General features: G+C 44.6%; 1 protein-coding gene across 1 annotated transcript; it reads right to left on the reverse strand.

The window, feature by feature from the left end:
• Nucleotides 1-40,630: 40,630 nt before the first annotated feature.
• Nucleotides 40,631-121,458, reverse strand: LOC144668511 (suppressor of tumorigenicity 14 protein homolog). Its single transcript, XM_078530607.1, has 19 exons — nt 121,350-121,458; nt 103,924-104,083; nt 95,123-95,253; nt 94,771-94,841; nt 94,023-94,180; nt 89,479-89,514; nt 88,923-89,157; nt 87,845-87,984; nt 87,050-87,144; nt 82,418-82,518; nt 76,761-76,891; nt 75,550-75,654; nt 73,049-73,156; nt 72,515-72,628; nt 70,536-70,661; nt 55,243-55,426; nt 49,404-49,675; nt 48,752-48,888; nt 40,631-41,211 (listed from the first exon to the last, which is right to left on the reverse strand). Exons 2-19 carry the CDS (start codon nt 103,997-103,999, stop codon nt 41,050-41,052), a joined length of 2,382 nt encoding a protein of 793 aa, XP_078386733.1. The 5' UTR covers nt 104,000-104,083; nt 121,350-121,458; the 3' UTR covers nt 40,631-41,049.
• Between the last annotated feature and the right edge of the window lie 15,227 nt (nt 121,459-136,685).

Raw genomic sequence — 136,685 nt, forward strand, 5'->3', positions numbered from 1 at the left:
TATATTTTTTTCACACTCTTTCCCTCGCCAATTTTACACCCTGGTCCAAAAGTTACATGCGCCCCAGGATTGGCCAGAAAACGTTTTTGCTGGTGTCCTGATTGGCAAAGAAATTTTACAGGGGCGGGGTCGGCCGAGTAGGACCAAGAAAATGAACCACACCCCACTTTTCAGCATTTCAAATTCAGGAAGTTCCAGTGCAATTTTAATCTGAAACATTTTTTTAATTTAAAAAATAATTTACTGGACTGTTTAATGACAGAAAGAATAATAACAGATCAATGGAACTGTTTCACTTTCCCTCCTAACACCACCATCAAAGCAATGAATAATTAACAGCAAAAGCTTGTTCAGGTAAAGCTTTACAGCAAGAACATGGATTTACCACTTTGTTTCTTGGGATCTTAGTCCTGTATTAAGGCGGGTAAACTGCACTCACTGTGTATGAGGGAGTGGGGATCATTACTATGGCTCTCTTTGCATTTAAAGTCCCCTCCTACCCTTCTTGATCACACAATCAGGGTAACCTTCAGCTTCTTTCTTCCTCAGGTGTTTATTAAGTTCCTTGAATGCATCTATACTAGAATCATAGAATGGTTATAGCACAGGAGGCGGCCATTCAGCACATTGTCTTTGTGCCAGTTCCCTGCAACAGCAACTCAGCTATCACAGAATCACATAATCAGTACAGTGCAGAAGGAGGCCAGTCAGCCCTAGGTGTCTGCACTGGATCTCCAAATCAGCATTATGACTCAATATATTCTCCTGCCTTTTCCTCATAATCCTGCACTTGTTTCTATTTAAATTATCATCTAATAACCTCTTGAATGCCTCGATTGATCCTGCCTCCACCACACTTCCAGACAGTGCATTCTAGACCTGAACAACTCACTGTGTGAAAAAGTTTTTCTCCCATCGCAATTGCTTCTTTTGCAAATCACTTTAAATCTGCACCTTCTCATTCTCGATCCTTTTACGAGCGAGAACTGTTTCCCCCTATCTACTCTATCCAGCCCCCTTGTGATTTTGAACACTGTATCAAATCTTCTCTTAGCCTTCTCCTCTCCAAGGAGAACAGTCCCAACTTCTCCAAACTATCTTCATAGCTGAAGTTTCTCATCCCTAGAACCATTTTTGTAAGCCTCTTATTTTTAATTCATTCACGGGATGTAGGCTTCGTTGGCTGGGCCAGCAATTATTGCCCATCCCTAGTTGCCCTTGAGAAGGTGGTGGTGAGCCGCCTTCTTGAACCACTGCAGTCCATGTGGTGTAGGTACACCCACAGTGCTGTTAGGAAGGGAGTCACAAGATTTTGACCCAGCGACAGTGAAGGAACGGCGATATATTTCCAAGTCAGGATGGTGAATGACTTGGAGGGGACCCTCCAGGTGGTGGTGTTCTCCATCTATCTGCTGCCCTCGTCCATCTAGATGGTAGTGGTCGTGGGTTTGGAAGGTGCTGTTTAAGGAGCGTTGGTGAATTCCTGCAGTGTATCTTGCAGATGGTACACACTGCTGCTAATGAACATCGATGATGGAGGGAGTGAATGTTTGTGGAGGTGGTGCCAATCAAGTGGGCTGCTTTGTCCAGGATGGTGTCCAGCTTCTTCAGTGTTGTGGGGAGTATTCCCACAGATGGTGGACAGGCTTTGGGGAGTCAGGAGGTGAGTTACTCATCGCATGATTCCTAGCCTCTGACCTGCTCTTGTAGCCATAGTATTTATATAGCTAGTCCAGTTTAGTTTCTGGTCAATGGTAACCCCCAGGTTGTTGATAGTGGGGGATTCAGTGATGGTAATGCCATTGAACATCAAGGGGCGATGATTGGATTCTCTCTTGTTGGAGGTAGTCATTGCCTGACACATGTGACACTTGAATGTTACTTGCCACTTGTCAGCGCAATCCTGGATATTGTCCAGGTCTTGCTGCATTTGGACATGAACTGCTTCAGTATCTGAGGAGTCGCAAATGGTGCTGAACATTGTGCAATCATCAGCGAACATCCCCACTTCTGACTTTATGATGGAAGGATGGTCATTGATGAAGCAGCTGAAGATGGACCTAGGACACTACTCTGAGGAACTCCTGCGGTGATGTCCTGGAGCTGAGATGACTGACCTCCAACAACCACAGCCATCTTCCTTTGTGCTAGGTGTGCCTCCAACCAGCTGAGATTTTTCCACCGATTCCCATTGGCTCCAGTTTTGCTAGGGCTCCTTGGTGCTACACTCGGTCAAATGCTGCCTTGATGTTGAGGTCAGTCACTCTCACCTTACCTCCGGAGTTCAACTCTTTTGTCCATGTTTGAACCAAGGCTGTAATGAGATCAATGTGTGGCCCTGGCGGAACCCAAACTGGGCATCAGTGAGCAGGTTATTCCTAAGCAAGTGCCGTTTGATAGGACTGTTTATGACCCCTTCCATTACTTTACTGATGATGGATAGTAGACTGATGGGGTGGCAATTGGCCGGGTTGGATTTGTCCTGCTTTTTGTGTACAGGACACACCTGGGTAATTTTCCACATAGCCGGGTAGATGCCAGTGTTGTAGCTGTACTGGAACAGCTTGGCTAGGGGCGTGGCAAGTTCTGGAGCACAAGTCTTCAGCACTATTGCTGGAATATTGTCAGGACCCATAGCCTTTGCAGTATCCAGTGCCTTCAGCCGTTTCTTGATATCACGTGGAGTGACTCGAATTGGCCTGAAGACTGGCATCTGTGATGCTGGGGATCTCCGGAGGAGGCCGAGATGAATCATCCACTCGACACTTCTGGCTGAAGATTGTTGCAAATGCTTCAGCCTTATCTTTTGCACTACTGTGCTGGGCTCCTTCATCATTGAGGATGGGGATATTTGTGGAGCCTCCTCCTCCTCCTCCTCCAGTGAGTTGTTTAATTGTCCACCACCATTCACGACTGGATGTGGCAGGACTGCAGAGCTTAGATCTGGTCCATTGTTTGTGGGATTACTTAGCTTCGCCTATCACTTGCTGCTTATGCTATTTGGTGCACAAGTAGTCCTGTGCTATAGCTTCACCAGGTTGACACCTCATTTTTAGGTATGCCTGGTGCTGCTCCTGGTATGCCCTCCTGCACTCTTTGGTGAACCAGGGTTGATCCCCTGGCTTGATGGTAATGGTAGATTGGGGGATATGCCGGGCCATGAGGTTACAGATTGTGTTCGAGTACAATTCTGCTGCTGCTGATGGCCCACAGCGCCTCATGGATGCCCAGCCTTGAGTTGCTAGATCCGTTCGCAATTTATCCCATTTAGCACGGTGGTAGTGCCACACAACACGATGGAGCGTATCCTCAATGTGAAGGCGGGACTTTGTCTCAACAATGACTGTGTGGTGGTCACTCCTACCGATACTGTCATGGACAGATGCATCTGGGACAGGCAGGTTGGTGAGGATGAGGCCAAGTATGTTTTTCCCTCTTGTTCGTTCCCTCACCACCTGCCACAGACCCAGCCTAGCAGCTATGTGATTTAGGACTCAGCCAGCTCGGTTAGTAGTGGTGCTACCGAGCCACTCTTGGTGATGGACATTGAAGTCCTCCACCCAGAGAGAATTCTGTGCCCTTACCACCCTCAGTGCTTCCTCCAAGTGTTGTTCAACATGGAGGAGCACTGATTCATCAGCTGAGGGAGGGTGGTACGTGGTAATCAGCAGGAGGTTTCCTTGCCCATGTTTGGCCTGATACCTTGAGACTTAATGGGGTCCAGAGTCGATGTTGAGGACTCCCAGGGCAACTCCCCCCCGACTGTATACAACTTCTACACTGTCTCCAATGTGTTCACATCTTTCCTAAAGTGTGGAGCCCAGAACTGTACACAATAATCCAGCTGAGGAGTGTCTTTTTATAAGTTTTTACTAGTGTCCTTTTATAAGTTCAGCATAACCCATCACAGTTTCACAGTATCTTTACAATGCCATTTGGCCCATCAAGTCTGCACTGGCTCTCTGAAAGAATATTCCACCTAGTCCCACTCCCCTGCCTTATCCTCGTAACCTTGAACATTCTCTCTTTTCAGGAAGCAATCCAAGTCCTTTCTGAATACCTTGATTGAACCTGCCTCTGCCACCCTTTCAGGAAGTTTGTTCCGGACTCCAATCACCCTCTGGGTGAAAAAGTTTTTCCTCACATCACATTTACTCCTTTTGCCAATTATTTTGAATCTGTGCCCTCTTGATGTTCTCTGGAGTGGGAACAGTTTCTCACTATTTACCCTGGCCATACCCCTCAGGATCTTGAATACCTCTATCAAGTTTCCTCTCAGCTTTCTTTTCTCCAAGGAAAACCGTCCCAACCTCTCCTCATAGCTACAGTTCTTCATCCCAGGAATGATTCTTGTGAATCTCCTCTGTATTCTCTCCAATGGCTTCACATCTTTCCTCAAGTATGGCGCCTATAACTGGACACAGATGAGGCCTAACTAGTGTCTTATACTAGTTAAGTATAACCTCCTTACTCTTGTACTCAATGCCCCTATTAATAAAGCCTAAGATACTATATGCTTTATTAACTGCTCTTTTAACAGGCCCTGTCATCTTCAATGACCCATGTACATATGCACCGAGGTCCCTCTGTTCCTGCATCTCCTTTAGAGGCTATCCCTTTATTTTATACTGTCCCACCATATCTTTCCTGCCAAAACGAATTACGTCACATTTCTCTGCATTGAATTCCATCTGCCACTTGTCTGCCCAATCCACCAACATGTCTATGTCGTTTTGAAGTTCAAGACTATCGCCATCACAGTTGACAACATTTAAAATCTTCGTATCATCTGCAAATTTTGAAATCATGCCCTGCACACCACAGTCTAGGACATTAATGTATATCAAGAGGAGCAAGGGTCCCAATACTGACTCCTGAGGAACTCCACTACAAACCTTCCTCCAATCTGAAAAACAACCATTTAACACTGCTTTCTGTTTCCTGTCACTCAGCCAATTTCTTATCCAAGTGCCTACTTTCCCTTTTATTCCAAGGCCTAGAATTTTGCTCACAAATCTGCTGTGTGGCACTGTATCAAGTGCCTTTTGAAATGCCTCTCTGTTACTTCCTCAAAAAACTCCAGCAAGTTAGTTAAACATGATTTTCCCTTGATGAATCCATGCTGGCTTTCCTTAATTATCCCACACTTGTCTAAGTGATTATTCATTTTATCCCGTACTATAGGTTCCAGAAGTTTCCCTACCACTGAGGTGAAACTGACTGGTCTGTAGTTGCCAGCTTTATTCTTGCACCCCTTTTTGAACAAGGGTGCATCTGCAGTTCTCCAGTCCTCTGGCACCTCCCATGTGTCTAAGGAAGACTGGAAGATTATCACTAGTGCCTCTGCAACTTCAACTCTCACTTCCCTCAGTAACTTTGGATGCATCTCATCCAGTCCTGGTACCTTATCTATTTTAAGTAACAACAGCTTTTCCAACACCACCTTCCTCTCGATTATAAGTTCTTCTAGTGTGCCAGTTACCTCCTCTCTCACCTCGGCCTGGGTAGCAACTTCTTCCTTTGTAAAGACAGATGCAAAGTATTTGTTCAACACCTCCACTATTTCTCCAGCCTCCACGTGCAAGTCCCCTTTTTTGTCCCTAATCGGCCCTACTCTTTCTTTTCCCACCCTCTTATTATTTACATGCTTATAGAAGACCTTGAGATTCCCTCGTATGTTGGCTGCCAGCCCCTTTTAATGCCCTCCCCTTGCTTTTCTTATTAGTCTCTTCACTTCCCTCTGGTCCTTCTATATTCAGCCTGATTCTCCATTGTATTTTCTACCTGACATCTGTCGTATGCGCACTTCTTCCTTTTCATCTTCACCTCTATCTCCCTCATCATCCAGGGATTTATTTGTCCTACTTTTCCCATTCAAGGGAATATACGTTGATATTGCCTGTAATACTTTTTTCTTTGAAGGTAGCCCATTGTTCAGCCACTGTCTTTACTGCCAACATTTGATTCCAACTCACTCGACTCAGATACATTTTCATCTCATCAAAGTTGGCTTTCCCCCAATTAATTATCCCTACTCTGGGTTGTTCCCTGTCATTTTCCATGATTAGCCTAAGCCTTATGATAGAATGGTCACTGTGCCCTAGGGGCTCTCCCATTGATATTTGATCCCCTTGGGCCAGCTCCTATTTAAGAAAGGATATACTAGCATTGGAAGCAGTTAAAAAGAAATTCACTAGGCTGATTCCTGGGATGAAGGGGTTGACTTATCTAAATTGGCTAAACAGGTCAGGCATTTATTCATTAGAGTTTAGAAGAATGAGGGGTGATATTATTGAAACGTACAAGATTCTGAGGGGGCTTGACAGGGTAGATGTTGAGAAGATGTTTCCACTAGTGGAGGAATCTCGAACTAGGGGACAAAGTTACAGAATAAGGGGACACTCATTTAAAACTGAGATGCGAAGGAATTTCTTCTCTCAGAGGGTAGTGAATGTCAGGAATTCCCTACCCCAGACAGTTGTGAAGGCTAGATCACTGAAAGTATTTAAAGAAGAGGTAGGTAGATTTTTGAAATATTGGGGAGTTGAGGGCAATGAGGAGCTGGCACGAAAGAGGAATTGAGGCCTGGGGCAGATCAGCCATGACCCTATTGAATGGCAGGGCAGGCTTGAGGTGCCGAATGGCCTACTCCTGCTCCTACTTCTTATGTTCTTATTAACTCATTCCCTACAACCAGCTCCAAAAGTGCAAGTCCTCTCATTGGACTGGAAACATACTCCTGTAGAAAATTATCTTGAACACATTCCAGGAACTCTCGCCCCCTTGTCCTTTTGTACTATTGCTGTCCCAGTCTATGGGTGGAATTTTCCGAGCCCGCTGGCAGCGGTCACGATAGGTGTCCTGCGCAGAAAATATGGCGGGACCTGCTTCATGATGGCGTGACATTTCCTGTCATCAGTCAGCGGGGAGCTAATTGTAATACATCAGCACATAATTAAAATACCATCCCGCCAGGCTCTTGGAACCCCACCGTATCATCCGTCCACTTGCAATGTGCACTTGGTGACCTTCACTACAGGCATCAGGGGTGCCGGGGGCGGGGTGGGGGCAACCGATGCCTGGCCCCGGTGGTAACTGCTGTGGGTGGGGTAGGGGGGTGGGGGGGGTGGGGGGGTGTCCAGGGGCAAGTGCTGGCCAGCCTCGGAGACGACTGCTGAGAGAGGGGTGGTGTCCAGGGGCAAGTGCTGGCCAGCCTCGGAGACGACTGCTGAGAGGGGGCTGGTGTCCAGGGGCAAGTGCTGGCCAGCCTCGAAGACGACTGCTGAGAGGGGGCTGGTGTCCAGAGGCAAGTGCTGGCCAGCTTCGAAGACGACTGCTGAGAGGATGATGACAACATGCAGTGAGGACACTCCATAGATCTTCACACAGCCTCTGAGAATGTCTGACTGTCTGGCCGAGAGCAGCTCACTTGCACTCCATGATCAGGGTCATATCATAGAGACGCAGACATGAAACTTTAGACACATCTGATGCTGTGTCCGCCTTCAGCACCTCAGCCCTTCAGGAGCTGGTGCACAGCATCACTGGTCGCAGATGCTGGTGTGACGGGGGCCAACCCCGCCTTAAAGGTGCAGAGAGCACACAGAGAGAATGATGGAACTCTGTGGCACCTGCCCACTACATTCTGGCAGCAATGACCAGCACCGCCGAGGTGCAAGCATCAGTAATGTCTCCAGGGAGTGTGAGGCTGGACCATCACTTTGGTCTGAAGGTTGCACAGAGCACAGGGAAGAGGCCCTGGACTGAGACACCTGCCTTTATCTTGTGCAGAAAGGTTTCACATCTGAGTGACAAGAACACTGCTGATCAGAAACATAGAAAATAGGAGCCATTCGGCCCTTCGAGCCTGCTCCGCCATTCATTATGATCATGGCTGATCATCCAACTCAATATCCTGTTCCCGCTTTCTCCCCATATCCTTTGATCCCTTTCACACCAAGAGCTATATCTAACTCCTTCTTGAAAACATAAAATGTTTTGGCCTCAACTACTTTCTGTGGTAGCGAATTCCACAGGCTCACCACTCTCTGGGTGAAGAAATTTCTCTTCCTCTCAGTCCTAAATGGGGGTCTACCCCATATCCTCAGACTGTGACCCCTGGTTCTGGACTCCCCCACCATCGGGAACATCCTTCCTGCATCTACCCTGTCTAGTCCTGTTAGAATTTTATAGGTTTCTATGAGATCCCCCCTCATTCTTCTGAACTCCAGCAAATATAATCCTAAGCAACTCAATCTCTCCTCATATGTCAGTCCCGCCATCCCAGGAATCAGTCGGGTAAACCTTTGCTGCACTCCCTGTATAGCAAGAACATCCTTCCTTAGATAAGGAGACCAAAACTGCACACAATATTCCAGGTGTGGTCTCATCAAGGCCCTGTACAATTGCAGCAAGACATCCCTGTTCCTGTACTCGAATCCTCTGGCTATGAAGGCCAGCATACCATTTGCCTTCTTTACTGCCTGCTGCACCTGCATGCTTACCTTCAGTGACTGGTGTACGAGGACACCCAGGTCTCGTTGCACATTCCTCTCTCTCAATTTTTAGCCATTCAGATAATAATCTGCCTTCCTGTTTTTGCCACCAAACTGGATAATCTCACATTTATCCACATTATACTGCATCTGCCATGCATTTGCCCACTCACTCAGCTTGTCCAAGTCACACTGAAGTATCTCTGCATCCTCCTCACAGCTCACCCTCCCACCCAGCTTTGTGTCATCTGCAAATTTGGAGAAATTACATTTAGTTCCCTCATCTGAATCATTAACATATATTGTAAATAGCTGGGGTCCCAGCACCGATCCCTGCGGTACCCCACTAGTCACTGCCTGCCATTTGGAAAAGGACCCGTTTATTCATACTCTTTGTTTCCTGCCTGCCAACCAGTTTTCTATCCATCAAGGAACATAGAGGCACAGGCAGGGTGACATTCTTAGGAGTTTATTGACAATAGTGAACAGTACGTACAAGTGATCAGCGCCCATGCCCAGACTGTGCAACTACTTTTATCTAACTTTCCTAACCCTGCTGCTGGTGCTCCCTGCTGACTGTGGTGCCCTATCTGTCATGATTTTCATGGACGTCTTCTGGAGGGCCGAGACCTGGAGGGCCCCGGCCTGCTTTCAGGGTCCTGCTGTGTGGCCTGTGGAGCTGGAGCTGCAGAGGTCACAGGAGGATGGGATTCGGATGTGCTGGTTACACCCAGAGTCATCTGGGTGGATGGCCCTGGAATGTGCACCTGCTGATCCTCCTCCCTATGGGTGCCCATGGGCCCCTGGCTGACTCTGTGAGCAGAAAGGATAGCTGGAGTGAAATTGCACTGCCCAGCACCCCCTCGCGTACACACTGTTGGAGGCCAACTATGGCATCAGTGATGGAGTTAATCCCACGCAGCAGTGCAGGAGTGACGTCATATAGTCATAGATATATATATATAGTCATAGAGGTCTACAGCACAGAAAAAGGCCCTTCGGCCCATCGAGTCTGCGCCGGTCAAACAAGTACCTAACTATTCTAATCCCATTTTCCAGCTCTAGGCCCATAGCCTTGTATGCCATGGCATTGCAAGTGCACATCCAAATACTTAAATGTTTCTGCCTCTACTACCTTTTCAGGCAGTGAGTTCCAGATTCCCACTACCTTCTGGGTGAAAAAAATCTTCCTCACATCCCTTCTAAACCTCCTGCCCCTTACCTTAAATCTATGCCCCCTAGTTATTGATCCCTCCACCAAGGGGAAAAGTTCCTTCCTGTCTACCCTATCTATGCCCCTCATAATTTTATATACCTCAATCATGTCTCCCCTCAATCTCCTCTGCTCCACGGAAAATAACCCCAGTCTATCCAATCTCTCCTCATAACTAAAACTCTCCAGCCAAGGCAGCATCCTCGTAAATCTCTTCTGCACTCTCTCTAGTGCAATCACATCCTTCCTATAATGCGATTCCAGAACTGCATGCAATGCTCATGCGCCCTGGAGTCCAGCCTGCCACTCCTGGACGCAGATCAGAGGATCGGAGGCAGCCCCAAGTGCCAAGACGGGCTGGTTAAAAGGCCTCAGTTCTCTGAGACTTCATCCCAGTTTTATTGTTGAATATTAAGCCCTCTAGCCCTCACCCACCCATTCCCCATCAATGACAATGCCCCTCCATCCACCCCAATGGCCTCTCATTCCCTCCATGCCAACCTAAGGGCCCTCATATCTTCCATGCCAAACTATGCCCATCCACCCACCCTCATGTCCCCTTATAGCCCATCAACCTAGTGCTAACTCATGCCAACCATGACCCCTCCACCCACCACCCTTCGCCCTTACACCCTACATGCCAACTCACTCAGTATCCACCAAGGGCAGACCTCAGGATCCATGCTGAGCTGAAATGTAATAAAGTTCTATGTGAAAAATGTTCTCCCCATTAGGGGGGGGGATGTGCGGGAGCGGACGCAATTCCAATCGGCGCCCCCGATCGGGGACGTGCCACCATTTTACATGGGTGGACCAATGAAGGCCTCTACGCTCCCTGTGCGGGTGGGGGGGGGTGGGGAGATTCCCTCAGCCAGGAGTGCGCTCTTTCGCGAATGCGCACAAAAGCGCTGACAAGTCTCCCTGAGGCTAAGTGCTGCTGCAAGGAGATGGGCTCTGATTTAAAATTTGTAATAGAAATGATAAAAAAAATTTTGCCTGACATGTCCATAACTTTTATTGAAACCTTTAATAAAAATTTAAATACCCTCATGAAACCTCAACCCACCCATGGATGAGGCTTCATGCTTTTTCCAAAGCCCGCCAGGGGTCCCGGCCTGCCCGCCAGCCTTAAGGTTGAACGGGCAGGTCCATTAACAGTCTTAATTAGTTTTTCAATGGCCTCAATAGGCCGTTGACAGGTCGGCGGGCGTGCAGCTGACTCGGCTGCGCCCCCGCCGACCTGAAAACGGAAATGACGCAGGATAATGTCCGGAGTTCCACTCGACGTCATCCCGCGTCATTTTACGCATCGGCGAGCGGGCCACATCCTGGACCAAGGTCTCCATGTTGCCCGCCATCGTGCCAGTGTTGACCTCAGTGCATTGCAATGCCGGCGCTATCTGCTCAGCTTGAAGTCAGACAGACTCCTCCACCATGCCTTGCAATCAGAGGAGTGCAGCGGACATCCCTTCCTGATGTTCCCGAGCTTGCCTTTGCAGCTCCAGCAACTGTGACATCACCAAGTCCAGAGGTTCATCATCTGACTCAGACTCAGCAATATTTCGGCCTCCAGCAATCCTCGGGGACCCGAGAAGTCCCTGCCTCCGCCTGCTGTGAATCAGAAAGTGCGGTGTGCTCACCAGATTGCGATCCTGGGGCTACCCTAAAGCTAGGTCCCACTGAGGTGTGTGTCTCTGCGCTGGTGGAGGGTGTGGGTGAGCGCTGTGATGGAACTTCAGGGAGGGTGCCTCCAGATTCCTCTTCAAAGGTTTCTACGGAGCTTGATTGGAGGCCCTGGGTCATGGACTCTGTCGGCTGTTTGGCAGATATGCCCTCGAAAGCAAGAGAAGATAATTAGTGCACGGCAGTGGCCTGTGAAAGAGGACACATCACTCATGGCATGTTTGTCTGATGAATGTTGCACTGCTGGATCTTCATTTGGTAGAGCAGCGCTGACCTCACCATCAGCGCAGGACCAGTCCCGGTCATTGTCGGCCAGCTGGATGGCTCTGTTTTCAAATTCTGTCAGAATTTTGATCTCCGGCATCCCTCCACCTGTCTGCAACCTTTCCCTCCTGTTGTTCAAGTTTGTCCTGCATGGATAGAGATGGGGAGAGTGTATCAGGACGCCTGCCGGGCCAGATGATAAGTATGCCTGGCCTGTGTGGGTGGTGAGTGGTCCCATGGACTGGATGAGGACAATGACAGTGTGTGTGAGAGAGTGAATGGTGTTGTCCCTCGCACTGGCAGTGAGCGAGGGCCATCTGGATGTGTGATGGGTTTATTAGTGTGTGAGTTGGGAGTGATGAAAAGAGTGACTTACCCTGGTGGAACAGAGGAGATCATTCATCCTTTTGTGGCACTGGGTGGCTATCCTCCACTGCAGGGCGTTTGCGCTGACCACCTCTGCCACTGCTTCCCAAACCGGGTTGGTTTGCCCATCCTGCAGCCAGAGCAGGGTAGAGCACATCCCAGCGGAACTCCACGGCACCCAGCAGTCGCTCGAGGGACCCGTCGTTGAAGTGGGGGAAGGGTGGGGGGGCTGCAGCCTTTTTTCCTTTGCTGGCCGTGTCTCCTGGCAAGCGGTGGTGAGCTGGTGGCGATGAGCGCTTTGCTGGCGGCTGCCTTTTAAAGATGGCGGCCGGCGTGATGCAACAATGGGGTGATGGTGGGTGGGCGAATGTGAGCCCACTTGCCATGGAAATGGCGTGTTTCGTGGGAATGAATAAATGAGGCAGGCTCGGGAAAATACGGCGTGAAAACCCGCTATTTTCGTCTGCGGGTAGGATTCCATTTTACCTACCCGCTACTGCTCTTGGTGCAATTCTGGGAAAATTTCGCCCTAATTTGGATAATTGAAGTCCCCCATTATGATCGCTCTACAACCTCTCCGTAATTTCTTTGCAAATTTGTTTCTCCGCATCCCTTCCATATACAATATACTACATCAATCAATGTTATTGCACCTTTCCCAATCCTTACTTCTAGCCAGAGATATGCTGTCCTTGACCCCCCCTGGAACATCCTCTCTCTCCAGTACTGTAATGTCATCTTTAACCAATAATGCCACTCCCCCCCTCTTTTCTTTCTTTCCTGTCTGTACTAAACACCTTGTACCCAGGAATATTTAACGCCCAGTCCTGCCCTTCTTTGAGCCAGGTCTCTGTTACAGCAATAATATCATAATTCCATTTGTCAGCCTATGCCTGCAGTTTACCAATCTTATTAACCACAATCCGTGCATTCACACACATGCACATTAGTCCTGATTTAGGCTGTTTTACTTTCCCGCTAATTCTGACCCCATCTAATAACTTGCTGTTGCCTACTCTAATTCTATTAAACTCTCCAAATATTCTATCTATCTTGATGTGACTCTCTGATATATCCTCCTTATCAGCTGATTCTTCACTACTTCCCACTGCCAGTTTTTCTCCTCTGCGCTCTGAATTTCCCCTCCAGTTTCCCATTCACCTGCCAATCTAGTTTAAACTCTCCCCAACAGCACGAGCAAACCTCCGCATGAGGACACTAGTCCCAGTCCTGTTAAGGTGTAAACCTGTCCTTGTACAGGCCCCACTTGCCCCAGAACTGGTCCCAATGCCTCAGAAATCTAAAGCCCTCCCTCCTACTCCATTTCTCCAGCCACGTGTTAAACTGCTCAATCTTCCTATTCTTATGCTCACTAGCACGTGGCACTGGGAATAATCCTGAGATTACTGCTCTTGACGCCCTGCTTTTTAATTTCCTTCCTAATTCCCTAAAATCTGCTTTCAGGACCTCATCCCTTTTCCTGCCTGTGTCATTGATCCCAATGTGGACAACAACCTCTGGCTGTTCACCCTCCCTCAAAAGAATGTCCAGCAGCAGCTCTGTGACATCTTTGACCCTGGCATCTGGGAGGCAACATACCACCCTGGAGTCATGTCTATGCCTGTCTGCTCCCCGAACTATGAAATCCCCTAATACTATAGCACTTCCGCTCTTCCTCCTCCCCTCCTGTGCAGCTGAGCCATCTGTGGCGCCACAGACTTGGGTCTTGCTACAGTCCTCTGAGGAACCATCTCTCTCACTGTTATCCAAAATGGAAAAGCGGTTAGAGAGGCGAGATAGCCTCAGGGGATTCTTGCACTACCTGCCTGTTTCCCTCAAATACTCTGGCAGTCACCCATTCCTTCTCTGCCTGTGTACTTCTAACTGCTGTGTGACCACCTCTCTGAACGTGCTATCCACATAATCCTCAGCCTTGTGGATGCACCACAGAGACTCCAGCTGCTCAAGCTCCGCAACTCGGAGCTCAGGTTTCTGCAGCAGGCAACACTTCCTGCAGATATAGTCATCCAGGGCACCTTGTGCCTGCGCGACTTTCCACATCCCGCAGGATAAACATACCATATGACCGAGTTGCACTGACATATCTTATACTTTATATAGAGACTTTACAACAGTATTTACTAATTTATTTTAATTATTATCTTAATTTAGAATAATTCCAATGGAGACTACAATTTACTGTGTTGATCTCAGTCTCGCCCCTTCCTGCACTCTTTTAACTCTCTGAGTTATCGGGTTTAGATGGGAATGTGGAAATTGAAACACAAGAAGATCAGCCATGATCTTATTGAATGGCGGAGCAGGCTCGAGAGGCCGAATGGTATACTCCTGTTCCTATTTCATATGTTCGCCAACTCAATTCCCAGTCTCGTTCCTTCTCACGCTGTTTTAACTCTCCAAATCCAGTCTCAGTCTCGCCCCTTCTCGCACTCTTTAACTCTCCAAATCCAGTCTCAGTCTCGCCCCTTCTCACGCTGTTTTAACTCTCCAAATCCAGTCTCAGTCTTGTCCCTTCTCGCACTCTTTAACTCTCCAAATCCAGTCTTAGTCTTGTCCCTTCTCGCACTCTTTAACTCTCCAAATCCAGTCTCAGTCTTGTCCCTTCTTGCACTCTTTAACTCTCCAAATCCAGTCTCAGTCTTGTCCCTTCTCGCACTCTTTAACTCTCCAAATCCAGTCTCAGTCTCGCCCCTTCTCACGCTGTTTTAACTCTCCAAATCCAGTCTCAGTCTCGCCCCTTCTCACGCTGTTTTAACTCTCCAAATCCAGTCTCAGTCTTGTCCCTTCTCGCACTCTTTAACTCTCCAAATCCAGTCTCAGTCTCGCCCCTTCTCGCACTCTTTAACTCTCCAAATCCAGTCTCAGTCTTGTCCCTTCTCGCACTCTTTAACTCTCCAAATCCACTCTGAGTCTCGTCCCTTCTTGCACTCTTTAACTCTCCGGCTCCGCTCTCAGTCTCGTTCCTTCTCACGCTCTTTTAACTCTCCGGTTCCGCTCTCAGTCTCGCTCCTTCTCTCGCTCTTTCACACTCCAGCTCCGCTCTCAGTCCACAAGGGCATACCTCTAGGTTTCGAACTTGCCTTCCAATGTTCCTCCCCTGGATCACCATGTGCATTTAAGCTTTCTTCCAAGCATTCTCTCTCAAATGCTCAGCCAGACCAACTGAACACCGCTGCTTTATATACCCTTAGTAAAGAGTTATGGGCCTTCAGCTGTCTCCTTGGATCTTCTGGCTTCTTGCAAGTCTATTTTGCTTGAAGTCTGCTTCCTACAGCTTTCTCCCTTTAAGCTTGGAGCCTTTCTCTCTCTGTTCCTTGCTTTTATCTTCACTTAACAGGATCTTGTTCCAAATTCCTGCCCTTGTCTTTTGACTTAACTTAAAGGGCTTCTTGGGCCTTTCTCTTTTTGTTTTAGGACCTCTTCCTTACAGTTCCCTCTCCCAGTAGACTGCTGACAACTTGGTATTTCCCTTGAGATTCAGAACTCACTTGACATTCACTGTTACTTTAACTTTAGAGCAACTCATCTAAGAATCTTAGACTTATTGTCCTCAGCCGTCTGCTAGTATATCAGCTAGAGAGAGACTTAAAATGGTCCCTTCACCTGAGAGCAGAATGATCAACTGACCTCAAGCTGCTTTTGGCTTCTTTGTGTTTGTGTGGGTGCTCTCTCTTTGGACCCCTGTTGCTCGGCAACAGCACAGTTTTTTTCTACCTTGTTTGTTTTAAATCCCCTTAAAGAGTCATAAAACCTCATTCGAATGCAGGCATCTTTTAAAGTGAAATCAAAACTCAAGTTTCCCCTTTTCTTAACACCAATACAGAAATATAAATTAAACTTCATTCCTAACACCCAAAAAATACAAATATAACTTACTTAAACTCTCTACTTCCTAACACCTTTCCACTTGAAAGGAAGAAAGCATCACAACAGTGAAGGTTTCTTTACAAGAGGAATGAGGTCTTGCATCAAGAATTCAGGGAGTTAGGCAGTAGACTAAAAAGCAAGACCTTTTGGGTTGTAATCTCTGGATCACTCCCAGTGCCATGTGCTAGCGAGCTCAGAAATAGGAGAATAGCGCAGATTAATATGTGGCTTAAGAGTTGGTGCAGGACGGAGGGAGGGTTTTAGATCCCTGGATCACTGGGACCATTTCTGCGGAAGGTGGGACCTGTACAAGTGGGGACGGTCAACATCTGAACCAGAGCGGGACTAACATCCTTACGGGCGGGTTTGCTAGTGCTGTTGGGATGAGTTTAAACTAATTCGGCAGGGGGAGGGTTCATAGAATGTTAGCAGAATAGGGATATATCATAATACAGTAAAACAATCAAGTCAGAGGGAATACAGCTGCATTAAGTTTCAAGGGAGCAAGGCAAGGCTGGATGGCCTATACTTTAATGCCAGGAGTATTACAGGTAAAACGGATGAGTTAAGGGTGAGGAATTGTGGAATTGTGATATAGTAGCCATCACTGAGACGTGATTGAGGGAGAGGCAGGATTGGCAGCTGTTGAGATTCTGGGATATAGAATCTTCAGGCGAGACGGGGAGGGGGTAAAAGAGGAGGAAGCATTGCATTATTAGTTAAGAAGTCGGTTACTGCAGTAAGGAGAGATGATATCTTGGAGGGGGCATCGAATGAAGCTTTGTGGGTAGAGCTTAAGAATAAAAAAGGGACAGCCACATTGCTAAGTGTTTATTATAGACCCCCAGATAGTCAGCGGGAAATTCAGGAGCAAATATGTGCACAATTTGCAGAGGTGTGTAAAAACAATAACAATAAGGTAATTATATTAGGTGATTTCAACTTTCCCAACATTAATTAGGATAGACAAGGGCTTAGATGGAGTGGATTTCTTGAAATGTGTACAGAAGAACTTTTTAGGTCAATATGTAGAGGGTCCAACAAGGGACGGCGCAGCGCTGGACCTAATTCTGGGGAATGAAGCCGGACAAGTGGCTGAGGTGGTGGCGGGGGAGCATTTTAGTGATAGCGACCACAACATGGTACAATGTAAGCTTGTTATGGACAAAGAAATAGACAAATTGCAAAAAAATGTTTTGGATTGGGGGAGAGTGGATTTTAGTAAAATAAGGCAGGATCTGGCCAAGGTAGACTGGGAACAGCTACATGTGGGGAAATCTACAGAGGAGCAGTGGGGGGCATTCAAAAAAGAAATGAGGAGGGTATAGGCTCAACATGTTCCCTCTAAGGTGATAGGAAAGAGTAACAAGCCCAGAGAACCATGGATGACCAGAGATATTCAGGATACGATGAGAAGGAAAAGAGAGGCTTTTAGCAGGTACAAGGGGAGCAAATCAGCGGAGGCATTAGTGGAGTACAGAAAGTGCAGGGTGGAGCTTAAGAAAGCAATTAAGAGAGCAAAGAGGGAATATGAGAAAGTTCTGGCTGGTAACAGTAGGGAAAATCCCAAGATATTCTATAAGAATATCAATGGGAAGAGGATAACCAGGGAAAGAGTAGGGCCCATTAGGGACCAAGGGGGCAATCTATAGGTGGAGCCAGAGGACATCGGTAGAGTGTTGAATGAATACTTCACATCCGTCTTTACCCAAGAGAATGAGGATGAAGGTATGGAACTCGGGGAGAGAGACTGTGAGGTTCTTGAGCAAATTGATATAGGGAGTGACAAGGTATTGGAGGTGTTGGCAGGCTTAAAAGTGGACAAATCTCCAGGTCCGGATGATTTGTGTTCTAGACTGTTGAGGGAGGCAAGGGAGGAGATCGCAGGGGCTCTGACCCAAATTTTTAATTCCTCTCTGGCCACAGGGGAGGTGCCAGAGGACTGGAGAACAGCTAATGTGGCTTCGCTATTTAAGAAGGGTTGTGGAGAGTAGCCAGGGAACTACAGGCCAGTGAGTCTCACGTCAGTGGTAGGGACACTATTGGAGAAATTTCTGAAGGAGAGAATCTATTTCCACTTGGAGAGCCAAGGTTTGATCAGGGATAGTCAGCATGGCTTTGTCAGAGGGAGGTCATGCCTAACAAATTTGATTGAATTTTTTGAGGAGGTGACCAGGTGTGTAGATGAGGGTGGTGTAGTTGATGTAGTTTATATGGATTTCAGCAAAGCCTTTGACAAGGTGCCACATGGGAGCCTTATAAAGAAGGCAAATGCACATGGGATACAGGGTAATTTGATAAGGTGGATTCAAAATTGGCTTAGTTGTAGGAGACAGAGGGTGATGACATGAGGATGCTTTAGTGACTGGAAGCCAGTGTCCAGTGGCGTACCACAGGGATCTGTGCTGGGTCCCCTATTATTTGTCATTTATCTAAATGACATAGATGACTATGTAGGGGGTAGGATTAGTAAGTTTGCGGATGATACAAAGATTGGCCGGGTGGTTAACAGTGAGGTTGAGTGTCTTGGGCTACAGGAAGATATAGACGGGACAAATGGGTAAATAAGTGGCAGATGGAATTTAACCCTGAAAAGTGTGAGGTGATAGACTTTGGAAGGAGTCATTTGATAAGGAAGTATTTAATGAACAGCATGACACTAGGAAGTTCTGAGGAACAAAGAGACCTTGGCGTGTGTGTCCATGGATCCCTGAAGGCGGAGGGGCATGTTAGTGGGGTGGTGAAAAAGGCATATGGGACACTTGCCTTTATCAATCGAGGCATAGATTACAAAAGTAGGGAGGTCATGTTGGAGTTGTATAGAACCTCGGTGAGGCCACTGCTGGAGTACTGTGTGCAGTTCTGGTCACCACATTATAGGAAGGATGTGATTGCACTGGTGGGAGTGAAGAGGAAATTCATCAGGATGTTGCCTGGAATGAAACATTTAAGTTATGAAGAGAGGTTGGATAGACTTGGGTTGTTTTCGAGCAGAAAAAGACTGAGGAGCGACCTGATTGAGGTGTACAAGATTATGAGGGGTATGGACAGGGTGGATAGGGAGCAGCTGTTCCCCTTAGTTGAAGGGTCAGTCACAAGGGGACATAAGTTCAAGGTGAGGGGCAGGAAATTTAGGGGGGATGTGAGGAAAAACGTTTTTACCCAGAGGGTGGTGACGGTCTGGAATGCACTGCCTGGGAGGGTGGTGGAGGCGGGTTGCCTCACATCCTTTAAAAAGTACCTGGATGAGCACTTGGCACGTCATAACATTCAAGTCTATGGACCAATTGCTGGTAAATGGGATTAGGTAGGTAGGTCAGGTGTTTCTCACGTGTTGATGCAGACTCGATGGGCCGAAGGGCCTCTTCTGCACTATGTGATTCTGTGATTCTGTGGCAATGGCCTCACATCTGCCTTACATAAGCTTAACATCATAAACGTATAACAAAATAGCTTATTGCATATCATACAAATAAATTTTTCATCTCGTTTCACAACCTCATGTTAATTGTACAATTACAAAGATTTAAGCAAAACCAAATCCATAAATGTAACAAGATTAGCAGATTTTGTACATCATAGCATTATCATAACTCAACCCTTTTGTTTCTTTTTCCTCTTATTCCCGGTGTTTAACTCAGCAAAGAATGTTTCATTTAAGTCCACAGCCCAATCATCCTTTTTGTTCAGTGTAGGTGTAATTCCATCCTCAAGCTCATTTTCTGAACCCAAATGCGGTAAATTCTCATTTCAATTTAGCAAAGTCAAAATGGCGTTTTTGTGCATCAACACCTCAGTTCTTCTCTGATCAAAATTTCTTTTTACCGTTTCTCAGATGTTATTGAGACACTTTTTATATTCACACAAAAGGGTTTCGTACTCCTGCTTGGTTTGATCTTTGAACTTTTTGTGATATTGTTGTTTCTCCCAAACCCATTTCGAACAGGTCTTTTTCACTTCTCTTTGAGCAATGTCAATTATTTTCTCCCTTTGGAGTTTCATTCGTTCTAACCCTTCAACTCTTGCATAATCCACGAACTAGATCATGGCTGTCCTCTACAGGTTTTGAATGGTCTTTTGCAAAATGTCCACTTGTCTGGATTCCAACTGCTGTATCTTGTGGCAAGCGCTTTCTTTGTGTGAAGTCAACTTACAAAGTCACTTTGTAAGCAGAATTGTTATAGTGGGAATTATTCCTAGATCACCTATTGAAGGGGTAGATTTTACCCTGGGTAATGATTTGGCTAGTGGAGACAGTAATGTGGTGATGACTGCATTGCAGCAGGCAGTTGATCATGCTGATCTTACCAAACTTCAGAAAACTACTGTGGCCAGAAATGAGACACTCACTGCAGATAACAAGTATTTGAGGGAAAACCTGATTAAAGTAGAAAACCAACTTTTGTGTACGAAAGAGGAGTTTGCTATTGAAAAACGACAATTGGTGAGAACAACTGAGAATCAGTCTCTCTGGTCATTGGCCTGGAAGGGTCATTTTGTGATTTCAGTCCTTTTTGCTGACACTTCTCAATTTCCAATTCTGCAGGCACTTGAGTTGTTTCTGTCCTGCCCATTACTGAAGCTGAAACATCAATAATGTTACTTGGATCCATTCTTTGCTCAACTGGACCTCGATTCAGCAAAGACTTTTTATTCACAAGAACATTATTGGAACTGTGACACTACAAACCACACATCTCCTCTTTCCTTTTCTCCAGCTTGCTTCGCAGTTCAAGAATCTCATTACTCTTTTCACGACGAAATCCTAATAGTTTGTTATGTTTGGTTTTTAATTCTGCATTCAACTAATTATTCTGGTTTACCAACAATCCCTATTCTTGTTCAAGGCATTTTCCAAGATATTTCATAGATACTACTGATGCTTGAAGTTCATCAAGTTTTAACTGAAGATCGACCTTTGTTAAGTTTGCTTCTACGAGCTTAGACATTTAGACATTTCAAGTCTTTAGTCAAGTGACTTACTTTCTGTGGCTGAAGTCTGTTAAGATCAGCATGATCAACTGCCTGCTGCAATGCAGACATCGACACATTACTGTCTCCACTAGCTAAATCATTACCTGGGGTAAAATCTACCCCTTCAATAGGTGATCTAGGAATAATTCCCACCATAACAATTCCATTTACAAAGTGACTTTGTAAGTTGACTTCACACAAAGAAACAGGTTCATAAATCCCATTAATGCCCCTTATTAATACTTTTACCTTCATAAAGCTGTCCGGAACATAAATTGTATCATCAGCCACCATCAATGATTGATCTGTCCCAGTAACTCTCAAAATTTTAATCTGTTTACTTATTTTATGGGAGGAGTAAGGGAACACTTCGCCCTTCGAGACAAAATATCCAGCACCTCTCATAATCTGACTCCCTTCACCAGTAATCAAAGTAGAATTCTCTAGAGTATCCTGAACCATATCCCCCTTTCTTTGTAGGTTCTGAAGGAACACGTTTCACCTGCATCACTGCTACAGTTTTAACAACTATTTTCTTTTCTGATGCAACCTTTCCTGAGGATTCCTTAGGCGTCCCTACAACTGCAATAGGTCCACTGTTTAGTTTCCAGAAATCTGCCCAAACAAGGCCCACCTTGTTACAATGGAAACACTTAGACCTTTGTATGTCACTGCCACCCTCAGCACCTTCCTTCCTGGTCTGAGGAGGAACTTCCTGGGAATTTCCAACTGTTCCTTTTCTTTCCTAGCTACTTGCCTTCCTTTCATCCTCCCATCTTCTATCCTTCTTGGATTTGTGGGTATGACGGATCTATGGACCACCTCATAATCGTCAGCTAACTCTGCTGCCTGTCTAGCTATTTTAACCCTTTAGTCTTCAACGTGGGTTCTAACTACAGGAATAAGCGAATCTTTAAATTCTTCCAAGGGAATTATTTCCCTAAAGGTTGTATCTACCTTTAATGCCCATATCCAATGGTCAGAATTACTTTGCTTTACCTTCTCAAACTCAATATAGGTTTGCCTAGGCTGTTTCCTTATATTCTGAAATTTCTGCCTGTATGCCTCAGGGACCACCTCATATGCACCCAGAATAGCCTTTTTTACTGCATCATAATCCACAGATATCTCTTCTGACGGTGATGCATAAACCTCATGGGCTCTACCCACTAACCTTCTCTATAAGAGCAATGTCCAGATTTCCTTTGGCCATTTCATTTACTTAGCCATCTTTTCAGACAAAATGAAGAATGCCTCTACATCCCTTTCCTTAAACCTTGGGAGGGCTTGCACAAATTTAAACATCTCTCTACTGGGCTTCAGGTTGGAGGTGGTTTCATCATCAGAGCATCTGAGTCCTCTTTTTTAAAGTCCAGCCTTTTAAGCCAGTATTCCCTTTCTCGTTCCTTCTCTCTTTCCTTTGTGTCTCTTTCTTTATCCTTCTCCGATGCCTGAAATTCCAGTTCCAGCTTCTTAAATGCTCTTTCTCTTTCCTTTTTTTTTAAATCTTTTGCCTCTAGCCTTTTCAATTCCAATTCTCTTTCTTTTTCTTTTTCCATCGCCTCCAATTCAAGTTTTTCAGTTCCTTTTCATATTCAAATTTCATCATCCACAACTGTATCTTAGCTAACTCAGTTGACTCATCCCTGGAGAACATGCTCTCACTGGCATTCTTTCCAGTTTCAAATGCTGCGCTATTATCTCAACCATGCCTGCTTTCCTCACCTCTATGGATAATTCTAACTCCTACTTATCCACCAATTCTACAGCACAGAAAAAGGCCCTTCAGCCCATCGAGTCTGCGCCAGTCAAACAAGTACCTAACTATTCTAATCTCATTTTCCAGCACTAGGCCCATAGCCTTGTATGCCATGGCATCGCAAGTGCACATCCAAATACTTCTTAAATGTTATGAGAGTTTCTGCCTCTACCACCCTTTCAGGCAGTGAGTTCCAGATTCCCACCACTCTCTGGGTGAAAAAATTCTTCCTCACATCCCCTCTAAACCTCCTGCCCCTTACCTTAAATCTCTGCCCCCTGGTTATTGATCCCTCCACCAAGGGGAAAAGTTCCTTCCTGTCTACCCTATCTATGCCCCTCATAATTTTATACACCTCAATCAAGTCCCCCCTCAATCTCCTCTGCTCCACGGAAAATAACCCCAGTCTATCCAATCTCTCCTCATAACTAAAACTCTCCAGCCCAGTCAACATCCTGGTAAATCTCCTCTACGCTCTCTCTAGTGCAATCACATCCTTCCTATAATGCAGATTCCAGAACTGCACGCAATACTCTAGCTGTGGCCTAACCAGCGTTTTATACAGTTCCAGCATAACCTCCCTGCTCTTATATTCTATGCTAATAAAGGCAAGTATCCCGTATGCCTTCTTAACCACCTTATCTACCTGTCCCGCTACCTTAAGGGACCGGCGGACATGCACACCAAGGTCCCTCTGATCCTTGGTACTTCCCAGGGTTCTACCATTCATCGTGTATTCCCGTGCCCTGTTTGTCCTGACCAAGTGCATCATCTCACACTTATTCGGATTAAATTCCATTTGCCACTCATCAGCCCATCTGACCAGCCCGTCTATATCCTCCTGTAATCTAAGGCTGCCCTCCTCACTATTTACCACCTCACCAATTTTCGCATTATCCGTGAACTTACTGATCAACCCTCCTACATTCAAGTCTAAACCGTTTATATATGCCACAAACAGCAAGGGACCCAACACTGATCCCTGTGGAACCCCACTGGACACAGGCATCCAGTCACAGAAAAAACACCCCTCGACCATCATCCTGCCACTCAGTCAATTCTGGATCCAATTTGCCAAATTGCCTTGGATCCCATGGGCTCTTACTTTCGTTATCAGACTCCCATGTGGGACCTTATCAAAAGCCTTGCTGAAGTCCAAATAGACTACGTCAAATGCATTGCCCTCATCTACACACCTGGTCACCTCTTCGAAAAATTCAGTCAAATTGGCCAGACATGACCTCCCCTTAACAAAACCATGCTGACTGTCCTTGATTAATCCCTGCCTCTCCAAGTGTAGATTAATTCTATCCCTCAGAATTGCTTCCAATAGTTTCCCCACCACTGAGGTTAGACTCACTGGCCTGTAGTTCCCTGGTTTATCCCTTCCTCCCTTCTTGAATAACAGTATCACATTGGCTGTCCTCCAGTCCTCTGGCACCTCTCCTCTGGCCAGAGGGGTATTGAAAATTATTGCCAGCGCCCCTGCTATCTCCTCCCTTGCCTCACTCAATAGCCTGGGATACATTTCCTCTGGGCCTGGAGATTTATCTACCTTTAAGCCTGCCAGACCACTTAGAACCTCCTCCCTTTCTATGCTAATTTCTTTAATTATATCAGAGCCCTTCTGCCTGATTTCCATACCCACATCATTCCCCTCACTTGTGAACACCGACACAAAGTATTCATTTCGAACCCGACCAACCTCTTCCGGCTCCACACATAAATTACCTCTATGGTCCTTAATGGGCCGTACTCTTTCCCTAGTTATCCTCTTACTCTTAATGTACTTGTAAAAATAACTTTAGATTTTCCTTTATTTTACCTGCCAATGTTTTTTCATGCCCCCCTTTTTGCTCCCCTAATTTCCTTTTTAAGTTCCCCCTACACATTCTATACTCCTCTAGGGCTTCCGTTGTTTTGAGCCCTCGGTATCTACCATAAACCTCCCTTTTCCTCTTTATCCAATCCTGTATATCCCTCGACATCCATGGTTCCCTGGATTTGTTGGTTCCACCCTTTGTCTTTATTGGAATGTGTTGGCCCTGTTCTCTCCATATTTCCTTCTTGAATGAGTCCCACTGCCCTGACGCAGATTTACCTAAAAGTAGCTGCTCTCCCAGTCCACTCTGGCCAAATCATATCTGATCTTATTAAAATCAGCCTTCCCCCAAGCTGAGTCTTGGTTACTTTTTGTAAACCAGTCAGGGTTACATTTTCCATCTGTAGAAAAGTCTTAGCAACTTCCAAGGCCATTTTAGTTTACTAATGTATAAGAAACCTGATCTCAATCTTTTTATCCCTTATCAGTCATTATTCTGTGTCCAATCACCCGCTAGCCACATTTCAAATCCCGCAAGGGCCCTCAATTGATGTTACTGCTCTCAGCTTTGCAGGTCCCAATGCAGACCAGTTACATTCAGAAGAGGGTCTCTGGCTACAGGTTGATAGCCACACACAATTTTAGGCAAGGTAGAGAGAGGGAGCCAGCTAGGATAGCCTTCCTTCCTCAGCTTGTTGCCCAACAACTACCTTCAAAACAAGCAGGTTCACAACTTGTTTTTTTCCTCTCACCCATGTGATTTCCAGCAAGTTACCAACTTTCCTTTTCAGTTTTTTTCTCCATCAATTAAAGTGATTGCCTTTCAAAACAAGCAACCAGATCTTCCTCAAGTACCATAAAGGTCAGGTGATTTCTTGGAAGAGGCCTGTTTGCTGACAGTTCCAAAGTGAACTTATGATCTTTTTAAAAGAATCCCAGGTTTACAACCAAATGCCCAGATCATGCCATGTCCTTCCATTTTGCAAAAGAAAAGGCCTTGAGAGATATGATTCTAACAACGCCCAGGCCCCTCTGTACCTGCACACCCTTTAGAGTTGTACTCCTTATTTTATATTGTCCTCCATATTCTTCCTAAATGAATTACCTCACACTTCTCTGCATTGAACTTTATCTACCAATTATCTGCCCACTCTACCAACTTGTCTATGTCCTTTTGAAACTCTACACTGTCCTCCTCACAGTTTGCAATGCTTCCAAGTTTTGTATCATCCACAAACTTTGAAATCGTCCGCTGCACACCAAGATCTAAATCATCAACATATATCAGAAAAAGCAAGGGTCCCAATACCGATTCCTGGGGAATTCCACTACAAACCTTCCTCCAGTCCAAAAAATATCCTTTGGCCATGACTCACTGTTTCCTAGTACTCGAACCATTTTGTATCCGTGTTGCTACTGTCCCTTTTGTTCCATGAGCTAGAACATTTCTCACAACTCAGTTGTGCGGCATTGCATCGATGACCTTTTGGAAGTCCATGTACACTACATCAACAGCATTACTCTCATCAACCCTTTCTGTTACCTCTTCAAATACCTCCAGAAGGTTAGTTGGAAAACCCTTAAGAAATCCATGCTGGCTGTTCCTAATCAACCCACATTTTTTCATGTGACTATTAATTCTATCCCGAATAATTGTTTCTAGAAGCTTCCCCACCACTGAAGTTAAACAGACTGGCCTGTATTTGCTGGGCTTATCCTTGCAAACTTTTCTGAACAAGGGCATAATGTTTGCAATTCTCCAGTCCTCTGGCACCTCCCCTGAGTCTAGGGAAGACTGAAAGATTATGGCCAGCGCCCCTGCAATTTCCACTCTCACTTTCTTCAATATCCTTGGATGCATCTCATCCAGTCCCAGTGCCTTATCAACTTTAAGCACCAACAGTTTATCCTCTACCTCCTTATCAATTTTCAATCAACTAGTCCTACTCCTCCACCTTTTCCCTGTAGCTCTGTAAAATCTTTTCTCTTCAGATAATTATCCAGTTCCCTTTTGAAAACCGCAATTGAACCTTTCTCCAACACACACTCAGGCAGTGCATTTCAGATCCAAACCACTTGTTGCATAAAGAAGTTTTCCCTCATGTCGCCTCTGGTTTTTTTGTTAATCACCTTAGGGTTCTCGACCTTCTGCCGATGGGAACAGTTGCTCCCCATTTACACTATCCAGACCACTCATGATTTTGAACACATCTAACAAATCTCCTCTCAACCGCTTATTCTCCAAGGAGAACAGCCCAAGCTTTGCCAATAACCATTCTCGTAAATCTTTTCTGCACCCTTTATAAAATCTTCACATCATTCTCTTTGAGGCCCAACCAGTGTTTTATGAGGATTCATGACTTACTTGCTTTTGTACTCCGTGCCCCTATTTATAAAGCTCAGGGTTTAGGATAATTTATTAACTGCTTTCTCAACCTGCCCTGCCAACTTTAATGATTTATGCACATGTCCCTCTGCTCCTGCATTCCCTTTAGAATTGTACCCTTTATTTTATGTCACCTCTCCTCGTTCTTCTGACCAAAATGTATCACCTCACACTTCTCTACATTAAATTTCACCTGCCACATGGATGTCCATTCTACCAGCCTGTCTATATCCTCTTGAAGTCTATCACTATCCTCCTCACAGTCCACAATACTTCCAAGTCTTGCATCATCTTCAAATTTTGAAATTGTGCCCTGTACACCCAGGTGTAGGTTATTAATATAAATCAAGAAAAGCAGTGGCCCCTCCAAATACCACCAACCAGTCAGAAGTAAGTGAATTTTCTCTAATTCATGTTTTTAATAGGCTCAAATTAAATAATTAAACCTTTGCATAATGAAATTTTAGCTACGTTAAAGACTAATAATTCAAAATACTACATGGTTCAAATTAAAATGCCTACTGGCACTAATATTTTTCTCTTAAAAAGCATAGTTTTACTGACGTTTGGTAATATATAGGAAAATAACATGATAGTAGATTTAGAAATGATATGGCCAACACATTTTCTTAGAGCTCCTGCTCTACACCACTGTTAATATAGATTGTAAATAGCTGAGGACCCAGTGGCAGAAATGAGGATCAATGGTTCTATATGTTCCTGGCCATGGATCACACAAGTGCTGAAGCTTGAAATAATTTCTTCTAATGATTTTGAGATCCCTAGCCACTAAAAGGAATTTCATGTTCCAGCATGACACTTTGTAATGCCCAGGTGTCCTTGCTTTATTCCCTGAATGATACCGAGTCTAAGGACTCTAGGTATGGCCAATCTCTCATCATAAGTCAACAAGTCATCCACTTCACCAGGATGTCTTTATTGATCGAAGTACTGCTTCAGAATGAGATTATTTGGAATATATCCTGGCCACCCTTTTATGCAGTATTCCCAAATTTTAGCACATCCTTCATCTGTTTTTTGTACCTTTCAAATTTCATCTAGCCTCTGTGTTGTCACTGGTAGAAATTTTGTGATCAGCAAAGTATAGGACTCCACATCTTCGTCAAAATTGATATCCTGCTGATCAGGCTTGTCAATAGAACTGCGTGACCATGCATCCGCTGTAAATTGTTGTTTTCCTTGGACATACTCAATTGTAGCATCAAATCTCATCAATCGCAAACAAAATCTCTGGACTCTTGGTGGCGTATTTGCTAATTCTTTAGCATTTAATAACATAAACAATGGTTTGTGGTCTGTCTCAATGGTAAACCTTAGGCTTAAGATATAGTCAGCAAACTTCTCACAAGCCCATGTGTCTGCTAATGCTTCTTTGTTCCATTTCAGTCAATGATTGAGGTGCATAGTGGTCTGCGTTTACCATCTTTCTGAGTCTGAAAGAGTACCCCTAGTCCAGTTGATGATGCATCTGCAGCAACTATCATAGGCAGTTCTGGATCTTAGTGAGCCAATATGTCTGGTGAAATGAGCACCTCTTTCATCCTTTCAAACAAAATTTGTTGATTATCTTCCCAACACCATGCTTGGTCTTGTCTAAGCAATTGTCACCATGATTCATTTACATGTACCAGATTAGGTAAGAACTCTCTTACTTGATTGACCATCCCCATGAAGCACTGAAGCTTCATGATGTTGCAAGGTGGTGGAATATCTTTGATTGCCTTGGATTGACCTGATGCCTAATGTGTGAATGATGTGAGCCAGAAATGTTATGGTTGGTTGTGAGAACTCACATTTATTATTAAGAGTTAGTCCTTCTCTCACTCTGGCATCATGCTCTGATGTGGTGGACCTGTGGATCAGGACGTCATCCACGTGGCAGATGACACTTCCTAATCCTTCTAAAATGCTCATCATTGTCTTCTGAAAAATCTCTCGTGCCGATGTACTACCAAAGGGTAGTACCCTTTAAAGCAATATCTCCCAAAACAGTGTGAAGAATGTTGTGAATAGTTTGGATTCTTTGTCCGAAGGTGGTTACCAAAAGGCACTGTTTGCACCTAGTTTTGTAAAAATTGCACTTTTTGTTAGCCTTTCCAGACTTTTATCTCCCTTTCCACTGATTTGTTTAACTGTGTGAGGTCATCACAGATTCACAATGAGCCATTTGGTTTCAGTACTGGAATCATACCTGAACACCAACTTGCAGGTTTTATTACAGGTGAAATTACTTCCTGATGCAGCATTGAGTCAGTTTCTTGCTTCATCTTCTCTAAAAGTGGATGTGGAACTTGACCTTGGGATGAACAAGCACACTATTTTGGCATCTGATCTCAGTGTGATGTGATAAGATGTTTTCAGCCACCCAAGACTTCTAAATAAGTTTGGAAATTTTGCCCTGAATTCTTTTCGTTTCCCAATTTGTCTACTTTATAGATGCATTGTGGACCTGTGCATGCCTTTGGTTTTGGTTCACGTACAAAATTTCTGTGATTTCTCTTCCTTTGTACTGAAGTGTAGCAGCTAATTGTCCCTTGAGCTTCAGTTGAATGCCTTCTGGACCTTGGAGTTGTATGGTCAATGACTGGAGGAAGTCTTGCTTTAGCCACTGTTCTGTGTCTGTAAGAACTGAAACTCCTGCTCCAGTGTCTAATTTGAAGTTTGTTTTATGTCCATTAACCATAATGTTTGAACTCCAGTAGTTCCTATTAGATCCTGTAATTTCTCCCAAGAATGGCACTTCATTGTCTTTTACATCTTCAATTTGTTGAATGCTACTTGCTTTAAATGGTTCCTCCTTAAATATCTGAGTTAGGAGCTTTTTGCTGTGGCATACAGCTTTAAAATGTTCTCTCTTCTTACAGGAATGGCACTTGTATTTTTAGCGAGATATTCTTCGCGCAGATGCAGCCTTTCCCACCACAGTGAGAACCCTGATGTGGCTACTGTGTCCTCTTCAGTCTTTCCCTGTTTTTGAGTAGGTGCGCAGCCACTTCTGTGTCTTAAAAACTGCGTTGTGTCAGTTGCTTTTCTCCACAAAATCTCCCTGTTGCCTCGAATGAATACACAATTTTGCTTTCTCACTTCTGCATGCATTGTTAGCTGCACAGTCTTTGATTGGGTTAAATGCTCCCTCGACTGCAGAAAATCTGATAAAGTCTCCTCTAAGGTCCGACAACAATGCCATCCCAAATTAGTTGTCTTTCAAGGCTCCATATTCACAATTCTCAGCTCATTTATAAAATTGTTGATGAAGGAATCTATGTATGAAGCAAAAACTCTGTTGTCAAGTTACCTTACATCATTGATGACGTAGACTGTCCATTTACATTAACCCTTTACATTCATCTCCCCGCAAGCCTCTAACTCTATTAAATACATTAATGGTGGAAGCCTTGTTTCAAACATGGACAAAAGAGCTGAACTCCAGAGGTGACGTAAGAGTGACTGCCCTTGACATCAAGGCATCCTTTACCAAGTATGGTATCAAGGAACCCTAGCAAAACTGGGGTCAATGGGAATCAGGGGGAAAACTCTCCGCTAGTTGGAGTCATACCTAGCGCAAAGGAAGACGGTTGTGGTTGTTGGAGGCCAATCACCTCAGTTTCAGGTAACATGGCACAGCCGATGGTAAATACTGAGTTGTTCAAATCGCAGGGGGAAACTTGAAACAACTACCACAACTAATTTTGAAATTTGTATATTTCGAGATGCGGGCTTTGAATTCAGTAGTAATAAGACTACTGAGTCTTATAGGTTTTTACAAAACTAGATTAAACATTTATTAACAAGAAAAATGATTTTTAAGCACATACATATGTTTACAAATTACTACTATAATAACTTCTAAATCCCCTAATTAATCTAACTCTCAGTTACACTTTCGTTAAGGTAACAGTAAGACACATAGATTTTAAAAGACCCAGCAAAGTAACACAGTACCCTGGACAGTCGAACTCAAAGTGAGGCTTTTCTTAACTTCAGTTCTATGTAGACAGCAGCTTGAGGCATAGATGCTGAAGGCTTTTCACACTTGTTTAGACCTTAGAATGCCTGCCTTTACACATAGCCTTTTCTCCTTTATATATATTTTCACCTTTGAATGCAAATTCCCATTGTTTCACTATGTCTTTGTACTTTACCTTCCTGATCATAACAATTTCTCATAGTACCCAGTTTATCAGTAATCTTTTGGAAAAATAAACACACTGTTTCTTAACTTCCTCTGGCTAGGTGTAATATTTCACTCCCTCTCTTTGAATCCAAGCTAGTCTGGTTTATTTAAAAATGCAAATGTCCTTTTACACCTTATATTCTAAACTTTTCCCATGTTTGCCTACTTAACGTTTCAAACCTAGCTCATACTTTTAATACATTAAAGCCTTCAGACCAGCTGCCTTTAATCCAATTAAGTCTTTCTCACACACACACACACACACAGACATATATAGACATGGATACCACTATTTTACAATAAATTCCAATAACATTATGAGGATTATTATATCTTCCTGACACAGGACATCATTGCAGGAGTTCCTCAGGGTAGTGTCCTGGGCCCAACCATCTTCAGCTGCTTCATTAATTACCTTCTTTCCATCATAAGGGCAGAAGTAGGGATGTTCACTGATGATTATACAATGTTGAGCACCATTCGTGACTTCTCAGATACTGAAGCAGTCCATGTCCAAATGCAGCAAGACTTGGACAATATCCAGGCTTGAGCTGACAAGTGGAAAGTAACATTCACGGCACACAAGTGTCTGGCAAAGACCCGCTGTTTGATCTTGTTTTTTGTCAATTTTTTTTCCAGTTTCTCTCTCCTAATTTTATTCTTGCTCCCTCAAAATTATTATTTTTTCAATCTATTACTTTTGACTTTGTCTTACTTATATGTCTCTCAATCATTATTTGAAACTTTATTATGTTGTAATTGCTATTGTCTAGATGCTACCCCATGCTTCCTTCTTTTACCTGATTTGGTTCATTTCCCATTATTAAATCAGGCACTGATTCTTCTTTTGCTGGGCTTCTTACATACTGGGAATAAAGGATTCCTGAACACACTGCAAATACTCCATTACCTTTTCCCTTTTCCTGGCCTGTTGCCAATTTACTTGGGGATAGTTGAAATCTCCCGTGATATCCCTATTAACATGATCATTTCTTTCTTATCCCTTACCTCCATATGGACTCTGTTTCTATCTTAATGTTGGTTACATTAAAATAGGAACACCAACTCTGTATGGATCCCCAGTGGACACTAACGCAGTATAGATCCATGGGGACACCAAATCTACTTAGACCTACAAGGAAGAACATGTCAGTATAGATCCTCAGGGAACACCAATACTACATTGATCTACAAGAAATGCCAACCCTACTCAGGCTCTCAGGACTACTCAGTTCCCCAGGGAATACCAAGTCTGTATATGTCCCCAGGGAACACCAACTCCACTTAGATGTAAATGGAACAGAAATACTGAGTACATCTACAAAGAATACCAAATCTACTCAGATCTCCAGGGAACACCAACTATAATAAAAACTCCAGGGAGGAACAAATCTATTCAGATCTCCAGGGAACACCATCACTTTCTAGATCCTAGGAAGCAATAACTCTACTTACCCCTCAGGAAACCAACATTGTATAGATCTTCAGGGAATGCCAGGGAGTTCACAGGGAACATGAACTCGTCATGGGCCTACTGGGTGTTAATTGTATATCAATTATGTTAATCATATGAACGTGGAGGGTATTAATTGGGGTTTCACTTCAAAAGATATAAAGAGATACTTACTGAGACTGGCCTGGTTGTGTGAGGAGCTATATGCTTATAATGCTTAAATAAATGCTTGACTGAATAAAGTATCATCTTTCATCAGCTGGCTTTTCACATTAGAACAAAAGGTGTGCCAATTGCGAATTTACAAAATAGTTCCAGAATTTTACTTACTTTTTGCAGTAATTTTCATGCGATCGATGTCATTTAACACAACAGAGCTTCACTTGGGCACTTCTGCCTTGAGTCCCCTTGAGAGTTGGGGCTCTGACTCAGAAGATTCATTACAATATCTGGATGTGGTACTACTCTGGTGCATACACCCACACAATATGACTTCATGCGTTGATCTGGACTGCCACAGTCTTCAGATCTGGAGTGTCAGGGTTGGACTGCAGTTTTCCAGCACAAAGGAGCAACACTACCAGTCAAACCAGTCCATAATACAAATATACGTTATCATGGAAACTGGGTAGAGGATGGCAAATTTCTTCATTATGCTTCTATTCTGTGTGGACGATCTACAACAAGAGAGAATCTAACCACCCACCCTAAACATTCAATGGCATTAGCTTTGCTGAATCTCCCATCATCAACATCCTGGGGGTTACTATTGACCAGAACTGAACTGGACCAGTTATATAAATACTGTGGCTGCAAGAGCAGGTCAGAGGCGAGGAATCCTGCGATGAGTAACTCACCTCCTGACTCCCCAAAGCCTGTCCACCATCGACAAGGCACAAGTCAGGAGTGTGATGGAATACTCCCCACTTGACTGGATGAGTGCAGCTCCCACAACACTCAAGAAGCTTGACACCATCCAAAACAAAGCAGCCCACTTGATTGGCACCCCATCCACAAACATTCACTCCCTCCACCATCAACACACAGTGGCAGCAATGTGTGCCATCTACAAGATGCACTGCAGGAACTCACCAAGGCTCCTTAGACAGCATCTTCCAAACCCATGACCACTACCATCTAGAAGGACAAGGGCAGCAGACACATGGGAACACCACCACCTGGATGTTCTCCTCCAAGCCACTCACCATCCTGACTTGGAAATATATCTCCATTCCTTCACTGTCGCTGGGTCAAAATCCTGGACCTCCATCCCTAACAGCACTGTGGGTGTACGGACACCAAATGGACTGCAGCGGTTCAAGAAGGCAGCTCAGTACCACCTTCTCAAGGGCAGTTAGGGATGGGCAATAAATGCTGGCTTAGTCAGCAATGCCCATATCCCATGAATTAATTTTTTTAAAATTACATTATCCTCATTACATCTCTCTGTTAAATCTCAGCCTCCATCCCTGGTTAACAGAGATAACCATTGTGATGGTTTCACCAATTGTGGAATTTTCTTTCCTTCTCTGCCACCACTCTGCCTCATCATTGAGGTGTTTGGACTCAAAGCTAGATGCTGCTTGATGAATAAGTTGTCGCCATTTTGAACTATTGGTAGCAAGCTCCTCCCAGTCAGTTAATAAGGCCATAAAATGGGGTTCATTTCCGGTAGTTAGAATTGAAAAGCAGAGGAATTTGATCATGTGATGGGATACAAGGAGTTTGAAGTTTGATAGATCTTAATGGGGGTTGGTAGCATTTGTTGGAGTTTGTTGGTGTGACGGGGTTTGATGATGCGATGGATTTGATGGTGCTTTATGGGGTTCGATAGTGTTTGATGGTGTAATGGAGTTTGATGGTATTTTATGGGATTTGATAATGTTTGATGGTGTAATGGAGTTTGATCGTGTTTGATAGTGTATTATGGGGTTTGTTAGTGTGTTATAAGACTTCATGGGATTTAGTGATGTTCTATGGGGTTTGACAGGGTTTGATGGTGTTTTATGGGGTTTGATGAGGTTTGATGGGCTTTGATGATATGATCAGACTGGTAGCTGGTTTATTATTAACTAGAATTTGAACATGAAATTTGACATAATTGTGGCAAGGTTTAGAGCTGAGGGCACTGTGTGATGGACTAGGGTCAGATTATGTTGTAGGGGTGAGGGTCAAGGACTTGCCGTGGGCTAGGGTCAAGGGGCATTGGGAGAGGATTGAGATTTGGGGCGCCAGGTGAAGGGCTGGGATTGGGGTTGGAATTGGGGGTCACTCAGGGAGCAATGATTAAATTGTGATGGTTCTAAAGGTCCAATGATTTATCAGCATTTGGACTTTAACCCACATGTCTACATCACAATGCCCCATAACTTCAATTCCTTTCAACCCTGCAAAGTGATATCTGTCAATATCTTAGTAGAATGTTCTGCTTTTGCACTAATATGAGACTTTGCAGAATTAACCAAACTGTGCAAACTATGCAGGACATTCAAATTGGAAAGGACCCAGGCATTTCACAGGAAGAAACACAGTTCAGTGAAGGTTTAGTTCCAAGTGGCAGCACTTGGAACAAAGTATACACCATTTTATACCTCCCGCCACTCTGAAAAACAACCATTCAATACTACCCTCTGCTTTCTGTACCTAAACCAATTTTATTTCCACACTGCTACTGTGAATCCCAAGGGCTTCAATTCTGCTAACAAGCCTTTTATTTAATTATATTGTCAAATGCCTTTGGAAAGTCCATCCACAACATTAACCACACCACCCTCGCCAACCTTCTCCATACTTCAAAGAACTTGATTATATTAATCAAACACTATTTTCTTTCAACAAATCTGTGCTGACTGCTGTTGGAATCCTGCAGAATTAAAGATGAGCAATAAACTACTTTATAACATGGAATCAGTCTCAGCACAGAAGATGCCTATTCAGCCTATCATGCCTATGCCAGCTCTGAGCAAGAGCAATTTAACTGATCCCATTCCTCTGCCTTTTTCCTGTGAGCTTGTAACTTCTTTTCTCTTCAAATGTTTATCCAATCCCTTTTTGAAATCCACAACTGATATGCCTGGGATGTTGCCTGGGATTTAAGTTATGAAGAGAGGTTGGATAGACTTGGGTTGTTTTCATTGGAACAGAGAAGACTGAGGGGTGACCTGCTCGAGGTGTACAAGATTATGAGGGGCATGGACAGGGTGGATAGGGAGCAGCTGTTCCCCTTAGTTGAAGGGTCAGTCACAAGTTCAAGGTTAGGGGCAGGAGGTTTAGGGGGGATATGAGGAAAAACCTTTTTACCCAGAGGGTGGTGACGGTCAGGAATGTGCTGCCTGGGAGGGTGGTGGAGGCGGGTTGCCTCACATCCTTTAGAAAGTACCTGGATGAGCAATTGGCACGTCATAACATTCAAGTCTATGGGCCAAGTGCTGGTAAATGGGATTAGGTAGGTAGGTCAGGTGTTTCTCATGTGTCGGTGCAGTCTCGATGGGCCGAAGGGCCTCTTCTGCACTGGGATTCTGTGCCTTCATCGCACTGTCAGGCAGTTAGCCACTTGCTTCATAAAAAAAGTTTTTCCTCTAGTGTCTGTTGCACCTTTTGCCAATCACCTTAAATCGATGTCCTTTGGTTCTCGATACTTCTGCCAACACTCTCTCTGACCACTCCACTCTAATACTCTGCTCTTACTCCTAACTAGCTCAGTCTGGACCTCGAGCTTCATACCTACTGAACTGATCGTGTGTGTGTGTTTGTGGTCCCTCCTTCTCTACTTCCCTTAGGTTCCTCCCACCCTGCTGACTGACAATCTCCCCTTCCTGCACGAATGCTTTCTTCTGCAGTGTGATCGTGCTCTGAAATAACTACCCAGATGATGTTTTGGAGTGTCTCTAACTGAGGCTGCAGCTCAACTTCGCTGAAGGTGTTCAAAGGCAGTCATTTTTGCAGATGTGGCAATCTGGGTCAGATTTGCAATTCACAACTTTCAGATACTGCAGCTCTGATACAGTTCCTGTGGTGCCTGTTCTAATTATTTATTTACTGTTAAATACAAACAAGTAATTTGTTCTTAACTTGTCCCACTTAGCACAGTGTGCCACACTATATGAGGGAGAGACAAGGCTGTATAGTGATCACTCCTTTCAATACTCCATGGATTTCCTGCTGGTGGCTCCCTCACTATCTGATGCAGGCTGCTATGGCCTTCAGGATGCAGCCAGCATCAAAGCCCCACCCCTTCAGAATACAGTCTGTGTCCTTACTTCCATCATGTGTTCAACATCATGTTTTTGATTGATATAAAACCACAGAAGGATACACAATGTTGAGATGGTTGATAGTGAGGAAGATAGCTGTAGACTGCAGGAAGATATCAATGGACTGATCAGGTGAGCAGAAAGAGAAGTGAGAGGCAATGCATCTGGGGAGGTCAAACAAAGCAAATGAATACACAATAAATGGGAGGATACCGAAAGATGTAGAGGAAGTGAGGGACCTTGGAGTGCATGTCCACAGATCCCTGAAGGTAACAGGTCAATAAGGTGGTTAAGGAGGCATATGGAATGCTTTCCTTTATTAGCTGAGGCATAGAATACAAGAGCAGGGAGGTTATGCTGGAACTGTATAAAACATTAGTTAGGCTACAACTTGAGTACTATGTGCAGTTCTGGTCACCTCATAACAGAAAGGATGTAATTACATTAGAGAGGGTACAGAGGAGATTTACAAGGAAGTTACCAGGACTGGAAAATTGCAGCTATGAGGAAAGATTGGATAGGCTGGGGTTGTTCTCCTTGGAATAGAGGAGGCTGAGGGGAGATTTGATGGAGATGTATTTTTGATTTGATTTGATTGATCTGGATAGAGTGGGTGGGAAAGAGCTGTTTCCCTTAGCAGAGAGGCCAGTGACTAGGGGACATTGATTTAAAGTGATTGGTAGAAAGGTTAGAGGGGAGGTGAGAAAAACTTTATCATCAAGGGGTCTGGAACTCTCTGCGTGAAAAGGTAGTAGAGGCAGAAGCCCTCGACTCATTTAAAAGGTGTCTGGGTATGCACCTGAAGTGCTGTAACCTGCAGGGCTACAGACCAAATGCTGGAAAGTGGGATTAAATTGGGTAGCTCGTTTTTCAGCCGACGCCATATGATGGGCAGAGTGGCCTCCTTCTGTATTAAAGTTTTCTACATTTCCTAAATATCTGGAAAGGAGGAATATGCAGGAATGTGGGGAGAGGACAGGGGAGTGGCAGTACATGAATTGCTCCTTAGGAGAACCAGCACAGACACAATGGACCAAATGGCCACTTTCTGTGCTGTAACGATTCTATAATTCTCAGGTCATTTGCGTGCCCAGATATGCTACAGGACACACCCTGTGAAAGTAATGGAGGAGGCTGGGATGTTAGTTGGTAGATACAATTTGAAATTGTGAGGGCTTTGTAGGGTTGACTGGGCTGACTTTGTACAACACCCATCTTTGTATGCCTGACTCATTGCTGATAGTTCCAGCCTTGATTTTTTTTTAAACAGCTGGATGGCTTACTCGAGCACTTTTCCATTCTTTCATGGGATGTGGATGTTGCTGGCTAGGCCGACATTTATTGCCCATCTCTAATTGCCCTTGAGAAGGGGGTGGTGAGCTGCCTTCAGCTGCTGTAACCAATCTGGTGTAGGTACACCCACAGTGCTATTAGAAAGGTAGTTCCAGGCTTTTGACCCAGCGACAGTGAAGGAACGGCTGATATATTTCCAAGTCAGGATGCTGTGATTTGGAGGGGAATTTGCAGGGCTGATGTTCCAATGAGTTGGCTGCCCTTGTCCATCTAGATGATGGAGGTCCTGTGTTTCAAAGGTGCTATCATAGAAGCCACTTCAAATATGAGGCTGGAGTTACATGCAGGCCAGTCAGGGTTTGGTCCCTAAAAGACATTAATGAACTGTTGTGCTTTTACTGCAATCCACTGTGTTTCAGTCTGTTGCCAGTCCACAAATTACCAAATTTGGTGTTGATAATACTGGCTGAACAACTCAGGACATGAGTTTAAAAGCAATGAGCAGGCTCAAGGGGCTGAATGGCCTACTCCTGCTAATTCTCATGTCCTTATGACCTACTGTACACACATTCAATAATTGATCAATACATTAATCATTAATATCAATACCCAGCTCATATTGGCGGTATAACTTGAACCATACAGTAGAATGCCATTACTAGGCCAGGGGTCTCAGTTCAACCACTGCTTTCAGTCACAGTGATGTAGGCAGTGGGTGGGTGAAACTACAAACCATGTCCAAAGGATCAAAAGCTTTGATTACAGTTTGTGATGTTAACCCAAAAACACGCAGGTAAATAATGCTGTATGAATAGAAATAATCAGACATGACAATAGGACAAATCACAAACACCAAATAAGACACTCAATTATTCTGTTTATTTTATATAGAAAACTTTGAATATAAAAATATTGCTGAGCAAGAACCTGTAGCGGTAAAAAATATTTGCTCTCTAGTGTAAAATCAGAGAGCAGGATTTAAAACAGCCTGCACACTATCAAGGAGGCACTTTGATTTCTCTGATCCACATCTTTCTCACAGCCCCACAAACACAGCCCTGTGCTAGTCAAGGAGTTGACTGAGTCAGGTCTGCTGAGCCAAATATCTCCTTTACATTTCACCTTCATGGCAGAGTCTGATTTACTCTCATGTGGCCAGCACCTGCTTTGCACATTTCAGTCTTGGGAAGTGGACAAGCCTCAGCGTAAAGGAGCTGAAGGTTTGAACAGAATGAGTGATTCTTTGATTAGTGAGTGACAACAGTAACAGTGAGGCCAATCTCAACTACACACTCTTACAGTTGTCATTTCAGCCAACCTAGTAAAACAGGTTCAGAAAACCCATCATATTGTACACTAGACAGAGTGAGAGCACGCACAGTCTATTGTTATACGATAAAATTCTTCAAGATTCACCAGGAGGTTCTAGTGTCCCATAGTGGGCTTCACATTTAATCCTGAGAAAATAATTCTGGCTCCCAAAAGGTTTCTGAATAAGTGTAACACAGACAATCTAAACTAAATACACATTACAAACAAGTGGAAAAACATTATTACATCAAAGGATCTGTTATTTTACAAAGTGAACTGATGACATTAAAAGGCACATATGGTACAGGCTGTTTCCCCCTCCCCCCAGCACAGTCCGTCCACACCCCCTCCCCGCCCAGCACAGTCCGTCCATACCCCCTCCCCCCCAGCACAGTCCGTCCATACCCCCTCCCCCCCAGCACAGTCCGTCCACACCCCCTCCCCCCCAGCACAGTCCGTCCACACCCCCTCCCCCCCAGCACAGTCCGTCCACACCCCCTCCCCCCCAGCACAGTCCGTCCACACCCCCTCCCCCCCAGCACAGTCCGTCCACACCCCCTCCCCCCCAGCACAGTCCGTCCACACCCCCTCCCCCCCAGCACAGTCCGTCCACACCCCCTCCCCCCCAGCACAGTCCGTCCACACCCCCTCCCCCCCAGCACAGTCCGTCCACACCCCCTCCCCCCCAGCACAGTCCGTCCACACCCCCTCCCCCCCAGCACAGTCCGTCCACACCCCCTCCCCCCCAGCACAGTCCGTCCACACCCCCACCCCCCCAGCACAGTCCGTCCACACCCCCTCCCCCCCAGCACAGTCCGTCCACACCCCCTCCCCCCCAGCACAGTCCGTCCACTCCCCCTCCCCCCCAGCACAGTCCGTCCATACCCCCTCCCCCCCAGCACAGTCCGTCCATACCCCCTCCCCCCCCAGCACAGTCCGTCCATACCCCCTCCCCCCCAGCACAGTCCGTCCATACCCCCTCCCCACCCCCAGCACAGTCCGTCCATACCCCCTCCCCCCCAGCACAGTCCGTCCATACCCCCTCCCCCCCAGCACAGTCCGTCCATACCCCCTCCCCCCCCAGCACAGTCCGTCCATACCCCCTCCCCCCCAGCACAGTCCATCCATACCCCCTCCCCACCCCCAGCACAGTCCGTCCATACCCCCTCCCCCCCAGCACAGTCCGTCCATACCCCCTCCCCCCCAGCACAGTCCGTCCATACCCCCTCCTCCAGCACAGTCCATCCGCACCCCCTCCCTCCAGCTCAGTCCGTCCATACTCCCTGCCACAGTACAGACCGGTTAACCCCAACTCCCCAGCCCAGTCATCCATCCCACTAACTCAAAAAGGGAGCTGTGCAGAAGGGGAAGGGAGAATGCTCTGGAATGTCCCAGATCAATGTAATTATTGCCTACACGGCCATTACACTGTGAATATTGATTGGTTCAGTAACATGATAAGTAGCCAAACGTCCCACAGAACATCTTCACTCAGGGAATGTCTTTACGAAATTTTATACATTATCTACAAGTTCAGAAACCGCTTCAGTGTCAGGCATCATATGGTACAGGTAAAAGTGAAAGTGTGCTCCTAACTTCAGTTCTCTGATGGATCAATTCAGCGGATAGACCCAGGGCAGAGTAAGAATCTGAAAAAAAAATCAGCCACATGGCTGGGTGGCACTCAGCACACACTAAACTCCAGAGCGCATCTTGATCCACTGTCGGAACTTTGCAGCCTTGGTGTAGACCCCTGGTTTATTCCTCCTCGCACATCCATCTCCCCAGCTGACAATTCCAGCTAAGAACACTCGTCCATTTTTCTCCACACTGGACATAGGACCCCCAGAGTCACCCTGAAAACACAAAGTGAAACCATTAGCATCATGGACCAATAAACAGCCAAGTATAGGCTTGGTTACTATAGCTCAGATAAAACAAATCCACTGTCGTAGGTTGTATTGCTGTTAAACTCTCCATTTCCAGAGACTCATGATGCTCAATTTAAAAAAAGGTCAAATGGTCCCAGCATTTGAAGAACCCCTCCTCATTCCGGCTCCAGACTTACACTCAGCTGCTTTCTGGGTGAGCACCAGCAGTAATTGATTGCATATGCCAGAGGTAACATATGGCAGAGCAAGTGAACTACACTCACAGACCCCTTCTCCTACACGTAGATCCCTTCCCCCACTCACAGACCACCAAATCTAACTCTCAGAACTCCCCACCCCCACTCGCAGACCACCCCCCCAAAACTCACTCTCAGAACTCCCCCACCCCCAAGCACAGACCCCCCAACCCCCTACCCCATCACTCGAGGTTCAGCTCTGGCGGCAATCACAAAGCTGCAGCAAAAAATGGCAACGACTAAGGAAACATGAAGCGCAGCAGATGCATGGGAACACCACCACTACCATCATCCCGATTTGGAACTACAAGCGCCGTTCCTTCATTGTCGCTGGGTCAAAATCTGGGTGCTCCCTCTCTAACACCTCTGCTGTGCTTCAAGGCAGTGGCTCCCCACAATCATATCTTAATCATGGAGCTATACAGCACAGAAACAGGCCCTTTGGCCCATCGTGTCCGAGTCGTTGGTACAGTGTGTGTGTTTGTGGGAGGTTGGGTAGTTGGATAGGAGTGTGTGTGTGTCTGTGTCTGTGTGAGTGAGTGAGCGAGAGTGAGTGAAAGTTGGTGAGATAGATGGGGGTGTGCGTGTGTGAGTGTGTGTAAGTGAGAGAGAGAGAGAGAGAGAGAGAGAGAGTGAGTGAGTGAGTGAAAGTTGGTGAGATAGATGGGGGTGAGTGTGTGTGAGAGAGAGAGAGAGAGAGAGAGAGAGAGTGTGAAAGTTGGTGAGATAGATGGGGATGGGGGTGTTTGTGTGTGTGTGTGCGTGCGCGCTCGTGAGAGTGAGAGAGAGAGGTGTGTGCGCGAGAGAGAGAAGTTGGTGAGATAGATGGGTCATAGTCAGAGTTATACAGCATAGATACAGCCCCTTCGGCCCATCGTGCCCGAGCCAGCCATCAAGCACCTATTCTATTCTAATCCCATTTTACAGCTCTTGGCCTGTAGCCCTGTATGCTATGGCGTTTCAAGTGCTCATCTAAATACTTCTTAAATATTGTGAGGGTTCTTGCTTCTACCACCACCCTCAGGCAGTGTGTTCCAGATTCCAACCACCCTCTCGGTGAAAGCATTTTTCCTCAAATCCCCTCTAAACTTTCTGCCCCTTTCCTCAAATCTATGCTCCCTGGTTATTGACACCTCCTCTAAGGGAGAACGTTTCTTCCTATTTACCCTATCTATGCCCTTCATAATTTTGTATACCTCTATCAGGTCCCCCCTCAGCTTTCTCTGCTCTAAGAAAAACAACTCTAGTCTATCCAGTCTCTCTTCATAGCTGAAACGTTCCAGCCCAGGGAACATCCTTGTGAATCTCCTCTGCACCCTCTCCAGTACAATCACATCCTTCCTATAATGTGATGACCAGAACTGTACACAGTACTCCAGCTGTGGCCTAATTAGCATTTTATACAGCTCCATCATAACCTCCCTGCTCTTATATTCTATGCCTTAACTAATAAAGGCAAGTGTCCATATGCCTTCTTAACCAAAACAAAAACTGCTGGAAAAACTCAGCAGGTCTTACAGCATCTGTAGAGAGAAAGACAGAGTTAACGTTTCGTGTCCATATCACTCTTCTTCAGAGCTAAAGAGAAGTACAAATGTGGTGAAATATATACTGTTTAAGGGAGTTGAAACAGGTGAAGCTGGAGAGAAGGCCAATGATAGGTGGAGGCAAAGGAGAGATTGCAAAAGATGTCATAAACAAAAGGTCAAAGGGGTGTTGATGGTGGTGATACTGGCTAAAGGAGGTGCTGATGGAGACATTAAGGGTAGAAAGCAGAATGAGCAAGTGACAGGTGGCCCTAGTGGGGGTGGGGATGGTGATGGGGAAAAAAAGATTGAAAATAGGCTGAAAGGTGGGGATAAAATAATGAATAAAAATGGAAATAAATTTAAAAACAAAATAATAAAAAATAATTGGAAAAAATAAATAAAAATTTAAAATAAAAATTTAAAATAAAAATGATAATTGAAAAAAAAGGGGGGTGGGGATGGAGGAGAGTTCATGATCTGAAGTTGTTGAACTCAATATTCAGTCCGGAAGGCTGTAAAGTGCCTAGTCGGAAGATGAGGTGCTGTTCCTGCCATTTCAACACTCCACCCTGCTCTCTTGCCCACATGTCTGTCCTTGGCTTGCTGCATTGTTCCAGTGAAGCTCAACGTAAACTGGAGGAACAGCACCTCATCTTCCGATTAGGCACTTTACAGCCTTCCGGACTGAATATTGAGTTCAACAACTTCAGATCATGAACTCTCTCCTCCATCCTCTCACCTTTTTCAATATTCATTTTTATTTTTAAATTTTTATTTATTTTTTTCCACTTATCCTTATTATTATTATTTCTTAAATTTATTTCCATGTTTATTCATTGTTTTATTCCCAGCTTTTAGCCTGTTTTCGATCTTTTTCACCATCACCGTTCCCTCCCCCACCCCACCCCCACTAGGGCCATTTGTCACTTGCTCATTCTGCTTTCTACTCTTAATGTCACCATTAACACCCTCTTTAGCCAGTATCACCACCATCAACACCCCTTTGACCTTTTGTTTATGACATCTTTTGCAATCTCTCCTTTGCCTCCACCTATCATTGGCCTTCTCTCCAGCTTCACCTGTCCCACCCCCTTAACCAGTATATATTTCATCACATTTGTACTTCTCTTTAGCTCTGAAGAGTCATACGGACTCAAAACGTTAACTGTCTTTCTCTCTACAGATGCTGTCAGACTTGCTGAGTTTTCCAGCATTTTTTATTTTTGTTTCAGATATCCAGCATTCGCAGTGTTTTGCTTTTATCTTAGTGCCTTCTTAACCACCTTATCTCCCTGTGCTGCTACCTTCAGGGATCTGTGGACATGTATACCAAGGTCCTTCTGATCCTCTGTACTTCCTCAAGTCCTACCATTCATTGTGTATTCCCTTACCGTGTTAGTCCTCCCAAAATGCATCACCTCACACTTCTCAGGATTAAATTCCATTTTCCAATGCTCTGCCCATCTTACCAGCCCATCTATACTGTGATATAAGGCTTTCCTCCTCATTATTTACGTCACCACCAATTTTTGTGTCATCTGCGAACTTACTGACCATACCTCCTGTATTCATGTCCAAATCATTAATGTACACTACAAACAACAAGAGTCCCAGCACCACTCCCTGTGGTACACCACTCGTCGCAGGCTTCCAATTGCAAAAACAACCTTCGACCATCACCCTCTGCCTCCTGCCACTAAGCCAATTTTGGATCCAATTTGCCAAATTTTCCTGGACCCCATGGGCTCTTACCTTCTTGACCATCCTCCCATGCAGCACCTTGTCAAAAGCCTTACTGAAGTCCATGTAGACCATGTCAACTGCACTACCCTCATCTACACAACTAGTGACCTCCTCAAAACATTCAGTCAAATTTGTTAGACATGATCTCATCCGACAAAGCCATGCTGACTATCCCTGATTAATCCCTGCCTCTCCAAGTGGAGATTAATCCTGTCCCTCAGAATTTTTTCTAATAGTTTCCCTACCATTGATGTTAGACTCACTGGCCTATAATTACCTGCTTTATCCCTACTACACTTCTTGAATAATGGTACCACATTCACTGTCCTCCAGTCCTCTGGCACTTCTCCTGTGGCCAGAGAGGATTTGAAAATTAGTGTCAGAGCCCCTACAATCTCCTCCCTTGCCTCACATAGCAGCCTAGGATACATCTCATCTAGACCTGGCGATTTATCCACTTTTAAGCCTGATAAAACTGCTAGTACCACCTCCTTTTCAATGCTAATTTGTTCAAGTACATCACAGTCCTCCTTCCTGATTTCTACACCTACATCGTGCTTCTCCATAGTGAACACAGATGAGAAGTAATCATTTAAAACCTCACCTATGTCATCCAGCTCCTTGCAGATTGCCACTTTGGTCACTAATGGGCCCCACTCTTTCCCTGGTTATCCTCTTGCCCTTAATATCTTTATAAAATGCCTTGGGATTTTCCTTTATCTTGCCCGCCAGTGTTTTTTCATGCCCCCTCTTCACTCTCCCAATTACTTTTTTTAAGTACCCCTCTATACTTTCTATACTAGAGCTTCTGCTGTTTTAACCCCTCTGTATCTGCCATAAGCCTCCTTTTTTTTTAAACCTTATCCAATCCTTTGTATCCCTTGACATGCAGGGTTCCGTGGACTTGTTGGTCCTATCCCTTCATCTTTACGGGAACATGTTGGCTCTGAACTCTCACTATTTCCTTTTTGAATGACTCCCACTGGTCTGATGTAGACTTTCCCATAAGTAGCTGCTCCCAGTCCACTTTGGCTAGATCCTGTCTTATTGAAATCGGCCTTCCCCCAATTCAGCACCTTTATTTCCTGTCCATCTTTGTCCTTTTCCATAACTACCATAAACCTTGGAGAGTTATGGTCACTATCCCCAGATGCTCCCCCCCCCACCGATGCTTCTACCACTCACCTGGCTTAATTCCCTAAGATTAGGTCCAGTGCCGCCCCTTCTCTTGTAGGACTTTCTCCGTGCTGGCTCAAAAAGCTCTCCTGGATGCACTCCTCTAAGCCTTCCACACTAAGACTATCCCAGTTGTTATTGGGCAAGTTGAAATCCCCTATCATTATCCTATTATTTTTACACTTCTGAGATTTGCCTACATATCTGCTCCTCTATCTCCCCCTGACTGTTTGGAGGCCAATAGTGTACTCCCAGCAAAGTGAATGCCCCCTTTTTGTTTTTAAGTTCTACCCATATGGCCTCATTTGAGGAACCTTCTAAGATACCATCCTTCCTTTCTGCAGTAATTGACTCCTTGATCAATAGTGCAATGCACCTCCTCTTTTACACCCCATCACGCCTGAAAATTCTGTACCCTGGAATACTGAGCTGCCATTCCTGCCCTTCCCTCAACCATGTTTCTGTGACAGCAACAATATCATATTTCCATGTGTTAATCAATGCACTCAATTCATCTGTCTTACTTGTAAAACTCCTTGGATTAAAATAGATCCAACTCAGCCTTGCATTATTCCCCTGTGCCTTAACAAGTCTCTGCCTTCCAGACTGACTTAGTTTCTCTTCTATATTTGGTTGTGCTACTGTACCTCCACCCTGTATCCCATCCCCCTGCCAAATTAGTTTAAACCCTTCCCTCAACAGCACTAGCAAACCCCCCCTCAAGGATGTTGGTCCTGTTCTGGTGCAGGCCCGTCCAACTTGTACAGGCCCCACCTTTGCCAGAAACAGACCCAGTGACCCAGGAAACTAAAGCCCTCCCCTCCTGCACCATCTCTTCAGCCATGCATTCATCCCCTCTATCCTCCTATTCCTATACTCACTAACACGTGGCACAGGGGATAATCCAGAAATTATAACCTTTGAGGTCCTGCTTTTTAATCTGCTGCCTAGCGCCCTAAATTCTTGTTGCAGGACTCCATCCCTCTTTCTACCTATGTCGTTGGTACCAATTTGAACCATAACATCTGACTGTTCGTCCTCCACCTTCAGAATGCCCTGCAGCTGTTCTGTGACATCCTTCACCCTGGCATCAGGGAGGCAACACACCATCCTGGAGTCATGTGTACAGTCACAGAAGCACCCGTCTGCACCCCTCACTATTGAGTCTCCTACCACTATTGCTGTTGCACTCTTACTCCTCCCCCCTTGTGCAGCTGAGCCGCCCACAGTGCCGTGAACTTGGCTCTGGCTGCACTCTCCAGAGGAACCTTCACCCTCAACATTTTCCAACACACAAAAATGATTCTGGAGTGCAATGCACTCTGGGACTTTGCTGACTACCTGCCTGCCTCTCTTCTTCTGACTGGTGGTCACCCATTTCCTCTCTGACTGCACTTTAAGCTGCTGAGTGACCAAATCTAAAAACGTGCTATCCACGTAACCCTCAGCCTCGCGGATGCACCGCTGCGTCTCCAGCTGACACTCAAGCTCCGAAACCCGTTGCTCAAGCTGGTCAAGCTGGTGGCACTTCCTGCATATGTGGTCACCCAGGCGGCAAGGAGTGTCTAAGAATTCCCATATGTACAACACACGGGACTGAACTCCCATGCCATACCTTTTATTTGTTTTTAATTAAAAGACTATTTTCTTAAATTTAAGCCCTGTTCTGCTCAGTGAGGTCTTGCTCTTTACAGCCCCTTAGGGATGGGCAACAAATATTGGTGACCTCACATGCCAAGAACGAACAAAAGAATGAATAACTCCCTACAAGCATCTGGGCCTTCAAGGCTCCAAAGGCACATGTGAAGAATGCCAACAGGATGAAGAAGCCCAATTACTACCAGTTTCATTAAACTGGTCTGTGGCACTGTGGCAGACCCATTGCTACTGGAAGCACCGATTGCCCTTCCAGCATTTGGTCCACAAATTCAGCAGGGACACCAAGACTGATCTGTGCTTCCACAGTTTGGTCATCACCGCCTGTAGGAGGCCAGTGAGGCTCTTTGACGACATCAACCTGTGCGCCCTCTGTGCTAAATAGATTATCATCATCAAGAACAACCACCAGATTGGGAATATCTGCAGGGAGAGTGAACCTGAGCTGAACATCTCCTAACAGCAGCAAAAACATGCATCAGTGACTGCAATGAATCACTGGCACCCTCAGCTATGATGTGTGGATTAGGTACACATGATGGAAACAAATCAGGATGAGAATCTCCAGCTACAGGATCATAAAAACGAGATTCCTGATGGTCACTGACCTGAAATATTAATTCTGTTTCTCTCTCCACAGATGCTGCCTGACCTGCTGAGTATTTCAAACATTTTGTTTTTATTTCAGATTTCCAGGAACTGCAATATTTTGCTTTTGAGATTCCATTTGATGGGCTTTAATAAAAGTTTTGAAAATGATTGAATGAAAAAGGAGAAGCGAGTAACTGTATACAATTGGCTGAAAGGATGGACAGAACAAAATTAATGTCGTGGAAATTAATTACTCATATATTCGAACAATCAGGTAGAAGGTGTGGATGGGCTCAGAGGGCTGATTACTCAGCTCATTCCACATTCTATTCACACTGGAGGGTTGCAACGTCCCACTCTCACTAAACTGCTGCAAGAGGAAATGAAATATTGCTACTTTATGGTGTCGACCTCAATGAGGGAACTTTTGCGGGTGAATCAATGTCTCTAGAGAGACACAAGAGTTAGTGTGGGTGCAGGTGGTGTCTGGAAGAGGAAGTAACTGCTACACCTAACCTACCACCAGCTCATGTGTATGAAAGAGATTGTCAGAATGTTATGGGGTCACCTTACCTGACAAGCATCAATGCCTCCACTCAGGAATCCAGCGCACAACATGCGGGAGGTTACAACGCTGCTCAGCAGCGTATTACATATCAGTCTCTTTATGATTCGTAACTCAGCTTTCTGCAACACTTTGGCCTCATGACCTACAGGAGGAAGAGGAGAGGGAGGACGTTACACATCATTTACTCCACGTAACTTACCAATTATAATAAACCTCTTAAGACAGGGTTCCATCATCAGCAAAGCCGTCAGCTGAATCCAGTGATATCAGCCTGTTCCAGGAACTCGCCCAGCTCCCTTTTTAAATGCTTACATCCACTGCTTGAGCCGATAATTTATTGTGAAGTTCTGTAATCCTCTGGGAAGGGGAAAACCTCCCACTGTCCAAACTATCGGCAACATAACTCTTCAATCGGCCTTCTCCGCCCTTCCAACCCTGATTGTTTTAATTCTTATCGACATTCCAAGCCCACAAGGGTTCAGAGTTCCAGCTTAGTGTGTGCATGATGTGCAGAAGGGACTGGTGCTATCAATGTTTCTGCTGCATAGTGCAGATCACCACGTTTAATTGGACAGTTTGTACCAGCTTGGATCAAACAGCACAAATGAAGGAAAATGGCATCAGAATAAAGTGTTGAAGGCTACACGCTTCACTCACCATCTTCCTTCAGTTTCCCCCAGCCTGTGACCCAGACGCTTTTGCCCACAGGGAAGCTGTGTGTTGCATCTGGGAGGCAGATGGGCTGAATGACACTGCTGAAGGTCACAGGACTAGACAACTCCAACAGGGCAATGTCATTATCGAATGTCTGTGAATTGTAAGACTCATGAACAATGATCTGTTTGATGTCCCTCTTCATCACTTGATCATTCAACTTCAACTGAACATGAAGCCCAAGGTATGCAGTCCAGAGGTTAGGATCAGAATATCTACAAGAAAAGAAATGTAGAGATTAGTAGGGGATAGTGGTGGCAAAAGGCAGGGCGCGACAGAGAGATTTAAAGTGAAGAACAGAGGGACAACAGATAGAGGTCAGCAATGGTGGCAGCTATAATAAGTATAATCACGTTAACGAGAAGCAGAATCTTTGATTTTGCATCTAAAGGCACAGAAAACAGCAGCACTGATATGTTTTAGCTGTAGATTATCCTCCTGAAATGTACACCATAGAAGAACTTTTGACCCATTGAGTCTGTGCTGGCTGTTTTGAAATCCAATTCAGTTAGTCCCAATCCCCCACTCTTTCCCTGTCTTCCTGCAATTATTTCTCCTAGTATATATATAGTAAAAGGTAGTAAGAGGAGGAGTGGGTTGCTTAGGGACCAAAAGGGAGATTTACACATGGAGGCAGGGGGCATGCCTGAGGTATTAAATGAATACTTTGCATCTGCTTTTATAAAAAATGATGCTATGCAGTTCATGGTGAAAGAGCAGGTAATTCAGACACTGGAAGGGTTTAAAATTGATAAGGCAGTGGTATTGGATGGGGTCTCTCTACTTAAAGTGGATAAGGCACTAGGACTGGATGAGATTCATCCAAGGATACTGAGCGAAGTGAGTGGAATTTGCGGAGGCACTAGCCATAATTTTCCAATCATAAGCCTAGAAACTACAGGCCAGTCAATTTAACCTTGGTGGTGGGAAGCTTCGAGAAATGATCATTTGGGACAAAATTAATAGTCACTTGGGAAATTGCAGATTAATTAAGGAAAGTCAGCATGGCAAATCGTGTTTAACTAACTTGCTGGGTTTCTATTTAATGAGGTAACAGAGGGTTGGATGAGGGCAACGATGTTTACGTTGTGTACATGGACTTCCAAAAGGCATTTGATAAAGTGCCGCACAACAGGCTTGTGAGCAAAGGTCTAGCTCATTGGAATAAAAGGGACATTAACAACATGGATACAAAATTGTCTGAGTGACAAGAAACAAAGAATAGTTGACAGCGGTTATCTTTCAGACCGAAGGAAGGTTTGTAGTGGAGTTCCCCAGTGCCTGCTTTTCCCAACATATATTAATGATCTGGACCTTGGTGTTCAGGACAGTTTCAAAATTTGCAGATGATACAAAACTTGGAAGCATTGTGAACTGTGAGGAGGACAGTGTATAACTTCAAAAGGACTAACACAAGGTTGGTGGAATGGGCAGTCAAGTGACAGATGAAATTTAATGCAGAGAAGTGTGAAGTGATTCATTTTAGTAGGAAGAATGCAGACAATATAAAATAAGGATACAATTCTAAAGGGGGTGAAGGAGCAGAGGGACCTTGATGTACATGTGCTCAAATCATTGAAGGGGGCGGGACAGGTGAAAGTGTGGTCAATAAAGCATAGAGCATCTGAGCTCTATCAATAGGGGTATAGAGTACAAGAGCAAGGAAATTATGTCAAACTTGTATAAAACACTGGTTTGGTGGAGTATTGTATCCTGTTCTGGTCACCACACTTTCGGAAGGATGTGAAGGTATTGGAGAGAGTGCAGAAAAGATTCACTAGAATGATTTCAGGGATCAAGAACTTCAGTTACATAGATAGTTTGGAGAATTTGGGACTGTTCTTCTTGGAGAAAAGAAGGTCGAGAGGAAATTTGATAGAGGTAGTCAAAATTTTGAAGGGACTAGACAGATTAGAAAGGGAGAAATTGTTCCCATTGGTGGAAGAATCGTGAACCAGAGGGCACAGATTTAAGGTAATTGGCATAAGAAGCAATGGCTGCCTTAAAAACTCTCATGCAGCAAGTGGTAAGGATCTGGAATGCACTACCTGAGAGTACGGTGGAGGAAGATTCAATTGAGGCGTTCAAAAGGGAAATCGGATCATTATCAGAAAAGGAAAATTTGCAGGGCTGAGGGGAAAAGGCAGGCCGAGTGGCTCTCAGTGAGTTGCTCCTTCAGAGGGCCAGCACAGACAATTGTCTAAATGGCCTGCATCTGTGCTCTAATCATTCTATGATTTCTCCAATTACCTTTTGAAAGCTACTATTGAGAATCTATCGAGCAGAGCATTCCAAAACTAAACCACTCATCGCATAAAATATCCTCTGGTATTTCGCCAATCACTTCAGATCAATGCCCTCTGGTTTTTGACCCTTCAATCACGAGAAACACTTTCTCTTTATTTATTCATGAAGTTAAACACCTCCGACAAATCTCTTAGCCTTCTATGCTCTCTTCAGCCTTTCTTGTAACTGTAATCCCTCATGCCAATAACTATTCCAGTAAATTCCTGTACAAAGCCTTCACATCCTTAAAATGTGGTACTCAGAACTGAACAATAATCCAGCTGGGGCCAAACTTCTGTTTTATATAGGTTTGTGTAACTTTCCAGCTTTTGTACTCTCTGCCTCTATTTATAAAAGCAAGGATCTCATATGCTTTATTAATTATTTTGTTAACCAACTCTGGTGCATTCAAGGGTTTGTGCACATTCACACACACCTTTTTCTTATTATTCAATCACGGGATGTGGGCTTCGCTGGCTGGGTCAGCATTTATTGCCCATCCCTGGTTGCCCTTCAGAAGGTGGTGGTCAGCTGCCTTCATGAACCGCTGCAGTCCATGAGGTATAGGTACACCCACAGTGCTGTTAAGTAGTGAGTTCCAGGATTTTGACCCAGCGACAGTGAAGGAACGGCGATATATTTCCAAGTCAGGGTGGTGAGTGGCTTAGAGGGGAACTTGCAGGTGGTGGTGTTCCCATGTGTCTGCTGTCCTTGTCCTTCTTGATGGCAGTGGTCATGAGTTTGGAAGGTGCTAAGGAGCCTTGGTGAATTCCTGCAGTGCATCTTGTAGATGGTACACACTGCTGCTTCTGCGTGCCAGTGGTGGTGTGAGTGAATGTTTGTGGATGTGGTGCCAATCAAGCGGGCTGCTTTGTCCTGGACGATAGCTTCTTGAGCGTTGTGGGAGCTGCATTCATCCAGGCAAGTGGAGAATATTCCATCACACTCCTGACTCGTGTCTTGTAGATGGTGGACAGGCTTTGGGGAGTCAGGTGGTGAGTTACTCGTCACAGGGTTCCTAGCCTCTGACCTGGTCTTGTAGCCACAGTATTTATATGGCTAGTCCAGTTCAGTTTCTGGTCAATGCTAATCCCCAGGATGTTGATGGTGGGGGATTCAGTGATGGTAGTGACGTCAAGGGGTGATGGTTAGATTCTTTCTTGTTGGTGATGGTTATTGCCTGGCACTTGCGTGGTGCGAATGCTACTAGCCACTTGTCAGCCCAAGCCTGGATATTGTCCATGCCTTGCTGCATTTGGACATGGGCTACTTCAGTATCTGAGGAGTTGCGAGTGATGCTAAACATTGTGTAACCAGCGAACATCCCCACTTCTGACCTTATGATGGAAGGAAGGTCATTGATGAAGCAGCTGAAGATGGTTGGGCTGAGTACACTACCCTGAGGGACTCCTGCAGTGATGTCCTGGAGCTGAGATGACTGACCTCCAACAACCACAACCAACTTCCTTTGTTCTACGTATGACTCCAATCAGTGGAGAGTTTTCCCCGATTCCCATTGACTCCAGTTTTGCTCGGGCTCTTTGCTGCCACACTCGGTCAAATGCAGCCTTGATACTTAGGCATATAAACATTAAAAGGAGAATAAGAGAAGGGGTGAGGCAGATTTTGGAGAAATGCATGGGGACAGAGGAACTAAATTACAGCTTTGTGTCTGTCTTTACCAAGGGAGAAGATACTGAAGTCATAATAAAAGAGGGAATAGCTGAGATAACAGATGGGCTGGGAGATGATAGAAAGGCTGGCAGTATTTGAAGTTGATAAGTCACCAGGACCGGATCTGATGCATCTGCTGATATTGAGGGAAGGAAGGATAGAAATTGCTAAGGCACTAGCTATAATCTTCCAATCAGCCTTCGATACAGCAGTGGTGCCAGAGGGCTGGAGAATTGAATATGTACACCCTTGTTCAAGGAAGGGTGAAAAGATAAACCCAGCAACTACAGGCCAGTCAGTTTAACGTCAGTGGTGGGAAAGCTTTTAGAAACAATAATTCAGACAAAATTAACAGTCATTTGAACAAATATAGATTAATTAAGGAAAGCCAGTGCAGATTTGTTAAAAGCAAATCACATTAACTAACTTAATTGTGTTTTGTTTTCTAATGAGATAAAGGAGGTTGATGTGGCGTATATGGACTTCCAAAAGGAGTTTGATAAAGCTCCATATCATCAGCTTGTCAGCAAACTTGAAGCCCATGGAAAGGAACTGTTTAACATGGCTATATAAAATAACAAAATGCTAGAAATGCTCAGCAGGTCTGGCAGCACCTGGCAAGAGAGGAACAGAGTTAACGCTTCAGGTCTGTGACCTTTCATCAGAACTGGAATCAGAGTCTTATTCAAAATTATGACTTGAAATGTGAACTTTTTCTCTCACCAGAGATGCTATCAGACCTGTTGACTATTTCCATTTTATTCCAATTTTTATTTCAGATTTCCAGCATCTGCAGTATTTTGTTTGTGGATACAAATTTGGCTGAGTGACAGGAAACAGAATAGCAGCAAATGGTTGCTTTTCAGACTGGAGGAAGATACGCTGGGGGTTGGGAGTGGTGGGGGGGAGGGGGTGGGTGGTGGTGGTGGTTGGGGGGCAGTTTCGGATAACATGATCCCTGCTTTTCTTGATCTATATCACTGACCATGATTTGGAAGTGCAAGGAACAATTTCAATACTTGCATTTGATACAAGATTTTGAAGCATTGCGAACTGTAAAGAATATAGTGATAGACTTCAAGAGGACAGGAAAGGGTGAACATGTGGCAGATGAAATTTAATTTAGAGAAATGTAAAGTGATACATTTTGGTAAGATGGTTGAGGAAAAGCAATTTAAAATAACAGGCAAAGTTCTGAAGGGAGTGTAAGAACAGAGAGACATATGCTCACAAATGGTTAAAGGTGGCAGCACTAGCTGAGAAAGTGGTTATAAAGGCATACAGAATCTTTGGCTATATAAAGGGAGGCATAGAGTACAAAATCAAAGAAGTTTTGATGAACTAACACTGGTTCAGCCTCAACTAGATTATGGTGTCCAATTCTTGGCACTGCGCTTTCAGAAGGATGTGAAAGTTTTAGAGAAGGTGCAGAAATTACTTATGAGAATTGTTCCAGGGATGAGGGGCTTCAGTGATATTATGGGGTGGAGGGGGGAGCGGGCGGGATGGTGGAGGGGGATTGGGTGTGGTAGAAAAAGAGGGCAGAGATCAGATCAGCTGGGGGGGGGTGGGGTGGGGAAGAGAAGAGCTCTCCACCTTCTCCAATCTATCTCCCCCGCCTTGTCTTCCCTCTGTCTCTCTCCGCTCCTCCATGATCTCCCTCCCCCCTCCCTGATCCTCTCTCACCCTCTCCCAGGCTGCTACCCCCACCGTTTCCCCACCGGGCTCTGCATCCAGAAAGGAGAAAGGTTGAATTCAAAACACACAATTCTCAATGCTGGGTAGATTCTCTGAGCTTATGGCCAATCAATTGAACACTCACTTGGTTCCAAACGTATTCTGGAAACAGTGCGCGGCTGACACAAGCCAGCGGTTGGAGATCACTGAGGCCCCACACGTATTTCCATGATTCCTCACATGAAGGCTGACCTGCCAGGGCCATTCGCCAATCTCCGCATCCACACCTCCCACAATACGAGAGTGTTTATATGGTCGAGTTCCACAACCTGTAGACATCAGGAATCTGAGTTAGAGCAGTTGGAACTCTCAGCATATGCACATGTTCCCCACAGGACCAGATCACAAGCCCTTCCTCGATCCTGTCACAGTTTCAAGAATTCTGGACATGACTGGTTATGGTATTGTGCAGTCACTGTGTTCGGGGATCACTCATCCACTCAGGCATCGTAAAAATGACTGAAAAACAGGCCTGAGGTACGAAGTGCCTACCTTAGGCCCATATCTGATCCTATTTTGTCAATGTTCATTCATATCAAGTCGCCCTCTCTCAAATACACTGTACCCCATCCAACACACTCTCTCTCTCTCTCTCACACTCAGTATCCTATACAATTCCCACCCTCTCTCACACACTGTACCCCATCCAACTCTCCACCCTCACTCATACACACTGTGCCCCATCCAACTCCCCACCCTCACTAACACACTGTACCCCATCCTACCCCCACCCTCACACACAGCACCCCATCCAATTCACCACTCTCTCACACACACTGCACCGCGCCCAAATCCCCACCCTCGCATACACTGTATCGCATCCAACTCCCCACTCTCCCTCTCACACACACTCTACCTCATTCACCCGCCACTCCCCCTCTCACACAAACTGCCCCATCCAATTCCCCACCCTCTCAGACACGCACACTGTACCCCATCCTACTCCCACCCTCACACACACAGCACCCCATCCAATTCCCCACTCTCTCACACACTCTGCACAGCGCCCAAATCCCCACCCTCGCATACACTGTACCGCATCCAACTCCCCACTCTCCCTCTCACACACACTGTACCTCATTCACCCGCCACTCCCTCTCTCACACAAACTGCCCCATCCAATTCCCCACCCTCAGACACACACACTGTACCCTGTTCACTACCTCACTCTCTCTCACAGAGTGCCCCATCCTACCCCCCTTCACCCCCACACACACACTGCACCCCAGCCAACTCCCCACCCCCTCTCTCACACTGTATCCCATCCAGCTCCCCACCCTTTCTCACACTCTACCCCATCCAACTCCCCACCCTCTCTCACACACTGTACCCCATCCAACTCTCCACCTCTCTCTCTCACACTGTACCCCATCCAACTCCCCACCCCCTCACACACTGTACCCTACCAATTCCCCACCCTCTCACACACTGCACCTCATCCAACTCCCCACCCTCTCTCATACACACTGTGCCCATTCACCTCCCCACTCTGTCACACACTGCCCCATCCAACTCCCCGTCCCCCCACACACACACTGTTCCCCATACAGCTCCCCAGCCTCACACACACACACTGAACCCCATCCAACTCCCCACATCTCTCACTGTATCCCATCCAGCGCCCCACCCTCTCTCGCACACACTGTGCCACATCCAAGACCCCACCCTCCCACACACACACACTGTACCCCAGCCAAGCCCCCACCCTCACACACACACACACACACACACACACACACACACACAGTACCCCATACAACTCTCTACCCTGTCGCATGCACACTGCACACTATCCAGCTCCCCACACACTCACACGGGGGTGGGGGGGTGGTGTGTGTGTGTGTGTGTGGGTGTGTGTGTGAAATAGGAGGTGCATTGCACTATTGATCAAGGAGTCGATTACTGCAGAAAGGAAAGATGGTATCTTAGAGGATTCCTCAAGTGAGGCCATATGGGTAGAACTTAAAAACAAAAAGGGGGCAATCACTTTACTGGGGGTGCACTATTGACCTCCAAACAGTCAGGGGGAGATAGAGGAGCAGATATGTAGGCAAATCTCAGAAGTGTGAAAATAATAGGGTAATATAGTAGGGGGATTTCAACTTGCTCAATAACAAACTGAGATAGTCTTAGCTTAGAGGAGGAGAAATTCTTAAAGTGCATCCAGGAGAGCTTTTTGAGCCAGCACGGAGAAAGTCTTACAAGAGAAGGGGCGACACTGGACCTAATCTTAGGGAATGAAGCCAAGCAAGGAGTAGAATTGTCAGTGGGGAGGCATTTTGGGGATAGTGACCATAACTCTAAGATTTAAGGTAGTTACGGAAGAGGGTAAAGATGGAGAAGAAATAAAGGTCCCGAATTGGGGGAAGGCCGATTTCAATATAAGACAAGACAGGATCTGGCCAAAGTGGACTGGGAGCAGCTACTTGTAGGAAAATCTACATCAGACCAGTGGGAGTCATTCAAAAAGGAAATAGTGAGAGTTCAGGGCCAACATGTTCCCGTAAAGGTGAAAGGTGGGACCAACAAGTCCACGGAACCCTGGGTGGCAAGGGATATAAAGGACTGGACAAAGTTAAAAAAAAAAAGAGGCTTTTGGCAGATACAGAGGGGTTAAAACAGCAGAAGCCCTAGAGGAGTATAGAAAGTTTAGGGGGGGTACTTAAAATAGTAATTAGGAGAGTGAAGAGGAGGCATGAAAAAACACTGGCAGACAAGACAAAGGAAAATCCCAAGGCATTTTATAAAGATATTAAGGGCAAGAGGATAACCAGGGAAAGAGTGGGGCCCATTAGGGACCAAAGTGGCAATCTGCATGGAGCTGGATGACATAGGTGAGGTTTTAAATGATTACTTCGCATCTGTGTTCACTATGGAGAAGCATGATGTAGGTGTAGAAATCAGGGAGGAGGTCTGTGATATACTTGGACAAATTAGCATTGAAAAGGAGGAGGTATTAGCAGGCCTAAAAGTGGACAAATCCCCAGGCCCAGATGAGTTGTATCCCAGGCTGCTATGTGAGGCAAGGGAGGAGATAGCAGGGGCTCTGGCACTAATTTTCAAATCCTCTCTGGCCACAAGAGAGGTGCTGGAGGACTGGAGGACAGCGAGTGTGATACCAGTATTCAAGAAGTGTAGTTGGGATAAAGCAGGTAATTATAAGGCCAGTGAGTCTTAACATCAATGGTAGGGAAACGATTGGAAAAAATTCTGAGGGACAGGATTAATCTCCACTTGGAGAAACAGGGATTAATCAGGGATAGTCAGCATGGCTTTGTCGGACGAGATCATGTCTAACAAATTTGTCTGAATGTTTTGAGGAGGTGACTAGTTGTGTAGATGAGGGTAGTGCAATTGACATGGTCCACGTGGACTTCAGTAAGGCTTTTTACAAGGTGCTGTATGGGAGGATGGCCAAGAAGGTAAGAGCCCATGGGGTCCAGGACAATTTGGCAAATTGGATCCAAAATTGGCTTAGTGGTAGGAGGCAGAGGGTGATGGTCGAAGGTTGTTTTTGGGATTGGAAGCCTGTGACAAGTGCAGGGAGCGGTGCTGGGACCCTTGCTGTTTGTAGTGTACATTAATGATTTAGACGTGAATACAGGAGGTATGATCAGTAAGTTCGCAAATAACACGAAAATTGGTGGTGTCATATATAGTGAGGAGGAAAGCCTTAAATTACAGGACAGTATAGATGGGCCGGTAAGATGGGCAGAGCAGTGACAAATGGAATTTAATCACAAGAAGGGTGAGGTGTTGCATTTTGGGAGGACTAACATGGCAAAGGAATACACAATGAATGGTAAGACCCTAGGAAGTAGAGGATCAGAGGGACCTTGGTATACATGTCCATAGATCCTTGAAGGCAGCAGCACAGGTAGATAAGGTGATTAAGAAGGCATATGGAATCCTTGCCTTTATAAGCCGAGGCATAGAATATAAGAACAGGGAGGTTATGTTGGAGCTGTATAAAATGCTAGTTAGGCCACAGCTAGAGTACTGTGTGCAGTTCTGGTCGCCACACTACAGGAAGGATTGCACTGGAGAGGGCGCCGAGGAGATTCACAAGGATGTTCCCTGGGCTGGAACGTTTCATCTACAAAGAGAGACTGGATAGGCTCGAGTTGTTTTCCTTTGATCAGAGAATGCTGAGGGGGGAACCTGATAGATGTATACAAAATTATGAGGGGCATAGATAGGGAAGATAGGAAGAACCTTTTCCCCTCAGAGGAGGTGTCAATAACCAGGGGCAAAGGTTTAAGGTAAGGGGCAGGAAGTTTAGAGGGGATTTGAGGGAAAAATGTTTTCACCCAGAGGGTGGTTGGAATCTGGAACACAGTACCTGAGGGGGTGGTGGAGGCAGGAACCCTCACAATATTTATGAAGTGTTTAGATAAGCACTGGAAATGCCTAAGCATACAGGGCTACAAGCCAAGTGCTGGAAAATGGGATTAGAATAGATAGGTGCTTGATGGCTGGCTCAGACACAATGGGCTGAAGGGCGTGTATCTGTGCCTTATAATTCTATGACCATGACCCATCTAACTCGCCAACCTCTCACACCCAGTATCCCATTCAACTCCCATCCTCTTCCACACTGTACCCTATCCAATTCCCCACCCTCCCCCACACAGTCACACTGTACCCCTTCCAGCTCCCCAAGCTCCCACAAACAAACACCGTACCCCATCCAACTTACCAACTTTTCCCACTGCACCCATCCAACTCCCAGACACACCCCCCAGAGTACTCCATCAACTCCTCACCTTTCCATTGACAGAATCTCAAATGGTCACAGGCTAAGGAGAGATTGTGGGTGAATTCCCACTTGCGTTCCCGCCCTCACATAGCCCTGTTGGAGAAGCTTGAAGATCTCCATACTTTTCCCAACGCCCCAGTGGAGAGGGGTCATGTCTCCCCTTCCACCTGCTCTCCAGCCCAGCCAACTCGGCTGAGTACAATGAGACAGAATGCTCAGCTCGGGGAATTGTAGTTTCTTTCTGCCTTAATCAATGCTAAACAAGCTCCCTACTGGAAGCAGCTGAATTGGTAGCATAAATTGAAATAAATTAGTCTGATATTATAGACATATATGATAGCCATTACAGTGATGAGCTTGTAAGTGACCAGGGCTAGGAGCTGATTAATCAAGGCTATTTCTCATTTCAGAAGGCTAGGAAGGAAAAAAAGGTGATGTAGCTCTGTTAATAAAAGATGAGATCAATAGAGTAGTGAGATCTTGGCTCGGAAAGGGAAGATGTAGAATCAATTTGGGTGGAGATAAAAGCCAAGAAAAGTAGTTACTGGTGAGTAGTTTTTAGCATTCCTAACAGTAACTAAGCTTTAGGAAAAAGTATATATCAAGAAATACAAACATATATACAAACATATGAAGGAGGAGCAGAAGCAAGCCATTTGACCCCTCTGGTCTGCTCTGCCATTCAATAAGATCATGGCTGATATTTGTGTTTTGAATTCCACATTCCCATCTAACCTGATAATATTCAATTCCCTTGCCTAACAAGAACCTATCTACCTCTGCCTTAAAAATATTCAATGACCCCACCTCCACTGCCTTCTGAGGCAGAGTGTTCCAAAGTCGCACAACCCTCAGAAAAAATTTCTCCTTGTCCCCTAATTCTAAAACAGTGCCCCCCTAGTTCTGAACTCACCCACAAGAGGAAACATCCTTTTTAAGTCCATCTTGTCAATACCGTTCAGGATCTTATATAGTTCAATCAAGTTACCCCTCATTCTTCTGACTCCAGTGGAAACGAGCCCAGTCTGTCTAACCTTCCCTCATAAGACAACCCGCTGATTCCAGGTATCAATCTGGTAAATCTCCTGTGAACCACCTCTAATGCATTTACATTCTTCCCTAGATAAGGAGACCAAAATTGCACACAGTATTCGAGATGTGGTCTCACCAATGCTCTGGATAACAGAAGCATAACATCCCTACACTCATTTTCAATTCCTCTCATAAAGGAAAACATTCCATTAACCTTCTTACTAGGGGAGGTGCTGGCATAGGGGTATTGTTACTGGACTGGTAATCCAGAGACCCAGGGGACCTGGGCTCAAATCCCACCATGGCAGATGATGGAATTTGAATTCAATATGAAAACAATATCTGGAAGTCTGATGATAACCATAAAACCATTGCCGATTGTCATAAACACTCACCTAGTTCACTAATGTCCTTTAGGGAAGGAAATTCGCCACCTTTACCTAGTCTGGCTTACATGTGAGCCCAGACCCACAGCAATGCGGTTGACACAAAGCTGGTTGGGAGGGTGAGCTGTGAGGAGGATGCAGAGATGCTTCAGTGTGATTTGGACAAGCTGAGTGAGAGGGCAAATGCATGGCAGATGCAGTATAATGTGGATAAATGTGAGGTTATCCACTTTGGTAGCAAAAACAGGAAGGCAGATTATTATCTGAATGGCTATAAATTGAGAGAGGGCAATGTGCAACGAGACATGGATGTCCTCGTACACCAGTCGCTGAAGGTAAGCATGCAGGTGCAGCAGGCGGTAAAGAAGGCAAATGGTATGTTGGCCTTCATAGTGAGAGGATTCGAGTACAGGAACAAGGATGTCTTGCTGCAATTATACGGGGCCTTGGGTGAAGCCACACCTGGAATATCATGTGCAGTTTTGGTCTCCTTATCTGAGGAAGGATTTTCTTGCTATAGATGGAGTGCAGCAAAGGTTTACAAGACTGGTTCCTGGGATGACGTATGAGGAGAGATTGAGTCGGTTAGGATTATATTCGCTGGAGTTCAAAAGAATGAGGGGGGATCTCATTGAAACCTATAAAATTCTAACAGACTAGACAGGGTAGATGCAGAAAGGATGTTCCCGATGGTGGGTGAGTCCAGAACCAGGGTCACAGTCTGAGGATACGGGGTAAACCAATTAGGACTGAGATGAGGAGAAATTTCTTCACTCAGAGTGGTGAGCCTGTGGAATTCCCTACCACAGAAAGTAGTTGAGGCCAAAAAATTGTATGTTTTCATGAAGAAGTTAGATATAACTCTTGGCAAAAGGGAGCAAAGGATATGGGGAGAAAGCGGGAGCAGGCTATTGAGTTGAATGATCAGCCATAATCATAATGAAGGGTGGAGCAGGCTCGAAGGGCCGAATGGCCTACTCCTGCTCCTACTTTCTATGACTCTTAAATGCTCTATAAACAAGGGCAATTAGGGATAGGCAATAAATGCTGGCTTAGCCAGTGATGCCCACATCCCATGAACAAATAAAAAAATTACTTGCTGTACCTGCATACTAACTTTTTGTGACTCATGCACTAGAACACCTAAATCCCTCTGCGCCTCGGAATTCTGCAGCCCTTCTCCTTTTAAATAATACTCTGCTTTTTATTCTTCCTGCCAAAATGAAAAACTTCACATTTTCCCACATTATACTCCATCTGCCAGATTTTTTTCCCCACTCAATCAACTTACCCATATCCATCTGCAACCTCACGTTCTCTTCCCAACATACTTTCCCTCCTATCTTTGTGTCATCTGCCTTCGCTCCCCTCATCTAAGTCATTGATATAAATTGTAAAAAGTTGAGGCTCCAGCAGAGACCCCTGTCGGGCTCCACTCATCACATCCTGCCAATCAGACAAAGACCCATTTAAGAATGGTCTCTGTTTTCTGCCAGCTAGCCAATCTTCTATCTTTGCTAATATGTTACCCCCTTACACCATGAGCTTTTATTTTCCACAATAACCTTTGATGCGGCACCTTATCAAATGCCTTCTGTAAGTACAAGTACAGCATGTCTACAGGCTCCCTTTTAACCACAGCGTATGTTGCTGCTTCAAAGAGCTCCAATAAATTGGTTAAACATGATTTCACTTTATGCTGATTCTTCCCGATTACCTTGAGTTTCTCTAAGTGTCCAGCTATAATCTCCTTAAACCTTTGTCTGCACTGGAGTGCTCCTATGGGCTGCATTAGAGTGCTTACATTGGAGTTTGGTGAGACAGAGAGTTTGGTGAAGAGGGAAGGATTCTTTCATTTTCTACCTTTTCTCAGTAAGAAGAGCAGCAGCCTTTGTAAGTAGGGCCTGGTGAGTATTTCTTCTGTCGTCAGCATTCTCTAAACTAGAGGAAGTAAAGGAAGTAATTTAAAGATAAGTCATGGCAGGGCAGCTCGGCCAAGTAGAATGCTCCCTCTGTACAATGTGGGAAGTCAGGGACAATTCCAGCGTCCAGGACAACGACATGTCTCCAACTGCAGCTACTCGAAATCAGTGTTTCAGAGCTGGATCTGCGGCTTGGAGTCATTGTGGATAGCATGTACAGTGAGGTGGTCACAATGCAGGTAAAGAATGCACAGGCGGAAAGAGAATGGGTGACCTTCAGACAGATTAAAGGCACTAGGCAGGTAGTGCAGGAGTCCCCTGGGTCCATCTCCCTCTCTAACAGATTTTCCGTTTTGGATACTGCTGGGGGAGATGGTTTCTCAGGGGAATGCAGCAAGAGCCAAGTCCGTGGCAGCAAAAATGGCTCAGTTGCACAGGTGGGGAGAAAAAAAGTGTGGAAGGGCATGAGCGATCGGGGATTCTACTGTAAGGGGAACAGATAGACTTTTCTGCGGCTGCAGATATGACACCAGGATGGTATGTTGCCTCCCTGGTGTCAGAGTCAAGGATTTCACTGAACAGCTGCAGGACATTCTGAAGGGGGAGGGTGAACAGCCAAAGGTCCTGGTTCATATCGGTACCAACGACATAGCTAAAAAGAAGGATGAGGTCCTGCAAGCAGAATGTAGGGAGGTAGCAAATAAAAAGTAGGACCTCAAAGGTAATAATCTCAGGGCTGCTCCCAGTGCCACATGCTAGTGAGATCAGGAATAGGAGAATAGACCAGATGAATGCGTGGCTGGAGAGATGTTGTAGGAGGGAGGGATTTAGATTCCTAAAGCATTGGGACTGATTCTGGAGTAGATGGGACCTGTAGAAGCTGGGTGTTTTGCACCCCAGCAGGACCGGGATCAATAACCTTGCAGGGGTGTTCATTAGTACTGTGGGGGAGGGTTTAAAATTAGACTGGCAGGGGGATGGGAACCTGAGCAGGGAGACACAAGAGAGGGAAACAAAGAAACGAATGAAAGACAGAAAAGTAGAAAGCAAAAGTAGAAGGCAGAGGAAACAAGGGTTAGCAACAATTAGGGCCATAGTACAAAAAGAATTGTGTAAAAATGTTAAAAAGACAAATCTAAAGGCACTGTATCTGAAAGCACGCAGCATTCGCAATGAAGTAGAGGAATTAACAGCGCAAATATGTAAATGAGTACGATATGATTGCGATTATGGAGTCATGGCTGCAGAGTGGTCAAGGCTAGGAACTGAATATCCAAGGGTACTCGATATTTAGGAAGGACAGGCAAAAAGGAAAAGGAGGTGGCATGGCGTTGTTAGTTAAGGATGAAATCAGTGCGAGAGTGAGAGAATATTGGCTCAGAAAATCGAGATGTAGCATCAGTTTGGGTGGAGCTAAGAAGCAACAAGGGGTGGAAACAATAGTGGGAGTTGTCTATAGGCCTCCAAACAGCAGTGAGAAGGTAGGGGACGGTATTAAACAAAAAATTAGAGATACATGTAACAAGAGTGCTACAGTAATCATGGGTGACTTTAATCTATATGTAGATTGGACAAACCAGATTAGCAATAATACTATGGCGGATGAATTCCTGGAGTGTGTATAAGATGGTTTTTTGGAACAGTATGTTTGGCAAACGGCTAGGGAACAGGCTGTCCTGGGTTTGGTATTATGCAATGAGAAGGGGTTAATTAATGTTCTTGTTGTGCAGGGCCCTTTAGGGAACAGTGACCATAACATGACAGAACTCTTCATTAGGATGGAAAGCGAAGTAGTCCGATCTGAAACTAGGGTCCTAAATCTGAACAAAGGAAACTACGAAGGTGTAAGGGGCGAGTTGGCTAAGATAGATTGGGGAGCTTCATTAAAAGGCATGACGGTAGATAGGCAATGGCTAATATTTAAGGAACAAATCTATGCATTGCAAAAGTTATACATTCCTTTCTAGTGCAAAAACACAACAGGAAAAACAGCCCAACCATGGCTAACAAAAGAAATTAGATCCAAAGAGAGTCATGTAAATTTGCTAGAAAAAGTAGCAAGCCCGAGGATTGGGAGTAGTTTAGAATTCAGCAAAGGAGGACCAGGCAATTGATTAAGAGGGGAAAATTAGAGTTTGAGAGTAAACTTGCAAGGAACATAAAAGTGGACTGTAAAAGCTTCTTCAAGTATGTAAATAGAAAAAGATTAGTGAAGACAAATGTAGGTCCCTTACATTCTGAAATGGGATAATTTAGAATAGAGAACAAGAAAATGGCAGAGCAATTAAACAACTACTTTAGATCTGTCTTCATGGAGGAAGACACAAAAATCTTCTCAGAAATGCTAGGAAGCCAAGGGTCCAGTGAGAAGGAGGAATTGAAGGAAATTAGTATTACTAAAACAATAATGCTGGAGAAATTAATGGGACTGAAAGATGATAAATCCCCAGGGCCTGATAATCTACATCCCAGGATGCTAAAGGAGGGGGCCATGGAAATAATGGATGCATTGTTTGTCACCTTCCAAAATTTTGTAGATTCTGGAACACTCCCGGCAGATTGGAGGGTGGCAAATATAACCCCATTATTTAAAAAAAGGAGGGAGGGAGAAAATAATGAATTAAAGACCAGTTAGCCTATCATCAGTAGTAGGGAAAATTCTAGAGTCTATTATAAAGGATGTGATAACAGGACACTTAGAAAATATCAACGGGATTGGACAAAGTCAATGTGGATTTATGAAAAGGAAATCACGATTGACAAACCCACTGGAGATTTTTGAGGACGTAACTAGCAGAATAGATAAGGGTGAACCAGTGGATGTGGGTATTTGGATTTTCAGAAAGCTTTTGATCAAGTCCCACATAAGAGAATAGTCTATAAAATTAAAGCATATGAGATTGGGGGTAATATATTGGCGTGGACTGAGAATTGGTTAGCAGACAGGAAACAGTAGGAATAAAAGGGTCTTTTTCGGAGTGCAGGCAATGACGAGTGGGGTACCGCAGGGATCAATGATTGGGCGCCAGCTATTCACAATATAGATCAATGATTTGGATGAGGGAATCAAACGTAATATTTCCAAGTTTGCTGACAACACAAAACTTGGTGGGAATGTGAGCCATGAGGAGGGTGTTAAGAGGCCTCAAGACGATTTAGACAGGTTGAGTGAGTGGGCAAATACATGGCAGATGCAGTATAACGTAGATACATGTGAAGTTATCCACTTCATTAGAAAAAGCAGAATGGCAGAGTATTATTTAAATTGTGATTGATTGGGAAATGTCGATGTACAAAGGGACCTGGGTGAACTTGTACACCAATCACTGAAAGCAAGCATGCAGTTAAGGCGGCAAATGGTATGTTGGCCTTCATTGCGAGAGGACTTGAGTACAGGAGCAAGGATGTCTTACTGCAGCTGTACAGGGTCTTGGTCAGACCACACTGGAGTATTGTGCATAGTTTTGGTCTCCTTATCTCAGAAATGATATACTTGGCTTAGAGGGAGTGCAGGGAAGGTTCACCAGACTAATTCATAGGATGGCAGGATTGTTGTATGAGGAGAAATTGGGCCGATTAGGCCTGTATTCACTGGAGTTTAGAAGAATGAGATGGGATCTCATTGAAATGTATAAAATTCTGAGAGTGATGGGCAGACTGGATACAGGGATGATGTTTCCTCTGGCTGGAGGGCTAGAATAAGGGGCCACAGTCTCAGGATACGGGGTGGGCCATTTAGGACTGAGATGAGAAGAAACTTCTTCACTTAGAGGGAGGTGAACCTGTGGAATTCTCTACCTCAGAAGGTTGTTGAGGCCAAGTCACTGAATATATTTAAGAAGGAAATAGGTAGATTTCTGGACTCTAAAGGTGTCATGGTGTATGGGGAGAGAGTAGGAGTATGGCATTGAGATAGAGGATCAGCCATGATCATATTGAATGGCAGAGCAGGCTCAAAGGGCCAAATGTCCTACTCCTGCTTCTATGTTTCTATGTTAATGGTCGATTGTAACAACTTCCCCATGACAGACGCCTTTCCTATTTTCTGCCTCCCTCCTTTCTTGAATAGAGGGGTTATATTTGCTACTTTCCAGTCTGAAGGAACCTTTCCAGAATCTAGTGAATTTTGGAAAATTAACACAACACACCTACTAACTGATCAGCCACCTTTTTAAGACCTGAGAATGAAGTCCAACAGGACCCAGAGACTTGTCGGCCCGCAGTTCCATCAGTTTGCTCAGTACCGCTTCCCTAGTGATTGTAATTTCACCAAGTTCCTCTCTCCCCTCCAGCTCATGGTGTACAGCTATTATTGGAATGTTTTTTGTATCCTCTATAGTGAAGGCTGAAGCAAAATATTTATTCATTTCATCTGCCATTTCCTTTTTATCTACCACTAACTCCCCATTCTCACACTGTAGAGAACCAACACTCACTTTACCTCTTTTCCTTTTAAATACCTCTAGAAATTCTTGCTATCCACTTCTACATTTCTAGCTAGCTTCCTCTCATACTCTAATTTCTTTCTCCTGATTAACCTTTTAGTCATTCTCTGCCATTCTTTATATTCTGACCAATCATCTGACCTGCCACTCATCTTTGCGCAGTTTATGCCTTTTCCTTAAGTTTGATGCATTCCTTAACTTCCTTAGTTAACCACGGATGGCGGGTCCTCCCCTTAGAATTTTTCTACATAGTAGGAATGTACTTACTGAGTATTCTGAAATATCCCCATACATGTCTGCCACTGCTTCTCTATTGATCTCTCGCCTGGCCTTGTTTCCCAGTTCACTACAGCTAGCTTTCACCACATCACTGTCCTTATTTAAGTTTAAAATACAAATCTTAAACCCACTCTTCTCCCTTTCAAGCTGGATGTAAAATTCAATCATATTGTGGTTGCTGCTACCTAGGTCTGTATTTACTCTGAGGTCATAAATTAATCCTGTCACATTACACAATACCAACTCTAATATAACCTGTTTGCGGGTTGGTTCCAGAACGTGCTGCTCTAAAAAAAACTCTTGAAAGCATTCTATGAACTCCTCACCGAGGCTACTACTGCCAATCTGATTTTTCCAATTTAAAGGTAGATTTAAATCACCCGTGATTATCGCTGTCACAAGCACCTAATATTATTTCTTGTATACTTTGTCCTATTGAGGTTACTAGCAGGGGGCCTGTAGACCACTCCCACTAGTGACTTCTTTCCCCTACTATTCTTTATCTCCACCCAAACCAATTTGACATCCTGATCTCCTCAACCAAGGTCATCTCTAACTATTGCACCAATGCCATCCTTGATCAACAGTGCTATCCCTCCACCTTTAGCTAGTTTCCTACCCTTCTTGAATATCATATAGCCCTCAATATTCAGGACCCAATTCTTCTTATCCTGCAGCCACATCCCCACAATGGCTATCAGATCATATTTATTTACTCTAATGTGTGCTAACATTCGTGCCACACAAGTGTCAGGCAATGACCATCTCCAACAAGAGAGAATCCAAACATTGCCCCTTGATGTTCAATGGCATTACCATCACCGAATACCTCATTATCAATATCCTCGGGGGGGTTATCATTGACCAGAAACAGAACTGGACTAGCCATATAAATACTGTGGCTACAAGACCAGGTCAGAGGCTAGGAAATGTGCAACGAGTAACTCACCTCCTAACTCTCCAAAGCCTGTCCACAAGGCACATGTCAGGACTGTGATGGAATACTCCCCACTTTCCTGGATGAGCACAGTTCCAACAACACTCAAGCTTGACACCATCCAGGACAAAGCAGCCCCTTGATTGGCACCATATCCACAAACATTCACTCACTCCATCACCGATGCACAGTAGCAGCAGTGTGTACCATCTACAAGATGCATGCAGGAATTCGCCAAGGCTCCTTCGACAGCACCTTCCAAACCGATGCCCACTACCATTTAGAAGGATAAGGGCAGCAAATAGATGGGAACACCACCACTTCCTGGCAGTTCCACTCCAAGTCACTCACCATCCTGACTTGGAAATACATCACCGTTCCTTCACTGTCACTGGGTCAAAATCCTGGAACTCCCTTCCTAACAGTACTGTGGGTGTATCTACACCACTTGGACTGCAGCGGATCAAGGAGGCAGCACACCACCATCTTCTCAAGAGCAACTAGGGATGGGTAATAGCCAGCGAAGCCCATGTTGCATGAATGAATAAAAAAAATCATTTACTTTGTTGTGAATGTGACGCACATTCAGATACAAAGCCCTTAGTTTTGCCTTTTTGTTAACTTTGTAACATCTAGTCTTGACTATTGGTGTTTTCTTAGGTTTTATCTCTGTTATCTCCTGCTATTCTACGACCCTCATTTCCCATATTACTATTATCTTGAATCTAACCCTTGATTTGCCATATCTGCCCAAGCTTGATCCCTACAAGCAAATAATATGCGCATGTAAGAAGTATCTGGCAATAATCATGGGTGATTTTAATCTTTAGATTGGATGATTTAAAATTGGCTAAGGTAGCCTGGAAGGCGAGTTCATAAGAGAGTATTTGAAGAGTTGTTTGGTTGCATAGAAGTTGAGTATTGCTGAAAAAGACATTTTCTTGAAGCTTTTCATCTTGCACTCATCAGGACCATCGCAAGAATACCAATGTCAGGGGAAGCAACAACTTTATACTGTAGAAGAGACTGCTGATTGGTTGGCAAGTGGACTCTGATTGGTAGAGGCGTTGCCATGGAGAATGCACCATTTAATGGTGACTGACACTTAAATTTCAAACAATGCTTGGCAGTTAAATCAAGATACCTCGATTCTGATTCATCAAGGCATTGCCTTGGAGAATGAACCAGCCAATGGCTATCACTTATTTTGTTTAGCTGAAACAGGCACAATTGCTTTTTTTTTTGCACACATTGCACCTGTTTCAGCTTCAAGACAATCGCTGATAGTTTCAATCCAGATTTTATTGATTAAATTTAAATTCCACCAGCTGCAGCAGGTGGGATTTGAACCTGTACCCCCAGAGCATTAGCCTCAGTCTCTGAATTACTAGTCCAGTGACATTACCACTATCTCCCAAAGCCAAGGTTGGATCAACCATGATCTTACTGAATGGAAGAGCAGGCACCCCAAATAGCCTACTCCTGCTCCTATTTTTCTTATGACCTTATGTTTGGTATCTCCCTCACTCTAAGAAGGGTGGAAAGGATTTAGTTCAACCAACAGTAATAAGGAACACAGAAAGCCTAGTGGCTGAGATGCAACACAATGAATGCTTACTACAATTCTGCTCATCTGAACCGTCTGCACAATCCCGTGTTCCATCACACTCTGGATTCTTCTTTCGGATACAGAGATTATTGCTGCATTTGTAGGTAGACGCGGTGCAGGGGACCGAGCTGCTTTCTGCACAGAGGAAACAAACATCCAGTCCATCAGTCAGCCAGCAAATGAGCCCCACAGCTCAATGTTTCATGATCAATAGCTCCAACTTAAGCAACGTAAAGGTACTAAACAATAGTCAGTACATGTACCGGACCCCTTATCCGGCACCCGAAAATCCAGAAGGACCCAAAAACCGGGACAGACATATTTTTTATTATCAAAGGGCCGATTTACAGGATTCCATTTATGGCCCCAAACACAATTATTTTTCCCCTGTTAGTTAGCTCTTTTACCATTGGTCGTTCTTTCAGCACTGGTAGAGAGGTACTTCCGGTAAGTTGTGTTTCCAGGTCATAAGAACATAACATAAGAACATAAGAACTATGAGCAGGAGTAGGCAATTCAGCCCCTCGAGCCTGCCGCGCCATTCATTACCATCATGGCTGATCTAATTTTGGCCTCAACTCCAATTTCCCGCCCTCTCCCCATAACCTTTCAACCCGTTACTAATTAAAAATCTGTCTATCTCCTTAAATTTATTCAGTGTCCCGGCATCCACTGCACTCTGAGGTAGTGAATTCCACAGATTCACCACCCTTTGAGAAAAGTAATTCCTCCTCATCTCTGATTTAAATCTACCAAGCCTTAGCCTATAACTCTGGCATCTCATTCCAGAATGCCCCACAAGGGGAAACATCCACTCCACGTCTACTTTATCTATCCCCTTTAGCATCTTATATACCTCAATTAGATCTCCTCTCATCCTTTTAAACTCTAGCAAGTATAGGCCTGAACTGCGCAATCTCTCCTCATAAGACAAGCCCCACATCTCTGGAATCAATCTAGTGAACCTCCTCTGAACCACCTCCAGTGCAACTACATCCCCTTCCTCAAGTAAGGGGACCAAAACTGTGCACAGTACTCCAGGTGCGGTCTCACCAAGCCTTGTACAGTTGCAACAACACTTCCCTATTTTTATACTCTATTCCTTTAGCAATAAATGCCAAAACTCCATTTGCCTTCCTTATTACCTGCTGAACCTGCATACTAGCTTTCAGCGATCCATGCACAAGGACACCCAGATCCCTCTGTACTGAAACATTCTGAAGTTTCTCTCCATTTAAATAAGTCACCTTTTTATTCTTCTGACCAAAATGGATAACCTCACACTTATCCATGTTAAACTCCATCTGCCAAATTTTGGCCCATTCACCTAACCTGTCCATATCCATTTGTAAATTTCTTATTTCTTCCTTGCAACTTACTTTCCCACCTATTTTGGTGTCATCTGCAAATTTAGCTATAGTACCTTCTATCCCTGAATCCAAGTCATTAATATAGATTGTAAATAGTTGGGGCCCCAAGGACTGAACCCTGTGGCAACCCACTAGTTACAGCTTACCATCCAGAAAAAGACCCATTTATCCCGACTCTGCTTTCTGTTGGTTAGCCAATCCTCTATCCAAGCTAATATATTACCCCTAACTCCGTGTGATCTTATCTTGTGTATTAATCTTTTGTGCGGCACCTTATCAAAGGTCTTTTGGAAGTCCAGATATATTACATCTACAGGATCCCCATTATCCACTTTGCTTGTCATGGCGCGCTGATCCCCTGATCTTGGGTCTGGCCTATTCCACCTCCACCCCTGCACCTAGAACCCAAAATCCGGAAAATCCCCATATCCTGCACAAGCCAGTCTGAGCTTCCCGGATAAGGGGTCCTGTACGTGTACCTAACACTCGCAGGGCAGTTATAGCACAGGGTTAGATATGGAGTAAATCTCCCTCTTACACTCTCCGCATGAAAAATTCCCAGGGCAGGTACAGCAATATATACAGAGTAATTTCCAACAGTGAGATCCTGCTGCTTACCGTGCTGGCAGTCTTTCTCATCACTTCGATCTCCACAGTCGTCCACCTGATTGCATTTATGCTCCTCAGGGATACACCTACCATTCGCACATTTCATGTCCTCAGGACCACACTCTGAGAAATACAAAAATAACAAATGTAACAATAAAGTTACTCCAGTGTCACTCTTCCTTTATATATTACACAGGCAGCCTGGTGGGGAGAGGAATCTGGAATAAACACTGAGAAAGGTGGGGGATGCAAGCGAGCGAGCATGTGAACGATGGTGGTGGTTAGAGCTAGGGTGCAGCCGGGAGTGGTGGTGCAGTGTTTGGAGCACCGCGGGAGCGGGGGTCAGAGCACCACCGGGGGAGAGGGGGTAGATCGGAGCACCACCGTTGAGGGGAGGAGAGGGGAATCAGAGCGCCGCCAGGGGAATGAAATGGACGGGGTGGAGAAGGAAGCGAGGAAATAAGAGTGTAGATGGCAGAGAGTGGAAGATAGGGCATTGTAGTTATAATAGTAATCAAGTTATTGGAAGGTCTAGGTACTTACGGCAACTTTCCTCATCACTGTTATCACCACAATCATCGATGCCATCACACATCCAGAACTTGGATTTACACAGACCTGTACCACAGTGGAACTGGTCTTCCTTACAATCTGTTAGGGAGAGAGAACAAAATCTGCAATTAAGCACTGTGAGTCCCCAACCTCACCCAGGGACCCATCACTCCTCCTTCAGCCCAGGAACTCTGTGTTCATAAAAACATCCCCCTCAATCTCCCTCCATCCCACCCCTTCTCCCCAAGTTCAGGATCCTTCACACTGGCACTCTAACTCTTCTGGGAGGCGGCGGCTATTCAACCCGTCAAGCAGGTTTTATCATTTAATTTTATTAGTCCATGGCCAATCTGCATCAAGTTATCTTTGCACTGTAGGGTTGGCAAATCAGAGTGAATTATTCCAGGAGGTTTTTTCCTCCGAATGTAATGATGTCATCGATTGACCTTTGACCTGTCATTTCCAAACCTGTGCACACAATAGCCATCATTTTTAATTTTGAAATGAGACTCTGAGTCAAGCCTATTGGCGCAAAACTAAGTTTGGTTTTGGTCCTTATCAATCAATGAAATTGTTCTAGTTCAGCAGCAAAATTGGCAGCAGTGCTCCCTCTTACCTCATAGACTCTTGGAACCTGTTTTCAGCTGAGGTCCTGGAAGCCTCTGAGGCTTTCTAGGCTGGATTGGACTGGACTGGTGACTTTGAATTGTCCAGGCAGGCAGGGGGCAGTTGAAAATTCAGACAGTTACCCTTAATCACTCGCTCCTTTACTTACAGGCTGCACAAGCTCCTTTGTTCCTAAACTCCTCTCTCGCTCATCGTCTTGGCTCGAGGTCGGGTCAACTAGAGGCTTGCTCGCTCTCAGGCTCAGTGCCAGCTGCCGGCAGGAAAAACAGGCAGGGTAGCAAGCAGTGATGAGTATGCACGCACAGTCACAATGTTCTATGTCATCGTGCTGAGCCTGTGTGGGGGTGCTGCCTGCGAATGCAATCATCCATCACTGTTCAATCACATGGGCTCTGTGGCCACTGGGAGTCAATTAACAGGATCCCATCGTTATAAAATCTCTCAGGCTACTTTTAACAGCTGTGGGAGATTGACCAAGAATCCGGTAGTGTCCTGGCCATTTTGGGAGGGTCGGCAATCCTACTACACTGTATCCTTCAATGTCATTGAAAGCTGTCAATCTCAGCGATGAAAGTTCTAACTGTATTCTTCGTCAGAAAGATTTCTGGATTTCTCCCACTCATTGTGTGAAGTGATCCCTCAACTGCCCAGTTCTCAATTTATTATGCTCCGGTTTGCAATTTCGCCACCACAGGAATTAGTTTCTCATTCCCACCGTACTGAATTCTTTAAAAGTTTTAAACAACTGAAACAGATCAAAACCTCAAGGGGATCCAAACCTAGTTTATGTAACCTATCCGAATAATTTAACCTTCTAAACTGCACCCTCTCCAAAACTAATATATCCTTCCTGAAGTGTGGTGGCCAAAACTGAGTGCAGTTCTTCAAATGGAATTTGAAGAATAATTTCCATGCTTGGATAAATTGATAAATGCCATCAGTCTATTCACTCTTGCTGATGGTTAATGTACAAGTACAAAAATTAATCAATATGTGCATTGACATCTAAATCTTTTTGCTCCTCCACAGTGACTGGTCTCTCACCATTTAGAAAATATTCCGATTTATCTTTCTTAGATTCAAAGCAAATGATCTCCTACTTGGCCCATCAGCTACAAGCACACCCACACCTGTCTGCTCTGCACAATCGCACCAAATCCCATCTGTTCAGTACAATCAGTACAAGTGCACTCATCAATTTATTTGATTCAAATTATAGAATTAAAACTAGAATCCATAAAAGAAACCATGTAAAATCTGTGAAGTTAAATTACCTGCACTTGGTAGTAATTTTCCCACAACGTTCTGCTGAACAGATCTATAGACAACCAAGGGGAAAGGTATGTGGGGCAGGCACAAGGTAGGTGGTTCACAGTGATGCTTAAGAACTTCACTATCCTTTCCTGCCAACAGATGGAGAAACCTGCCCTAATTGGCAATCTGTACAAAGGATGTACCCTACCTTCCATTTTCATCACTTCACCAGCCTTCAGCTGCCTAGTCACTAAGCTCTGGAATTTATGCAGCACCTCACACGTCAACTTTTCTCAGCTCATCCTCCACTTCAACCCTGTTCCCATCCTTGGATATCTCAGATCTGCTCATAAAACTCAAGCTGTTGTATTTTTATAGAAAATTTTTACAATTGCATATGGGTTCTGGTTCACTCTTCTCACTCTTGCCTATCTTTAGCCTATGTTTTTGAGGGTGCTGTATTTGTCCCAGTCTTTTCCTCCTGCACTAAGTACAGGCCGTGTGCAGTATGTTTTTCATAATTATATCGCCCTGCCCGCACTCCCAACACCCCCCAATTACAGAGTCCCTCACCCACTCCACACAAACATTAAGCTGATGTGGACACTCACTGCAATTTATTTCATCATTGTTGTCCCCACAGTCATTCCATCCGTCACACACCAGGTCCTTCCCAATACAACGGCCGCTGGCGCAGGCAAACTCATCAGGGCAAGCTGCAGAAACAGACAGACTAGATCCATCAGCCCTCACACTTTAAAAACGATATACATACAGGTTGTTGTTCATGTAGTAAAATGTCCCAAAGCACTTCATAGGAGTATCAGACAAAATATTATCAAATGACCAAAAGCTAAATTTTAAGGAGTGCCTTAAAGGAGGAAAGTGAAGCAGCGAGGCAGAGAGGTGTAAAGAGGGAATTCTAGAGCCCAGGACCTCGGCATCTGAAGGCACGGCCACCAGTAGGGGAGTCATAAATAACAGGAATGCTCAAGAGGCAGCCATTGTTTGGGTTGAAAGCATCATCAAGGTCAAAGATGCCAATCCTCAAAAATTAAAAATAATCATGTCATGACTTATCATTAGAGTCAAAAGAAGGAGAGAGAGATGTGGCTTTTGGGGGTGGGGGGGGGGGGGGGGGGGGCATTACACACACACAAGAAAAACACGTGGGAGAGATGTATAAGCGGGGGGTCCACATGCACAAGAGAGAAACACAGTCGACCACACATGAGTGCGAGACATGTAGGATGCCCCATGTGCGCAAAACACAGACAAATGTAGGGGTCCCAGCACACGTGGGAGGCATGTGGCACAGACTTGCCTGACATGCGAGGGGCACTAGGTGTGTAGGTGTGTGCGAGACACACGCAAGGGGATCCGCCTGCATTTGTGCAGAAGTAAGAAACACGGTACGAATGAGGGAGAGATGGAGAATATGGCATTAAGAGAGGGGTTAACGCACGGGGACCCTTGGAACAAGCAACACACTTGTGAGACAGACACATGCAGGGGAGAGGGAGATTTGGCATGCACACAAAAGAGACTGAGCTGTGTGCAGATGTAAGAGAGAGATGAGAGAGTGTGTGGCGAGGTGCAGCTCACGTGAGACACACACACGAGCCTGCTGGCTGGAGGAAGATAAAATAGGCAGAAAGAGAGTTAGCAGTATGTGTGCATAAGAGAGAGGGACACACAGAAAGAAAACAAAAAGAAAAGACATTATAGACTGGGTGAGCATAAGTGGCTGCACCAATGTCAATTCAAAATCACTCACTAGTTCCCTCTTTTCCCCTCCCCCAATTGCCCCTCTGCAACTTACGTTTATTTGCATCATAAGGTTCAAAGGTAGCAGAAAATCCCCGGTCCGACTCTGCTGCATCAGAATGAAACTTGACTGTCATCTCATTTCCATCACTTAGTTGAACCAGCACTGGTTTCTTCCCACAGATCCTGAAACACACATGTCGGATAGTGTCTAATCCCACAACAAATTGTATTTATATAGCATAGTAAAATGACTCAATGTGTTTCAAAAAAATAGCTAACAAAGTTTGACCCAAAGCCACAGGACAGGTGACCATAAGGGAGGTCTTGAGGTGCAATGGGTAGCATCCTTGCCTCTGGGCCAGAAGCTCCGATTCCAGTCTCACTACAGGACTTTATGGCCAAGGTAGGTGTGTGTCAACTTATAAATCATTCCAGCACACGCCAATGGCAGGTGGTAAGATGGGAAAGATTCCTGGTTGGCCATGTGATGGAAAGAAACTGCAGCCTCTATCATCACTATTCATAGCTCCAGGCTACAACATGCATGTAAAAGTGCATGTTGCCGCAGTGACTTGAACTCCATGGGGTCCAGTTGGCTCAGTTGACTGGATGACCGGAGTGGATCAGATTGATGCCAACAGCTCGGAGTTCAATCCCCAGTTCAGCTGGGGTGGATTTGGGACCTGCCTCCTTACCCTACCCATGGCAGAGATCACAGCGCTGCGGGTTGGACCTGCCCTCAGACAGAGAACTGAAGGAGAGGTGACCAACTGCTTGATCAAAGAGATACTGTTTAATGAGCATCTTAAACGAGGAAAGATAGGTAGAGGAAAGCAGAGGATTAGATCGGAAACTACAGAGCTTAGAGACAAAGCAGCTGAAGGCATGGCCAGTAATAATGGAACCATTAAGACTGGGCAGGCAGAGGAGGCCAGAATTGGAGGTGCAGAGAGAGGGTTGTAGGGCTGGTGGAGGTTAGAGAGATAGATGGGGATGAGGCCACAGAGAGATCTGAAAAGAGTGAGAATTTTAAAATCAAGAAGCTGCTTAACCAGGAGACAGCGAGTACAGCTGTGATGAGTGAGCCAGCGAGTTAGGTTACAGCAGAGTTTTGGACAAGTTGAAGTTTATGGAGGGTTAAAAACGAGAGGGCAGCCTGTATCATATTGGAATAATGGAGAACAGATGTAGTAAAAGCATCGGTGAGGGTTTTAGCACCAGATTGACTGAGCCATGAGCAGAGATGGGCAATATTAGAGAGGTGGAAATGGAAGGTCTTGGTGATGGAGAGGATATGGGGCCAGAAGTTCATCCCAGGGTCAAAAAAGACATGGAGGTTTCGAAGAGTCCTGTTCAGCCTCAGATTGCAACAAGCAGAGGGAATAGAGTTGATGCTAGGTTAACAGCTTGGTACAAAGGATATAATAGGATAGTGTTATGAAGATTGTTATTAATTTGTAATGTCATTGGCTGGACATATATTGAACTATTCAAAAAGAACACTTTTGCTAAGCAAAGGGCACTGGCCTACAGCAGCTTCTATGTTGCATTGCGAGGAAAGATGCTGCCTTGTGGAGACAGAGCCTACAGAGCTCTCAGAGACAGTGGTTAAGATAAGCCCAGAGAGAGTCCTGAGAGGTCAAGTGACGCAGATCTTCAGTGTAAAAATATACTGGATTTGAACTAACAGTCAGAGAGACTGTCACAGGGGCAACAGTCTTACCACCATCTCCCCCAGCTCCTTTCCCCAAAACCACTCATCACAGCCGTACTCGCTGTCTCCTGGTTAAGCAGCTTCTTGATTTTAAAATTCTCTCTTCTTTTCAGATCTCTCTGTGGCCTCATCCCCACCTATTTCTCTAACCTCCAACAGCTCTACAACCCTCTCTCTGCTCCTCCAATTCTGGCCTCCTCTGCCTGCCCAGTTTTAATGGTTCCATTATTACTGGCCATGTCTTCAGCTGCTTTGTCTCTAAGCTCTGTAGTTTCCGGCCTAATCCTCTGCTTTCCTCTACCTATCTTTCCTCGTTTAAGATGCTCCTTAAACAGTATCTCTTTGATCAAGCACCTCATTGCTACAAACAGAGTTCTTAAAGGAGGATTCCAACTCAACACTGCTGTCCCCAAGAGAAAAGGGAATCAACCAGCTACGACTGCAGAATGACTGTTCCAGTGAGAAACCCAAATACCAGCAGCTACTGTGGAAAGTGACCCTTCAACTGTAAACAAGCATCAAGACAATCAGTTAATTATTCTTTTTTTTTTCCTGACTTTACTTGTTACTTAGTCACGTTTTAAGATCTGATACTCTGCAGTTTTATTTGTTTTTTGCATGCTTTGAGGGGGGTGGGGTTGGGGACAGGAGTGGACTGGCTGTGTTTGATTCTGCATTAATAGATAGTTGGACATATTTGTACATTTTAAACCTTGTGTTAATAATTTCTGCAGCTTTACCCAAGTAAATTTTAGCAATAAAACTAACTGTTTACTTGTTAACTTAAGGAACCTGGCTGGCTCATTTCTTACATCAAGTTACATGTGGTTAAGTACATAATATATATGATTTTGAATTGGCAATTTCACCACCTTTCCAAGTTCAAACTCTCTTTGACCCACTCCTGAGTTGGTTATAACAGAGGAGTCAACTCAGCCCTTCTTACCTGGTCATAACAATAGTTAAAATAGAGAGTGACAGTAACAAAGGAAAGAAACCACAATTCATTATTAAGTTTAATAGTTTCAAACCAGTCAGTACTAATATCTGTACATTGAGTGTAGATGCAGGGCTTAAGAGTACCTCTTTAGGATTCAGCAGACTAAAGGTCAGCAATCAGCACATGTTGCCATTTTATTGCAATTTAAGAGTATCAAAGGATTTATGTAAAGTATTACAGTTACTTTACAGTCATGTTTGGTGTCTGTTGTCATTTCCTGGAAAGGATGAGGTTTATAACTGTGAAACTGTCTTATCTTTTGCTGATAGGAACATAGGATCATAGGGCATAGGAGGAGTAGGGCATTGACCCTTCGAGCCTGCTCTGCTATTCAATAAGATCATGGCTGATCTGGTTGTGGTCTCAACTCCGCTTTCCTGTCTTCATCCCATAATCCTTGATGCCCTTGTTTATCAAAAAATCTATCTAAGGCAGTCGTAAATAAATTCAATGCTTCCACTGCTTTCAGGGAAGGAGAATTCCACAGAATAACGACCCTCTGGCCTCCTCATCTCAGTCTTAAAAGGGAGAACTCTTATTCTTAAATTTTCATTCCTCACATCTCCCCTGCACCTCTTGCCCAAAACACTAAATCTGTCTCTCCTGGTCCTTGTACCATCAGCTAATGGGAACAATTTTTCTTTGCCAACCTTATCCAAAGCTGTCATCATCTTGTACACCTCGATCACATCTTCCCTCAATCTCCTTTGCTCCATGAAGAACAGCCCCAACTTCCCCAACCAAATTTCCCTGCTTTTCAATATCTATTTATGAAGCCCACTATACCATTTGCTTACTAATTACTCTCTCAATATGTCCCGCCACCTTCAAAGAACTTCAAAGAACACGAGAACTCACACTTAGGCTACTTCACAAGGTAGACCTTTACAATATCAATGGGAAAGTTTACATGTTGATTGGGAATTGGCTCCAATCCCATAACCAAAACGTTGTTGTTAACAAAGATGTGGTTCAGCCTGGAGGCAGCTACTGCTGGCATCTTCCAGGGAATGGTCTTAATTAATGACCTAGACAGTAGTGTTGGAAGAATGGTCAGTAAATTTGGAGATTACAACAAAAGCTGTACAAAGGATAAGATGTAGAGAAGCGCAACCAAATCCAGAAGGATTTAGATGTGCTCAGGGAGAACACCAAACAATGGCAAATGGCACTCAGTTTAGATAAATGTAGAATCATAGAATGGCACAGCACAGGAGGCCACCATTTAGCCCATCATGCCTGTGCCAGTTCTTTGAAAGTGCCATATGCAGCATCATGCACAGAGTTTTTTTCTTATGCGGGGAACAATACAAAAGACATTTAAGAGAAAAAGGTTTTGGTGTTACTATGCACAGGTTACTAAAAATATAGCTAAAGCTAACAAAATATCGAGTTTTGTTAACAGAACCACCCAATGTAAATCAAAGGACACCATTTTGTCATTATACAGGTCATCCATCTCACTGCACCTAGTTTTAGTTCTCTCATATAGCGCGTGGTCTAGTAGCCTTGAAAAAAGTCTAGAGAGTAATCATTCCCTGCTTAAAGTACCTCAGCTACTCAGATAGACTTAAGGACTTTGGTCTGTTTAGTTCAGAGACGCACAGACTTGAAAAATCTCTATCAAATCATGTTCAAGTGGCTGGATAGTGTCCATATTGATAAATTATTCCAGTTTAACAGAGTGGGGAGCACCAGGGGACATGAGTTTAAACTGTGTGAGAGTAAGAGTGGGCAGGATGCTGTTTAGCTCTTCTTTTCCCAGAGAGCAGTAAGCCTGTGGAATACATTGGCAGATGGGGTGGTGGATACTGACTCTCTGCAGCACCTTCAAGAGGGAACTGGGCCAGTTCCTGACCAAGGAACAGATCACATCATATCCAGGGTACATGTCTTTCTAAACAACAGTTCGTCTATATGATTTCCTGACTTAGCTTAATCACCTGAGGGTGCAGGAGAGGGATTTTTCCCAGAGTATCTTTTCACTTGGGGCCCTCGGTTTTTGCCTCTCCCATGAGTTTATGTGGCTGTGGCTGTGTGTGAGATGGGTAGATCGGGAAGCTGTGTTTAGTCATGATGATCCGAGCATCTTGATGTAGAGCTGGTTTGATCATCGTTTCCTGCTGGTCAAATTTCAAATAACTAGCTTGTACTTTGTTGATATTTAATAATAGATTTGTCTCTGGCATCTGATCCCATATAATTTTGGCGGCTCTCGTCCACTGATCTAGCAGCAACCATCAGTGTTACTGAGGGCACTCTCTCCTACAACCTCACCCTCAATCTCTTTATCTTGGATACCATTCACAAACACCTCCTGATCCCAAACCTTCAATTGTTCCTCACAACTGAAAGCTGAAGCAGTCAGCTCTTAACTTGTGTGTTTTCCACAGGGGTGCAGACAGGAATAGCTGGAAGTACACCAAAGATTAGGTCCTTTAGCATCTGAGAGAGATTTTATGGAAAACAGTCTTGACCATGATGCATCTGTTAGAGCCATTGGTAGAAGAAACTAGAGACACGCCCAAACTCAGCCTCACTCATTCCAGTCTTGACCTCCCCCAGCTCCCCACTTCCCTGACCCCTAGGTCAGGAACCAACTGTTAATACTATTTTAATTATTGGATGTTTAATTTTAATGCAGTGGTGGGTATTAAGTGGACATTTATCTGTGCTCATATGTAAGACTGGTTGTCGGACGTGGCAGCGCATGATGTGTGTGTCACTATGTAACAACTTGTAAGTGTAAAGACAAGGCTTCAGTTCTTTCCTCCCCACCTGGCAATCTGGAGTACAACACCAGCAACCAGCAACCAGTTCCCCAGCTTCACCCCCCCGTTCCCAGCAGCCAATCCTTCACCACAGCCAGCACTGCACTGCTCCACCCAACCCCTCACCCTCATTCACTCAGGACTAAATCATTAAGCTGTTCCCCAGAACCATATCTGCCATAGAGGGCCGAAAATCAGGGCTGTGCCCAGTTTCAACAACTCACCTCTGGTTATTTATTTCCACATAGTCCTTGCAGACCCCATCTTTCAGCTCTTGAAGGAGGAACACCTTGAACACCACTTTTACTTTCATGGAGGGAGGCATCTGAGGAGGAAGAGGATCCACACTCAACATGGCTTCACAAAGAAGAGTATACAGATAACACTAGAAATAGTAAACATCATAACACACAACCCTGGAGGAGCTGAGAATCTAACCATTGCCCTTGGCATTACCATGACTGAATCCCCCACTAAAACACCCTGGGGGTTACCATTGACTAGAAACTGAACTAGCCGTATAAATTCTGTGACTACAAGAGGTTAGAGGCTGGGAATTCTGTGGGGAATCTCTCATCTCCTGACTCCCCAAAACCTGTCCTTCAGTGACAAGGCACAAGTCAGGAGTGTGATGGAATAGTCTCCACTTGCCTGGGTGAGTGCAGCTCCAACAACACTCAAGATGCTCAACACCATCCAAGACAAAGCAACACGCTTGATTGGCACCCCATCCATCACCTTAAACGCTAATTCTCTCCACCACCGATGCACAATGGCAGCACTGTGTACCATCGACAAGGTGCACTGCAGAAACTCACCAAGCCTCCTTCGACAGCACCTTTCAAACTCATGACCTCTATCACCTAGAAGGACAAGAGCAGCAGATACATGGGAACACCACCACCTGCAAGTTTCTCTCCAAGCCATACATCATCCTGACTTGGAAATATATTGTCGTTCCTTCACTGGTGCTGGATCAAAATCCTGGAACCCCCTTCCTAAAAGCACTGTAGATGCAGAGATGACTGCAATAGTTTAGGAAGGTGGCTCACCAACACCTTCTCAAGGGAAATTAGCTATGGGTAACAAATGCCAGCAATACCCACATCTCAATAATGAATTTTAAAAAACGTGAGTGTGGAGCCAGAAGCTTGGGGAGTTACAAATGTTTCACCCTGTTTGAATAAAAAATCAAAGGGATAAACTCAGCAACTATAGGCCTGTCAGCCTAACATGAGTGGTGGGGAGACTTTTACAACAACTTACATTGAGATAGCACCTTTTCCTTAATGAAACACCCAAGGTGCTTCACAGGCACATTATAAAACAAGTATGACACATAGAACATAGAAAATAGGAGTAGGTCATTCGGTCCTTTGAGCCTGGTCCCCCATTCAATATGATCATGGCTGATCCTCTATCTCAACGCCCTACTGCCACTCTCTCCCCATACCCCTTGACGCCTATAGAGTCCAGAAATCTATTTCCATCTTAAATATATTCAGTGACTTGGCCTTCAGAGCCTTCTGTGGTAGAGAATTCCACAGGTTCACCACCTTCTAACTGAAGAAATTTCTCATCTCAATCTTTAATGGCCAAACATCCTCAGACCGTAGGCCCTTGTTCTGGACCCGCCCCAGCCAGAGGAAACATCGTCCCTGCATCCAATCTGTCCATCCCCATCAGAATTTTATACATTTAATGAGATCCCCTCTCATTCTTCTAAACTCCAGTGAATACAAGCCAAGTCGGCCCAATCTCTCCTCTTACGACAATCCTGCCATCCCACAAATTAGTCTGGTGAACCTTTGCTGCACTCCCTCTATGGCAAGTATATCCTTTCTGAGGTAAGGAGACCAAAACTGCAAACAATACTCCAGGTGTGGTCTGACCAAGACCCTGTACAGCTGCAGTAAGACATCCTTGCTCCTGTACTCAAGTCCTCTCGCAATGAAAGCCAACATACCATTTGCCTTCTTAACTGCTTGCTGCACCTGCATGCTTGCTTTCAGTGACTGGTGTACAAGGACACCCAGGTCCCTTTGTACATCAACATTTCCCAATCTATCACCATTTAAATAATACCCTGCCATTCTGTTTTTCCTACCGAAGTGGATAACTTCACACTTATCCACGTTATACTGCATCTGCCATGAATTTGCCCACTCACTCAATTTGTCTAAATTGCCTTTGAGCCCCTTAACATCCTCCTCACCGCTCACATTCACACAAAGTTTCGTGTCATCAGCAAACTTGGGAATATTATATTTGGTTCCCACATCCAAATCATTGATATACGATGTGAATAGCTGGGGCCCCAAATACTGATACCTGCGGTAATCCACTAGTCACTGCCTGCCAATCCGAAAAAGACCCATTTATTTCTACTCTCTGTTTCAAGTCTGCTAACCAATTCTCAATCCATGCCAATATATCACCCCCAATCCCATGTGCTTTAATTCTACACATTAACCTATTATGTGGGGCTTTATCAAAAGCTTTCTGAAAATCCAAATACACCACATCCACTGGTTCTCCCTTATCTATTCCACGAGCTACATCCTCAAAAAACTTCAGTAAGTTTGTCAAACATGATTTCCCTTTCATAAATCCATGTTGACTTTGTCTAATCCTGTTGATATTTTCTAAGTGTCCTGTTATTATATCCTTTATAATAGACTCTAGCATTTCCCTATTACTGATGTTAGGCTAAGCGGTCTGTAATTCCCTGATATTTGACATGAACCACAAAAGGAGATATTAGGTCAGATGACTAAAAGCCTGGTCAAAGATGTAGGTTTTAAGGATCGTCTTAAAGAGGGAAAGTAAAGTAGAGAGAGGGAGCGCTATAGGGAGGGTATTCCAGAACTTACGGCCAAGGCAATTGAAGGCATGGCTACCAATGGTGGAGCAACCGGGGATGTACAAGTCATCGGATTTTGAGGCCAGATATCTCATAGGATTGTGAGGATTGTGGAGCTCGAGGACATTACAGAGATCGGGAGGCTTGAGGCCATTTAGGGATTGAAAACAAGAATGAGAATTTTAAAATCAAGACATTGCTTGACTCGGAGCCAATGGTGGCCAGCGAGCACAGAGTGATAGGGAAACAGGACTTGCTGCAGATTGAGACATGGGCAGCAGAGTTTAGATGACCGGAGGATAGAATGTGGGAGACCAGCCAGGAGTACATTGGAATAGTCAAGTCTAGAGGTAACGAAGACATGGATTAGTGTTTCAGCAGCAGATGAGCTGAGACAGGCACGAAGTTGAGCATTGTTATGGAGGTGGAAATAGGTGATCTTAGCGATGGTGCGAATATGAGGTCAGAAACTCATCTCAGGATAAAATGTGATACCAAGGTTGCAAACAGACCGTTTTAATCTCATTCTGTAGCCAGGGAGAGGTATGGCGTCAGTAAGTAGGTAACAGAGTTTGGAGTGGGGGCTGAAAACGATGGCTTCCACCTTCCCAATATTTCATCGGAGGAAATTTCTGTTTATCCAGTATGGATGTCGGATAAGCAGTCTGATAATTTAGCAACAGTACAGGAGTTGAGAGAGGCGAAGGGGATGTAGAGCTGGGTGTCGGTCAGCATACATGTGAAAACTAACACTGTGCTTTCAGATGATGTCACTGAGGGGCAGGCCGTAGATGAGAAATAGGAGGGGACCAAGGATAGATCCTTGGGGGACATGAGAGGTAATAGTGCAGGAGTGGGAAGAGAAGCTTTTCTAAGTGATTTTCTGGTTACAGTTATATAGGAAACCTGGTATAAGAGCAGACCCACCCAGCTGGATGACAGTATGGACAGGAGGATTGTATGGTCAACTGCGTCAAAGGCTGCAGGCAGCTCGAGAACGACGAGAAGGAAGAGTTTACCTTTGTCACAGTCAGGCAGGATGCCATTTGTGACTATGATAAGCCATTTCGATACTGTGGTATAGCAGAAACCTGATTCAAACATGGAGTTGTGGGAAAGTTGGAAACAAATTTGGGAGGTGACAACGTGTTTAAGGACTTTAGAGAAGAAAGGGAGGTTAGAGATAATAACAGAAAAAAAAAATTGCCACTTGAAATTCAAATGCAACATGGATTTTTTAATGGCAAATCATATTTGGTGAACTTCATTGAGGTGTCTGATGAGGTAACAAAGAGGGTTGATGAGGGTAGCAAGGGTGATTTTGTGGATGTGGTATTTAACAAAGCACCACGATAGATTTGCTAGCAAAGTTGAAGCCCGTCAGATTAAAGGGACAGTGGCAGCATGGATATGAAACCGACTTGAGGATTGAGAGGCCGAGGGCAGTGGCGAACAGTATTTTTCAGACTGGAGGGCAGTATACATTGGTGCCCCTCCAGGGCTAGACTGACCTGTTCTGGGTTTGTGGATGACACAAAACCCAGAAATGTAGGAAACCATAGTAACAGGATATATGGCATAGACTGGTGAAATGGACAGACAGGCAGACTGGTGAAATGGACAGACAGGCAGACTGGTGAAATGGACAGACAGGCAGACTGGTGAAATGGACAGACAGGCAGACTGGTGAAATGGACAGACAGGCAGACTGGTGAAATGGACAGACAGGCAGACTGGTGAAATGGACAGACAGGCAGACTGGTGAAATGGACAGACAGGCAGACTGGTGAAATGGACAGACAGGCAGACTGGTGAAATGGACAGACAGGCAGACTGGTGAAATGGACAGACAGGCAGACTGGTGAAATGGACAGACAGGCAGACTGGTGAAATAGACAAACGCATGTTTGATAATATTTAACACAGTGAAGTATGAAGTGATACATTTGTCAGAAGAAATAGTTAGAATGCATATTGAATTGCACATTCTTACCCTCAAAATCCAGGTACAGTCTGCTCGAGGTGGGTAATATGCAGGATAGTATGGGGAAGAGAAAACCCCAGATCCTTCGAGAACCTCTCTGCACTCTATCAGAAACAAATCACCTTTCTCATTAATAGGGCATTGTTATACATCTGTAAAAGCACTGATACTCTGGGACTGAATAGACAAGAGGGCCTGTAAGGAAGTGCAGGCCCCCAATAATTTTGGCAAAAAATCAGCAGGAGGGAGTGCACCTAAAGTTACAAATAAATGAGATGTGACACTCGTAAGCACTTTCATTATTGTTTCCAATAAAATACTACATCAAAGACAACTAATTAAACAGCCACAGGAATATGCAATCAGCATCTCAAAAGGGAGGGGCTTCAATTGGAGAAGGGAACCTCACTATAGCATTCACAACCTCACAGGAAGGAACAGGAAATGAAAAAAAGACTCCTTCCAGTTTCACCAAAAGCATTGATTACTTCATGATTGACCACACAGCTGAAACCATTCACCATCTCACACCTCCAAAACGGCACTGGTCACCAACAGGCCTCTGACTCTTGCTGCCGAAAGGGATACGAGGAAAATACATCGTAAAATGTGATTCTGTGACGTACAACACATTACAAAACTCCCACCATTTACTTCAGAGACAGAAAAACAAGACAAATTGACATCCAATATGGAATAAGCATCAGTGGCACTCTCACTTGGGTCTAGTCCAGATTCAGGGTGAAGTCCTAGTTTGGGTCTCAGTCCATTGCCCTTGAATTCAGACTGCAATGAGATTTTTACCTTTTCTCTTTGGCAGCTGTCTGTACACTGCTTTAAATCCCGGGTAATTCTCATTATCATCTGTTATCAGTGTTACAAGCATCACATTGCGAGAGGATATCAACTTAAGTGCATTCGTTGGAGGATAGACACCACAGCGCCTGTCAGAGAACAAATAAGACACAGGCTCTATTAGGCCATCTGCTATATATATTGTCACCAGTTTTGCCTGTAGGTGACATCACAACAGGATTCCCACCAATGTAGAGCTCCAGTCATAGTCACATGCAGCTGGGCAACTCCACAACTAGACAAGTTGCAAGCTTTCGATCCCTGTTCTCACAGACAACATGACAAAATCTTTTGAAGGGAGACTCAATCTGTCGTCACTCTCTACAGGCAGTCACACAAAATCCATCAGTGGGTAGGAGGATTGATACTATGCAGCATTGAAGTGTATTCACTGTTTTGGTGCAGCCAATGTTTACACAGTTAAATTACCACAAGCAGCAATGTGATGTTAGCCAGGTAATCTACTTTTAGGTGTTGGTTATGGGATGAATATTGGCCAGGGGACTGAAGAGAACTCCTGCGCTCTTCTTTACAAAATGCCATGCATTCTTTTACACATTTGAGGGCAAAAGAGCATCGGTTTAATGTTTCATCTGAAAAATGCATCTCCGACAGTGCAGTGCTCCCTCAGTAATGACCCTCATAGTGCAGTGCTCCCTCAGTAATGACCCTCTGACAGTGCAGCACTCCCTCAGTACTGCCCTGGAGCCTCAGCTTGGAGTATATTGATGCTAAAGATATTCCAGTTCCAGACTGCGGATTACCATTTCCACCATGACCCAGCATTCCCTGAAAACACAGTATTGGAATCACTGAATGAAGACATCCCACCAGCAGCATGCAGGTTCTTTCCCAGTCCAGGGCAGGTTGGCTGCACTGTGGGAAACACAAACTCATAACTGACTGGGAAATACAGAATTGAGCAGAAACAGGAAAATTCAACCTTGCAAATAAAGGCCAGTTGGGCCAGAAGAGAAAGGCATGTTTCGACAGGGAGTTTTCAAGTAACCTGCGACTCCTCACTTACTCTGTTATTTCTCGTTTTTCAATTGGACTCAGCGAGTCATAAACTGTGACAAAGTCATTCTGGCAGATTTTCTCCAGGTCAAACGTCACAAAGTTGAGTTCAAGGATATGGTCAGAGTCTGCCCGTATTACCCATTGACACCAGGAATCAGCAGGGTAGGGAGAATTCGGAAAACCTGGTGATGTGAATGTGCTGTTCTTTCCGGGAATTGCATGCAAGTCATAAGAGCAGCTTTCTGTCAGAGAGAATGAAAGAATTATAAACCACGGACAACTAAATCTTCCATCTGTATTCTGCCCCTCCCATATTCATAGAACAAGCAGCTCCATCACACAATTCTCTGCCGTCTTGGGAAAATTGCCAAGAACAGCAGAAAACCAGTCTCAAATCTAGTCCCATACCCTGGCACCAAATACCCCTGCCCACACACCCCAAAACCTGCAGCCCAAACCATCGATTGCTGCTAACAGAACAGAGATGGCAGATCCTTGCCAGAAGCTACACCTCCTCCTATTCAGGCTCAGTGTTCTGGGTACTTACTGTCCTGGGTACTTACTGTCCTTTGGTGGCTTCACCTTCCTTGGATCGGCACCTGAAAGCACAAAGCGCAAGTATTAACACAATTCTGGGGCAGAATGTGCCCCCCCTCCAGCCCACAACCCAACCAAACCACTTCCTCCCATCCCCACATTATCCACCAACACATATCACATACACACCTTCCCCCACCACTGCCCAAACCTCTCTCCTCATCAACCTTTGACCCACCCTGCTGCAACACCCACCCTACCTCTTGTGCCCAACCCCCTTGACTGTACCAAATTTCAAACCCAGGGCAACCACCGAGTGCCAGTTTATTTACTTCCAGAATGAAGGAGGTTGGAAGTTGGCTGGGGAGATGGTGGAGTAGTGGTAACGCCAATGGACCAGTAATCCAGAGGTCCAGACTAATGTGTTGTGGACATGGGATCAAATCCCACAATGGCAGCTGGTGGAATTTAAATTAAATTAATTACAAAATCTTAACAATGGTGACCATGACAGGTATCATCAATTGTTGTAAAAACCCATCTGGTTCACGGGTGTCCTTTAGGAAATCTGCCACCATTACCTGGTCTGGCCTAGATGTGATTCCAGACCCACAGCAATGTAGTTGACTCTTAACTGCCCTCTGAAATGACTTAGCAAGCCACTCAGTTCCAGGGCAGTTAGGGATGGGCAACAAATGCTGGTCTTGCCAGCTACACCCATGTCCCATGAAAGGATAAATTAACCCTGCCAGCCTGGTCCTGAATTTCCGAGGGCACAGGTATCCTCCAATCCTCATTCTCTAGTGCCCTCATCAGGACTATGGCACAAGATAATGCAGCTGATGGTGATCAATACAACCTCAAAGGTGTTTTAAACGAGAGGTTTTGACAGACCAGGACTCCAAGCGTGAAGAGAAACCATTCCTGGAGATTCTCTGGCTACAAGTGGATAGGTAAGGCTCAATCCGGGGAGGGTAGTCCTAACCCAGATGGACAAGGGAGGGGGACACAGAACATAAGAACTAGGAGCAGGAGTAGGCAATTCAGCCCCTTGAGCCTACCCCACCATTCATTACCATCATGGCTGATCTCATTTTGGCCTCAACTCCAATTTCCCGCCCTCTCCCCATAACCTTTCAACCTGTTACTAATTAAAAATCAGTCTAACTCCTCCTTAAATTTATTCAGTGTCCCGGCATCCACTGCACTCTGAGGTAGTGAATTCCACAGATTCACCACCCTTTGAGAAAAGTAATTCCTCATCTCTGGTTTAAATCTACCACCCCTTAGCCTAAAACTATGGCCTCTCATTCTAGAATGCCCCACAAGGAGAAACGTCCGCTCCACATCTACTTTGTCTATCCCCTTTAGCATCTTATATACCTCAATTAGATCTCCTCTCATCCTTCTAAACTTTAACGAGTATAGGACTAAACTGCTCAATCTCTCCTCATAAGACAAGCCCCGCATCTCTGGAATCAATCTAATGAACCTCCTCTGTACCGCCTCCAATGCAACTACATCCTTCCTCAAGTAAGGGGACCAAAACTGTGCACAGTACTCCAGGTGCAGTCTCACCAATGCCTTGTACAGTTGCAACAACACTTCCCTATTTTTATACTCTATTCCTTTAGCAATAAACGCCAAAATTCCATTTGCCTTCCTTATTACCTTCTGTACCTACACACTAGCTTTCAGCAATTCATGCACGAGGACACCCACATCCCTCTGCACTGAAGCATTCTGAAGTTTCTCTCCATTTAAATAATAAGTCGCCTTTTTATTCTTCCAACCAAAATGGATAACCTCACACTTATCCACCTTAAACTCCATCTGCCAAATTTTGGGCAATTCACCTAACCTGTCCAAATCCATTTGTAAATTTCTTAATTCTTCCTTGCAACTTACTTTCCCACCTATTTTGGTGTCATCTGCAAATTTAGCTATAGTACCTTCTATCCCTGAATCCAAGTCATTAATATAGATTGTAAATAGTTGGGGCCCAAGGACTGAACCCTGTGGCACCCCACTAGTTACAGCTTGCCATCCAGAAAAAGACCATTTATCCCGACTCTGCTTTCTGTTGGTTAGCCAATCCTCTATCCAAGCTAATATATTACCCCTAACTCCGTGTGATCTTATCTTGTGTATTAATCTTTTGTGTGGCGCCTTATCAAAGGCCTTCTGGAAGTCCAGATATAATACATCTACAGGATCCCCATTATCCACTTTGCTTGTCATATCTTCAAAGAACTCTAGCAAATTGGTCAAACATGATTTACTCTTCATAAAACCATGCTGAATCTGATGGATTGCATTTTGACTTTCCAAATGCCCCATTACTACTTCCTTAATAATGGATTCCAACAATTTCCCAATGACAGACGTTAAACTAACTGGTCTATAGTTTCCTACTTTCTGCCTCCCCCTCTTTTTGAATAAGGGCTTTACATTAGCATTTTTCCAATCCACTGGAACCTTTCCAGAATCCAGGGAATTTTGGAACATTATAGCCAATGCATCCACTATCTCCACTGCCACTTCCTTTAAAACCATAAGTGGAGAATGGCTTTGTGGGCTGCAGAGAGCTCGACGAGAACAAAGAAGGAAAGTCAACCCCAGTCACAAGAAGCCATATGTCACTTTGATATAGTTGCTCCAGTGTTAAGGCAGGGGCCAAATCTCATTCAAGACATTCAAAGTTGATTTGTGAAGAGACGGCTGGGAGGCAATAAGGCATTTATGGGCTTGAGAGAAAAGTGAGAATGGAAACAGGCTGTTAATTTGCGAAGACAGTGGGATTTGAAAAAGGCAGTTTAGGTTTTAGGTTTTGAGTGAAGGAGAAGTAAGTGCAGATAGGAACTATTACCCACATCCACGAACAGCGTGGGAGAGTCACGTGGATAAAGTGATCTTGGAAAGCTTTCTGTGTGTGGGGGGGGGGCGAGATAACGGGCGGGGGGGGGCGAGATAACGGGCGGGGGGGGGGGGGCGAGATAACGGGCGGGGGGTTGGGGGGCGGAGATAACGGGCGGGGGGTTGGGGCGCGAGATAACGGGCGGTTGGGGGCCGAGATAACGGGCGGTTGGGGGCCGAGATAACGGGCGGTTGGGGGCCGAGATAACGGGCGGTTGGGGGCCGAGATAACGGGCGGGGGGTTGGGGGGGCGGAGATAACGGGCGAGGGGTTGGGGGGGCGGAGATAACGGGCGGGGGGTTGGGGGGGCGGAGATAACGGGCGGGGGGTTGGGGGGGGCGGAGATAACGGGCGGGGGGTTGGGGGGGCGGAGATAACGGGCGGGGGGTTGGGGGGGCGGAGATAACGGGCGGGGGGTTGGGGGGGCGGAGATAACAGGCGGGGGGTTGGGGGGGGCAGAGATAACGGGCGGGGGGTTGGGGGGGCGGAGATAACGGGCGGGGGGTTGGGGGGGCGGAGATAACGGGCGGGGGGTTGGGGGGCGGAGATAACGGGCGGGGGGTTGGGGGGGCGGAGATAACGGGCGGGGGGTTGGGGGGCGGAGATAACGGGCGGGGGGTTGGGGGGGCGGAGATAACGGGCGGGGGGTTGGGGGGCGGAGATAACGGGCGGGGGGTTGGGGGGGCGGAGATAACGGGCGAGGGGTTGGGGGGGCGGAGATAACGGGCGAGGGGTTGGGGGGGCGGAGATAACGGGCGGGGGGTTGGGGGGCGGAGATAACGGGCGGGGGGTTGGGGGGGCGGAGATAACGGGCGAGGGGTTGGGGGGGCGGAGATAACGGGCGAGGGGTTGGGGGGGGCGGAGATAACGGGCGAGAGGGTGGTGGGAGATAACGGGCGAGGTGGGGAGTGCTCAGGGTGGGTTGAGTTGGGGAGGTGCAGGTGAGGAAACGGCTGTGCAAATATGCAGCAGTATTTTGGTGAATGAAAGGTGAAAGATTAGGCTCGTGACTCTCAGTAGTTTGTTATATCACGGCCAGACAGAGGAAGAGACTGAGGGGGGTGGTGGTGTGGGTGTTGGATAGAAGATGTGGTTCATACATGGGAGTGGAAAGGTCACATCAGATGAGGTCAAGGGTACCCATGAGTATGAGGAGAGTCTGGACAAAGAGCGAGGGTTGAGGGAGGTCAGGCAAATAACAATAATGAAGAGTCATACGGACTTGAAACGTTAACTGTATTCCTCTCCGCAGATGCTGTCAGACCTGCTGAGTTTTTCCAGCTATTTTAGCTTTTGTTTGAGGCAAATGACAAACTCAGGCAAGGTCAAGAAGAACGGAAATGGAGATTGAAATTACTGAGGGTGAGGCTTCTTTCAGGTGGCTGGGGGCGGGGGTGGATGTGGATATTTCAGCAGGGGAATGGGGAGAACTTGGGGACCAGCAGATGTAAGAGAGTAGAACAGGGAGAGGTGCTGGATGGGGAAGGTGGTACAGGAGCATTAAAGGGAACATTTGTGGTTAATTCTACAATTTCCTTCTTCATCTCAATCAAAGAAAATTCACAATGAAATGTTAATGTAGATGAAATTGTAGGATCCACAATCAAACAGTCATTCATTCTGCACTGAACACTGAAAAACAAGCAGTACTTACGATCGACAACCATGTTGTTAACCCTTAACGATTTAGAAAAAAATCTTGGCTGAGACCTAGACATCACAGATAGAGCACCAACGGCTTTATCAAGTTCGGCCTCCTTCTCTGGTGGGACTCGACATTCAAGCCAGTAATAAGCAATCACAGAGCCTTCGCTGCAGGGAGGAGGAGGAGTCAGGTCAGACATCACAGAAACATTCAACCCTTAAGATTTTCCAAAGCTTAAAAAACTGAGAACACATAAGGCAAGGAAGTTCAATCTCTGCATACAGGACAACAATTCATGAGAAGCTGTCTTGCTCCTGTACAACATGTAAAGCAAATCTGCAAACATTGCAAGACCCTAGGCTCAGTCCCCTGCACCCAGTTAGGTAGTGGAGACATCAACCTGGGTTCAGGATACTGGTCACAGTCCAATGACCCCTGGTGCAAAAGGCATAGTGAAGTCAGTGTGTGTCCTAGGAACCGATACCCCAGGAACTGGTAATCTCCACCCCAAGAATCAAAAATTATGGAACCAGATTTCTCCTGAGAATCAGGAATGACAAAACTTGAGCCCACCCACCCTGTCTCCCTCCCCCACTAGAATCAGGAATCATGGAACGAGAGCCTCGAGAATCAGGAATTCAGGAATCATGGAACCGGACTAGACCACCCCCCATTCTGAGAATCAGGAATCATGGAATCTGTACTGCGATTAAGCCACACAACCCACCTCAGGGGTGGATTGTCCAAGTGAGCATACCTGAATGCAGTGACAGTGGACTGGACATAGTACGGAGCCAATCCATAGGTTTTCATGTAAGTTTCCCGAAGCTGAAATAGTGAAAAAAGAGAGAAGAATGAATTAAATACAACCTTGTATATTTTTAGTGCAAATTAAACCCACGTTTAATTTTGAAGAGACAGGCACTAACCTCTGCTGTAGGGTGTATGGACAGGTGGGTTTTGCCTACAATATAGCGGGTGTGTGATAACTGTAATTCATGCTGTACCTGACCTGGGAGTGTTTGATGGGGACAGTGTAGAAGGAGATTTACTCTGTATCTAAGCCCGCGCTGTATCTGCTCTGCGAAATGGTATAAGCACAAACTCACCATTTCCTCAACTGTAGCTGCCAGGGTCTTAAATTCTTCAGAGTCGGAATCTTCCAGTTCCTCAGTGAACTGCTTGTTAGTGATGTTAAGATAACCATTGTACATTTTCTTAACTCGATTATCTGGGCGAACTAATAGCAACACAAACTATAGTTAGCAATAAGAATGGTTCTCATTCAGCCTTTCTCAAGCTCCTCCTCTATCAGTGTTAATTCTATGCCACTGTCAAACAAACATATCCAGAGTGTTTAGCCCTGTCTCTAATTGTCCTATACTCTGGGTGTTCAGTTCTGTCTAAGTGCACGGTCCTCTCTCCTGGAAAAAAGATCATCTTCCTTGCAACCAATTCTGCACGCTTCCTGGACCTTCATTCCAATGGAAATATTTCCATTACAAACAAACATACAAACAACGAAATAGGATCAGGAGTAGGCCATTCGGCCCCTCGAGCCTGTTCCGCCATTTAGCAAGATCATGGCTGATCTGTTTGTGTTTCGAATCCCACATTCCCATCCACCTCCGATAACCTTTGATTCCCTTGTCTAACAAGAATCTATCTACCGCTGCCTTAAAAATAGTCAATGACTCCGCTTCCACCAGAGAGCTCCAAAGTCACACAATTCTCAGAGAAAAGATTTCTCCTCATCTCTGTCCTAAAAGGGTGGCCCCTCATTTTAAAACAGACCCCTAGGTCTGAACTCAGTCTCAAGAGGAAACATCCTTTGCACATCCACCTTGTCAAGACCGTTCAAGATCTTATATCTCACTTTTCTAAACTCCAGTGGAAACAAGCCCAGTCTGCCTAATCTTTCCTCATTCCAGGTGCCAAATCAGTAAACCTCCTCTGAACCGGCTCCAAACCAGATTCCTCCTGAGAATCAGAAATGACAGAACTTGAGCCCACCCACCCCTGTCTCCCTCCCTTACTAGAATTTACTTCCTTCCTTACATAAGGAGACCAAAACTACACACAATATTTGAGATGTGGTCTCACCAATGTCCTGTGTAACTGAAACATAACATCCTTATTTTATTACAAGAGGAACTGAACATAAAAGGATAGCATTCCATTCGCCTTCTTAATTCCTTGTTGTACCTTTTTGTGACTCATGCACTAGAACACCTAGATCCCTCTGCACCTCAGAATTCTGTAGCCATTCTCCATTTAAATAACACTCTGCTTTTTTATTCTTCCTACCAAAGTGAACAATTGCGCATTTTCCCACATTATATTCCAACTGTTAGATTTTTGCCGACTTATTTGGGAGGTGGGAAGGCGCAATGGTATAGTCGTGGGTTAGTAATCCAGAGACCCAGGGTAATGCTCTGGTGATAAAAGCAAAAAACTGCGGATGCTGGAAATCCAACACAAAAGCAAAATTACCTGGAAAAACTCAGCAGGTCTGGCAGCATCTGTGGAGAGGAACACAGTTAATGTTTCGAGTCCGAATGACCCTTTAACAGAACTAAGTAAAGATAGAAGAGAGGTGAAATATAAGCTGGTTTAAGGGGGGTAGGACAAGTAGAGCTGGATAGAGGGCCAGTGATAGGTGGAGATAACCAAAAGATGTCACAGACAAAAGGACAAAGGAGGTGTTGCAGGTGGTGATATTATCTAAGGAATGTGCTAATTAAGGGTAGAAAGCAGGACAAGCAAGGTACAGATAGCCCTAGTGGGGGTGGGGTGGGGTGAAGGAATCGAAAAAGGCTAAAAGGTAGAGATAAAACAATGGATGGAAATACATTTAAAAATAATGGAAATAGGTGGGAAAAGAAAAATCTATATAAATTATTGGAAAAAACAAAAAGGAGGGGGGAAAGAACAGAAAGGGGGTGGGGATGGAGGAGAGAGTTCATGATCTAAAATTGTTGAACTCAATATTCAGTCCAGAAGGCTGTAAAGTGCCGAGTCGGAAGATGAGGTGCTGTTCCTCCAGTTTGCGTTGAGCTTCACTGGAACAATGCAGCAGGCCAAGGACGGACATGTGGGCATGAGAGCAGGGTGGAGTGTTGAAATAGCAAGTGACAGGGAGGTCTGGGTAATGCTTGCGGACAGACCGAAGGTGTTCTGCAAAGCGGTCACCCAGTCTGCGTTTGGTCTCTCCAATGTGGAGGAAACCGCATTGGGAGCAACGAATACAGTAGTCTAAGTTGAGGGAAGTGCAAGTGAAGTGCTGCTTCACTTGAAAGGAGTGTTTGGGCCCTTGGATGGTGAGGAGAGGGGAAGTAAAGGGGCAGGTGTTGCACCTTCTGCGGTTGCATGGTAAGGTGCCGAGGGAAGGGGTTGAGGTGTAGGGGGTGATGGAGGAGTGGACCCAGGGTGTCCCGGAGGGAACAATCCCTGTGGAATGCCGCCGGGGGGGGCGGGGGGGGTGAAGGGAAGATGTGTGTGTGGTGGCATCATGCTGGAGTTGGTGGAAATGGCGGAGGATGATCCTTTGAATGTGGAGGCTGGTGGGGTGATAAGTGAGGACAAGGGGCACCCTATCATGTTTCTGGAAGGGAGAGGAAGGTGTGAGGGCGGACGCGCGGAAGATGTGCCGGACACGGTTGAGGGCCCTGTCAACCACCATGGGTGGAAAACCTCGGTTAAGGAAGAAGGAAGACCTGTCAGAGGAACTGTTTTTGAAAGTGGCATCATCAGAACAGATGCGACGGAGGCGAAGGAACTGAGAGAATGGGATGGAGTCCTTGCAGGAAGCGGGGTGTGAGGAGCTGTAGTCAAGGTAGCTGTGGGAGTCGGTAGGCTTGTAATGGATATTGGTGGACAGTCTATCACCAGAAATTGAGACAGAGAGGTCAAGGAAGGGAAGGGAAGTGTCAGAGATGGACCATGTGAAAATGATGGAGAGGTGGAAATTGGAAGCAAAATTAATAAATTTTTCCAGGTCCAGACGAGAGCATGAAGCAGCACTGAAGTAATCATCGATGTACCGGAGAAAGAGTTGTGGGAGGGGGCCGGATTAGGACTGGAACAAGGAATGAGATTCCTCTGACACCCTACATCATATCAACAATTTCCAGTTCCCTGGCCCCAACCACCTCCTCTTCACCATGGATGTCCAATTCCTCTACACCTCCATCCCCCACCGGGATGGTCTGAGGGCTCTCCGCTTCTTCCGCAAACAGAGGCCCGAACAATCCCCATCCACCACTACGCTCCTCCGTCTGGCTGAACTTGTTCTCACACTGAACAATTTATCCTTTAACTCCTCTCACTTCCTCCAAATAAAAGATGTGGCTATGGGTACCCGCATGGGCTCCAGCTATGCCTGTCTCTTTATGGGGTATGGGGAACATTCCTTGTTCCAGTCCTACTCTGGCCCCCTCCCAAAACTTTCCCTGTACATCGATGATTACTTCGGTGCTGTTTCATGCTCTCATCTGGACCTGGAAAAATTTATTAATTTTGCTTCCAATTTCCACCCCTCCATCATTTTCACATGGTCCATCTCTGACACTTCCCTTCCCTTCCTTGACCTCTCTGTCTCAATTTCTGGTGATAGACTGTCCACCAATATCCATTACAAGCCTACCGACTCCCACAGCTACCTTGACTACAGCTCCTCACACCCCGCTTCCTGCAAGGACTCCATCCCATTCTCTCAGTTCCTTCGCCTCCGTCGCATCTGTTCTGATGATGCCACTTTCAAAAACAGTTCCTCTGACAGGTCTTCCTTCTTCCTTAACCGAGGTTTTCCACCCATGGTGGTTGACAGGGCCCACAACCGTGTCCGGCCCATCTCCCGCGCAGCCGCCCTCACACCTTCCTCTCCCTCCCAGAAACATGATAGGGTCCCCTTTGTCCTCACTTATCACCCCACCAGCTTCCGCATACAAAGGATCATCTTCCGCCATTTCCGCCAACTCCAGCATGATGCCACCACCAAACACACCTTCCCTTCACCTCCCCTGGCGGCATTCCGCAGGGATCATTCCCTCCGGGACACCCTGGGTCCAATCCTCCATCACCCCCTACACCTCAACCCCCTCCCACGGCACCTTCCCATGCAACCGCAGAAGGTGCAACACATGCCCCTTTACTTCCCCTCTCCTCACCATCCAAGGGCCCAAACACTCCTTTCAAGTGAAGCAGCATTTCACTTGCACTTCCCTCAATTTAGTCTACTGCATTCGTTGCTCCCAATGCGGTTTCCTCCACACTGGAGAGACCAAACGCAGACTGGGTGACCGCTTTGCAGAACACCTTCGGTCTGTCCGCAAGCATTACCCAGACCTCCCTGTTGCTTGCCATTTCAACACTCCACCCTGCTCTCATGCCCACATGTCCGTCCTTGGCCTGCTGCATTGTTCCAGTGAAGCTCAACGCAAACTGGAGGAACAGCACCTCATCTTCCGACTAGGCTCTTTACAGCCTTCTGGACTGAATATTGAGTTCAACAATTTTAGATCATGAACTCTCTCTTCCATCCCCACCCCCTTTCCAATCCCCGCCCGCTTTTTTTTCCAATAATTTATATAGATTTTTCTTTTCCCACCTATTTCCATTATTTTTAAATGTATTTCCATCCATTGTTTTATCTCTACCTTTTAGCCTTTTTCGATTCCTTCACCCCACCCCACCCCCACTAGGGCTATCTGTACCTTGCTTGTCCTGCTTTCCACCCTTAATTAGCACATTCCTTAGATAATATCACCACCTTCAACACCTCTTTGTTCTTTTGTCTGTGACATCTTTTGGTTATCTCCACCTATCACTGGCCCTCTATCCAGCCCTACTTGTCCAACCCCCCTTAAACCAGCTTATATTTCACCTCTCTTCTATCTTTACTTAGTTCTGTTGAAGGGTCATTCGGACTCGAAACGTTAACTGTGTTCCTCTCCGCAGATGCTGCCAGACCTGCTGATTTTTTCCAGGTATTTTTGTTTTTGTAATACTCTGGGGACCCAGGTTCAAATCATGTCACGGCAGATGGTAGAATTTGAATTCAATAAAAATCTGAAATTAAAAGTCTAAGGATGGCCATGAAACTATTGTTGATTGTTGACTGGTTCACTCATATCCTTTAGGAAATGAAATCTGCCGTCCTTACCTGGTATGGCCTGCATGTGTCTCCAGGCCCATAGCAATGTGGTTGACATTTAAGTGCCCTTTGAAATGGCCTAGCCAGATACTCAGTTGTATTAAACTGCTACAAAGCCTTGAAAAAGGAATGAAACTGGATAGACCACCTCAGCCATACTATTTATATGGCTAGTCCAGTTCAGTTTCTGGTCAATGGTAACCCCCAGGATGTTGATAGTGGGGAATTCAGTGATGGCAGTGCCATTGAACATCAAGGATGATGGTTAGATTGCCTCTTGTTGGAGATGGTCATTGCCTGACAGTTGTGTATTTTACGTGCCACTTGCTAGCCCAAGCCTGGATATTGTCCAGGTCTTGCTGCATTTGGACATGGACTGCTTCAGGGTCTAAGGAGTCACAAATGGTGCTGAACATTGGAGAGTCATCAGCGAACATCCCCACTTCTGACCTTATGATACAAGGAAGATCATTGATGAAGCAGCTGAAGATGGTTGGGCCGAGGACACTACCCTGAGAAACTCCTGCAGTGATGTCCTGGAGCTGAGATGACTGACCGCCAACAAACACAACTATCTTCCTTTGTGCAAGATATGAGTCCAACCAGTGGAAAGTTTTTTCCCCTGATTCCCATTGACTCCAGTTTTGCTAGGGTTCCTTGATGCCACACTCAGTCAAATGCTGCCTTGATGTCAAGGACAGTCACACTCACCTCACTTCGGGAGTTCAGCTCTTTTGTCCATGTTTGAACCAAGGCTGCAATGAGGTCAAGAGCTGAGTGGCCCTGGCAGAATTCGAACTGGGTGTCAGTGAGCAGGTTATTGCTAAGTGTCACTTGATAGCACTGTTGATGACCCCTTCCATTACTCTACTGATGATCTAGAGCAGACTGATGGGACAGTAATTGGCCAGGTTGGATCCGTCCTGCTTTTTGTGTACAGGACATTCCTGGGCAATTTTCCACATAGCCGAGAAGATTGTAACAAATGATTCAGCCTTACCTTTTGCACTGACGTGCTGGGCTCCCCCATCATTGAGGATGGGGATATTTGTGAAGCCTCCTCCTCCAGTGTGTTGTTTAATTGTCCACCACCAGTCATGACTGGATGCTGCCTATGCTGTTTGGCACACAAGTAGTCCTGTGTTATAGCTTCACCAGACTGACACCTCATCTTTTGGTATGCCTGATGCTGCTCCTGGCAGGTCCTCCTGAACTCTTCATTCAACCAGGGTTGATACCCTGGCTTGATGGTAATGGTAGACTGGGGGATATGCCAGGCTATGAGGTTATGGTTTGTATTCGAGTACAATCCTGCTGCTGCTGATGGCCCACAGCGCCTCATGGATGCCCAGTCTTGAGTTGCTAGATCTGTTCCAAATCTATCCCATTTAGCACGGTGGTAGTGCCACACAACACAATGTGGGGAGGGGGGCATCCTCAATGTGAAGGCAGGACTTTGTCTCCACGACGACTGTGCAGTGGTCACTCCTACCGATACTTTCATGGACAGATGCATCTGTGGTAGGCAGGTTGGTGAGGATGAGGTCAAGTATGTTTTTCCTCTTGTTGCTTCCCTCACCACCTGTCAGATCCAGTCTAGCAGCTATGTCACTTAGGACTCGGTCAGCTTGGTCAATAGTGGTGCTGCTGAGCCACTTTTGGTGATGGACAGAGTACAATCTGCTCCCTTGCCACCCTCAGTGCTTCCTCCAAGTGGTGTTCAACCTGGAGGAGGACTGATTCATCAGCTAAAGGGGGGCGGTACATAGTAATCAGCAGGGGGTTTCCTTTTTCATGAGGCTTCATGGGGTCCGAACTTGATGTTGATGACTCCCAAGGCAACTCCATTCCTACAACTGTGCCGCCACCTCTGCTGGGTCTGTCCTGCGATGCAACAGGACATACCAAGGGATGGTGATGGTAGTGTCTGGGACGTTATCTGTAAGATATGATTCAGTGAGGATGACTATGTCAGGCTGTTGCTTGACTAGTTTGTGAGACAGCTCTCCCAACATGTGGATCTGGAGTCACATATTGGCAAGACCAGGTAAGGACGGCAGATTTCATTCCGTAAAGGGCATTAGTGAACCAGATGAGTTTTTACAACAGTCAACAATGGTTTCATGGTCATCATTAGATTTTTAATTCCAGGTTTTTATTAAATTCAAATTCCATCATCTGACGTGATTCGAACCTGGAGAACCTGGGTCTCTGGATTACTAATCGAGCGACAATACCACTACACCATCACCTCCCCCCAAGAACTTCAATAAATGGATTAAGCATGATTTCCCTTGCACAAAACCATGCTGGCTCTTCCCAATTACCTTGAGTTTTTCTAAGTGCCCAGTTATAATCTCCTTCATGATCGATTCTAATAACTTCCCCACGACAGACGTCAAGCTGACCGGCCTACAGTTTCCTGTTTTCTGCCTCCCTCCCTTTTGAATAGAGGGGTTACATTTGCTACTTTCCAGTCTGATGGAAGCTTACCAGAATCGAGGGAATTTTGGAAAATTAACACCAACGCATCTACAAATTCATTAGCCACCTCTTTTAAGACCCTAGGATGAAGTCCATCAGGACCCGGAGACTTGTCAGCCCACAGCTCCATCAGTTTGCTCAGTACCGCTTCCCTAGTGATTGTAATTTCACCAAGCTCCCCTCCACCTCCCGATTTACAGCTATTACTGAAATGTTTTTTGTAGCCTCAATAGTGAAGAAAGAAGCAAAATATTTGCCCATTTCATCCGCCATTTCCTTATTTTCTGCTATTAACTCCCCATTCTCACTCCCTAGAGGACCAACACTCACTTTGCTTACTTTTCCTTTTTAAATACCTCTAGAAACTCTTCTATCCATGTTTACATTTCTATCTAGCTTCCTCTCATACTCCTGATTAACCTTTTAGTCATTCTCTGCCGTTCTTTATATTCTGACCAATCATCTAACCTGCCACTCATCTTGATGCGGTTATGTGCTTTTTCCTTAAGTTTGATGCTTTCCTTAACTTCTTTAGGTAACGATGGATGAGTCTTCCCCTTGGAATTTTTCTTGATAGCAGGAATATACTTATTCTGAGTATTCTGAAATATCCCCTTACATGTCTGCCACTGCTCCTCTATTGATCTATCCTCTCGCCTAGTATTCCAGTTCACTTCAGCTAGCTCAACTTTTATTCCCACATAATTGCGTTTATTTAAGTTTAAAATACTAATCTTAAACCCACTCTTCTCCCTTTGAAACTTTGCTGCTTCTTCTGATGCCTTACCTTTCAAATAGCTTCTGAACTTTACTCATCTGCCATACCTGCCCCTGGCTTCTCTCCTCCCTATCTCAGATTTCTTCCAGTCCACAGCCCTCCAAAATATCTGTGCTCCCCTAATTCTGGCCTCATGCTCAGATTTTAATTGGTCCTCTATTGGCGATTACAACTTCAGCTGTCAAGGCCCTAACCTCTGAAACTCCCTCTCTGAACTACTATCGCACACTCCCTTGCTTTCCCCCTGTTGGTGCTACTAAAAAATGCCTTTAACTGAGCTTTTGGTCATCTGCCCTAATATCTCCCCCTGCGGCTTAGTGTCGAATTTTGTTTTTATAACGTTCTATGAAGTAACTGGTGATATTTCATTACATTAAATACAAGTAGCTGTTACTGGATATTTAGCCTTGTTCCTAGGAGCGTTATGCCTGGATGTTCACCTCCTTGCTGTGTGTGCTGTGCTCTGCATCGAAGATATTACAAGTTATACTCACAGTGAAAATGCCAAACAAGAAGCCCGATCATCAACGAGAGGAAAGCAGCCCCAATAATCAGCCCGACGATTAGCATCACCACTTTTGGGTTGCGTTTTTCCAACTTCTTCTGGTTGCTTGCTGGAAGAAAGACCACTTCCTCAGCCAAGACATTGATTTCCTGCAAAAGCCCATAACTTAAAGTTAATCACCATCAGGGCCGGGGCATTGTGCTAGTTTGCCACAACTCATCATCCTCCCATCATTCACAGCATAACCATGGACTTTCAGAAAAGTGTTACATTATATTCTTGTAGTAAAATTGTTCTGGTCACCCCATTACAGAAAGTATGTAACTGCACTTATATGTGGTGATGAGGGGAAAGTAACTGCCCTTGATATCAAGGCAGCATTTGACTAAGTGTGGCATCAAGGAGCCCTAGCAAAACTGGAGTCAATGGGAACCAGGGGGAAAACTCTCCGCTGGTTGGAGTCATACCTAGCACAAAGGAAGATGGTTATGGTTTTTGGATGTCAATCATCTCAGTTCCAGATCATCAGTGCAGGAGTTCCTCAGGGCTAGCCCCAGCCATCTTTAGCTGCTTCATCAATGGCCTTTCTTCCATCATAAGTTCAGAAGTGAGGATGTTTGCTGATGATTGCACAATGTTCAGCACCATTTGCGACTCCTCAGATACTGAAGCAGTCCATGTCCAAATGCAGCCATTTCTGGACAATATCCAGATTTGGGCTGACAAGTGGCAAGTAACTTTCGCGCCACACAAGTGCCAGGCAATGACCAGCTCCAACAAGAGAGAATCTAACCATCTGCCCTTGACATTCAATAGCATTACCATCGCTGAATCTCCCGCTATCAACATCCTGGGGGTTACCATTGACCAGAAACTGAACTGGACCAACCATATAAATACTGTGGCTACAAGAACAGGTCAGAGGCTAGGAATCCTGCAGTGAGTAACTCACCTCCTGACTCCCCAAAGCCTGCCCACCATCCACAAGGCACAAGTCAGGGGTGTGATGGAATAGTACCCACTTGCCTAGATGAGTGCAGCTCCAACAACACTCAAGAAGCTTGGCACCATCCAAGGCAAAGCAGCCCACTTGATTTGGCACCCCATCCACAAACATTCACTCCCTCTACCACCATTGCAGCAGTGCATACCATCTATATAATGCACTGCAGGAACTCACCAAGGCTCCTTAGACAGCACCTTCCAAAACCACAACCACTACCAACGAGAAGGAAAAGGACAGCAGACGCATGGAAACACCACCACCTCGAATTTCCCCTCCAAGCCACTCACCATCCTGACTTGGAAATATAACGCACATTCCTTCATTGTCACTGGGTCAAAATCCTGGAACTCCCTTCCTAACAGCACTCTAGGTGTGCCTACACTACATGGACTGCAGCGGTTCAAGGCAGCTCACCACCACTTTCTCAAGGGCAATTAGGGATATGCAATAAAAATGTTGGCCTAGCCAACGATGCCCACGTCTCACGAAGGAATTTAAAAAAGACTAGAGAGGGTACAGAGGAGATTTACAAGGATGTTACCAGGACTGGAAAATTGCAGCTCTAAGGAAAGATTGGATAGGCTGGGGTGTTCTCCTTGCAACAGGGGAAGCTGAGGGGAGATTTGATTGAAATATACAAAATTGAGGGGCAGTGAATGGAAAGGATTTATTTCCCTTAGCAGAGAGGTCAGTGACTAGGGAGCATTAGATTCTATGTGATTGGTAGAAAAATTAGGGGTCCTGTGGCGCACTGGGTAGCATCCATACCTCTGGGCCAGAAGCTCTAGGTTCAAATCCCACTTTAGGACTTAATGACCACGGAAGGTGCGTTCATAACCTGACCAAACAGGTTGATTATCAGCTTGTAAATCCTCCCAATGCACCTGATGACATGTGGCAAGAGTGGTAGAGTCTCCTGGTCAGCCATACTGCAGAAGGCAAAAGCAAACCACTGCAGTACTTTGCCAAGCATAATCATGGACCAATCCAATCCAAGTTGGCTGGTGGATCTGTATTTATGGATCTTAAGTTTATTTTAGTAATGTCAGTTCATGGTTTGATAAATACAATGGAAGTCCATGGTCACAAATACCCTCTTAGGGCGTGGCACAGGATAGAGGAGGGGGTGGAAGCATTAGAGAAGAGATGAGGAAAAACATTTTCATGCAGAGGGTGATACAGATTTGGAACTCTGTCTGAAAAAGTAGTGGAGGCAGAAAACCTCAACTCATTGAAAAGGTTTCTGGATATGCACCCGAGGTCCCATAACCTCCAGGGCTACAGACCAAATGCTGGACAATGGGATTAGGCCAGATGGCTTGTATATCAGACTGCGCCGACATGATGGGCAGAGTAGCCTCCTTCTGTACCGTAAGTTTTTCTAAATATCTGAAAAGGAGGAATGAAGGGAGAGGGTGGGGGAGGGGCAGTATGGGACGTTGGTGGGGGGGGGCGTCAGTACATGATGTGGGGAGAGGGCAGGGGAAGTGGCAGTATGTGACATGAGAAGAGGCAGTATGTGATGTGGACAGAGGAGGGGGGCAGTATGTGATGTGGGGAGAGGCAGTATGTGATGTGGGGAAAGGGCAGAGAAGTGGCAGTATGTGAATTGCTCCTTAGGAGAGCCAGCATGGTCACGATGGGCTGAATGGCCTTCTTCTGTGCTGTAACAATTCTATGATTCTACAAAAGGACCAGTGACTGCACACACAAAATTGGCTCTCAGACAAAGAATGAGTGGGTTAATTTTAAGGAAGAATGTGACAAAATATAAGACATGTGATAAAATAACCTTGCAGAATGGATGCGTAATTGCCAAATTAATGTGAAAAGAGATAAATGGCAGGTGGTTCACTTTAGTAAAAAGAATAAGCAGGTCACATACTGCTGGGAAAATAAATGCTTAAGTGGGGAATGTGAGGTCACTTCAGGAGAAGCAGCTGATTGGCAAGTAGCTGGTGGATCTGTATTTAGGTCTTAAGTTTATTTTAGTAATGTCAGTTCATGGTTTGATAAATAAAGGCATGGCAGAGCGTCTCAGTCCCATGGAATGCACATCCTGTTCCATGTGATGATTTCTGTGCCCTGAACAACCACATGCGTAGGAAGTGTGGCCAGCTGGAGCAGCTTGAGTTCTGGATCTCCGAGCTTGAGCAGCAACTGGAAACCTCATGCATGGACCACAGCGATTAGAGCTACATGGGCACTACGTTTCTGGATGTGGCCACCCTGCAGCTTAAGGTGTTCAGGCAGAGATGGAATGGGTGACCGCCAGGAAGTGAAGGAGAGTCAGGCAGAGAGTTCAGGAGTCCCCAGAGTGCATCTCACTCTTCAGCCATTTTCAGTTCTGAATACTGGTGAGAGAGATAGTTCCTCTAGGGAGTGCAGCCAGAACCCAATCCACGGCTCAGCTGTACAAGGGGACAGAAGATTGGGAAAGTAATAGTGGTAGAGGATTCTATAGTTACAGGAACAGACAGGTGTTTCTGCATTCACAGATGTGAATCCAAGATGGCAGTTGTCTCCCTGGGCCAAGAATATCACTGAACGACCTCAGAACACAGAGCAGGGAGGCAGTAGTCTTGGTCCATATTGGTATGAATAACATGGGTGGATAAAGGGATTGGTTCTGGGGGAGATGGGACCTGTACAGGTCAGATGGGTTGCACCTAAACAGAGCTGGGACCAATGCCCTTGTGGGGTGATTTGCTAGTGCAAATTTAAACTAACTTGGCAGGGGAATGAGAACCAGGAGGAAATATTAGAGAGAAAAAAAACAAGGTGCACAAAGAATTGGGAGACCCTGATGGCACAATAATAAGAAATAGTAAGGTATTAAGTGGATTCAGCATAAGAGAGAATGCAATAAGGTTTAAATTAGGTTTACTGTGCAAATATATGAAAGTAAGGAATTTGATAAATAAAGTTGGAGAGCTGCAGGCACAGTAGCCACCCACGGGGGAATATGTTGTTGTGGCAATAATGGTTCAAACCTGGCTCAAAAAAGGGCAAGAATGGGTACTTTACATTTCTGGATACAAAGTGTTCAAGAAAGATAATGAAGGAAGAGAGGGGGAGGGGTGGTAGTGTTGATTAAAGAGAATATTAGAGCTGGAGGGCGAGGGTGTCCCAGGGGGGTCAAGGACAGAATCGAGTTAGAACTAAGAAACTAATACAGTCCCATTAAACCACTGGATATAATCTACAGGCCACCAAATAGTGGCAAAGATATAGAGGAGCAAATTTTCAAGGAGATACAGACAGGTTATAACGGGGGACTTTAATTATCCCAACATCAACTGGAATAGGATTAGTGTAAAGGGCAGAGAGGGAGAAAATTTTAAGAGCATTAAGAATGATTTTCTACATTAATATCTTTTCAATCCATAGAGGAAGGAGGCATTTCTGGATCTAGTGCTGGGGAATGAGGCAGGACAAATGGATCAAGTGTCAATAGGGGAAAATATATGGGGCAGTGATCATGGTATAATAAGGTTTAGGTTAGCTAAGGAAAAGGACAAAGAGCAATCCAAAGTGAAAATAATTCATTGGGGTTGGGGGGGTTGGGGGGTCAACTTCAGGGTGAGGGGACAGATCAGAGCCAGGTAAACTGGAATCAAAAATTAGCAGGCAAAGCTGTACTGGAAAAATGGGCTACCTTTAAGAGCAGATAATTGGGTTACAGTTGAGGTCCATTCTCACAAAGAGGGAAAGTAGGATAAACAAAGCCAGAGGAAGTGAGGAAGGTGATGCAGGGAAATATGGCAAATATTTTATAATAGAATTGAGAACCAGGCTGAATATAGAAAGTTCACAGAGGAATTGAAAATGGAAAGTAATAAAAGCAAAGAGAATATGAGAAGACACTGGCACATAACACAAAAGGGAATCCAAAAGTCTTCCATAGGCATATAAATAGCAAAAGGGTGGATTAGGGACCAAAAAAGAGTATTTATGAAAGGAGCCAGAGGATATAGCTGAGGTATTAAATGAGGGGTTTGCATAATCTAATCAAGCAGAGTCAGCATAGCTTCATGAAGGGGAAATCATGCCTGACAAATTTATTAGAATTCTTTGAGGAGGGAACAAGCAAGGGAACCAGTAGATGTAACATATTTGGATTTCCAAAATGTGTTCGATAAGGCACCACACATAAGGCTACTTAATAAGGTAAGGGCCCATGGTGTTAGGGGTAGTATATTAGCATGGATAGAGGATTGGCTAACTAATAGAAGACAGAGAGTTGGGATAAGGGGGGCATTTTCAGGATGACAACCTGTAACTAGTGGAGTGCCACAGGGATCAGTGCTGGGGCCTCAGTTATTTACAATATATATTAATGACTTAGATGAGGAAAGTAAAATGTACTATTGCCAAATTTGTGGCTGATACAAAAATAGGTGGGGAGGCAAGTGGTGAGGATGACACAAGGAGTCTACAAAGGGATATAGATAGGTTAAGTGAGTGGGCAAAAAAAGTGGCAGATGGAATGTAATGTGGGAAAATGTGAGGTTATGCACTTTGGCAGGAAGAACAGAACAGCTGAATATTATTTAAATGGAGAAAGACTGCAGAAGGCTGCAGCACAGAGGGATTTGGGAGCCCTTGTGCATGAATCCCAAAAAGCTAACATACAAGTTTAACAGGTAATTGGGAAGGCAAATGGAGTGTTGGCCTTTATTTCAAAGGGAGTGGAGTATAAAAATAGGGAAGTCTTGCTAAAACTATACAAGGCACTAGGAGACCACACCTAGAATACTGTAAACAGTTTCGGTCCCCTTATCTAAGGAAAGATATACTGGCATTGGAGGCAGCCCAGAGAAGGTTCACCAGGTTGATTCCGGGTATGGAGGTGTTTTTTTCTGAGGAGAGGTTAAGTAAACTCATTGGAGTTTTAAAAGAATGTGAGGTGACCTTATTGAAACAGAAGATTCTTAGGGGGCTTGACAGGGTAGATGCTGAGAGGTTGTTTCTCCTTGTGGGAGAGTCTAGGACCAGAGGGCATAATCTGAGAATTAGGGGTCTCCCATTTAAAACAGAGATGAAGAGGAACTTCTCTCAGGGGGTAGTCAATCTGTGGAATTCTTTACCATAGAGGGCTGTAGAAGCTGGGTCATTAAGTGTATTCAAGGCGGATATACAGATTTTTAACCAATAAGGGAATCAAGGGTTATGGGGAAAAGGCAGGAAAGTGGAGATGGGGATTATCAGATCAGCCATGATCTCATTGAATGGCGGAGCAGGCGCGATGGGTTGAAAGGCCTATTTCTCTCCTACGTCTTATTGTCTTAGCCAAGGAAGAAGATACTACCAAGTCATAGGGAAAGAGGAGGTAGTTGAGACACTGGATGGGTTAAAAATTGGTAAAGAGGAGGGTATTAGAAAGGCTGGCTGTACTTAAAGTTGATAAGTCACCAGGACCAGATCAGATGCAGCTAAGGAAATTCAGGGAAATCAAGGTGAAAATTGTAGAGCCACTGGCCATGATTTTCCAACCCTTTGAGGATACAGGGGTGGTGCCAGAGGACTGGGGAATTGCAAACGTTAACCCAGATTCAGCAAAGGGTGCAATATATACCCAGCAACTTTGGGCCAGAACAAAATTAAGTCACTTGGACAAATATGGATTTATTAAGGGAAAATGGTGTTTAAATAATTTGATTGAGTTTTTCACGAAGTAACAGAGGGTTGATAAGTGTAATATGGTTGATGTGGTGGACTTCTGAAGGGAAGTCGACAATGTGCCACATAACAAGCTTGTGAGCAAAGTTAAAGGTGATAGAACAAAAGGGACAGTGGCAGTGTTGATACAAAGCTGGTTGAGTGACAGGAAACAAAGTAGTGGTAAATAATTGTTTCTTGGACTGGAGGACAGTATGTAGCGGGGTTCCCCAGAGGTCAGTATTAAAACCATTGCTTTCGTTGATCTATATTGATAACCTAAACTTGGGCATGCAGATAAAATTTCAAAATATGCAAATTACACAAAATTGAAGTATTGTGAACTGTGAAGAGGATAGTGGTGGGCTTCAAGGGGACATAGGTTGGTGGAATGGGCAGACACGTGGCAGATGAAATTTAATGCAGAGAAATGCAAAGTGATCATTTTGGTAGGAGGAATGAGGAAAGAAAAATAAAGCTTAGAATTCCATAGAGGGTGCAGGAGAAGAGGGACCTGGCGGTATATGTGTATAAAGTATTGAATGTTGCAGGGAAGGTGGAGAAAGCAGTTAATAAAGCATTCAGGGTCCTGGGCTTTATAAGGAGGAGGATAGAGGACTAAAGAAAGGAAGTTTATAAAACACTGATTCAGCCCTGAGTGTTGTGTTCAATTATGGACACTACAATTTAGGAAGGATATGAAGTTTTAGAGAGGGTGTAGAAAGAAATTACAGGAATGGCTTCCGGAATGAGGGGCTTCAGTTATAGAAACATAGAAACTAGGAGCAGGAGTAGGCCATTCAGTCCTTCGAGCCTGCTCCGCCATTCATTATGATCATGGCTGATCATCCAACTCAATAGCCTGCTCCCGCTTTCTCCCCATATCCTTTGATCCCTTTCGCCCCAAGAGCTATATCTAACTCCTTCTTGAAAACATACAATGTTTTGGCCTCAACTACTTTCTGTGGTAGCGAATTCCACAGGCTCACCACTCTCTGGGTGAAGAAATTTCTGCTCATCGCAGTCCTAAATGGTCTACCCTATATCCTCAGACTGTGACCCCTGGTTCTGGACTCCCCCACCATCAGGAACATCCTTCCTGCATCTACCCTGTCTGGTCCTGTAAGAATTTTATAGGTTTCTATGAGATTCCCCCCTCATTTTCTGAAGTCCAGCGAATATAATCCTAACCGACTCCATCTCTCCTCATATGTCAGTCCCGCCATCCCAGGAATGAGTCTGCACTCACTCTATAGCAAGAACATCCTTCCTCAGATAAGGAGACCAAAACTGCACACAATATTCCAGGTGTGGTCTCACCAAGGCCCTGTATAATTACAGCAAGACATCCCTGCTCCTGTACTTGAATCCTCTAGCTATGAAGGCCAACATACCATTTGCCTTCTTTACTGCCTGCTGCACCTGCATGCTTACCTTCAACAACTGGTGTACAAGAATACCCAGGTCTCGTTGCACATTGCCCTCTCTCAATTTATAGCCATTCAGATAATAATCTGCCTTCCTGTTTTTGCTACCAAAGTGGATAACCTCACATTTATTCACATTATACTGCATTGCCATGCATTTGCCCACTCACTCAGCTTGTCCAAATCACACTGAAGCATCTCTGCATCCTCCTCACAGCTCACCCTCCCACCCAGCTTTGTGTCATCTGAAAATTTAGAGACATTACATTTAGCTCCCTCATCTAAATCATTAATATATATTGTAAATAGCTGGGGTCCCAGCAACGATCCCTGCGATACCCCACTAGTCACTGCCTGCCATTCGGAGAAAGACCCGTTTATTCCTACTTTGTTTCCTGTCTGCCAACCAGTTTTCTATCCATCTCAATACACTACCCCCAATCCCATGTGCTTTAATTTTACACGCTAATCTTTTATGTTGGACTTTGTCGAAAGCCTTTTGAAAGTCCAAATAACCACATCCACTGGCTCCCCCTCATCAACTCTACTAGTTACGTCCTCAAAAAATTCCAGTAGATTTGTCAAGCACGATTTCCCTTTCGTAAATCCATGCTGACTCTGTCCATCTCTGCCACTGTTTTCCAAGTGCTCAGCTATTAAATCTTTTATAATGGACTCTAGAATTTTCCCCACTACCAACGTCAGGCTGACTGGTCTATAATTCCCTGTTTTTTTTTTACCTCCCTTTTTAAATAGTAGGGTTACATTAGCTACCCTCAAATTTGTAAGGACTGTTTCAGAGTCTATAGACTCTCAGAAGATGACCACCAATGCATCCACTATTTCTACGGCCACTTCCTTAAGTCTTCTGGGGTGTAGATTATCGGGCCCTGGGGATTTATCGGCCTTCAACCCCATCAATTTCCCCAACACCATTTCCCTCCTAATACTGATTTCTTTCAGTTCTTCCCTCTTACTAAACCCTGTGTTCCCCAACATTTTTGGTATGTTATTTGTGTCCTCCTTTGTGAAGACAGAACCAAAGTATGTATTTAGTTGGTCAGCCATTTCTTTGTTCCCCATTATAAATTCCCCTGTTTCTGACTGTAAGGGACCTACATTTGTCTTCACCAATCTTCTTCTCTTCACAGACCTATAGAAACTTTTACAGTCAGTTTTTATGTTCCCTGCAAGCTTACTCTCGTACTCTATTTTCCCCTTCTTAATCAATCCCTTGGTCCTCCTTTGCTGAATTCTAAACTGCTCCCAATCCTCAGGTCTGTTGTTTGTTCTGGCCAATTTGTATGCCTTACTTGGATCTAATGCTATCTCTAATTTCCCTTGCAAGCCATGGTTTGGCCACCCTTCCTGTTTTACTTTTGCGCCAGACAGGAATAAACAATTGTTGCAGTTCACCCATGCGCTCTTTGAATGTTTGCTATTGCCTATCCACCGTCATCCCTTTAAGTAACATTTACCAATCCATCATAGCCAACTCGCACCTCATACCATCATAATTTCCTTTATTAAGATTCAGGACCCTAGTCTCAGAATCAACTATGTCACTCTCCATCTTGATGAAGAATTCTATCATATTATGGTCGCACATCCCCAAGGGGCCTCACACAACTAGATTGCCAATTATTCCTTTCTCATCACACAATACCCAGTCTAGGATGGCCTGTTCTCCAGTTGGTTCCTCAACGTATTGGTCCAGAAAAACATCCCGTATACACTCCAGGAATTCCTCCTCTACGGTATTGTTACTAATTTTATTTGCCCAATCTATATGCAGATTAAAGTCACCCATAGTTACAGATGTTCCTTTATTGCATGCGTTTCTAATTTCCTGTTTAATGCCATTCCCAACATCACCACTACATACCACTACTATTATGTAGATAGGCTGAAGAAGCTGGGGCTTTTCTCTTTAGAGAAGGGATGGTTCAGAGAGATTTGATACAGGTGTTCAAAACCATGAGGGGCATGGACAGAGTAGATGAGCGAAAGTTATTCCCATTGACTGAAGGGTCAGGAACCCAGAGGATACCAGTTTAAGGTGATCAGCAAAAGAAGCAATAGTGACATGAGGAAAATCTTTTGGTCCACAGCAAGTGATTAGCAACTAGAATGCAATGCTTGAGTGTGTGGTGGAGACAGATTCAATTGTGGCTTTCAAAAGGGAATTGAATAATTATCTGAAGAGAGAAGATTTTCAGGGCTAAGGGGGAAAAGGCTGGGGAATGACTGAGTAGCCCTTAAAGAGAACCAGCAAGGACACAATGGGCCAAATGGCCTCCTTCTCTACTGCAACAATTCTATGATTCTTATAACAGAAGCATCTGGGTTACAGATACATAAAGCATTAAAAATAGCAATACAAGTTAATAAGGCCATTAAAAAAGAGACAAACACACTTGGGTTCATTTTTAGAGGGATAGAATTGAAAAGTTGAGAAGTTAACCTTACATTGGAACTTGATTAGACCACATTTGGAGTACTGTGCATTGTTCTAGTCTCTATATTGTAAAAAAAGATAAAGCATCATGGAGAAAAGAAATTACAGGAATGATACCAGAATTGAGGGGTTACACTCACCTGGAGAGACTGAATAGACTTTTGGAAAGCTGAGTTGCAACTTGACAGAGGACTTTAAGATAATGGAAGATGGACAGAAGAAGTTTCCATTTGTAGGGGAGAGCAAAACTAGGGGCCATAAATGTAAGATAGTCATTAATAAGTCCAATGCGGAACTCAGGAGAAACTACTTGATGCAAAGAGTGATGAGAATGTAGAATATGCTACCACATGGAGTGGTTTGAGCTAAACAACACAGATTCATTTAAGGGGAACTTACATAGATAGAGAAAGGGATGGAATGATTGGATTTGATGAGTTTGAGAGGGAGGAGGCTTGTGAAGCACATGTGCCTACACAGACCAGCTGGCCAGCTTCCATGCTCTAAATATTGTGTTATAGTATATAAAGACAGAAAACAGAGAGTAGTGGTGAGTGGTTGTTTTGCAAACAGAAGGGAAGTGCACAGAGGTCTTGCCTTGAGGTCAGTGTTAGGGTCATTGCTCTTTTTGATATATATTAATGACCTGGACTTGGTTATGCAGGATATCATTTCAAAGTCTGCAAATGATATGAAACTCAAATGTAAACCAGTGAGGAACAGACTTCAGGAAGACATGGATAGGCTGATGAAATGCAGAGAGACATGGAAGATTAAATGTAATTCAGGGAAATGTGAAGTGATGCATTTTGATAGGAAGAACGAGGAGACAAAAATTAAACCAAACGGTACAATTTTAAAGGGGTGCAGAAATATATTCAAATCTTTGAAGGTAGCAGGCCACATTAAGAAGTCTTAAAACAAAGCACGCAGGGTTCATGGCTTTACAAACAGAAACATAGGATATAAAAGAAACACGATTATGAGAAACCTTTGTAAACCACTATTTGGGCCCCAGCTTGAGTAGTGTGTCCAATATTGGCCACCATTCTTTAAGAAGGATGTGGCCTGTAGACGGTGCAGAATAGATTTACTAGAATAGTATCAGGATGAGGGGCTTCAGTTGTGTGGAAAGACTGGAGAGCATAAAGATTCGGATGAGTCAGCGAATCAGCCTTTCAAACCTGCTCCATCATTCAATAAGATCATTGCTGATTGTCTACCTCAACTCCACTTTCCTGGATTATCCCCATATATTTTAGCATCCAAAAATCTATCAATCTGTCTTGACTATATATGGAGCACCCACAGCTCTCTGGGATAAAGAATTCCAAAGGTTCAGAATCCTTTGTGTGGAGAAACTTCTCATCTCAGTTCCAAATGGCTGCCTTCTTATTTTGAGTCGGTGACCTCAACTTTTCCAGGTCTCTAGACTCAACAGTCTGGAGAAATATCCTCCCAGCATCTACCCGGTCAAGGAAAGCGAGCTTCTTAAAACAGAGCGAGATAACTACTTGTTCTTCTAAACTCTGCAGAATATAGGACGAGTCTACTCAACCATTTCCCATAGAACAATCACCTCATCCCAGGAATCATTCTAGTGAACCAAGCAAACTGCCAGTTTCCGCCTTGGTTCAGTTGGTGACACTCTTTATCTCCGAGCCAGAAGGTTGAAGGTTCAAGTCTCACTCCAAAGACTTAAGCACAAAAATCTCGGCTAGCAAACTACAGCCGTACCGAGGAATGGCTGCTGTCGGAGGTACTGTCTTTCAGGTGAGACATTAAACTGAGTCTGCCTCTTGGGAGGACAAAGAGCGCAAATGTCCATTTTGAAGAAGAACAGGCAAATTAACCCCAGTGGCTTGACCTGGTCATTTTCACATTGCTGTTTCTGAGAGTTTGCTGTGCAAAAATTGGCTGCCATATTTCCCACATTACAACTGTGACCAAAATTCAAAGATACTTCATTTGCTGTAAAGCACTTTGGGATATCCTGAAGTTGTGAACTGAACTTTTTAAATGCAGGTCTTTCTTTCCTCCTTTTTAGTTGCACTCCCTCTGTAAGGCATAGTGACCAAAACTGTACATAATATTACTATGTAATTGCATGGAAGACTTGTTTGCTCTTATCCTTTATCACAAATGATTGGAGTGTAATAAACTGTTTGCTTTCCACATCTACATTAGATTGCTCTCTGTAGAGCAGAAAAGTTAAGGGGAGAGTTAATTGAAGTGTTCAAAATTATAAAAGATTTTGAGAGAGTAGATAGTGAGAACCGGTTTCCATCAGCGGGAGGGTCCATAACCAGGGGAGGCAGATTTTAAGTAAATGGTCATTGAAGTAACAGGCAGGTGAGGAAAATGTCTTTAGTACAGTGAGTAGTGCATTCTAGAATACACTGCCCAAAAGGGTGGTGGAAGCAGATTCAACAATAACTTTCAAAAGGAAACATTTTCAGAGCGATAGGGAAAGAGCAGGAGGCATGGGATTAATTGGATAACACTTTCAAAGAGCTGGCACAGGCACGATGGGCTTTAATGATTTCCTCCTACGCTGTAAGAGTCTGAATCTATGATTTAGTGATTAAGTGATCGCATCAGTTTGCTGTTGACTTAAATTAATCCAGGTCAGCAGTTCAAACCTGGGCGTCTCCTCACTGGCATCTTTTAGACAGATTTCCAATCTACAATGGAGTCAAGTGTTACAGGAGTGCAAGCAGGAAAGTGGAGTTGAGGCCACAATCAAATCAACCACGATCTTATTGATTGGTAGAGCAGACTAAAGGGGTGAAATGGCCTATTCCTGCTCCTACTTCTTGTGGGAGCAGGGGTAAAGGTCTGTGTTGACAAGGCAGAGAATAAAGGGCATCCATGACTAACAAAAATGGCAGAATGATTTGTTCGAAGACACAAGCAAAAAGTCACTGGACTAAGGATACACTGCAACTTAGTGAACACCAATAAGAGCTGGTCATTTTGGTACTTGTGTTTGGCAACTCTACAGTTCAGTTGCTGAAAATGTTTTCAAATTATCCCCTAAACCTTTAATAGGGTCTCTGCCACACTAAAGAAATGCTCTCATCACACGGCCACCCAAAGTCATTTTCATGACTTCCCAGCCACTTCCTGTTGTACATAGTGCAGTTGGTGGAGTCCGAGTGTTTCCATTGCTCGAGAATCTCCAGGGACTCTGATCTCTCCGTTTCTTATCAGTGATCTCCTACATATTACCTAATCCACTTCTGATGATTCAACATTCAGCCGCCCTTTTCAGAAAATCTAATCGAAACTGCGCTCTGACCTGCGATAGCTCCACCAATGACATTGATGAGCTATCACCTTTGACCTTGAATGCAATTCCTGTTGCAATCACTGAATTTCATTCCAAAAACTTAGGGAAATAGGACTGAGATCCTGCAAAGCTTCAATGTTTACTAGATTAAAAGGCAAGACCTTGACAGTCATGACCTCAGATGACTGCTGGTTCCTCAATGCTAACCAGGAAAGGAATAATAAATTAAGGAAGTTGTGTCCAGCTGGAGAGTTGGTGTAGGGTTGAAGGGTTAAGATTCCTGGCGAATTGGAACCAGCTTTCAGACAGAGATAGCTTGTTCAGGGAGGCCAGGCTTCAGGGCTTGGGCCTATGCCCTTGTGGGAGAGTGCAGGGAGAAAACAAGAAGATGAGAAAACAAAGCAAAAGGAAGAGTGTGGACAGATCGAAGAGAAAAACAGACTGAGGTTTTGACTTTTATGCATATAAAGATATAAGTATTGTGAATAAAATTGGTGAAATGGAAGCCCAAATTGCTGTGGGTGCAACATATCATTCAATACGATGAACATGGACTGTGCTCAGAGTGACAGCTGAGCTTAACCGTTACAAAATAGAGAGATAATGGGGAAGAAGGAGTGGCAGAATTAATCTAAGATTTCACACAGCACTCAAACACAGGCAGATACAAGAGGATGGTGCAAATGCTGAACCTATTTGGTTTAAGTTAAGGAATATGAAGGGAACTGCTCCTCTGTTGGGTCTGTATTATATATACTAAATAGTGTGCAGGAGACAGAGGAAAAGATATGTCAACAAATTGGAGAGAAATGCAGGGAAGCAGGGTCATAATAACGAACATTTATCTACAGATAAATGGCATGGATTTACAATGTGCCCAGGTCGCTATTCTTATCAGGAGGGTTTTAGTTGAAAAAGATGGGTCTCGTTTTAGGGAAAGTGGGCAACTGGACAATGTGGCCAAACATCCAGGAATTAGTGATCAGTATACAACCAGGAGCAGCATTAAAAACTTGAGGGGGAGCAGTCAAAGATAAGAGCTCTTGATAGTATAAAGCCAATTTCAAGCCTTGATAAATTGAAGAAAAATTGGTAAAGACAGCTAAACCCATCCCACGGCTCCACTCCAAGCCAGGCTCATCATCCCATGGCTCCACTGCCAAACCAGTCCCATCGTCCCATGGCTCCACTGCCTAACCAGCTCCATCACCTCATGGCCCCATTCCCAAAACCATCCCATTGCCCACACCCAATCCTCGCCCCATTCTGAACCCAACCCTATTTAAAGGGTGAGGTCAGTGCAGTGAAACTTTTAAAGAGCTGATATACGAGCATCCATCAGTTACAGGCCAGACAAAGCTGCCACCCATTATTTCTTTCCACCCTATTCACTGTACAGCCCAAACCTGTAGGGACGTGTTTTAAGAAGCAGCTTGACAACTATTCCAGGCCCAATCATGAAATCTGTGCACTAGAACAATAATACAAAATCAAATTGTTAATGAGCTCGTGAGTATTGGCAAACCAAAACACCTCCAGTTCAGTGAGTAAATATAGGTGGCACCCCTTAAACAGCAAAGAAGAATGAGTTTCACACCAGTTGAACAAGCTATCACACTGCTATCATCCACATCCTGAAGAATTGTGCTTGGATTGTGCTGTAGCAATGCTAAGGAAGCCATCAGATGAAACAAAAGCAAAAATTGCTGGAAAAACTCAGCAGGTCTGACAGCATCTATGGAGAGAAAGACAGAGTTAACGTTTCAAGTCCGTATGACTCTTTTTCAGATTTCCAGCATCCACAGCATTTTGTTTTTATCTTTTTGCTTAAATTAGATGATTTGGGTTGTGTGGAAAGTGCAGGTATTTAAGGTGAATCCTCAGCTTCTGACTGTTAGGGGGAAATTAAAAAGAGAATACAGTAAGAATTTACTGAAAAACCCTTAAAATCTCCAGGCAGACATGGTTGCTAAACATATTAAAAGTCGAAGATTACCAGATGAACATTGCACAGCCTTGAGAGTCAGACTGGAGACACAAGGACATAAATTAGATCAGGTGTACTCCCCTCTCACATAGGGAAGGGCAGATGGTTTTAGCTTAGATATGGGAAGACATACGATAGACAAAGAGGGGGCTTTGGTGAAACACAAACAGTTTTGAGCTGTGAGAACCAAGGTCTTTGCGTATGTGTTTTAATTTTGATTGGATAATATAATTATGTATACATCTCTTAGAATAATTAGTTAGCAAAATCACATGTTTATGTACTCAATAGGATAGAGTTAGCATGGGACCGATGTGTCGGTTACCGACTGGATGTATTCAAACGTACCCAAATGTATTATGATAAGAAAAAGTACAAAAGTACTGAAATGTAATCAATCTGGGAGCTGGGTCTTCATTCTTCGAAATGATTGCAGCTCCTTTGCATATGCTTGAATAAAACCGGTTAAAGGAAGCCTGAGTCTCTGTGGTCACTGTGTGATCCGGGATTGTAACTTCTCTTCAACTGGCCTATGTGGTAGTTGCAGAATTGGAGGGAACACCTTCTTCACTGACCCAGTGAGTCTTTTAAAGATTCTGCTTCCTGCAGACACCCAGGCATGAGATGAGACCATGAAAATAAGCTAGGATGGTGAGTGAAGTGCAGCTCCCATCGACTTACGGTCCTATGCCAGGGCTCAGTATGCAAGACCAAACAAACAAAGCTGCTCCTGCTTGTTCACCAGCTTCCCAAGCCAAGCTCCACTGGACTCTGGAAGCAATGCTGGTGTGACAATAGGGAGCAGGTTTCCTATCATGGATTATCTATTGGAATCTGCTCACAGCACACTGTTAAAATCAGGTTCCGTTAGCAGCTGTACAAGCTCAGTGTGGTCTGCAATGCCCAAAGTTTTCTTTCCTGTGCTCCAAAAGCAGTTTCAATCTGCCCACAGTGCCCAACAGCTCATTGCACATCTTCCTCCAACCACAGCTCATTTACAGTGTCTGAACATATCATCAGTGGGTTTCACAGAAGGGGGGCTAAGAAATTTTGGAGCTCTTTTAAAGTCACACTTTTGATTGACAAGCATGTCTAGAGAGAGAGGGTGAGGCTAAGACTCTCCCAGTCTAAGTTAGTATGCAACTTCTCTTCTCACTTTCCATTTTGTTCAGACATTGTATTTTAAATCACTCTCACCAACAACAACTTGCATTTATATAGTACCTTTAACATAATAAACCATCCCAAGGCATTACACAGGTGTGATTATGAAACAAAATCTGACACCAAACCACATAACGAGATATTAGGGCAAATGAACAAAGATTCAGTCAAAGATGTAGATTTTAAGGAGCATCTTAAAGTAGGAAAGAGAGGATGACGATGGAGAGGTTTAGAGAAAGAATTCCACAGCTTAGGCCAGTAGCTGAAAGCACAATGATGGAATAATTAAACTTGGAGGAGTGCATATGCCTGTCTTTGTAAAAGTAAATGAGGCTAAGGTCAGGAAAAGAGGTAAAGAAATTGAATAGATAAACAGGAGGTACTTAAAAACATCATCAGTGCTCAAGGTAGAACAGTCACCTGGTCAGGATGGTGAGGGAAGGAAGGATAAAAATTGCAGAGGATCTGGCCTTAATCTTCTTATACCGGAGAGGGTGCCAGAGGACCGGATGATTTCAAATGCTACCACCTTGATCAAAAAAGGGGAGAGGGATAAAGCACAGGTCAGTCAGCCTAATGCCAATGGTGGGGAAATATTTAGAGATGAGAATCCAGGGAAAACAATCAACTAATATCATAGAATAGTACAGCACAAGAGGCCATTCGGTCCAGTTTGTGCCACCTCTACTGAAGATCAAAAGCAAAAGAATCATCCAGCCTCACTGAGAGTCCAGTAATCCATTACTCTTGTTGAAACACCTGAGCCCTAGAGAAAACATTGCCTTATTGGCAGTTCAGGCTCTCTGAATGATGAACATAGGAGTAGGAGTAGACCATTCAACATGATCATGGCTGATCATCCACCTCAATGCCTTTTTGCCACATTATCTCCATATCCCTTTATGTTACTGGCATTTAGAAATATGTCAATCTCCACTTTAAACATACTCAATGACTGAGCTTCCACAGCCCTCAGAAGTAGAGAATTCCAAAGATTCCCAACCCTTTGAGTAAAAAACTCTCTCCTCACCTCGGTCCTCATCTCCTCATCTCAACTCTGCTGTCAGTTTCACAATGTTTATTTACACAATGTTAAGTGGTTTCAGGGGCTTGCATTTCTGTTATTGATACTTTAAAGGGCCTGGATGATTGACACTTTTATTGCCTTGTAGTGAAATGACTTTTTTTTTGAAAAACATAGTGGAAAGCAATGGATGAATGAATGGGTTTTTTTTAAAAAGCTTTTGACACAGACTGCTTCACTATCGGGTTCATTGGTTCGAGACAGTGTAAAGTGGGTCAATAGGCATAGAAGTGCCTTAGCTTGGCATGGGAATGTGTGGGGGGCATAGCTTGGCCTAGGGGGCATGAGCGACCATAGTTTTGCATGGGGAAATGAGGGGGGGTGGGTGGGGAGCCTTATCTTGGCATTGGGGGCATGAGGAGGACCTTTTGAACTTACCTTTTAAAAGTTCCCCTCATGCAGATAGGGTTCACAATTCCTCTGAGAGGCCATGAACCACAACTCTTTAAAAACTCGGCCCAAATCCATGAAAATTGGAGGGGAGTAGGACACACCTATCTCTGTCAAGGAGCCGGCCAGGTGGGAAGTGCCAGGTGTGGGCTTTCGACCCACACCCTTTAAAGGCACTCGAGAAATTCAGGCAGCCCAGGAATGGGGTTGGGAATCCCGGATTCAGGATTGGCCTGCTGTTTTTAAAGGGCTCCCTAGTCATCCCAACTCAGTGAAAATCCAGGCCATAGAGTCATTTCAATGCAGAAGGGAGCCATTCAGCCCATAGAATCCATGTTGGCTCTCTGTAAAGCAATCCAGTCAGTCCCATTTCTACATTATTCGCTCCGTAGCCATGAAAGTTTATTTACCTCAAGTGTCCATCCAATTTCCTTTTGAAATCATTGTCTCAGCTTCCAACCTCATAAACAGCGAGTGCCCAGTTACAACTACATACTCTAAAAATGTTCCTCACATTCCCCCCCTATCTCTTAGCCTAAACCTTAAATCCGTGTCCCCTATCCTTGTACCATCAGCCAATGGGAACAACTTCTCTTTATCTAAACCTGTCATCATCTTGTACACCTCTATCAAATCTCCCCTCAATCTCCTTTACCCCATATTCTCCAGCCTAACCTTGCATCTAAATCCCTTCATCCCTGGAACCATTCTGGTAAATGTCCTCTGCATCCTCTCAAGGACCCTCATATCGTTCCTAAAGTTTGGTGATCAGATGAACTAGATGCAATACTTTAGTTGTAGCCTGACCAGAGTTTTATAAAGATTCAGTGTAACTTCTCTGATTTTGTTCTCAATACCTTTATTAATAAAGTCCAAGATTCTATATGCTCTACTGACTAATCTCTCAGTATGTCCTGCCACCTTCAAAGATGTATGCACATTAAGCCCCAGGTCTCTTTAAAGTCTTGCCAAAGGACAGCATCTACAGCACTCCCTCAGTACGACACCGAAGTATCAATCCCAGGCTCAAGTCCTGCAGTCCGATTTGAATCTAGAGCTTCTGACTTGAGAGGCAAGAATGGTTCCAACTGTGCCAAAGTGACATGGAAATTTTTATCTGGCTGGTATGGCCAATTAACCTTTTGTGGACTGGCCCCAGGTTGCAGTTTCTAACCTGATTTCTTAGTTTCACTTTAAGCAGCTGTTGCTGTAACTGTCTGTTTGAACATACTGCTCCTGCACTGCCCAGCGCCAATCATATTACCAATCTGCTGAAAGGCAAGGTGTGCCGGAATTTCTACACGTCACTGAGTTGTTGTAAAAGGCTGACGGTTGGCATGGGATATTGTAACCAAGATTACGTCACACTAACCCAGACTAGCAATTCATCAAAACGATAAACATTTCCCAATTAGGCGAATCATAGAAATACACAGCAAAGGAGGACATTTTGCCTGTGTAATATCGAAACTTACAGTGCAGAAGCAAGTGGCATCTAAAACTGCAATCAAGTTTTAATGATATTATAACAGCGGCTACAGCTCAAAACCACATAATTGGTTGTAAAACCCTTTATAACATTCTGAGGTTGTGAGAAGTAGGAATATAAATGCCTGCATTTTCTATAATACCCAGGTACCATGGCTCACTGACCTCTGGGTATTCACCCAGCATTCTTCCTGGAAATCACTTGCTGAACAATCGCAGTTTGAGGCACTGTTATGCAGGATACATGGCCAGCCCTGAAACTAAATCCACCTCCATTCCCTAACCAACTGAGCTACATGGCCCCAGACAATCATAGCAAGCTGCAAGCAATGGATTTTAACCAATGCAGGATGGGTATGTGGCACACTTATCGTATAAGTGGTAGCAGTCCACAGACTGATTCCAGGCAATACATCAGAAAAAGTATCAATGTCTGTGTTGCTCAGAGACACCATCTGATTTATAGATAGAGAACTCTATTTAACCTTGTGATCATCTACATTATTTCCACTAGATGGCTATTCCAACGCACTCCTGGATGGTCTCCTACATTCTACCCTCCATAAACCTGAGGTCATCCAAAACTCTGCTGCCCATTTTTTTTTTCCAAAACTTGCACTAAATCCCATTCACCTGTCACCCCCAATCTCATCTTCCAATATTGGCTCCTGCTCAATGCCCCAATTTTAAAATTCTCATCCTCGATTTCAAACCCCTTCGTGGTCTTTCCCCACCCTATCTCTAACCGCCTCCAGCCCTACAACCCTCCGATATATCTGTGCTCGTGTAATTCTGGCCTCTTGAGTATCTCTGACTTGAATTTCTCCACCATTGGCAACTGTGATTCTGACTGCCTGAGAGCTCGCCCTACTTTCCTCCTTTAAGATACTTAAAACCTACCGCTTTCTGCCCTAATATTTCCCTATGTAGCTTGTTGATAAAATGTGTTTTATATTATCCTGTGAAGCACCTTGCAACATTTTAATACATTAAAGGCACTGTATAATTACAAGCTTTTGCTGTTATTGCTAATAACCATAGCCTAGGCAACTGGACCCCCAATAAAGGCAGGAATAACCTTAATAAGGGTCAGTGTCTGCAGGGAACAGTTAGTAACAAGAGAAAGGGCAGTTAGAGACTTAAGTTTTAGAGATTGACACTGGGCATATGGAAGCAGTATCAGTGGGAGGGCACTTTCTTAAATTTATTTCCTTCATGGGATGTGGGTATCACTGGCTGGGCCAATGTTTGTTATCCATCCCTAATTGCCCTATAGGTGGTGGTGGCAGTGAGCTGCCTTTTGGAACCGCTGCAGTTCCATGCTCTCGTCGGGACCTGGAAAACTTTATTAATTTTGCTTCCAATCTCCACCCCTCCATCATTTTCACATGGTCCATCTCTGACACTTCCCTTCCCTTCCTTGACCTTTCTGTCTCAATTTCTGGTGATAGACTGTCCACCAATATCCATTACAAGCCTACCGACTTCCACAGCTACCTCGACTACAGCTCCTCACACCCCGCTTTTTGTAAGGACTCCATCCCATTCTCTCAGTTCCTTCACCTCCATCGCATCTGTTCTGATGATGCTACCTTCAAAAACAGTTCCTCTGACATGTCCTTCTTCTTCCTTAACCGAGGTTTTCCACCCACGGTAGTTGACAGGCCTCAACCGTGTCCGGCCCATCTCCTGCGCATCCACCCTCAAGCTTTCTCCTCCCTCCCAGAAACATGATAGGGTCCCCCTTGTCCTCACTTATCACCCCACCAGCCTCCGCATTCAAAGGATCATCCTTCGCCATTTCCGCCAACTCCAGCATGATGCCACCACCAAACACATCTTCCCTTCATCCCCCCGGTGGCATTCCGTAGGGATCGTTCACTCCGGGACACCCTGGTCCACTCCTCCATCACCCCCTACTCCTCAACCCCCTCCTACTGCACCTCCCCATGCGAACGCAGAATATGCAACACCTGCCCCTTCACTTCCTCTCTCCTCACCGTCCAAGGGCCCAAACACTCCTTTCAAGTGAAGCAGCATTTCACTTGCACTTCCCTCAACTTAGTCTACTGCATTCGTTGCTCCCAATGTGGTTTCCTCTAATTTGGAGAGACCAAACGCAGACTGGGTGACCGCTTTGCAGAACACCTTCGGTCTGTCCGCAAGCATTACCCAGACCTCCCTGTCGCTTGCCATTTTAACACACCAGCCTGCTCTCTTGCCCACATGTCTGTCCTTGGCTTGCTGCATTGTCCCAGTGAAGCTCAAAGCATACTGGAGGAACAGCACCTCATCTTCCGACTAGGGATTTTACAGCCTTCCGGACTGAATATTGAGTTCAACAATTTTAGATCTTGAACTCCCTCCTCCATCCCCACCCCCTTTCCGTTTCTTCCCCCTCCTTTTTGTTTTTTCCAATAATTTATATAGATTTTTCTTTTCCCACCTATTTCCATTATTTTTAAATGTATTCCACCCATCGTTTATTTCACCCCACGACCACTAGAGCTACCTTGCTTGTCCTGCTCTCCACTCTTAATTAGCACATTCTTTTAGATAATATCACCACCTTCAACACCTCTTTGTTCTTTTGTCTGTGACACCTTTTGGTTATCTCCTCCTATCACTGCTTGCTCGTCCCAACAACACACCCCCACCTTCTTCACCCCCCGCCCCCTTTAAACCAGCTTATATTTCACCCCTTTCCTATTTTACTTAGTTCTGTTGAAGGGTCATGAGGACTCGAAACGCCAACTTTGCTCTTCTCTGCTGATGCTGCCAGACCTGCTGAGTTTTTCCAGGTATTTCTGTTTTTGTTTTGGATTTCCAGCATCCGCAGTTTTTTGTTTTTGTTTTTATATTTTTGTTTTTATAGCCACAAAGCTCATTCCTCACGCCAAAGCGAATTAGGGCTGGAGAAACTTAAGCTTTCCAGCGTGTGAAAGGGGGTGGCCTAGAGATATACATGACAGTAAACAGTATGGTACACACAACACCAACAACAGAAGTGGGATTAAGTTCAAACTAGCAAGGGGCAGATTCAGAACTAATGCCAAGATGTTCTGCACACAATAACAAATGATCTAGGTGTAGAAAAGGCTTCCAGGTCAAGAGGAGAAAATCCTGGAATCATTTAAAGAACAGTGAAGCAGGCAGGAGAGCATGCAAAGATGGATGTTGCAATGGGCGAGTGTGGGGCCACCCTGAATGGATAATCAGTACCAACCATATGAAGTTGTGAGGAGTGACAGAAGTTGGCACAATGATCTTGGTGTGTGAGGAATCAGCACCGAAGCTTAGCTTTCAAATGTTTAAAGCTGAATCATTCGAAACTGTGCCCAAGTTTAATTTGGGTCAAAATTTAAAGCTCACTGCCCATCTCTCCAATCCTGTCATTCCACACATCCTACCTCAAAACTGCATATTTATCTCATTGATCTCTGTGGGATCTTGCTGTGTACAGATAAACTGTTATGTTCCCTATGTTTCAAACAAAATACTTAATTGAGTTAGCAACACTTTGGGATGTCTTGGAGATTCTGAAAGCCATTTTTCTTGTTCCTTGTTAAGTTCCAAATGCTCTGTCCGTCACTGTTCCCACAACAGCCCAACCTTAAAATCCATGATTCCCCACCTCAGTCAGCCTCCCCTTCCTTCTGAAATCTTCAAGCTTTTAAAAATCAAATTACAGTCAAGGTAATTACCATTTTCTGCTGTATGTCATCGTGCCTCTGACCTTATTCAGCCTCAGTTGTGTCCTTTACCTTGTATTCTCAATAGAAACTGTATCTAAATCAGGGGCCCACATTGAGCTCAACAAGAACTCTCCATTGGTCAAGCTTCTGAATAAACAATTTCAGAAGCGGATTCTGAGCAACAAGCAAAAAGCAACCTCCTTTCCAGAGCAGGTTAAAGCTGCCATCGTAATCCACCACCACGAGCAGCTAATGTTATCAAACAGCAAACATAAGAACATAAGAACTAGGAGTAGGACTAGGCAATTCAGCCCCTCGAGCCTGCCCTGCTATTCATTACGATAATGGCTGATCTCATTTTGGCCTCAACTCCAATTTCCTGCCCTCTCCCCTTCAACCCATCACTAATTAAAAATCTGTCTATCTCCTCCTTAAATTTATTCAGTGTCCCGGCATCCACTGCACTCTGAGGTAGTGAATTCCACAGATTCACCACCCTTTGAGAAAAGTAATTCATCCTCATCTCCGATTTAAATCTACCACCCCTTAGCCTAAAACTATGGTCTCTCGTTCTAGAATGCCCCACAAGGGGAAACATCCGCTCCACATCTACTTTGTCTATCCCCTTTAGCATCTTATATACCTCAATTAGATCTCCTCTCATCCTTCTAAACTCTAGCGAGTATAGGCCTAAACTGCTCAATCTCTCCTCATAAGACAAGCCCCACATCTCTGGAATCAATCTAGTGAACCTCCTCTGAACCACCTCCAATGCAACTACATCCTTCCTCAAGTAAGGGGACCAAAACTGTGCACGGTACTCCAGGTGCGGTCTCACCAATGCCTTGTACAGTTGCAACAACACTTCCCTATTTTTATACTCTATTCCTTTAGTAATAAATGCCAAAATACCATTTACCTTCCTTATTACCTGCTGTACCTGTATACTAGCTTTCAGCAATTCATGCACAAGGACACCCAGATCCCTCTGCACTGAAGCTTCTCTCCATTTAAATAATAAGTCGCCTTTTTATTCTTCCGACCAAAATGGATAACCTCACACTTATCCATGTTAAACTCCATCTGCCAAATTGTGGCCCATTCACCTAACCTGTCAATATCCATTTGTAAAATTCTTAATCATTCATTGCAACTTACTTTCCCACCTATTTTGGTGTCATCTGCAAATTTAGCTATCGTACCTTCTATCCCTGAATCCAAGTCATTAATATAGATTGTAAATAGTTGGGGCCCAAGGACCAAACCCTGTGGCATCCCACTAGTTACAGCTTGCCATCCAGAAAAAGACCCATTTATCCCAACTCTCTGCTTTCTGTCGGTTAGCCAATCCTCTATCCAAGCTAATATATTATCCTTAACTCTGTGAGATCTTATCTTGTGTATTAATCTTTTGTGTGGCGCCTTATCACAGGCTTTCTGGAAGTCCAGATATATTACATCTACAGGATCCCCATTATCCACTTTGCTTGTCACATCTTCAAAGAACTCTAGCAAATTAGTCAAATACGATTTACTCTTCATAAAACCATGCTCACTCTGATGGATTGTATTTTGACTTTCTAAATGCCTCATTACTACTTCCTTAATAATGGATTCCAACAATTTCCCAATAACAGACGTTAAACTAACTGGTCCATAGTTTCCTACTTTCTGCCTCTCCCCCCCTTTTTGAATAAGGGTGTTATATTAGCATTTTTCCAATCCATTGGAACCTTTCCAGCATCCAAGGAATTTTGGAATATTATAGCCAATACATCCACTATCTCCATTGCAACTTCCTTTAAGACCCTGGGATGTAGGCCATCAGGTCCTGGGGACTTGTCACCCTTTAATCCTAATAGTTTGCTCAGTACTTTTTCCTCTAGTGATGATGATTGTTCTAAGTTCCTCCTTCTCTATACCCTCTGCACTACCTGTTACTATTGGGGTGATACTAGTGTCCTCCACTGTGAAAACTGAGGCAAAATATTGATTAAGCGTCTCTGCCATTTCTGCGTTCCCCACTATTAACTCCCCAGTCTCGTCCTCCAAGGGACCAACATTCACTTTAGCTACTCTCTTTCCTTTTATATACTTGTAGAAGATTTTGCTATCAGTTTTTAGATTTTGTGCTAGTTTTCTTTCATAATTTACCTTTGCTCTTTTTATTATTTTTTTAGTAACCCTATGTTGATCTTTCCCAATCTTCCAGCCTGCCACTGGTGCAAAATAAGGATGGTCCTCATACAAGACATGTGATTTACATAATTTTGCATTCAAGCATTATAAACCCAGATTTATTCTATGAACTCCTGAATATCAATCACACTGTCAAGATACAATATTATGTTCTCAGATCCATTCTGTCACATGACCTCAGTACTTGGGGAAGACACTCAGTTACCCACAAGGCATCATACCAGGTACTGAGCAACAAGAGATGACGACCAGGGCTCCACGGCTCAACCCTACTGCTACCTTAATGTAAAACCTATCATTTGGAATAGATCAGTAACCTCTCCATTCAGAGCAGCCTACCTCATCCAAAAACAAACGCTCTCGGTTTCAGAATTTGTGCATGGCGATGTCAACAGCAGAGCAAGTTCTCCGCAGGGACCACGTGCCAAGCCAAGTTAGTCGCTGCATCGGTGCCAACAAATCACACCTGTGACCAGATCACGATCAGTGGCTGGTGTCTGTACCAAATAGTGAGGAACTTTAATCTACATATAGACTGGGCAAACCAAATTAGCAATAATACTGTGGCAACTGAATTTCTGGAGTGTGTACGAGATGGTTTTTTAGAACAGCAAGTCAAGGAACCAACTAGGGAACAGGCTATCCTAGATTTGGTATTGTGCAATTAGAAGGGATTAATTAATCATCTTGTTGAGCTGGGTCCTTTAGAGAAGAGTGCCCATAACATGTTAGAATTCTTCATAAGGATGGAAAGTAAAGTAGTCCAATCTGAAACTAGGGTCCTAAACCTTAAAGGAAACTACAAAGGTATGAGGGGTGAGTTGGCTATGATAGATTGGGGAATTTCATTAAAAGGCAATGGTTAGCTAATGGCTAATAGTTAAGGAACAAATTCATGCATTGCAACAATTATATATTCCTTTCTGATGGGGGTGGTGCTGGTATAGTGGTATTATCACTGGACTAGCATTCTAGAGACTCAGGGTAATGCTCTGGGGACGCGGGTTCGAATCCCACCATCGCAGAAATTTGAATTCAATAAAAAAAGTAGAATTAAAAGTCTAATGATGACCATAAAACCATTGCCGATAAAAACCCACCTGGTTCACTAATGTTCTTTAGGGGAGGAAATCTGCTGCCTTACCTGGCCTACACGTGACTCCAGACCCACAGCAATGTGGTTGACTCTTAAAATGCCCTCTGAACAAGGGCAATTAGGGCCTAGCCAGTGACGCCCACATCCAATGAATGAAGAATAAAAAAAATACACAACAAAAAAAGTGACGCCCACATCCAATGAATGAAGAATAAAAAAAATACACAACAGGAAAAGTAGCCCAACCATGGCTAACAAAATAAATAGATAGTATTACATCCAAAGAGGAGTCATATAAACTTGCTAGAAAAAGTAGCAAGGACCATTGATTAAGAGAGGAAAAAGAGAGAGTATGGGAATAAATTTGCAAGGAATGTTTACAAAATTATGAGGGGTATAGACAGAGTAAATGCGAGTAGGCTCTTTCCATTTAGATTAGGAGAGATAAACATGAGAGGACATGGCTTTAGGGTGAAAGGGGAAAGGTTTAGGGGGAACATTAGGGGGAACTTCTTCACTCAGAGTGGTGAGAGTGTGGAACGGGCTGCCATCTGACGTGGTAAGTGCGGGCTCACTCTTAAGTTTTAAGAATAAATTGGATAGATACATGGATGGGAGAGGTCTGGAGGGTCATGGACTGGGTGCAGGTCAATGGGACTTGCGGAATAATATTTTGGCACAGACTAGAAGGGCCGAATGGCCTGTTTTTCTGTGCTGTAGTGTTCTAAGGAACATAAAAGCGGACTGTAAAAGTTTCTATAAGTATGTAAAAAGAAAAAGATTAGTGAAGGCAAATCTCAGTCTGAAACAGGAGAATTTATAATAGAGAACAAGGAAATGGCACAGCAATTAAACAACTACTTTAGTTCTGTCTAATTGGAAGACGACACCAAGGGTCTAGTGAGGAGGAGGAATTGAAGAAAATTAGCATTAGTAAAAAAAAGTGCTCGAGAAATTAATGGGACTGAAAGCTGATAAATCCCCAGGGCCTGATTATCCTCATCCCAAATTGCTAAAGGAGGTGGCCATGGAAATAGTGGATGCATTGGTTTTCATCTTCCAAAATTCTGCAGATTCTGGAACAGTCCTGGCAGATTGGAGGGCGGCAACTGTAACCCTACTAGTTAAAAAAGGAGGGAGAAAACAGGAAATTACAGGCCGGTTAGCCTGACATCAGTAGTGGGGAAAATGCTAGAGTCCATTATAAAGGATGTAATAACAGGACACTTAGAAAATATCTAACAGGATTAGGCAAAGTCAACATGGATTTACGAAAGGGACAATGAGATGAGGAGAAATGTGTTTAACAAACTTACTGGAGTTTTTTGAGGACGTAGCTAGTGGAATAGATAAGGGAGAACTAGTGGATGTGGTGTATTTAGATTTTCAGAAAGCTTTTGAGAAACTCCCACGTAAGAGGTTGGTGAACAAAATTAAAGCACATGGGATTGGGGGGTAATATACTGCCATAGATTGAGAATTGGTTAGCAGACAGGAAACAGAGAGTGTAGGAATAAATGGGTCTTTTTCAGACTAGTGGGGTACTGCAGGGATCAGTGCTGGATATTCACAATGTATATCAACGTCTTGGGTGTGGGAACCAAATGTAATTTTTCCAAGTTTGCTGAGGACACAAAACTAGGTGGGAATGAAGGCAGTGAAGAGGCTTCAAAATGATTTAGACACATTGTGTGAGTGGGTAAATACATGGCAGATGCAGCAAAACGTGGATAAGAGTGAAGTTATCCACTTTGGTGGAAAAATAGAAAGGCAGAGTATTATTTAAATGGTGATAGATTTGGAAATGTTTGATGTACAAAGGGACCTGGGTGTCCAATCACTGAAAACAAGCATGCAGGTGCAGCGAGCAGTTAAAAAGACCAATGGTATGTTGGCCTTCATTGCAAGAGAATTTGAGTACAGGAGCAAGATGTCTTGCCGCAGTTGTACAGGGCCTTGGTGAAGCCACACCTGGAGTATTGTATGCAGTTTTGGTCTCCTTAACTAAGAGGGTATATTTGCCATAGAAACATAGAAACTAGGAGCAGGAGTAGGCCATTCAGCCCTTTGAGCCCACTCCACCATTCATTATGATCATGGCTGATCATCCAACTCAATAGCCTGCTCCTGCTTTCTCCCCATATCCTTTGATCCCTTTTGCCCCAAGAGCTATATCTAACTCCATCTTGAAAACACACAATGTTTTGGCCTCAACTACTCTCTGTGGTAGCGAATTCCACATGCTCACCACTCTGGGTGATGAAATTTCTCCTTATCTCAGCCCTAAATGGTCTACCCCATATCCTCAGACTGTGACCCCTGGTTCTGGACTCCCCCACTATCGGGAACATCCTTCCTGCATATACCCTGTCTGGTCCTGTAAGAATTTTATAGGTTTCTATGAGATTCCCCCCTCATTCTTCTGAAGTCCAGCGAATATAATCCTAACCGACTCCATCTCTCCTCGTATGTCAGTCCCGCCAGCCCAGGAATCAGTCTGGTAAACCTTCGCTGCACTCCCTCCATAGCAAGAACATCCTTCCTCAGATAAGGAGACCAAAACTGCTCACAATATTCCAGGTGTGGTCTCACCAAGGCCCTGTATAATTGCAGCAAGACATCCCTGCTCCTGTACTCGAATCCTCTCGCTATGAAGGCCAACATACTATTGCCTTCTTTACTGCCTGCTGCACCTGCATGCTTACCTTCAGCAACTGGTGTACGAGGACACCCAGGTCTCATTGCACATTCCCCTCTCTCAATTTATAGCCATTCAGATAATAATCTGCCTTCCTGTTTTTGCTACCAAAGTGGATAACCTCACATTTATCCACATTATACTGCATCTGCCATGCATTTACCCACTCACTCAGCCTGTCCAAATCACACTGAAGCATCTCTGCATCCTCCTCACAGCTCACCCTCCCACCCAAATTTGCAGATATTACATTTAGTTCCCTCATCTAAATCATTAATATATATTGTGAATAGCTGGGGTCCCAGCACCGATCCCTGCGGTACCCCACTAGTCATTGCCTGCCATTTGGAAAAAGACCCGTTTATTCCTACTCATTGTTTCCTGTCTCCCAAACAGTTTTCTATCCATCTCAATACACTATCCCCAATCCCATGTGCTTTATTTTTACATGCTAATCTTTTATGTGGGACTTTGTCGAAAGCCTTCTGGAAGTCCAAATAAACCACATCCACTGGCTCCCCCTCATCAACTCTACTAGTTACATCCTCGAAAAATTCCAGTAGATTTGTCAAGCATGATTTCCCTTTCATAAATCCATGCTGACCCTGTCCGATTCTGCCACTGTTTTCCAAGTGCTTGCTATTGATTCTTTTATAATGGACCCTAGAATTTTCCCCACTACCGACGTCAGGCTGACTGGTCTATAATTCCCTGTTTTCTCCCTACCTCCCTTTTTAAATAGCGGGGTTACATTAGCTACCCTCCAATCTGTAGGAACTGTTCCAGAGGTCTATAGAATCTCAGAAGATGACCACCAATACATCCACTATTTCTAGGGCCACTTCCTTAAGTACTCTGGGATGTAGATTATCAGGCCCTGGGGATTTATCGGCCTTCAATCCCATCAATTTCCCCAACACCATTTCCCTACTAATACTGATTTCTTTCAGTTTCTCCCACTCACTAAACCCTGCGTTCCCCAACATTTCTGGTATGTTATTTGTGTCCTCCTTTGTGAAGACAGAACCAAAGTATGTATTTAGTTGGTCAGCCATTTCTTTGTTCCCCATTATAAATTCCCCTGTTACTGACTGCAAGGGCCTGTAAAGGGAGTGCAGCGAGGGTTCAACAGACTGATCCCTGGGATGACAGGATTGTCGTATGAGGAGAGATTGGGTTAACTAGGCCTCTAATCATTGGTGTTTAGAAGAATGAGAAGGGATCTCATTGAAATGGATAAAATTCTGACAGGGCTGGACAGACTGGATGCAGGGATGTTTCCTCTGGCTGGGGGGGTCTAGAACAAGGGGTCGCAATCTCAGGATACGGGGTAGGCCATGAGGGCTGAGATGAGGAGAAATTTCTTCACTCAGAGGATGGTGAACCTATGGAATTCTCAACCACAGAAGGCTGTGGAGGCCAAGTCAATGAATATCTTTAAGAAAAAATTAGATAGATTTCTAGATACTAAAGAGTCAAGAGGTATGGGAGAGAGCAGGAGTATGGCATTGAGGCACAAGGTCAGCCATGATCATATTGAATGGTGGAGCAGGGTCGAAGGACCGAATGACCTATCCCTGTTCCTATTTTCTACGTTTCTATGAACACACAAGACACCAAGGACACCCCCCCACCCTTCCCCCAAACATCAGACAGAGACCTCCAATATCACATGGTACAATAGGAGGTGGAATACAGCAGTTATTACAAACCCAGAACTCTACCACATTTATCATTCCATGCCCAGCATTAGGTAATTAGAGATTCTGTTCATGTTTTACAATGAGTAACACTGGGAGTAACTGAGCTATGATCAGTTGGAGAGTATCCTATAACATTAAATAGTGGAATAATGGGATTATTTCATCGAGTTGAGGCAGAGGGCAAAAATCCACACCAATGACTGATTCTGGACACTGTGCTCCAGAGAAGAGACTGGCACAGCAATGGCTGCCAGTAACCATTACTCATCCATACTGTCATGCACTGTGACTCAATAAAATTTCTCACATGGAGGTTTCTGTTTTACATTACATGTACAGTGTCTTTCACAATCACTGTGTACTCCAATGAAGTGCCTTAGAAAGAGAACGTAGAGAAAGAGTAATGTAGAAAGCATAGCAGCCAGTTTCTCAACAGCAATGATACAATGAACAGGTCATCCATCTCAGTAATACTGGTTAAGGGGTAAATATTAAAGGTAGGTCACTGGGGAGAACTTACTTGCTCTAAATAATGCCATGGAATTTTTTTACATTAAACCAAATACTGTCGGCCCTCATAGCTTAACGTCTCATCTGAAAGATGGTGCAGTGCAGCATTTCCTCGTTACTGGGAGTGTCAGCCTAGATTACATGCTCAGGTATCTGGTGTGGGAGTTAAACCCTCAACCTTCTGACTCAGAGAGTGTTCTACCAACTGAGCCAAGGCTGACACCAATTGAATAACCAGTTCCACAATCTCAAAATGATTCCTCCAGATCAGAACCAATGATTGTAATGTCAACATAGAGAATATTAATTACACTATCTGTACTGTGAACTCTATCCAAACGCCAGGTAATACCACAGGTGTTAGAAATGTCATGTTGGTCACTGCAACACCTGCTCCCTACTCTCACTATAACAGGATTCAAAATTAATTTATGTTTCCCAGGTGAGTTCATCATCTGGAGGGAAACTTTTAAACTTGACGTTGCTGAGTTGAGAGTTTACTCACTCCAGGTGAAAATGACCTGGACCTGGGGATCCATCATGATGCTCCTGACTCTGCAGTTATACTGCCAGCCATGTGCCCTGCCAATTTGAACCATTGTTATTCTTAAATTTGTATCCAGTCCACAGTCAACACAAACTAAGTTAAGAAAAGTTCTGGATCCTTAGGGCTCTGAGCAAGCTCCACAATACTGAGTTCTACTATCTCATTCTGGTTAACAATCAATAACTGAAAATCTTCATTAAAAATTAACTTGTCGAATTTGAATATGTAACCGAATCAGGAAGGGAACAGTGAGGTAAGCGAGAGAAAAACATAGGGGGTTAAACAAAGGCGGGGGGGGGGAGAGAGAGAGAGAGAGGAGGGAGGGGGAGAGAGAGAGAGAGAGGAG

This window comes from Cetorhinus maximus, chromosome 2, assembly GCF_964194155.1.
Source record: "Cetorhinus maximus chromosome 2, sCetMax3.hap1.1, whole genome shotgun sequence".
Taxonomy (NCBI): Eukaryota; Metazoa; Chordata; class Chondrichthyes; order Lamniformes; family Cetorhinidae; genus Cetorhinus; species Cetorhinus maximus.

What these genes read in the sequence shown, in the direction of transcription:
- LOC144668511 (XM_078530607.1), bottom strand. Translation starts at nt 103,999, where the DNA reads ATGCTAATCGTCGGGCTGATTATTGGGGCTGCTTTCCTCTCGTTGATG. An exon ending in GAAAAACGAGAAATAACAGA is followed by an intron (nt 87,985 to 88,922) that starts GTAAGTGAGGAG and finishes GTTCTCTGACAG; the next exon opens with GCGCTGTGGTGTCTATCCTC. An exon ending in TGAGAAAGACTGCCAGCACG is followed by an intron (nt 70,662 to 72,514) that starts GTAAGCAGCAGG and finishes TCCTCTGTGCAG; the next exon opens with AAAGCAGCTCGGTCCCCTGC.